The sequence below is a fragment of the Elgaria multicarinata genome, chromosome 2 (genome assembly GCF_023053635.1).
Source record: "Elgaria multicarinata webbii isolate HBS135686 ecotype San Diego chromosome 2, rElgMul1.1.pri, whole genome shotgun sequence".
Lineage (NCBI taxonomy): Eukaryota > Metazoa > Chordata > Lepidosauria > Squamata > Anguidae > Elgaria > Elgaria multicarinata.
Window position 1 is genome coordinate 104,644,716 of NC_086172.1, and position 119,084 is coordinate 104,763,799.

The 119,084-nt window shown below is 39.7% G+C and overlaps 1 protein-coding gene across 1 annotated transcript; it reads right to left on the minus strand.

Moving 5' to 3' along the window:
- Positions 1-17,700: 17,700 nt before the first annotated feature.
- METTL15 (methyltransferase 15, mitochondrial 12S rRNA N4-cytidine) lies at positions 17,701-112,628 on the minus strand. Its single transcript, XM_063118788.1, has 5 exons — positions 112,310-112,628; positions 63,524-63,660; positions 37,474-37,665; positions 34,745-34,923; positions 17,701-18,615 (listed from the first exon to the last, which is right to left on the minus strand). The coding sequence occupies exons 1-5, from the start codon at positions 112,562-112,564 to the stop codon at positions 18,170-18,172; spliced, it is 1,209 nt and encodes a 402-aa protein (XP_062974858.1). The 5' UTR covers positions 112,565-112,628; the 3' UTR covers positions 17,701-18,169.
- Between the last annotated feature and the right edge of the window lie 6,456 nt (positions 112,629-119,084).

A 119,084-nucleotide genomic window follows, 5' to 3' on the forward strand; every position in this document is an offset into this window, starting at 1 on the left:
AGCATGCCTGACAGATGGCTGTCCAGCTGCTTCTTGAATGCCTCTGGTGTGGGAAACCACGACCTCCCTAGGTACTTGGTTCCATCGTACTGCTCGAACAGTCAGGAAGTTTTAAGAAACCAGGCACAGGTGAAACAAAAGCTGGCCATGAACAAGCACTTTTGCCCATGAATAAGCACTTTTACGCATATGAAGACAAACTGGGGATCTTTAATTATTAGTTATTTATGTTCAATATATACTGTTCCACATCTAGAAGATTTCAGAGCAGTGAACAAAAGATAAAATAATATTTTTTTTTTTAAAAAAAAGGTGAGATATGCATAGACTTTTAGACTATACCAGGTGAGCAACTTATGGCCCTCCAGATGTTGTTGGACTGCAACTCCCATCAACTCTAGCCAGCATAGCCAATAGTGTGGGTTGATGGGAGTCCAACAACACTTGGAAGACCATTATTTGAAATGACTACAATTTAACCTGTTGCATCCCTAATTCTGTTGCAGAAATAAAATGGGTCATCATCATAGATAGGAAAAGGTAGACACTGCCCAACCTATGGGATGACTCGGTATGGTCATATAATGTTTTGCCGGGGCTAAAGAACAATTTCTAAGTGGCTGCATGTAGGTCAATGGAGCAAGAGACTTCTGCATGCAGCTGAGCGCTGGTTTGGATTGGGAGGGAACCTAAGAGGGGGAAAGTGAATCACATTGACTTCTGATGTGTCCTGGAGTACATGGGTACGTTTTGGGGCTGGATATTCAAACAAGCCATTGACAGAAAATAACCAGACGGGGTAGGCTGGTGATGAAAGGTTTTCTATTGCAGTGTTTTAAAGCCTTGTTTAACATCCTGAAGCTACACATGGTGACTTCAAAATTTGGCTCAGATGTTTACTGCTAATGGTACTGGGGGCTGCTGTGGTTAATTGGGACAAGAGCCGTAGATTTGCATACAGAAGGCTCCAGGTTCAATCCCCAGCATTTACAAGTAGAGCTGGAAAAGGCTGATGTCTAAAAGCCTGGAGAGCTGCTGCCAGTCAGTGTAGAAACCATTCTGAACTAATGAACCAATGGTCTAATCAGTATAAGGCCAATGGCTCCAGTGTCAGAGGGGTGATGAATACACTCTGGCTTTCAGTCAGAGGCAGTCAAAACTCTAAGGTGCTATCCATGGTGCTGAAACACCCCCCCCCCAAAAAAAAACAGGTTCAGCACTGTGGAGAGCACCTTCAGAATTCTGACTGGTTCGGGCTGAAACCTGGAGCATATTCACTGCCCCATGGATATTGGAATTACCAGCTTCCATGGAGTATAAGGCAACTTCCTATGTTGTTATTGAAGCTTATTTTTACCTAACAAAATTGCTCCCCATCCTGCCATGACAAATCCTCCAATTTTTAAACTCATAAACAGGAAAACAACTAACCAATCACCTTTCCCCTCCCCTAGTGCTGCACCTGCAATCAGCTTTGCATACTCCCAACTGCATTTCCATAAAAAGGCAAACAAATGCACCAGGAGAATGGATAACTACACTTCAAAATGATCATATGGATGATAGTCTGAGCTGGCTCAGTTTGTAGGGCTGATCTAAGCCACGTTCACTCTGTTGGGTTATTGTGCTAGAACTTTTTTCTTTTTGGAATTCTGTTTGTGCTCAGAAACAAACACACATCACGCAGGTCTTACACAGCAGAGCTGGTTTATTTCCTTCAGGCTTCTGTGCAGTCCAATTCAGATCAGTTCAGATCAGCACACTGAGGCATACACAGAGAGCAGTGATCATAGAGCAGTGATCAGTAAGCAGTGATCAGTTCCATTTTATATAAGTGAGAAACTATATACAGATCTACACAATTCTTATCTACATTACATACAGCTGTGATGAGGCTAACTTAGAATCTTGGCAAGGTTCCCAGAACAGCCTCTATCTCAAGGTAATTGCCCACAGATAGACTTTCTCTGTTTAACCCTGAGATAGCTATACACACACAATTTTAATGACTAAGCAAGTATTTCTTTCATATACTTAACAGTCCTCTTCTTGCGCATGTTGTTTAAATTGTGTTACAATCTGAGACTCAGCTTTAAAACATCTCTTTGTGTTTTATTATTGAACGTTCTACTTGTCTTTTCTCATTTTGTTTTACTATGAATACCCATTTACAGGTAATGGCTTTACGACTTTCAGGTAAAGGTACTAGCTCTTACGTTTCATTTTTTTTTATTGTTCTGATTTCTTCTGATATTGCTTCATGCCAGCTCTGAGCTTCTGTAGGTTCTATTTTCTGAATTTCTTCAAATGAAGTAGGTTCATAGGCTATCAGTAAAGCTCTATGAGAAACTTGTTTGCTTTGGTATTCATCTGAATAACGAATTGGAGCTTTGCGTTCTTTTTCTGATCGTTTTGGCATAGTTACATGCATAGTTTCCTCTTTTACAGTTTCTTCTCTTTCTCTCTCTTGCTGAGATTGTTCAGGAATTTCTTCTGTTTCTATAGCTTTCTGTTCTACAGGCAAACTTACATATTGTTTTGTTTCTTGCATTTGTTCATGAAAAACTACATCTCTGCTCACAATTACACTTTTGTGATATGGAGACCACAAACGATAGCCTTTTGTTTGTGTATCATATCCCAACAGTTTATATTCTAAACTTCTTTGAGCTAGTTTTCTTGGTCTGTTTTCTTTCTGAATATGAGCAAAACATTTACTTTTAAAAACCTTTATATGTGACACTCTAGGTTTTCTTTTGTAAAACATTTCATATGGAGTTTTTTCATGTACAGAGTGGTAAAGCCTGTTTAACAAATAATTTGAGGTGGACAAAGCTTCTGCCCAGAACAGATTAGACAATCCTGACTCTTTCAATAGAGCTCTTAACATGTTCTGCAAGGTTCTGTTTTTTTTTTTTGCAACTCCATTTTGAAATGGTGAATATGGAGCAGTAAGGTTATGTTGTATACCCTCATCACTGAGGAATTTTTTAAATTGGTTGCTAAGAAATTCACCTCCCCGGTCCGTTCTTAGATTAGCTATAGGTTCTTTAAATCTATTTTTATTCTACTTAACAAAGGCTTTAAACTTTCCAAAAGTTTCACTCTTCTGTTTTAACACATACACAAATCCAAATCTACTGTAATCATCAACAATAGACAAGAAAAATTTGTTTCCTCTTTGACTTGTCTCAAAAGGACCTGCAAGATCTGCATGAATTAATTCAAAAATTCTTTTTGTTGTTCTCTCACTATGTTTTGGAATGTTTGACTTATGACACTTGGTTTCACTGCATACATTACATTCTACATAGTTAGAACATGGTTTGATTTTCACCCCTTCACACAATTCTGGAATCTTAGAAATTGTTTTATAGTTAGCATGACCAAACCTTTTATGAGTTAAATGGATGCACTCTTGGTGTGGTTTGTAATTGGCTATTGTTTTTGTTGTGACTTTGCTGGCTACAACTTCATTTTCTGTACAAGTATTAATCACATACAAAGATTCTTTCATTATTTTCTGCACACACACCTTGTTTCTCTGTTTTATAGTACAATTGTCTTCAGTAAAACAAACCTCATACCCCATTTCTGTTAACTGAAACACACTTAGAAGGTTTGTTTCTAATTCTGGTACATATAAAACACTTTGTAGTTCAACTCTCAGACAATCAAAATATACATTACTTACACCACATATCTGGATTTTTGTTCCATTTGCAAGGGTAACACACTTTTGCTCTGAAGTAGAAGTTTCTAAGGTTACAAATGAAAGTTTGTCTTTTGCCATACTTATTGAAGCCCCAGAGTCTAAAAACCAAGGATTCATTGTCTCTTTGACTCTTGCTAGAAGACACTTCTTTGTTGATTCAGCTTCATTCATGTTGTTTTCTTCTCTCCACTTTGCTGTCAACAGCTTTTTCTTCTTGTTGTTGTTGCAATCCCGCCATAAATGTTCTGTGGAACCACAATTAAAGCATTTCCTTGCCTTTAATGCAGCCACCACGTCAGAAGATTTATGGCTTTGTTGAAATTCAGCCACAGGATGTTTAAGGCTCTGTTGTTTTGAAGCTTGTCTTCTTTCATAGGTTTCCAGTAGTTTTCTAGCTACATACTCGAGGGTTAAATTTTTCTCCTCTTGACTTTCCATCATGGTGACAACCGCGTCGTACGATGAATCAAGACTTGACAAAATCACATAGACTTGGTGTATAGTTGTAAACTCCATCCCTCGTGCCCTGAGTTGATTGAAGATTTCTCTCATGCTTTTCAAATGGTTTGACATAGACTCCCCTGGTTTCAGCTTCATTCCATACAGCTTCTGGGTTAGAATTACTTTACTGCCCGCTGTTTCTCTTTGATATACAGCTTGTAGCGCATTTCAGCACTCTTTTGATGTATTCAAAAACTGAATGAAGGAAATTTGAGAGTCTTCCACAGCTAATGCAATAACTGCCATTGCTTTTGCATCGTCCTTAAACCATTTAGCATTCTGTGGATCTGCTCTATCTGGTGGATCCTCTGTGACTACATACCACAGTTCAGCCTGAATCAGATACATTTGCATTTTGTAAGACCATAATGCATAGTTAGAGTCATTCAGCTTTTCTAACAATTGATGCAAACCAGACATATTAGCTCCTGCCATTCCCTCTGCTTTAGGAATTTGTATCTCACCGTCCTCCTGCTCAGAGTCCTCCTCAGAGTCAGCCGACTGAGATTCTTCTTCACTTTGCAGCACTGGCTTTAGCTTGATGTCTTCCTTCATCAACAGTTTTCTGTTTTAGCAGACTCCTGGTTCTGATACTGCATCGTTCCCATCAAGTTCTGGTTCTTCTGCCTGGGTTAGGCTGGCGTAGGCTGGTCTAGGCTGGACTGGACTGGGCTGGGCCCATAACCTTTGTTGGGTTATTGTGCTAGAACTTTTCTCTTTCTGGAATTCTGTTTGTGCTCAGAAACAAACACACATCACGCAGGTCTTACACAGCAGAGCTGGTTTATTTCCTTCAGGCTTCTGTGCAGTCCAATTCAGATCAGTTCAGATCAGCACACTGAGGCATACACAGAGAGCAGTGATCATAGAGCAGTGATCAGTAAGCAGTGATCAGTTCCATTTTATATAAGTGAGAAACTATATACAGATCTACACAATTCTTATCTACATTACATACAGCTGTGATGAAGCTAACTTAGAATCTTAGCAAAGTTCCCAGAACAGCCTCTATCTCAAGGTAATTGCCCACAGATAGACTTTCTCTGTTTAACCCTGAGATAGCTATACACACACAATTTTAATGACTAAGCAAGTATTTCTTTCATATACTTAACACACTCAGCCACAGGCCCTTAACACAACATAAAAATAATATTGATGGACTCTTTGCATTTGAACTGGTAGAGTAGATTTTAAAATGTTTGCCTAAAAAACACACAATCAAATATCTTTTCATGAAATAGGAGTTGACTTACAAAGAACATGAACTCCTGCCTTTGCTGCTATCTTTTGTTTCTGGGGGGACATGCAACTGCACAATCACTGTTACACTAAAATCTTGGGTTTCTCCATTGTTTTCTATGGGCAGCTATCATTTCTGCCTTAGGAAGCCCTCACCCAAAGAAATTTCAAAATTAAGAAGGAATTCCCTTCTCTGAAACATAGGTGAGTTTACAGTCGTGTGAAAAAGAAAGTACACCCTCTTGGAATTGTATGATTTTACATATCAGGACATAATACCAATCATCTGTTCCTTAGCAGGTCTAAAAATTAGGTAAATACAACCTCAGATGAACAACAACACATGACATATTACACCGTGTCATGATTTATTTAACAGAAATAAAGCCAAAATGGAGAAGCCACGTGTGAAAAAGTAAGTACACCCTTACTGCTTCCATAGGAATTAAAACGCTAAGTAGCAGAAAGGTGCTGCTAATCAAATGCCCGTGATTAATTGATCATCAGAAGGATGACCACCTCTATAAAATCCAAAGTTTTTTCAGTTTTCTGGTCTGGAGCTTCCAGGTGTGTGTTAACACAATGCCAAGGAGGAAAGACATCAGCAATGATCTTAGAGAAGCAATTGCTGCTGCCCATCAATCTGGGAAGGGTTATAAGGCCATTTCCAAACAATTTAAAGTCCATGATTCTACAGTGAGAAAGATGATTCAAAAGTGGAAAATATTCAAGACTGTTGCCGGTCTTCTCAGGAGAGGACGTCCCAGCAAAATCACCCCAAGGTCAGACCGTGCAATGCTCAGAGAAATTGCAAAAAACCCAAGAGTTACATCTCAGACTCTACAGGCCTCAGTGAGCATGTTAAACGCTAAAGTTCATGACAGAATAATTAGAAAGGTTGCCAGGAGAAAGCCTCTTCTCTCTAAAAAGAACGTGGCAGCACGGCTTAGGTTTGCAAAGTTGCATCTGAACAAACCACAAGACTTAATCATAGAATAGCAGAGTTGGAAGGGGCCTACAAGGCCATCGAGTCCAACCCCCTGCTCAATGCAGGAATCCACCCTAAAGCATCCCTGACAGATGGTTGTCCAGCTGCCTCTTGAAGGTCTCTAGTGTAGGAGAGGCCACAACCTCCCTAGGTAACTGATTCCACCGTCGCACTGCTCTAACAGTCAGGAAGTTTTTCCTGATGTCCAGCTGGAATCTGGCTAACTTGAGCCCATTATTCCGTGTCCTGCACTCTGGAAGGATCAAGAAGAGATCCTGGCCCTCCTCTGTGTGACAACCTTTTAAGTATTTGAAGAGTGCTATCACGTCTCCCCTCAAACTTCTCTTCTCCAGGCTAAACATGCCCAGTTCTTTCAGTCTCTCTTCATAGGGCTTTGTTTCCAGACCCCTGATCATCCTGGTTGCCCTCCTCTGAACACGCTCCAGCTTGTCTGCATCCTTCTTGTATTGTGGAGCCCAGAACTGGATGCAATACTCTAGATGAGGCCTAACCAGGGCCGAATAGAGAGGAACCAGTACCTCACATGATTTGGAAGCTATACTTCTATTAATGCAGCCCAAAATAGCATCTGCCTTTCTTGCAGCCATATCGCACTGTTGGCTCATATTCAGCTTGCAATCTACAACAATTCCAAGATCCTTCTCGTTTGTAGTATTGCTGAGCCAAGTATCCCCCATCTTGTAACTGTGCCTTTGGTTTCTATTTCCTAAATGTAGAACTTGGCATTTATCCCTATTACATTTTATCCTGTTGTTTTCAGCCCAGCATTCCAGCCTATCAAGATCACTTTGAAGTTTGTTTCTGTCTTCCAGGGTATTAGCTATACCACACAATTTTGTGTCATCTGCAAATTTGATAAGCGTTCCCTGCACCTCCTTGTCCAAATCATTAATAAAAATGTTGAAGAGCACTGGGCCCAGGACTGAGCCCAGCGGTACCCCACTCGTTGCCTCTCCCCAGTTTGAGAAGGTTCCATTGATAAGTACTCTTTGAGTCCGATTCTGTAGCCAACTGTGAATCCACCTAATAGTTGTTCCATCTAGCCCACTTTTAGCTAGTTTATTAATCAGAATATCATGGAGCACTTTGTCAAAAGCTTTGCTGAAGTCAAGATATATGACGTCCACAGCATTCCCACAGTCCACAAGGGAGGTTATCCTATCAAAAAATGAGATCAAATTAGTCTGACAGGATTTGTTCCTGACAAATCCATGTTGGCTTCTAGTAATCGCTGCATTGATTTCAAGGTGTTTACAGATTGACTTCTTTATAATCTGCTCCAGAATTTTCCCAGGGATGGATGTCAGACTGACTGGTCTGTAGTTCCCAGGTTCCTCCTTTTTGCCCTTTTTGAAGATAGGGACAATGTTAGCCCTCCTCCAGTATTCCGGCACCTCACCCCTCTTCCATGATTTTGCAAAGATAATAGACAAAGGTTCTGAGAGTTCTTCCGCTAACTCCTTTATTACTCTAGGATGCAGTTCATCGGGCCCTGGAGATTTGAACTCATTCAAGGAAATTAGGTGTTCTTTGACCATTTGTTTATCAATCTCAAACTGCAATCCTGTCCCCTCAACTTCTGCTTCACTTTTTCTAGGGGGGTCATAGACCCGCTTTTGGGAGAAGACTGAGGCAAAGTAGGAATTGAGCACTTCAGCCTTTTCTTTGTCATCTGTTATCAATTTGCCATCCTCATTAAGCAGTTGAACCACCATTTCTTTCCTCTGCCTTTTACTACTCACGTATCTGAAGAAAGCCTTTTTATTGCTTTTAATATCCCTCGCTAATCTCAGCTCATTCACAGCTTTAGCCTTCCTGACGCCATTTCGGCACTTCTGTGCCACCTGTCTGTACTCTTCTTTTGTAGCCTGGCCTTCCTTCCACTTCCTATATGTATCCTTTTTTGTTTTCAGGTCATCTCTAAGCTTTTTGTGGAGCCACGTTGGTTTCCTTTGTTGTCTTCTATCTTTTCTCCTTGTTGGAATTGTTTGTAACTGTGCCTTTAAAATTTCATTTTTTAAATACTCCCACCCATCCTGCACTCCTTTTCTCATTAGGCTCACTTGCCACGGGACCTTACTTATCATAGTTCTGAGTTTATTAAAATCAGCTTTCCTAAAATCCAGAGTACGTGTATGGCTACACTCAACTTTTGTCTCCTTCATAATCAAGAATTCAAGTATGACGTGGTCACTTTCCCCAGAGTTCCTGCAACTGCCACTTTATCCACTAAGTCATCCCTATAGGTCAATATCAAATCAAGGATTACCGATCCTCTAGTTCCTTCCTCCACTTTCTGTAGGAGAAAGTTATCACCCACACATGTCAGGAATTTCTTGGAAGGGCCACTTTTGGCAGTATTGGTCTCCCAACAGATATCAGGGTAATTGAAGTCCCCCATCACTACTACATCACACTTCCTTGAAATACTGGTAATTTGTTTCTCAAAAGTTTCATCCTCATCTTCTCCTTGATGAGTCAGTAGTAGACTCCGATTATCATGTTCTTTTTATTCCTTGCCCCATTTATTTTAATCCAGATGTTCTCGATGGGGCTCCCAGTCTGATCCGCCTGTATTTCTGCACAGGGATAGGTATTTTTAACATATAGTGCAACTCCACCTCCCTTTCTATTTCTTCTGTTCTTTTTGAACAAGTTATATCCTTCAATTGCTATATTCCAGTCATGGGAGTCATCCCACCAAGTTTCAGTTATACCTATCAAGTCGTATTTGCTTTCATGTAATAAGAGTTCAAGTTCATTCTGTTTGTTTCCCATGCTCTGGGCATTAGTATATAGACATCGAAGACCATGCATTTTATAGTCTGGCTTTGTTCCTACATTGTTGCGGACACTATTTTGGGGCACTATTGGAGCTGTTCTCTGTACTGTGGTGCATTGGCCTTCATCCATTGTTGCCTCAAAATTTACGTCTCCCACCCCCGTAAGATTCAGTTTAAAGCCCTCCTGATCAAGTTCTTCATGTTGTGGCCGAACACATTCTTTCCAGCCCTTGTGAGGTGCAACCCATCCCTTGCCAGCAGTCCATGTTCCATAGCCCGTGGTCCCAGAATCCAAAACTCTTACGTTGGCACCACCTTTGTAGCCAGTCGTTCATCCGGAGTATTTTTCTTTCCCTTTCTAATCCTCTTCCAAGAACTGGGAGGATGGATGAGAAAACTACCGGGGCCCCAAAGTTCTTCAGTTTCCTTCTCAGAGCTTCAAAGTCTGAAATGATTTCTTCGTAGCTCTGCTTGGCGACATCATTTGTTCCCACATGGATGAGAAGAAAGGGGTATGTGTCCGTGGGCTTTATGAGTTTTGGTAACCCTTCAGTCACATCTCTAATCTGTGCTCCAGGGAGTCAGCACACCTGGCGAGACCATGGGTCTTCACGACACACTTGGGTTTCAATCCCACACAGCAGGGAGTCTCCCACAACGACTACTCTTCTTTTCTTCTTGGTTGACCTACCTTCTGCCTCTTGTTCACTGTTGCACAGTGTCTCCTGTACTTCTTCCACTGCAAACTGTCCTTCAGTCTCATCCTCCAGAAGCTGAAAGTGGTTGCTTAACTCTAATGGTTCCATCGGTGCAGAATGCCTTCTAGTTCTTCTGCTCCTAACTGTCACTCTTTTCCAGGGAGTTTCCTCTTCATTGGCTTTCCTCCCCTCAGCATACTCCAGTTCTGCTTCAGCTGGCTGATGCTCATCAATCTCATGTGCTTCTTGTTGCTGTTGCAGTTCCACCGTTCGGTCTAAGAACTCCTCGACTTCTCTTATTCCTTGGAGGGTGGACACTCGCTGCTCAAGTCCTCTCACTTTTTCTTCCAAAAGTGCCACCAGCTTGCACTTGTTGCAGGTATACGCCATGTTGAGCTCAGGCAGAAACATGAACATTGCACACCCTTTGCAGGTCACCACCTCTAGGGACTCCTTTCCATCCATATTGTCTATTTCTGTTTTTTTTCCTTTCTAATTATAGTGGAATTGCCTTTGCTTTGTCCTGTCCTCTCTGAAGGTGCACATCTATATGAGTATGTCTTAAGAGAAAATAAGATTTTTTTGGTTGGGGTTTGTGTGTGTGTGTGTATGTATGTTTTTTGGGGGGGTTCTCTTTATGTTTTTCTTTGTTTTTCCCCCTCTTTTTTGTCTTAGAGGCCTCCCCCTTGACTTCCCCTGCTGAACTCCCCCTGTCAAACTCCTGTTTGCTCTTCCTGTTAGCTCTCTCTCTGTTCGCTCTCTCTCTGGGAACTGGCTTACTTTTCTAGCTTCTACTTCAGCTGGGCCAGCTGCTCTTCCCTGCTTCTGCTCAGCTCCAAGTCAGGAACAATGTTCTAACTTCTGGAACAATGTCCTTTGGACAGACGAGACCAAAGTGGAGATGTTTGGCCATCATGCACAGCGCCACGTTTGGCGAAAACCAAACACAGCATATCAGCACAAACACCTCATACCAACTGTCAAGCACGGTGGTGGAGGGATGATGATTTGGGCTTGTTTTGCAGCCACAGGACCTGGGAACCTTGCAGTCATTGAGTCGACCATGAACTCCTCTGTATACCAAAGTATTCTAGAGTCAAATGTGAGGCCATCTGTCCAACAGCTAAAGCTTGGACGAAATTGGGTCATGCAACAGGACAATGATCCCAAGCACACCAGCAAATAACAGAATGGCTGAAAAAGAAAAGAATCAAGGTGTTGCAATGGCCCAGTCAAAGTCCAGACCTCAACCCGATTGAAATGCTGTGGCGGGACCTTAAGAGAGCTGTGCATAAACAAATGCCCTCAAACCTCAATGAACTGAAGCAATGTTGTAAAGAAGAGTGGGCCAAAATTCCTTCATAACGATGTGAGAGACTGATATAGTCATATAGAAAACTGTTACTTCAAGTTATTGCTGCTAAAGGTGGTTCTACAAGCTATTGAATCATAAGGTGTACTTACTTTTTCACACACGGTTTCTCCATTTTGGCTTTATTTCTGTTAAATAAATCATGACACGGTGTAATATGTCATGTGTTGTTGTTCATCTGAGGTTGTATTTACCTAATTTTTAGACCTGCTAAGGAACAGATGATTGTTATTATGTCCTGATATGTAAAATCATACAATTCCAAGAGGGTGTACTTTCTTTTTCACACGACTGTATCTCCTTTCCAGCTTTCAGCTCCTTTCTCAATGAATCACTGTTTCTTGAAATGCCAATCAAAGCATTTCCAACATGGGTAGGTTTTTAATCACATGCACCAATTTAGCCCTGGAATTGCCCTAATTAGTAGAGTTGTTGTTAGCAATTCCACTTAAAGGGTAATTAATTAGCATGCATCCTCTTGTAAGTAACACAGCATGAGTAAATAGGTTAAATGCAAAACACCGTTTTTAAAAGCTCCGGTGTGCTTGTTGATAGGTAGGGGATGCAATCAAATGTGATTCTAAACTATCCCATTAGAACAGATTGCATATGGTGTATTCAATGGAATGGAATACATTTGACAATAGCGACCTGCAGTTTTGGCTGCTGCATCAGGATTATTTCAATGAACATTTCAGTAACATCAGTCCAGAAAAAGAATATGGAAGCCTGAGAAGTCTGTTCCTGGGCCAAGTTCCAAGCAGTGTGTAGAGAAAACAGATGCCTATATACATATAGATAGCAAAACAGATATGTGTACATGTGGGGCTACACGATTTTCCGACATGGAACTGTTTGTTTGGAAATTCACCTTCTTTGCAGTGGCCTTTCAGTTTTCTTTCTTAGCTCCTCACCCTTGGTTGCCCCCCCAGCCCCAATGAAATCTAGATGAGAAATGTGGTTTTCTTTTGCGTACATTAGGGTGCTATTCTATGCATTTTTAGTCAGAAAAGGTCCTACAACTCTCAGCATTCCCCAGCCGAAGCCACCCATGGGGAGTGTTATTTGAGGATTAAACAACCTTCGCATAATCCTACCACGAACTGAGGGTTAACTTTCGCACAACTCCCAACTGCTAGGTTGGGATGACACCTCACAACCCCATTAAAGGTTGCATATTCATAATGGTGGCCACACATGCCTGCATGTACCATGGCTCATTGTGGTTTAAATAACCCACGGTGAATGCAGCAAGTCATGTGAACTAGGTCAATGTGTGAAAAAGAAATAAAAGTGTACTTTACAAATAGCTTATACTAGGCAATCTTAAAGAGAGACTCCACACTTACTTGTGTATAGCACGAATTATCCATTGTGTTCCTAGAAGACAAATAAATGACAAAAGGTTGACAAATCTATTAAGAAATAATCCTGAAGTTTATCCCTGTTGATGATGGTGGTGGTGGAATCCTCCAGCCAGGTATGGCTAGGCAAGTTTTTTGTTTACCCTTGGGATATGGCATACCCAACACGCACACAATGGGGGATGGACCATTAACATTGTACAACGATGCAGGTAGACAGAAGGAAGAGCTATGAACTGGTAGCAATTTCTTATTTACTCCTGATTGATAGGGCCCATAAAGGGCATGGGTTGGGAATTCCAGCTAGTTTACCTGGAAGACACTTGAGAAATGACAGCTAAGGTACTATGTAATGGAGAAACTAGGCTATTATGTCTTATATAGTGGAGTTTTAAAGAGACAGACATTTTAGTCTTAAATATTTCTCCATGAATACAGAGAGGATTTATAAGTGAATGAGTAAATACAAGTGCCCACAACAGGCAATTTTATGACCTTTAAATATTATGAAATATGGGGGAGGGTTATCTCATGCTTCATTCTCACCTTTCTCCATCCTTTCTGAATCGGAGCTTTCATATCTCACCCATACATGTACATGGTGCTGTACATACTCTGTACAGCACCATGTACATTAATGGTGCTATATAAATAAATAAATAATAATAATAATACGTGAGATGCACAATCAAGCTTTTGCGCCTCTCACTGTGGGTAGACATTCAGGCCATTTGGAGAAGTGTAGGAAAGAAGGGAATGATTGGACATACTCAGATTTAATGTGCAAAAAAAGGACATAGTAGTGGATTGCCACATGGGAGGAGATATGGTGTTAATTGGGACTGAACCACTTTGGACTGAATCACCTTGGAGTGCAGATGGGAGCATCATACGTTAATGAAGTTCTGCGTTAAAATAAAAATAACCCTACACATAGAAAGTTAGAATGTCATGGAAAGGCTTTGAATGTAGCCCTTTTCAAGGAATGCTAGCTTTCCATGTATGGTAAAGTCCTTTTCTTTGGAAAACATTCTGAAACTTGAAGTGGTATAGTCCAGGAAAGACTCCACTGTATATTTTTTCCTACAAGTTTGAGTCAGCTCTGAATCACAGCACAGTTCTGGAATTGAGACATGAAGCGCCTGGAATAATTTAAAAATTACTGTCAAGGGCAGAATTAATTGACATTCATTGAATAGGTTCAAGCAAAGATGCTATGAGTCATATTAGTTCTTGCACTTTGAAGAAACGAATTGACGACAGTCAAATTAATAAATTTTAAAGGGTTGTGATATTTAATAACCTATTTGACAGAAATTTTATTAGGTATTAGTGCAAATGTTAACTTGCTTAAGTGAGAGAATGATAGCCATAACCAAAAGGTCCATCAAGATTAAACAGATTATTACCAATTTTCTTCAATACTGAATGATTTAGCATGCTATGACAGTCAATTACTTCTATCTCTGATAATTCAATGAAGCAAATATTGTTTGCTGTCTCCCAATTTCCCCCAAGGCATTTAAATAACAACAACAACACAAATGTAATTGTAGCCTTATATTAATACTAACCTTTTAAGATAACAGAATTCAAGCAGATGGGGACAACAGGGATTACATGGAGAGCACATGTTTGAGTTTCGTCCCTCAGCCTGTTCCCTTTTCTATCACATTTTTGTGTACAAATCATGTTGTTTTCCAGGGGGAAGGCACCCAATATCATTGAAGGGGAGCAAGGAATGGGTGTTTTGCTAGTGGTAGCAGAGCCAGCCATATCTCGAGGCTGAATCCAGGCTTGAGGGAACTCTGGCCAATATGCCCTCATGTCTCCCCACCTCTGGTCCATGGGCCCATCTACCCGCAAGCTTCCAGGACACTAGTGGGTGATGGAAAAGAGCTGTACCTGTATTAATGCAGACAGGCAGCAATGGAGGAGCATTGCCTGTGCTACTCTGGAGCACCACAGCACATTTATTTTTTTCTTCTTTCTTTCTTTCTCAAAAGAAAGGGGGGAAAGCTTATTATAAAGGAAGCTGGGTAATGTGGGAAGCGGTGCTTCTTAATTGCTGACCACTGCCACTTCTGCTGTCCCCACCCACCCAGAGTAGCACTGGTGGTGTTTCCTCCAAGCTGCTACCTGTGCTTCTCTGGGCTGAAGCACCAACAGAAGTATCAATACTAGACAGCAAAAGATGTCCCTCCAGGGACCCCAGCTCCCTTCCTCAGAATAGAGACAAGTGTAGTATCTGTAGAAGCCAGGGCTCAGAAGGCAGTCCTTGTGTATTATAACAGGGTCCAGGATATGCCAGAAGACCGCCTCCCCAAGCTTTGCTTGAGAAAACAAATGAAGAAGGTTGACTGGGCTAACTTCCAAAAACCTTGTACCGGATATTTTACTACATCGGGAGCCCAAAACTACATTGAGAGGCTGCATATATGGAATATGGAATAGTCAGGACTTAAATCTAATCAAAGCTTCAAACCTTTCTCAATGGTACTACTTCTTTAAAATAGATCATGAAAGAGTTCAATACCTACAAACTGTTACTTTTGCTTTTTTGAGAACCTCATTTATGGAATTACACTTCCAAACCATGCCCACAGCATTTTTGGAGGGAAGATATAGACATGTTCCAAGAAAACTTATGGTTCTGTATCTGTGGCATGGAAGAGGTAGAGGATATCTCACATTATTTACTGTACTGTCTCGTATATAAAAATTCTAGGGAGAGATTCCTGGAGCAGTTTTGGCATCCTTACATGGGGAAAGTACCCATGTGAAAATTTGCTGTTTTTTTTAAAAAAAATAAGATTGCAACCCTTATGTTACACACAAAACAGCTTTGTTTGATAAAGCTGCAAAACATATTTATGCGATCATTATGAATGCTATTGCAGTGGAGTGTGCAGGTAATTCATTAATTTGATTTGTGATTACATTCTGTTATTGCATGGTGTATTAAGTTATTTTCTTTGTAATGGCTATTAGTCAAATACAATAATATTTTCTGAGGACAACCAAAGAAGAAGAAAATTGCTGTTCCCTGTGCTACTCTGGGCAGGTGGCAACAGCAGAAACAAGCCCAGGAGCCCAGAGCAGTGCAAGTGGCAGTGCTTCAAAGTGGTTGCTCCCTAGTTCCGCTCTAGTGGGACGCCACCATGCCTGCAGTTTGGGGAAGCCACTGCCTGTGGTGTTCTGAGTTCTTCAGCCCCTTTAAAATATCGTTCCTTCTTTCCTGGCACTCAGTGGAACAGCTGGAAAGAAAGAAATGTTAAAGGTGCCCCAGAGCAGTGCAGCTGATGCCTGCAGTGGGACACAACATTTTTGTGCCACCTTTTTAATTCCACAATGCCCTTGGCATAGTGTTGTTTCATCAGGGGCACTGAAGGAATTAAAATGCTGATACCTACTAAATGCTGGGAAAGGGGGGGAAATAAAGGGGGCGAGGGACCCAAAAATAATATTGATTTGGACATTCATGGGCCCTGCCAGTAGTCCCTATACCCCTTGTACAGCTTTCTTGCCCATCTACCCAGTTCCTACAGCCTTCCCCTTGCCATATTTTCCCCTGTGGCTCTACATACATACATACATACATAACTGATTAGAGGCATTTTGAAATATGTTCAGCAGTATGTAAATCTATTAAATACATAACTAAATATTTACCTTCTGCTACTTTTATGTCCTAACTGGGCCTACAACAGTCACAGAATTGACAACTCCATTCCTCCCTCTTGGGAATTCTAGAAGGATCACTATTCCTTTTTTCAGAAAAGCTTTAGAAAATTCGACCTGTTAGTGGACCTACTGCTATTATATGCAAAATAAAAATAAAAATCCATCTCTCTAGTGATCCCATAGCCTTTCCCCTCAAAAAAGGCCTACATTCCCAGTCAAGAAATACAAGAAAGTATCAAATTAGCTCTGATACTTTCATCATAATGATAACATATAAAACATGAGTGTGGAGTGCAGTTCCCACCAAAGATCATTTATTGTAACCTAAATACCACCAGTCCCAAACAGAACCTTGTGGAATTCCACTGATTATGCCCCTTCATTCTAAATACTGTTGGTTTATTATTGGAGCCACAGTTGTGACTCCAATAGCTAAGGGGATCAGTAAAATAAGGGTTCCGTAAGGTTAAATGGAAATCGGCCGGTGGGGGGGGGAGGTAGGTTGTTCTAACCTTAATAAAATTAAAAGGGTTTCACAAATCTTCCTGAAAATTGCATGTGCCAGAAAAAAAATATTTCAGGAAGACTGGTTACAGATTAAGGGAGAAAGAGCAATTAACAGGAAAAAAACAACAAAAAACTTGGAAACATGGAAACATATGTGGGAAACCTTTTGTGCCCATCATTTGTAGAAAGACTTTAACTCCATATTTTAAAGATTGAGGTTTTCTTATTCTCTTTCTATTGTGGTTGGTGGAATGGAATTTCCTTTTTTAAGAAAATTCAATTTCCTTATATTTTTAAATAATTTTTATTCTATAATGAATCTTAACGTGATGCTCGGAATGTTGAGGGTTGGGGAGGAGGGAAATAACTGAATATACCCATCATACCTAAAATGAAAGTACAAAACAAAAGGAAAGGAAAGGAAAGGAACCTCTCGTGCAAGCACTGAGTCATTACTGACTCTTGGAGGGACGCCAGCTTTCGCTGATGTTTTCTTGGCAGGCCTTATAGTGGGGTGGTTTGCCGTTGCCTTCCCCGGCCGTTATTCCCTTTCCCCCAGCTAACTGGTTACTCATTTTACCGACCTCGGGAGGATGGAAGGCTGAGTCGACCTGAGGCGGCTGCCTGAAACCAGCTTCCGCTGGGATCGAACTCAGGCCGTGGGGAGAGTTTCAGCTGCAGAAACTGCTGCTTTACCGCTCTGCGCCACACGAGGCTTACAAAACAAAACAATAAAGTAATAAAATCATGTATATTTTTATGTAACCCAAAAGCCTGGGGTGAGGTGCAAAATCTCCTAATTGGTCACTTATACGCAGGGTGGGTTTTGTTTGTTTTTAAATACATGATAGATACAATGAATCTGTCTTGTCTTGCATGGGAAGGAGGCTATTACTTTAACTCAAAAATCTGAATTTTTACTACCACTCTGCATTTGCATGCATGGCAGAGGAAAAATGTGTAGTGTTTTTTATGAATCACATATTTTAAGTATTTGTGAACACTGCTGGAATAAAGTCAATAATGTACAACTGAGAAAACTAACAAAATTGACTCTTGTCCTTTAATCAGCATATGCGAAGAACATTGTCCTGTAGCAATGCAAAGTATATTTGTTGCATCCTTTTTGAAGGCTTTTGTTACCATGTGGTATTCTTCAGAATTCTAGCTTAATTCAAAATAAAATGTAGCAGTGCATAGCCAAGGTATGTTTTTTAATGTAACCATGTCTGTGTCTTCATCATCTTTTATGGTGAATATATAACGGTATTGTAAGATAGACCAAAGCAATCATTCACAACTTGATAGCTCCTCTTAGCTTTGCTGAGCGCCCTCTTGGATTGCTTTCAATATCCTTTGCCTGGGGAGTAAGCACTTTCTTTTGTATAGCCGTCCATCTTGAGTTAGCATTCCCACTAGACAATTCGTCCTCTTCCTCATCTTCTGGAGAATTTTTTCCTACTTGCCTGATCCTCTGCCTTATACTGAGATTGAACTTTTCTGACATATCTCTTCCAAGAAGAAATCGTTTGATGATACGATCCTCTAATGAATGGAAAGAAAGAGCAACAAATCGCCCCCCAGGTTTTAGAAACTTTTCAGCTGCCTTTAATCCTGCATAGAGTTCATGCAGCTCATTGTTGACAAAGATACGCAAGGCTTGGAAAGTTTTGGTTGCAACATGCGTTGGTCTGTGAAGCAAGTCTTTTCGAGCATACAAAGCTGTTTCAGGGAAAGCTCCTGTTATTGAGAGAGAGAGAGAGAGAGAGAGAGAGAGAGAGAGAGAGAGAGAGAGAGAGAGAATATTACTCCCTTGGCAGTCATACACTCAGAAATTGCCCTTTGTTACTATCTTTGTATTTACTACTAATTCCAGTAAATGTCAGGAACTTTGTGACTGCTGATGTGTAATGATAGTTGTCAACATTTTAGAAGGCCAGTGATCAGAAAGTAGTGACAAGTATTTCTGAATCTCCTGGTTAATCAAACCAAATGCAAAATTTCATCCTCATTTCTGATCAACAAAAATTGCATTTTGCTGGGTCAATGTGAAGAATCATTTTCAAACTCTTCTTTGCATATATCATCATCAGACATAGTGAGCATATTTATTCCAACAAATCAGTATCATTATATAATCATAGCTACCCAAATGTTATTTTTAAGCACACTTGGGTTAGAAGGACCTGATTAATTCTCCACCCACCCACCCCCCTATTGATTGAAGGCTGCAATTATCAGGTCATTCACCTGCCTTACCTGCTTTATCTGCCATCCTAGGAAGGCACCATGAAATAGGAATTACAGTCACTAACTGCTGCAGGAGGGAAGGCAGAATTTACTTAGGTGCCCCCAGCCATGAAAACCTAAGTCATTTTCATTTCATTTTATTGCTTTTTATCCCACCTTTTATCCTCCAAGGAACCCAAGGTGGCTAACGTGATCCTCTTCCTCTCCATTTTATCCTCACAACAACCCTGTGATGTAGGTTGGGCTGAGATTCTGTGACTGGCCCAAAATCACCCACTAATTTTCATGATCAACTGGGGACTAGAACCCAGATCTCCCAAGTCCAGCTCCAACACTCTAGTCACTACACCACATTGATCCACCCACATTGCTCTCCATGACATTTCTTTTGGTTTTATTTTTGTCCCATCAACATGCTGCTTAAAATGGCAGGCTGACACAATTAGTCACAAGTCTATCTGGTGGACAGACATTACACCCTGCTGCTTGAAATGTCATCCTTTACTAGCAAATAATGAGAATGGAGGATGAAACTTGGGCATTCATCAAAGGTCTGCAAGTTGGCATATGTTTACCTTCCACCCCAAAATGTGAAGTATTACTAGTAAAAGTCTACATTCAAATGCAGAAAATGTGTAATTCTTGCCTTTTGTAACTCCTAAGTGGACAAGGCAAACTCAGACACTCCCTATGTTGCTAGTTGCAGGGTTTTAAAAAGCCAGCTATATTAGTATGGTCTACTAGACTCTAGAACACAGGTCCTCAACCTTTTTGGACCAGTGGGAGCTCTCACAAAATAGCTGCTGTGAGTCACCAAAAGAATACATTTCCCTGATGAAGTTAAAAGAAAAGTAGCTTGCCCAAGAACTTAAATATAAGCAGAGTTGGAATTGGAGCTCCAAAACACAAAACTATTCTTTACTTGTACAAAGCGCAACAATATCCATTCCACAGAAAGTAAAGTAGTGATATACAGAGACACACACAAGGCAAAACACCCGCTCATATCACACATTCACCAACCCCCCCACAAAACCCGACAAAAACCACACACACCACCCAAGCAGCACACCGCCCCCCAAGCAGCACACCCCCCCCCCCAGCTCTAAGCAGTCAGTGGATCAAATTTAGTATTTTTTCAGTATACAAAACCCCAATACATGGTTAAGATTATATCTTCAAACATTTTAACTCACCATATACAAAGTTGCTACATAAGACATTAGCCCACATCAAAAATGTCATGAGCAGCAGCATGTAAGGCTCTGGGCCCATACCCAGAAGATAGCCAACATTTTCAGCTTTGAAAGTGGCAAACATCTTTTGGAGGTGAATATTGGCACTTTCAAGGTATTTTTCAGTGGTTTTTGTTTCCGCACATGCAATCATAGTCCAGCAAGTAAATATGAATGCACAACGCCGAGACACTGGATCTTTTTAAGTGCATTGTTTTCAGTCTAGAAGGAAATCTGAGAATGCAAGTGATGGCTCACAGTGAATCAGACCATGTGATTAAAATGGTGATCTCTCCAGTGGACTTCTTTACAAAGAGTTATTTTATTTCTAAATAACTATCAACTGACATTGCATAAACTTGGATGAGAACCACTGCCTGCTGATGTATATTTATTCATTCATAAATCATGTTTAGATACTAAAGTTGTGTTTCTATATGAATATGGATATTAATTGCTATATAGAAGAAACAACAGTCTATTCATAAGAAAAATAATATAAATAGATGTTTTGTTAGCATAGAAAATGATTTCTTCAGGTACTACCACACTTCTTTAAATTATCATTTCCGTCCCATCATAATTCCATTACAAAAATCAGGCATTGGCATTATTTATATTTCAACTGGTAAGTGTGATAACATTTTCAAAATCTGCTTGCCATCTTTCTGCAATATTTAAGACTCACATATCATATTTATTAAAAACTCAAGCACATGGAGCATGCTCAAATCTAAGTTGTTCTATTGGAATAGTGTACTAGTGGCTCAATATAGAGATGCCATTTTTAGATATAAGAGAAGACATTTACAAGTACTTCTACTTTTCAGTGATCTCTGTAACATTCCAAGGTTATTTCAAAATACTACCACAATAGTCTGGGGTCTGTTGCTAAAATCATTTCCACATGGTTGCTGCTCTATGTAGTTGCTGTAACATTTGAATCTGCTTCAGCTGCATCACATGTTAAGCAATCCACACCAGTGCTGAATATCTTTGGATCCAGCATGGCAATAACATGGATGCTTAACATACGACCTAGCTGACCCATAAGGGGAGTAGACACAAACATTAATGCAGTTGCAAGAAGCCCCAACCATGCAGAAGTAATTTTCCATGATAATCATGACAATGAAGTAGTTTTTGAATTAGTTAAATGAACTATAAAATGATGTCCCCTGATCCATGCATTAGATTATATGTATTCACCCAAGATGGTAGCTGTTATTCAGCAGAGTATATAAACCTCATCTGTACAAATAGATGGATTGGTTTCTTCTTTCTTGGCATAACAGCCACATCCCTTTGAAATCAAGGGACTGATGGATCTTCAATTATGCTTCCTTTCCAGGCCCTCCTCCCTGTCCCCTTGACTCTACAGAACATAGAGCCTACGCATTTACATGAAAGCACATATTGTCATTTCCCACTTGCCTACAAATGAAAGAAGCACCAAATGAAAGAATCAGCTAGGAACTTTTTGTTAACACATTGTTTATTATCACTGAATGTATTTGTGGCATTTAGTCTTTCATTTCCTATACCTGGAAGGAATAAAGAAACAGACAAAGGGAAAATTCAGCAAACTGAGCATAGAAGGCTATAGCCTAAATGAATCAAAGAGATCTAAAATAAAAATCACATAGCAAGGTGTATTTCTCTTTCTGCTTAATAAATCTAAAAATATACTTTCATTTGAAAGTCAAGTCCCTTAGTTTAATGCTGACTGAAGCTTATACCAAAGGGGGAAAAGTGATTCTTCCATGTATAATTTAAAGATCACTGTGGTAAGCAAAGTGAACAGTTTTCAGAAATGCGCAAGTAACTATAAACAGTATCAATGCAGTCAATACTATTGGGGTGTTCTCAAATGAACCACATGCTTAAAACCTGGCTATTCAGGATTATCTGATACATTATACACACTTCTGTGTGTGCATGAAGTGTGCCGCACCATTCCTCATCCTCTCCTTGACTTTTATTAAAAAAGAAAAGGCTCCAAATCCTTTGGCTTTTCCTCATAGGGAAAGTACTGAAATCTCTGGTTAATTATGGTGTTCTTTTCAGTTTCTTTTCCAGCTTTATTATATTATTTTTCAGATGAGAACACTAGAACAGTATAGGTTGTCTTCTAAATGTGGCTACGCATATTTGATGAATAAAAATGGACACATCCAGGAATACCTCTGAATTTAGCAATAGGACTGGGCATTCCCTCTTCAGGAAAACTAGCCAAGGAACTATCCACCCCCCTGCATTTGCAATACATTTGTCAGAGTTGGCTGTCCTCCCCTTTTGCAATCAACAACACGGAGACTCAAAGCTTCCAGCAATTATGGTTTTATTAAGCTAAAGGCAAGCCTTTCTACAATGCAGATTCAAGGAAGTTCTCAGGCTGCCCTAGGCTCTGGACGACTAATCTAAGATCTCTGTTAGGGAAAACAATCTATGTAGTGTAGTGAACACCCAAGGTCAAACTTGCCTCACAGAAATGCCCCTCGCTTAAGCCAGCTCCCTTCTACCCTGGCTTCTAAGAGTGGCTATCCTGGCAGAGTGTCTTGTCCCCGTCCCTAACTCTGCCCGCTTCGCCTTGCAACGTCCTCTAGCATCTCTCAAGCTGTGCTCCTCTTTCGTCTCCTCCTCAGAAACTTTTGAGTTCTCATGGTGGATGCGTAAAGTGGCCATCTGTTTGTCAAGAATTTGGGAATTATCTCTCCCAGCAACTTGGGGCTCTGGGGGAAGTACCTCTCCTGTGTTCTGACCTAGCTGTTCCAACTCTGATTCAGAATTGGAGTTGTCAGAAATCTGAAGGGACTTGAGCATTTAAGAAATCTTATGGCAAGATATTTCCTGTTTCCCAAAGGCCTAGGCTAGACCTCATCCAAGCCCTTATCTGAGAGTGAATTCGGCAGACAGGTGTGCTCCTGTGAGGATACCATTGAGAAACAGATGGAGTATGTGAGCCAGACAGGAATGACTGTGAGCACACATACAGGAAGTATAGGGGCATGTCTACACCAGCCCTATATCCCAGGATCGTTCCTGTGCATCCAAATGCCACACAGGGGATCCTGGGAGCAGGCAGGGATGATCCCTCCATTTTCCTGGGATAACCCTTATGTGTAGAAAGGGCCTAAGAAGCCATGCTTTTATGAGGCACTAAAACAAGGTGTGGTGGAAGGGGTACCACATCTAGAGTGTTTTAAGTCTGATACAGGAAGGAGAGTTTTGAACCATTAGGAAGGATGTGTTAAGAAGCTTAGTATCCATCTCTTCTTTCCAAAGTGTCACATCACAAAGAATCTAACTGGCCTTTGACACTGCCCAACCAGTGCTCAAACAGTGTCAAAGTTTCCTTCAGCGTGAAGGACACTAAAATGTCTGCTACATTCAACCAGAAGGCCCTCAGGGAACGACGCCCATGGTTAATTTACGGAATTAAATTATATACAGTTCGCTGCCACAAGATGTGGTGGTCACCACCAGGCCTTGTGGCTAGACAGATTTATGGATATTATCTACAACAGCAAAAGAGAACCTCCATTTTCAGAGGCAATGAGCCTCTAAATACCAGTTGCCAAGGGACAGAGGACGGATGTTGCCTTTATGCACTGCTTTTGTAGGCTTTGTGTTCTCTGCTCTGATTTCAGAGTGGCTCCCCTTGCTCCACTTCGTTGGATTATCCAATGGAGCTCCGTTCCGTTCTTGGATAACCACTCCAATTGGGGTGGGGGTGCTTTCATAGGGAGAGCACACACACACACACACACACACACACACACACACACACACACTTCACTCCATTAGAGCAAATGGTCAGGGAATGCAGCAGATCTCTATTTTTATAAACTGGAGATTCACAACTGTGCATCAGCAAAGTAAAGGATAAAAGCTCCCTCCATAAATACACAGGAGTGAATTAACGCAGAATCAGGTTTTGTGTGTGTGTGTGTGTGTTTGTGTATTGGGGGAAGTATGGTTTGAGGGGAATTATATAAAAAAAATCCCTATAAATCAAGGGATGAAGGGAACTATTTCAAACTTGGCATGTCTAAAGCCCTCCTTAAGATCTATCATCTTACCAAGTTTTATGGCATTATCTTTAAAAATGACGGAGATGTAAGCATTTTTGTTAATTGCAATAGAATACAATAGAGCAGTTATCCACAAATGGAACGGAGCTCTGAATGACCTTTGCTCTGCACCGTGGGTATCCGACAGTTTTAAAAACATCCCGTAACTGCACTGAAAGTTCGGAACTCCGTCAAAGCACCATTGGACCCTCAGATTTTTGGTACACAGCAACACCTCTACTGGCTACTCTTTTAAACAGGACGATGGCCTAGATGTTCCCTTGGGTCAAATCTATCAAGGCTCTTATGTCTTCTGACTAGCTTGGCAAGTCCCTTAGGACTGGAGTTGCTGAACATCATCCCCTTTGGGGCAGCCTGGATTACTATCAGCCCCCAGCAGGGATACAACTATGGAAACTTATCTTCCTGAAACAAACTTAAATTAAAATTATGGAACCGACAAGTTAAATGACAGATAAACTACCTAAAGAGAAAGGACATAATCTATAGCTTGAATCCAGAATAGCCCTTCTGCAAATGGTGGTTCCTGAATAACTTCTCCCTGCTAGTCAAGGCAAGCTTGTCCCGTAGTGGCGATGATTCAAGCAGGGATGACAGCTACAATGGCCGTCTTAAGCACTTCTTTGATAAGTGGGAAAGTGAAACCTACATTATTCTAATAAGTAAGTAAGTGATGGTGGCAGAAAATTTGTTTTAGATCTGATCAAGGGTGGATTCCTGCATTGAGCAGGGGGTTGGACTCGATGGCCTTGTAGGACCCTTCCAACTCATTCTATGATTCTATGATTCTAAGAACACCTACAGCTTGTTTTAGAGTCCTTTCAGTGGCAGTGATAATACCAAAGAAATCTTACTCTTCCATTATCATTGTGTCTGCTCAGTTGTCCCACAGAACTTCTCTGGGTGGTGAGAGGGCTGCTGCATCTGAGGCCACAAGAAGAAATTGATAATGCAGTGGATCACTATGACCAAGTTGCTAGGCACCTTTGTATATATAGTTGCTTGCATTCATTCTAACAGTTAAGGCCAGGCCAGTACCTTTGGCACCTGTTTGTCTACTTTTGTTGGATACAACTTCAAGCTACACAACTTTTGTTGTGTAGCCTGAAGACTTGTCAGAATTGTTAGAGGGGTGAGCTCGATCCTTGTCCTTTCTGGCTTTTATGAACAGCCAGAGGTAGATTGGCAGACTGAGAGATAGGAGGCTTAAACTTTTCTTGCGAGATAATGTGGTCCCCACAACCTTAAAACAGGCGGTCAGGCAACTTCTGAGGAAGTCCAATAACAACAACAACAACAATAATTTGTTACCTGCCGCTCCCTCTGGATCGAGGCGGGGTGGCGGGTAACAAATTATTATTATTATTATTATTATTATTATTATTATTATTATTATTATTATGAGAGGACTTTCTCAGAAGTTGACTGACCGCCTGTTTTAAGGTTGTGGGGAATCCCATGGAATTGAAAATTACCAGCACTTCTCAAAAGTTCTACTCCTGGGTGAGGTGCTCAACCATGTGGCAGCTTCGAATTTAGGTTTTTATGGGTGATATGGATTATTTAGATCCATTTTGAACTACTTTTAGGCCTAGTATTAGAACAGAAACAGCACTAGTCTGATTGACAACCTAAGCTGAGAACTGGACAGGGTACCTTTTAGCAGTTTTTGATATCATCAAGCCATAGTATCCTTCTGGAATGTCTGACAGGGATGGGATTTAGAGGCACAGGGTTACTATTATTCAGTTACTATGATTCCAGAAGGTGATGCTGGGGACTCCTGCTCAATGCCTTTGGCTGTGGCTTTCCTCAAGGTTTCATCTTGTTCTTCATGTTGTTTAATGTATACATGAAACCATTAGGATAGATGCTACAGGGATTTAAAGGACACTTTTTCCTGTACAAATCTGCCTATTAGGACCTCCCTATCTCTGAAGTCTGTCTGTCTGTGACCAGGGAGAGGGCCTGAACCAATGTGCTGGAATTCCCTCCTAAGTGAAATGCATCTTATCCCCTTCCCTTAGGATATTTTGAAGGATAACAAAGACCTTTCTTTTAAGAAGGTCCCCGGCCCTATAAATAGCTGGCAGAGATGTCTTCAAACTACTGCAATGAGGTACCAATTGTAATCCTGCCACTTTTTGGTTTTATAGTTTGTTTTACCTCTGTTTTATGATGTTTAGGTTTTGTAAAAAAATATATTAAAAGTGTTATTGTTTAATAGTGATGTTGTTAAACTCCTTCAACTATTTTTTAGGAAAGGCAGGGTATAATTCTTTTAAATAAATAGCTATGCTTAACTTTGCTGGAGTCAGCCAGGAAAAAACACACAATAGAAATTATTTAGGAAATTATCCTATGCATGTTTGGACAGAAAAAAAGTTGTACAACTCCCAGCATCTGCGAGATGAAGGATTTGTTTTCGTTTAAACATGCATAGGATTGTGCCCTTAGTGGTGGCTTTCCCTCTAATCTCAGTTCTAACTGGGTAAATTCAGTCAGGAATAGGGTGACTACTTATATATCACCAAAAAAGAGGGCACAGATTTGTATAAAATTTGCATATGCTGATTTATATATAAAAATGCTAATTTAGAAAGAACTGTTATAATTTAAATATAAATGTAATTTTATAGTGGGATAGACTGTGACTATTGCTGATGGGCAACTTTAAGGTTCTCACTTTTTGAGGTTCTTTATCTTTAATCTGTACTTGGAGAGAAATGCCCTTCAAACAAAGAACACATTCAAATAGAGGACTCTCCTCTGCAAAAGAGGACACATGGCCAGCCTATATTTCATTCTTAACCACTAATCTAGAAATATTGTTGGATCCCCATAAAAAGTCCATCTTGTTCTGGCCTTTCCACAAACAAAATCACATTGGCAGTGGAAGAAAAATCTTGCTTGGTAACAGGCTTTACTACAGATAATAATAGAACCGAATTTGTATGGGAAGCATGCAGAATGGATTTCATTCATAAAAATGCCACGCTTCTGGCAAGATGAATGATTTAAAATCCCAAGGAGAGAAATTATCTTTTTTAGTTTTGGGATGCCCTGATGTTGCTTACACTTTTTAAAACCTAATAGATTAACATGTTAAAATGCACTGAAACTTTAAGCTTCTGAATGAAATTAGCAACGTGCTGTGCCTGCGAATGGGCAGCATTCAAGTCCCCTGTGTGAGAGAGTGTGGCAGGCTTTAAAAATTAATTCTGAGCGGGCACCTGTTTACAGGAATTTCCTGTTGAATCTGAATCACATTTAATAAGTTTCAGTGACGCAGCTTATGTCCTTTTGTCTAGGATCTCTTAATAAATGTTAATATACCTGGAACTCAAGCAATATTGCAGATTTCAAACTGTTAATTAAAAGTCTATGAACTTAGAGAGAGCTGGATAAAACTAGGTTTATCAATCAAGATTTTAAACTCTCTGTTGGCCCTTAAACTTTAATTCCCACCACATTAAGTTCAGTTGATCTCACTCTGATCTGTCAACAATTCATAAAACTAAATAAAAGCAAGGAAAATAAAGTTACTATATAAAGCTATTGAGTACCAAGGAAAACCAGCCACCTAAATGAAAGATTAGAAATACTTTAGGGAAGACTACAACAGGCACATTGAGATGTCCAGATTCTTTTGGATAATTAGACAAATGTCCTTTGATACACTGATACCTTAGGTTGTGGCAGACATTTTACGGCTCATGAACAAGAAAAAAGGTTGTCTCTGTAGTCCAGTATGTTATGGTACTTTAGTAGAGACTATCAAATGCCTTATATCATCTCACAAATGAATATGAATTATTTTATTGGTGTATGAGTTATGTGAATATTCCCCCCCTCAAAGGTAAAACAAAAACAAAAAACAAAATAGCAACCGCAATAATAATAATTTTAAGGCTTGGAGATCCTGCAGTACTGAGATTCCTGCCTATGTGTTGTGAGCTGTCTGATAATGGAGGAAGGGTTCAGCTTCTTCTTGATAGGGTTGCTGTTTGGGAATGCTGTTACATCTGGCACTTTCTTTGCTGCTTTTTACCAATGGGCTGGTGCGCCAGGTGCTGTGAGCCTCCTAGACAAGGTTTTACAAATGATTATATCCATGCTTCACTACTGCAATGCATTGTTTAAAGGGACTTCCCTGTTGGAAGCTTAACTCGGTTCAAAAATTAAAACGCACCAGCTCATCTGTAGAATGGCATCGGTTATACGAATTGCATCATATCATTTTAAAAACAGTTTCACTGCCTCTCTATGATTTTATTACTTACAAAACCGTTTATTTGGGACTAAGCTTTTTTCAAAGACTGCTTGTGCTTTAAAGTCATCTGGTGGAGCCCTTCTCAGAGCTCATCCACCCGCTGAGGCCAGGCAGGCATCAACGGGGAAATGGGTTTTTTTGAAGTGGCACCCTGGTTTTGGAATCTGCCCCGCCGCCTCGCCACATTTCTATGCCTGTCACCTACAGTCATGGTCTTTCAGGGCCAGATAAAAACTTTATTTTTTATTGCAGATGACTATGGGAGCGGTATATAAGTGTAATAAATAAATAAATTTTATTTTATTTTATTTAAGGATTTTTATGCCGCCATTCAGCCAAAAAAGGCTCTCACGGCGGCTTACAAAAGTATTTCTTGACAGTCCCTGCCCACAGGCTTACAATCTAAAAGACATGACACAAAAGGAAAGGGGATTGGGAGGGAGGAGGAGGAGGTGGAAAAGGAAAGCAAACTCAGGCACTACAATCTTAGTTGCAAAGTTCAGCAGTTACAGTTGACAGCAGGAGGGAGGGGGCTCTCAGCTGGAGCTGGACCCAGGCATGGTGGAGAGGTGCCTGGCTGCTGCTTCCTCCCTCACTGGTGGCCTCTGCAGAGACAGTTGGTAGCAGGAGGGAGGAGGCTCTGAGCTGGAGATGGACCCAGGCACGGTGGAGAGGTGCCTGGCTGCTGCTTCCTCCCTCACTGGTGGCCTCTGCAGAGACAGTTGACAGCAGGAGGGAGGGGGCTCTCAGCTGGAGCTGGACCCAGGCACGGTGGAGAGGTGCCTGGCTGCTGCTTCCTCCCTCACTGGTGGCTTCTGCAGAGACAGTTGGTAGCAGGAGGGAGGGGGCTCTCAGCTGGAGCTGGACCCAGGCACGGTGGGTCCAGTACAAAATAAATTTTGTACTGTTGGAATTGGACTGGGCTGTTGTCATCTGTCACTCTGTGGTTTTTAAATGTTTTTATTAGTATTTTTATGTCTATTTTTTAAAGCCACCTCAGACAATTCTGGAGAGGTGGGATACAAATCTGTCATATCAATTAATAAAAAATAAATATGTACAAAACCGTAGTATCGGCCTTTCCAATACACCTCTGAGTGAGAAGTTGAGGTAAAGGTTTTCAAGAGAATTTGCTTCATATATAAACATGAAACCAAGTGAAGAAGGCATCTACTTCCTCTATTTAAGGGACAAATCACCTCCTATCCTGGGATAAATTATCTGCCAGCAGATGGCAATGTCCATTCTTCAGAAGGTTTTGAATGCCTGAGTTCCTATATATTCTCTGCAACCTGACAGCCAGTAAAACATTCACATTAACCATATAATCCATCACAATGACAATTTGAAGGGGTCTATTTGGTCAGGAACTTTGTGCACTGATAATGTGAAGATGTGGACTGAGAGTGGTGATGGTGGTGGTGATGGAAGGTTTTCTGATGTATTAGTTTAATATTTCTATGTGATACCTCTTAATGTGCTCTCTCAGATAGGAGATATATTTTCTAAGTGTTCTCCAAATGGCCCTTCCTCTGCATGCTACGTCCCAGGTACGGGGGAAAGACTTAGAAAACATTTTCGCTATCTGATTACAAAGTCTGTGTGAGCCTGGAAGAAATTTTGCTGCAAGAGAGATTCCTGCATCTTTGCAGAGAATAATGTGATGTTGAAGGATTGATTGAAATGTTATGGTCACTCATGAGGATGAGTTGAATGCATTTTAAAATTGAAATTCTGTTGACTGCCATGTACACTTTTTTTAAAGTGTCTCTAGCCATTTCTTAATGATGTAAAAGTGATAGTAAGATAGCACTGTATGCAAATGAGGAATTAACAATTATTTTACAGAATTGTGTGGATCATTTTTAACTGCTGCTCCACCACCATTGACACATACAACAAAATCTTATATATGATATTGTCTACTTAGACCCACTGAATTTAATTGGATTATTCCCAGGTAAATATGTATAGCATTACAGCCACAGTCACATAACTGTGGGTTTGGGAAAGGGCCTCAAGATACCTTCTGATGGATCATCTAAACATTCTCAATTTTTAACAATTCTGATTACAGTAAGCAATCAAAATAGGAGGGCATGTTGCCATCTCAGTGTGCCCTTTTTTTTTTAGTCTGCTAACTGTATACACATATTCAGTGATGCGCAGAAATGGAGGCATAGAAATAAAGGGTGTGGTCATTCACACTTGTGCAGTTCCATAGGTGCATGGTCGAAAATAGCCACACACACACATACACACACACAAAATGGAGTAGGAGAGAAAAGGGAGGGAAGAAAGTGGGGAGGTCATGGTAACAATTTTGGTGGGGGGGGGGTTCTTTCCTGCTAATCCCATAAAAATCAGTGAGGGGAAAGAGCAGGGAAAGAAAGGAGGAGGAGAAATGGAGTGTGAGAAGGTAGGGAAAATGTAGTAGAACAGGTCCTACGATTTTAAAGCTTCTCCTACCAATAAGAGATATAGAATCACAGAATCATAGTAGAGCTGGAAGGTGCTTATAAGGCCATCAAGTCCACACACACCCTGCTCAATGCAGGAATCCACCTTAAAGCATCCCTGACAGATGGTTGTCCAGCTGCCTCTTGAATACACCTAGTGTGGGAGAGCCCACAACCTCCCTAGGTAACTGGTTCCATTGTCATACTGCTCTGTCATACTGCTCTATCAAAATCTGGCTTCCTGTAACTTGAGCCCATTATTCCATGTCCTGCACTCTGGGATGATCGAGAAGAGATATACTACTGCTAGTTTGGGACAAACATGTCTTTATAGTGCCTGGAAATTGGAAGCACCAGAAAGTCATCATAAAAGTAGTTTTGGGAATAATGGAATATTGAGGGGCAAATAGCCAGCATAACAGATTGAGGGGCGGATCTTATATGCCCTCATGCTTGAGCCAGACATTTAAGTATGAAGTTAAAATGCTCATGTTACTACTGTAAGTTACTACTGTATAAAAGTTTCATCCCAGGATACAATGAAGGAACAGCTTCCTCCTGCAACTGAGTGGTATATACACTTTGCATGCAAAATATCCCAGATTCTATAGTTGGCATCTCTAGTTAAATGAATTTCAGTTACCAGAGTTGGGAAAGATCACTGCCTGAGACCCCAGGAAGTTGTTGCCTGTCAGAGTAGACAGTAATGGGGTTGATGAACCAATAATATGACTAACAGGCATTTTCATATATAAATTCACAAACCTCCAATGAACATGATTATGGCTGACTTTAGTGAACTACGAAATGGTTATCTCATGTCTCCTTCAACCAAATGGTATAAAAATCAGAGAACATTCCTAGTCAGCTCATTAAAGACCTGAATGCACAGTGAAATAATTGCAACATGGCTGCGTTGCGCACTGGATGTTCCCCATGCACCCAGATAACAGCTGTTATCATGTACTCATGGGTCTGTGAGAACTGGCCTGAAGCTTATTTGTTTATTCTCTGTTTTCTTGAAGTGGTTTCTAGAATAAAAATATAAAATCATCACAAACAACAATCAAAACAATCACAGCAAGATATTAAAAAACCAAATGCCTGGGGAAATAAAAAAAGGGCTTCACTTGGCACTGAAAACAAAAGAAAGATGGCACCAGGCCAAACTGCCTAGGAACGTAATTCCAAAGGCAGGTTGCCATTACTGAAAAGGCCCTGTCTTCAGATGGTGAAATGGACTTGGAGCAGGATCTCTGAAGCCAATCTTAAACTTTGGACATATTCATGTGAGAGCAGGCGGCCCTTCAGCAGTCTCCAAGGTCTCCAGTGAACAGCCGCCAAAATCATGTTTCAGTCAGCTCATGTTGATGACATCCGTGAATGAACTATCCTATGACTCATTTTGCCTTAACAATAGAGAAATCAGCTAGTCGGACTGGGAATTGGGAGATCTGTGTTCTAGTCCCCACTCAGCCATGGAAACCCACTGGATGACTTTGGGCCAGTCACAGACTCTCAGCCCTGTTAATCTGGTGCTAAAAGGGTTAAATTATGCTGCAAGAAGAAGGCTACTTCAAGTGAGATATGGATGATCTGATCTGGAATGGGGTGGCTTGAGTGAGGGTTTTGGAGAGATTTACAAGAAGAACCCCTAAAAAGACCCAAGACTCATATCTGAAATAGCCCCAGAAGTATATTCCATACTCCTGAGCCATGGACATGAAGACCTTGAAGTTTGATTCTATGCTAATCAATGTTATACCAATAGCTAAGACTTTAGCTAAGATGTGCAGGACTGTCTCTGAAGAAAGGGAAAAAACCCACAGTGGACATTTTAAAAAGCGGCTTCTCAGAGTACGGCCAAGGCCACAGTATGCTGTGAGAGTGTGTGAGTGTGCTGGCAGAAAGTGGAGCATGCTCAGATGGTGTCCACTAGGAGGGAAAGTTATTTTGAAATCTTGTGGTAGCACCTGCTGATAAGAAATGTCCTCACTCGAAGTTGGGCATGAGAAGCGACGTTACTGAGCAAACAGGACACCTGGAATATGACCTAACATGACCTAATGAGGAACACGAGCTCAAAGAAGATGTCTTATACGCCAATCAAGATAAGACACCCATATAGCAGCCATGTTGACTGGGACCCCATGAGTATAGCACGTGAAATATTGGGAAGGGGGAGACACCTAACTTCTGATTGGTGAATGGGTGGTCTAATCACTTATTCATGCCAATTATGATTGGAAGATGGTGGTCTCATCACTCATTGACCCCCACCTTTGAGCCAGAACAAGTGTATAAAAGCACAGGTAGCGGAGCTGTAAGTTTAGAATTTTTAATTTTCTCTTCAACTTCACCTCGGACTGGAACTTGACGGAGCTGGGTAATTATGAATCTCTTTACAATTTTAGAAGTTGGGACTCAGAGTATTTTCCTGAAAGTTGGGACTTAGAGTACCATTAGCCTCTAAGACTTGGATTTAGTTTCTGAAGCTGGAACGTGGAGTTATTTCCAATCTTTAAGTTCTCTGACTTTTACTTTTACTCTTTACATGCCTAGAGGAACTTTAGCATAGGTTTTAGATTCAGATAGTAAGCTAAGAGAAAGCATAGAGAAGGTTGACTATTATGTTTTAGTATAGTTGAAAGAGTTTAGTTTAGCTTTAAACTGCAAATAGTAAACAGAAGCGGATAATGAGAAGTCATAATAATGCTAGAAGCTCAAGCTGTTATCTTATTAGCTAAATTTGTAATACCTGCTTTTGCAATTGCAATTCTTGTATTTAATCTGATATTTAGATTTTACTCTCTTTTCTTGTAACCACACAGAGAGAGACTGTATACCTGTATAACCACCATGTTTAATAACCACAATTTGTTTAATTTTGCAATTTTTATAATAAATAGATTCTTATTTACAATCATGTCTGTGGTGATGCTTATCGGCTGGGATTAAATGTTTGTCTATTTGGATTAGTACTGGTTACCCACTGGGGTGTTTCAGACCCATTTGATGTAGGTCCTGAGGTTAAAAAGGACCAAATTTACAAGCCCAACCCACCTCACAGGGTTGTTGTTGTGAGGATAAAGTGGAGAGGAGGATTATTATGTACACCGCATTGGGTTCCTTACAGGAAAAAGAAGCAGGATATAAATGCAATCATAAATAAATAAATAAAAATTGATATTTACTTGCTGGGCAAATGTGGCATCTTGCCACTTAACAAAATTAGGTGATTGCAGTTAATACAGAAACCTTGTCATTTTGGATAGTTGAGGGCTTTTCAATAGCAGTGATACAACATTCCCTCTGCTCTTGTCACCCGAGGTTTCACCTTGGTAGACAAAATTATAAATGTCTTCATGTAAAGTCTATTATTAAACTAATCAGCATCCAACAGTATAAAAAGAGAGAGCATGTGGAAAAATAGCTGACATCAGAGCAGGATAGACAGGATTAGATCTTGCATGATTTCAAGTACAAATAGATCCCTCTGGGACTTTGCGGATTAATATTTTCTCTCTCTCAGATGCGGCTCAGAATTAATGAGGGTACCTGCAACAATGCTAGCAAGCTGCTGAGTTCTGGTGATGGGGTAGATGCTGCGTGCCTGAACGACTGCTGAAGCTATTTTCTTGGCGTGCTTCTCCTCCCCATATGTTCTCAGGATGGACGCAAGTGCCTGTTGATCTAAAGCATTCACAACATCGGCAGCGGTGGGCATGTCAGGATACCTACGCACAAGAACAGCCAATTAGTCCACTGACGTCAGCTTTCATTGACAAGGGGTGAAGCTTCACAGCATTGAGACATAAAGTCAAACACACTCTCAATGAATGCAAGTGCTTCTGAGATTTTACAATAAGAGGCAGAAATCATTTTAAAGCAGAAATAGCTTCTATCGTACAAATCACCCTCTTATTAATTCATATGAAGTCTTTCACCCTCCACCACCAACCTCCTAACATTAATTAACTACAAAAATAGTTGAGATGCCTTATCATCATAAACTTTAACATCATAAGAAGTTGATTAAAAAGAAACACTCTAGCTCAAAACTAATTCAAAAAAGACAAAATACTGCTAAGGCTGCCTTTGCTTGCATAATGCCAGGACATGAACTCATTTTACAAGCAGCTATTTTTCCAAGACATCACTTTGCTTGATCTATTTCCTGATCAAAAAAAAAAAAGAGAGAGCCTTAATCTCTGTGACCTTTTCCCTCACATCTGGTGTTATGAAAAATGATCTTCTGTGAAGAAAATGGGAGGTATTTAATGATCACTTAAAGGTCTCACAATTCAGAAATGGTATACCTTTTCAAAGGATGATAGTAGAAATTATCACTCGATAACATTCCCAGAATATAGGGAATAATGAACATTTCTTTCATTTGACTTTCTCAAAAGATTTGAGGGCTTTCATGCATATACTGCTTCTGATTCAAAATACTGCAGGTTTCTTGCAGACAAGGGTGTGCTGTATAAATGTTGGAGCACCTGAGTCCACAACTGAACAGAGATGTACTGACAAGAGGCAAAGAGACAATTTAGGGCACAATCCTACACATTTAGACAGAATGATGATCTACAACTCCCAGCATTCCCCAACCAGCATGGCTAACTAGGGAATGCTGGGAGTTGTAGGACTTTTTTCTATCTAAACATGCATAGGATAGCTCCCTTAGTCACACCCTGAAAATCATTGCCAGGCAAACCATTTTCTACTGAACTATAAGCTTCTGGCAGTGTTCCAAAGGGCAGTAAGGAACATGTCTTCCAAATTTTAATTTTATCAAAAGTTGCAGAGTAGGAGCCTGCTGTTTCAAAAGGTATCACTTGCATTGCCTCTTCACCCAAGTTATTTTGTTTGTCCTTCTTTTTTCTTTTTTAAAAGTAAATATTTTCATGTGTATGTGTGTACATATATAAACTGCTATCAAATGAGCCAACTTCAATTGGGTTAAAGTGTCTTTCTTTTTGATAATGCTTTGAGTGACAGAAAGTCTATTGAGTCCTTTAGTATTCTGATTTAAAGTTTGATTATCTTCAGTGAGAAATATAAAATCTTGACTTCAAATTGCATTTATACAGTGGCCCTGTTCAGACAACACGCTAAACCATGATGATTAGCATTTTGTACTGAATATTATGGTGTAGCGTGTCATGTGAACCACAACTTCGTGTTTCGTGTGCATAATTCCTAACCATTCCTAACCACAGTTTACACATGCTCACTAACCCACTGGTGCAAAAGGGTTAACAGCCTAACCATGGCTTTGTGTGTTGTCTGAACAGGTCCATTTCTTGACTTAGATTATAGCATTTTTTGGTTATACTAACTACATTTATAGTGCTGCTCTCTGTCCAAAATGATAGTTATACACCAAATCTCTTAGAAGATTCTACAGCTAAACTGTTCTTGTCTGTTTTATTTATTCATTCTATATTTTCTATATGTCTGTGCATTACTACTCTATACATGAGACAAAAGTTCTGTCAGCACTATAATATCTCACCTGGATATATTAGTTCACTGTCATTATCAACAGTGGAAGCTCTAGGGTGTATCTGAAAGTAGTTCACTATTGTCTCTAGAATTCTTTTTAACATTGTGTCTCTCTTTATTTATTGTTGCATATGCTTGCCAGGTTATATTCAGCTGCTATATATATTCAACAAAGTGTATTGTTAATGTAAGCACATAATGTACCATTCAAATGTGCTTCATATAACAGAAGCAATTTAAAGTGTTTGTCACACAGACACTAGTAGGCAAAAGCTATCCATATGGGGCAATTTTAAAATAGATAATGCCTTGAAAGCAGTTTTAACACACGGACTGAAAAGTGGTTTCATTATAATTCCTACAAACAACCTGGAACAAAATGATCATTGGTCTAATTTGAAGGATAAGGGAGATACTTATATAGGAATTGCCTCACAGCTCATACTCCAGTGTATCTTTTAGAAATATTCCAGTACTATGTTGCTTGCTCAAGATTTGCTTTGTTATTATCCATCGTTTCAATTTTAAATGGCAGATTTCGAACCCCTGACCTTGTGAACCTTTGTAACACTCAGTGTAGAGGGGGGAAATGGCACTAAGAAGTAGATGTAGGACATTAAGGAAACTATTTTGCCAAAGGAAATAATAGTGTGTGTATAGGCAGAGGTACATAGAGGTGTGTGATCACAGTTCTGCACCAAGAAAAGGAAATTAAATTCAGCATACTGTTGAGAAATTGATTTCTCGTTGAAGGAAAATGTTTTATCAATATGCACCTGCCACCATCCATCCTCATGTCCAAAGGGCCATCTTTTCGTAGGGAAAAACCTCTTTCTGGAGTATCAAGTTGCATAGAAGAGCAACCAGCATCCAAAAGAACTCCGTCCAGGCTCCCTGGCTGCACTCCAGCAGATGTTAATAAGGCTTCTGCTTGACTAAACTGTCCTAGAAGAGCTTGGATTTGTTGCCTACAAGAAGAAAAAAAGAAAAAAGTATATACACACTCAGTGTCCAGAGAGCAATGTTTAACCATGATTTCTCCCTGATCCCTGGGCATACAATCAACAGCTCCTCTACCAAAAGCCATGGGAGAATACCATCAAGGACTATTCAACTGAGCAGTTTCAATATAGTGTACAGGGTCCCAGAGCTAATAACGTATTTTGAGCATTCGTTCTTTCAGAAGCCTGAAATATTTTTAAACGTCTTCTTCTTTCTTTTTTCTTTTTACTTGTTCCAGAAGCAGCTGCTTAGCACCCTGTCTCCTGCAATAACTTTTCTCAGATCAGATGCTTCTGGAGCACATACCCAAAAGAGGTCTTCTAAAATATAACATTCCCCTGATGAAGAGCTAAATGCACTGGGAATTACCCTCTCTGCATCTCTTCCTGAGTTACTGCTCTTTGCTTGTCTCCGTCCTATGAAGAGGCACACTCAGGATAGTGCCTCACGCAGAAACATGGGGTGGTTAATTTATTCTTTTCACATTCTAAAAGCACAAGTTTGGGAGGATAGGAGTATTTTTTTAAAAAAATAATGTCCCTCGGCTATCAAAAGTTTAGAAAACACAGGGTACATATATAGCTTCCCACATCTACCATGACCTGCTCTTTACTGGGAGTGGGAGCAATGATCCCAACATGGCAATAGCCTTAGAATGCTGCCTATCCCTGAGATGCAAAAGGTTACATTCCAGTTTGTACCTTAGGACAAAATGGAATGATATTTAGCTCTGTGAGAAGATCTTCTGCCTTCTTTTTATCTCCCCCACAACCCAACTTGCCTGGTGAAGAAATCTAGAGCTCTCAAAAAGCTTGTTGGCAATGTTGTGTAGATTTGGTCCTAATAACGAAGCATGAATTTTGGAATTATCCAAAACATACTTCCTATAGCTGCACAGAAAACATAACATCAAGAGAAACAATGCTTGTCCCAAGTGGACCCTTGGTCTGATCCAGCATGGCTCTTCTTATGTTCTTAAGTGATCATACTAGTTTTCGAACTGGTGAAGGCATTTTGTCAAGATCACATGGACGTAACTGACGAAAGCCTACTCATAAATTAACAACTTTCCTGCTTTTGCCAGATCAATACCGGAATAAAACTACAAGCATTGTCGTCGTTGTTTTAACTAGTTAATTAAGATGGTTGAGAGTATAGGTAAGAAATGGCGAGTGAGTGCTGTGTTCAGGCAGTTCCCGGGGACAAGTCAGGGATATAAATATGAATTAGGGATAAATTAAAGGCGTGGGGGGGATTTCCATCTGTCAAAAATACTGAACTTTCATTCCCATGGTGTTTTGTCATCATTTGTCATTCATTCATTTAGTTAATAATAAATTGTACTGGGCAGCATCCACGGGTAACTGTTCACAATTCCGCCAATTCCATTGCACAATCGGAGCCCACTGCTTGCACAACAGAGATTTAGTACTTCCGGGGGCAACCTGAAATGACAGGAAATGCTGATTTCTGCAATGGGGTAGTTCAGCAGAACTCATATAAGGGTGTTCCACCCAACTTCCCACTTCCAGAAACAAGCATTTACGCTCATTTTGGGGCTTGTGCCCAGAAGTGTTAAGTCTTTGTTGCACAAGTGGTAAGACCTACTTGTGCTGTGGTATTGGCAACAGTTGTGAAATAGAAGTGGCAATAATCCTGCTTGAGGAACAAAATGAGCGAGGCTGGCCACTTGCGAAATGGACGTGGTGGTGACCCCACTTGTCACCAATGGATACTGTCCACAGTGGAACACCAAACTGATTTGCATCACGTTAAGCAAGTTCAACTACATCCAAATTTTGGAGAAAGTAAAAGCCATTATACAGGAATTCAAGGTGCTTAACACAAAATTATTTTTCCAAAATTCACCTCTTCCCCATAAAGACTATAAAATCCTGGGTTTTCTACTTTGGAAGTGGAGAAACTGTGACACAGAGAAAGCAATTTTAAGTGAGCTGTACAAGGATGAATAGTAATTAGTGACAAAATTGGATTAGCATTTAGTAAATTCACAGCTGAAGTGCTTATAACTTCAAACATTGATGTTATCATAAACATCATTGCTAGTATATGTTTTATTTCTTTTTTAACCATTGCAAAGCAGCCCATACTTGAATGGCCTTAAAACTAGTATCAGAAACACTTGAGGTGGGGGTGAGAGAGAAACACAAGTAAGAGGAAAAAAGGTCTCAGCAAAAATCACTTTCTCATTTACTATTTGGCAGTTCAAAGCAACGATAGGTAATCTCCAAATCACAACTTTCTATTAATGTCACTTGGGCCATAGCTAGACGGGGCGAAATCCCGGGGTGATCCCTGGGATCGTCCCTGTGTGTCCACATGATGCACAGGGGATCCTGGGATCAGGGAGGATTGATCCCTCCCTTGCTCCGGGATCTCACCCTCCTCTTTAGCCCCGGTTTTTCAGCGGTCTCGGGCTGAGCCCAAGACCACGGAACATGTGGCTGGGCACTGCGGGTTGACCCGGCTCCTCGCAATTCGTCGCAAGGAGCCACGCATGGGGCGCATCACTTAATAATAATAATAATTTATTTCTTACCCGCCTCTACACTTGGAGAGCGGAGTGCCCATCGGGAGTAGGGTGGGGGGGTGGGGAAAATAATTTAAATTAAAAAAATTACTTACCTTTTGCGCACAAATGTTTGTGCACTGCTGGCCCTTTAATTAAAAAATGGCGGGCGCAACGTGTAAACAGAGGAAGGATCTCGCGATAAACACATTGCGAGATCTTCCCTCCTCAGTCGCGTGCTAATAGGTAGGTCTAGCTAAGGCCTTGATGGTCAATATTAGCAACTAACTGCTGACTGCCAACACTAACAACCACATGTTTTGCACTTAATGCAAGGAACATGTTGAAAGTTAAGGCTTTCAAAAAGCATCTTATTATCAAACTTCAAATGGGCAGGTCTGTCTAGAGAGCTTCAAGTGTCGTAATGGAATATTAACATGTATGCCTACAAATGGCGATGCATGTGGACGCTTGCATGGAAAGAGGCTTAAACAGCTTTTCTTTTTCACCAATTACTCTCAATAACTAGTAATTCAGGATGAGTTCAAAACAGTGTTAAAACATATTCAACGATTTAGTTTTTGACAGACCAACTGTAGGTATTATTTTATTGCCTAGGATAACACCCTTGGAAATGGTTTTAACTAGGAGGTGAAATTGGGATAGAAAGAAGTTGTGAGAGAGGGTGTGGTCCAATTAGGGGTTAGGGCTACATTCATCTTATGAGGATAGAGGAGTTATTGAGAAAAAAGTACCTGGGCTAATTGTACAGGGGTGTAGGAAAATAATAACACTTTCTGTAACATCACACTTGCTACATCAAGTAACAGTAATAGTACCAAGATGTTACACACATTACATTGCCACCATGTCTAGGAAAAACCACAGTAGCCACTTCTTCCCTGGTAAGTGGAGAAGGTGATCATCATCAAAGAACTGAAGTGACATTACTTTGCCCAATGCTTTTTTCTGTTTTTAACCTGGTTTTCAGGCCCATGTCTGTGACAGAAACAGGGCTAAAAACCAAGCAGAGGGAAATAATTTGGGGAGGATACATTGAAAGGGAAAAGTGACAGGGGTAGAGTAAGCAAGTACTTTCGCCCAACGCTTCTCAGTGGTAAATGCTTCTCCTCAACACACAAAAAATAAAAATAAAAATGCAACCATGGAGGTTTTATCACATGAGGTGGCCACCTAATAGTTCCAGCCTCAGAGGGACATTCAAGGGGTCTGTTCCTTTCGGACCTAGATGAATTCAGTTCAGTAATTTTCTGATGAGATCTGCTACTGATATTTACAGAAGATAACAATAAATGTTAGAAAAAATGTAATTTAAATTCAAGATTGTTAAGAGAATGTTGGAAGAAGCTTAAAAGGAATTCTCATCCAGGCTGTCAGAACCCAATTCATGATGGGCCCTGTAGGAGAGGTAAACAATACCACTTCTTTAAGGAAACTATGAAGACCACCAGGACAAACCTGTCTTTAGCTTCTGAGAAAGGACTCTGAGATACTATTTAAAGTAACCAAGTAATCCAGTAGTTTCAGATGCTAAAGCTCAGCTTTTATGGAGAGGTGAAATAGATCTGGTAGCAAATGGAGCACTGGACAACAGGATAGGAGATCCTTTCATCTGGGAAGCTTTCAGATAGGGTACACTGACATCTCAATCTTGTCCAACAGATTTAACTGTTGTGATGAAGAAGGAATTTCACCAGGTTCCCCATATATACAAACGACACCTGCTGAATTTCCCCTTTCAGTACAACTGTTAAAGATACAGGAGCCCTGTTCTCCTTTTCATATGGTCACCCTAAGTAATGTAAAAATTATTTGATTAGGAAAAATATTGTGCCTCACATGGTTGAATATACTACATTTATCCACAAATCACATGAAGCACAACTTTATATTTAGATCCCAGGATACAGCACCATCTTAAGGAAGAATTATATGCTTTAAATATGACCAGGTTAAACTTTTTGTGGTTGTTTCAGTTTCTGTCAGCAGCCATCCATCTCCGAACATAAAGGAAATGAAAAATGGCAGGAGGAAAAAAAATCCAATTTCTTTTTAATATACACTGCAAGGAAAGCTCATATTCTCAAATTTAACAACTGCCATTCATGACTTCTTACTGCAAATGAAAAACCACAGATAACTTAATTTCAAGTGCCTATAGACTGTACTGTACAATTTAAACACACCATAACCTCCAAATATCTGGACTCTTCAATATAAGTTATTTGGAATTTATGTTCAAAGCCATTACTGCAATGGGTTAAAGGGCTCAATAACAATACGCCTACATTAAAAATGGGAAACATTGTGCAGGAACACAAATTCATCCAATTGCTTCCTGCCTAACCAATTTTTTTTCCTCCAACAGAAGTATAATGTTTCTGCGATACGGAATCTCAGGGCCTCCTCTTCTAACCTACCTTATAACACTCCTTATTCTAAACCAGGGACAACATCGTGGGGTCTTATTTAATTTATATCTCACACCTTCAACATATAAGTTGAATAGCTCACAGTTGAAAATAAAAGCAATACATTGTTTGTTTCAGATAGCATTAAAAAAAACTGTAGTTGAAAGGAAAAACAAGAATAGCAGCAAGCTAAACCAAAGCTACATAAACCAATATAGAACACCAATGTATACCATACTGGATGTGCTAGAATCTCCAAAATTCAAACGTGTGTAATGTGATATATACCAGTGCTACTGAAAATTCCTGAAAACATATTTCTAAGAAGTATGAATGTTCCTTCCGTCACTTAGTTTTACCTGATACTGAGAACCATGGGCTATGGACGCCCAATTGCAAAATAACTCAATATTGAACAATTTGAAATGTGAAAGTTATAATTAACCTTTTAATTTCTAAGATACATTCGAGCTTATTTTTTCCAACTCAGAGCACAATCCTATGCATATATATTCAGAAGCAAGTCTACAGTGTTCAACTGATCTTACTCTCTTGAAAGTGCATTAGGATTGCATCCTTAAATGCTTTATCTGTGAAAAAGGTGGCTATTACAGAAATGCAATTATTTCATCACCACAAATGTACACATTATTTTGGAAATATTTTGGCCATGGATCACAAGTTCCATTTTTTTAATCATATCCATTCAATTTAATATTGCTAAATGGTATTTTAAGTTTAAATTAAAACTGTATCTATATACAGTTGGGTGTAAATCATGATTCTGATGATAAAAAAATACTATTAGGGATTTATAAAGTAGTTGAAAATAGACTGTCAAAACCAGATTTTCCTTCCTATACCTATATTATTCATTGTTTCAACATATGTCTCACCCTCTAGCTTGATTTACATTTTGTAAGGCTGTTATAAACATTCACACAGTAATACATAGGAACCTCTATTATCTTCTCTTAAAACTGGTTATTATTAAATAATTATTAATAAAATGTTATTATTGAGGATTTTTTCCCCTTTAGCTAACAAAATCCAACTTACACAATTTTCTCCTATTTCACAAATTTTAACTCTCCAAAGAGGTCTATTCTTAGAGAGGGCTATTGCTATTGCTTTGACAGTTCTGTTGTTACCATTACTTACAGTATATTTGCATAATCTTGTCATTGTTAATAAACTATGCGTAATCTTAAGAGCTAATGGTGGTTCTGGCTGAATCAGTGAATGGAAAAGAGGTCTAGACCTCATACAAGTTCTTTACTAATTGTAGAGTTTCTAAAGCTGCCATGGTAAATCCCAGGAGTTTTGAGCTCCCTTAATAGTTGTTTCATGTAATCCTTGCAAGTCAAGATAATTATTTGGGATCCGGGGTTTTCAGGTATCACCTTCTTCTCTCCGCACCAAAGCCTGCTCCATTCAGCAGGGTCTCCCAACCCTCTGTGTAGTATTGAGGGGGTGGGCTGAAGAGGAGGGGGCAAGGAAATCTGCCTCATCAAGTTTTTATATAATAATGTAGGAGTTTTTATATGTTTTAAGCAGTTTTATGTATTTTATAACATTTCATATTCTATGTTGTTGTTGTTGTTGTTGTTGTTGTTATTCTAGGATTGTAAGCTGCCTTGCATGTCCTTTTTTTGGTAGAAAGGCAGGTTAAAAACCAAAGAAATAAATAGATAAGGTTTCTTCCCTCAAGAGGATGCAAACACATGGGCTTTGTTCGACGTCTGAAAGAAAGAAATTCAAGCACAAGAACTTTCTGCTTTTTCTGACCAGCCAATTTGCCACATTGAGCAGGGGGTTGGACTCGATGGCCTTGTAGGCCCCTTCCAACTCTGCTATTCTATGATTCTATGATTCCTTGTAGAGAGGAAGGTGGGGAAGCCTGAACAGAAGTCCAGGAAGACTAGCAATGTGTTTAACGAAAGGTTCACAGGTATGCTGCTGCTCCCAAGGCTGTGTTCCCACGTAAGAGGTATCCTGGACTGTCTATATAAGAAGACGGACGTAGTAATTGGCTCATGCTATACCCAAGAACATAAGTGGGGCATTTTAAGAATCTCTTTTGCTAATAGCACATTAACTAACTTCAAGCACTCTTTTCCAGAACAAGAGACATGTGGGACAAACTCACTTCCTACCTTAATTTTTCTGAGAGTGTGTGATTATTTTGATAAGAGGTAAAGAACTACTACCTAACTCTCTGAAATATCAGGATGATGGATGATTACATTTATTCTAGGTACACTCAACAAGGCATGGTTAAACTAAATGAGAAATCCACTAAGCTGAAGACATTCCGTTTTGTCCTCTACAAGAATGCATTTTGTTATGATGACTCTCCAACAAGATTTTAAATAAATAACAAGTTTTTACTTGCTACTGTAGTCAAATGAGTTCATTAGGAAGTGATGCATGAACCGGAAAAAATTACAGAAAGATCAACTACCTAGAGAATTACAATGAACACTCTCACTTCTGCCACCTATCCTGGAATAAACATGTTATTGTGTTTAGGATGCCATTTTCTGTTGGTCAGTTAGAAATTTGAATACATCAGGATGGTGGGGAAAGTGGCTGTCTTGTCCAATACCAAGGAAACTTTCATCCTTGATATATAATATCACAGAATAAAATAATGCATGGTGTTGTGGCCAGTGAAGATGCAGTACTTGTTCTCTACATGCAGTACTTGTTATCAACACACTGTTGGTAGCCTTCAAGGATGAAAAAGACTGCATTGCCTTTCTCATCCATGAATAAGTAGGTAATTTTCTTTGGCATGAAAGTGTTCCTTATGTTCAGAAAGATGTTCTGATAGGAAACATGGTAAATGTAGTTATTACAGCCCTATCCAAGCTGCTGTCCAGTAAATTTTCTTCTCAATATTTTCTTACATTTACGCATATATTGAAAATGTGGCAATTCTCCTTCTCCTGCAAATTGTAATTGTTACAAAGGAACAAATGTGAACTTCTTAAGTAGTTGTAGCAAGTAAGAAAATGCACTATCCATTGTTCCGCTTATAAATGTGCACAGAGAACTCCTTGTACACAGGTGCTTCCCTATTCTATTATTATTATCATTATCATCATCGTCATCATCATCATCATCATCATCATTTGTATACCACCCCATAACCAAAGCTCTCTGGGTGATTTACATAAGATTAAGATGCTTAGAAACAATATACAAATATTAAAACCACAAAAACATACAATATACACGTACATTTAAAACCTCTATAACAACTTTAAGAAACGATGAGCCTAAAAAACAAAACACAGCAGAAAGCCTATGTTCTAAATTTGTTTCTCCTGGATCCCACAAAAGCAGATATGGAAATTCTGTTTCAGAGGCAAAATGATTTCCAATCTACTTTAGTCTATCTTTACTAGGTCTGGATGTGTCATGGGCACATTTTTATCATGAAACATATCAAAATCCTTATAATTAAGCTAAAAAAAATCAGATAAAAATACCTGAAATAAGAAATAAGATTGCATATAAAATTTCTAACCTCAATTTTCAGACCCAGATTTCAAGATCTCTATTTCAAAGGCAACAGCAAGGGTCAGTCAAAAGGGACCAAGTTTGCACATATTTCTCCAGTGTACTTAACATTTCTGCCCCCCTGAAAACTTCTCTTATGTATTATCAATATTTATATCAGTGGTTCCCCAAAAGAGGAAGTGAACTCCCTACGGAAACATTGAGTGAGAGATGAGAGGGAGGGCAGGTAGGTGAGACTATGGTCTCCTGATTCTGGTCAAAGGAACTGAGAAACCCCCTGCTTCTTTCTGATCATCTCTCCCATCAACAGAGGCCTTAGCTAGACCTAAGGATTATCCCAGGCAAATGGAGGGGTCATCCCTTCCTGCTCCCGGGATCCCCTGTGTGTCATTTGGATGCACAGGGATGATCCCGGGACAATCCCGGGATATAGGCCTGGTCTAGCCATGGCCAGAGAAAACAAACAAAGATTCCCATGCAGGCAACTAATATAGAACAAATTTATATTCTGGGTAATAAAGATTAGCTAGTCACATCTTTATGGTGAATTCCACAATGATGATGTAACATTTTTAACCTTAAAGATGCCCCCAAACATAGAGAAACTGAAGTACCCCCTTTTTGGAAATAAGACCAATCCTTTCAGTTCATATAAACTGTCCCAGCACAGCATTATACAACTCCAGTGCCACATAGGTTAGAGAGACAGGGAATTGCAGTATCATATATGTATGTAGCATACACACACACACACACACACACACACACACACAAACACACACCATTAGAAGAGGTTTGCTGAAAACCAAGCAGCAAGAAAATCTGTCTGTGCAGATGATGTTACATTTGGACACAAGGGCATTATCCTTCATTTCCGAAACACAAACAGACTGGCAGTGGTAAACAAACATTTACAAGCAAACTTTCTTTCCTTTACACCATTGTAAGCAGATGGCATCCCCACCTTGCTCTGAATGGAATCTGTACACAGTCTAAAGCCCCCACATTATCCTTCCCCGGAGTGTGCATACTACAAACTACGTACAAGCACTGTTTTTAACACTACTTTACTTGAGATGAAACAAGGAAGACCTATTTCTCTTCACTGTGATTGAGGATTTGAAAACCTTAGAGAAGACATGGGCAACTTGTGGTCAATCAATCAAGTTTATTACGGCAAACAGTCAGTAAAAACAACAAAAGTGAAATAGAGTTAAAATTGAGAGATTAAAAGTCAAAATAGACAAGCACCAACAGGAGAAAACAGGAGAAACCCATCTGTAGAACATTTGACAATGTTAATTGGTCAGTATGTCCTCCAGAGGCCTTTTCATGCAAGCTATGGGTGCATATAGTCCTCAGTGCTAAACAAGTTACAGCGTAAGGATTCCAATTTTTATTTCACCTTTCTGCAATATTTTAAGATTTGTTCATGACTCCCTACTTTGAAGAATACACATGATCAGTATAAATATAGAAATACAGGTGTGCTGAATGAACCAATGTGAAGCATGGGCAACTGAATTAATTCTATCATGATTTAGAATTTATAGTCATTCTATTGCTGAGATGCCACATCTTTAAAACACCATAGAAAGCCCTTCTCCTTCTTTCTATATTGAGAAAGAACTCTAATTGGCCAAAACCAGTCATAAAAATTTAACTGTGTTTCTGAAAACACAAGTGCCAAGGGGTAATGCATCACTAATGGTTTCCAGTGGAATAAATAGCAGTTCTGACGTCAGAACTTTGTTACACTCCAATAACTGTCTCACTTGGGGTTTCAGGTACAGAAAGTTACATGTCAGTTTTAAATAAAGATATAAAAATAGAATGCATGGCAAACCACACTGTCATTATGCCACCTGACACAATGCAATTTGTGCCCAATAAATGGTTTGGAAAGAAGATAGATAATACAAAAATAGTATTCTCTGGTTCATGATACCACTCCCATGCCCTCCCCTCATAGCATGTTTTGAGCTTTTAGCCCACTCCCCACAAAGCACAGGCTATTCCATTTCACATTTTTAGGATTACAGCAAAAAACAGAAGAAGCAGTTGCTGATGAGTATTGTAAAAATGAAAGTGTATTTGTAAACTAAGATAGCAACAGCTTTGCTCCAACTTCTAAATAGAAAATTAAATCGTGTTTCTAATAATTTCACTCTGTCTCTCTCTCTCTCTCTCTCTCTCTCTCTCTGTGTGTGTGTGTGTGTGTGTGTGTGTGTGTGTGTGTGTGTGTGTGTGTGAGAGAGAGAGAGAGAGAGAGAGAGAGAGAGAGAGAGAGAGAGAGAGAGAGAGAGAATATGAGTGTAAGTGAGGACACACAGTAATATTTAGTGCATGGAATAGCCAGGCCAGAAAAGAGAAAGAGGTTGTCTGTTCTTCTCTTTCTTCTTCTCCAGTAAGGTCCTCTCCCAGCTGCCTTTACAAGACAGGACAGCCACATGGAATTAACCAAAGGCAAAGCCAATAGGTTAATTAACAAGCTCTTTTCTTGTATTCCCAACATCATTGCACAAAATGTATTTACATAGGAATTGCAATACAAATTTCATTAATTTCAAATATTTTGCTATGATTTTTATTTGTATAGTGGAAGGGTATGCTTTCTATGATCTATATATGAACATATTCTGCATAATTTTGTCACTGCTATGCATTTTTCCCCAAGGAAGAACATTTATGCTCTATACATGCTGTGTAATTTGGAAGTTGGTTTATCATTTCACCTTTGATTGATTTTGCCTTTGTTTGATTTTGCTCTGTTGTGTGACGCCCCTCTCCATTTCTGTTTCTAGGCTGGCTTCACAGAATCAGTTAGCAAAAAAGAGAGCCAATAGTAGTCACCACTGCCATGAAGACACTGTGTTCAGTGCGTAGCACCTCTATGGTAGCAGCAATTCCTTCTGCAGCTGTCCCCTGGAGCTATTAGTTAAAGAACTGCACAGTGATGCCCCTGTTACCACATAGCTACCTTTGGAGACAGGGCTGCAATGCCCCAGGAAAAACATCTCCATGTGCCGGGGGAGGAGTATGCAGCAGACAATGCAAATTCATGGTTCAAAATCATGGACAGAATCCACCGCCAGCACAACAGGAAGCTAGCGGATGCTGACACAATGCTCATTCCTGCAATGGGGCAGGTCAGCAGAGCTTGCAGAAGAGAGCACCACTCACCTGTCCCATTCCAGAAACGAGTATTTCCACTTTTTTCTGCGATTGCTTTGGGGAAAGCTTGCCTCCCATTCACTAGCGGCAGGTCCCACCAGTGCAGCAGTGACAGGACTACATATTGCCCCATGGGTATCTGGGGTATTAGTGCCTTAGTCTACTCCCACTCACAGATGCTCCTATTTTAAGTTCCATTTCTATCAAACCTTTTCCATTCTGTTCAAAGATTCTGCTCTTCATTTCGTTTCTGCCTGTTTCTACTCCCCATCCCCCTGGGTCTACAATCCCCTCAGCCCCCAATATCAGCATCTATCGTTGTATCAATCTTTGCCTGGGCTGCGGCTGTAGTTAATGTTGTTTTCAAACTTTAATTCAACTTTCCGCCTTGACTAATGATTTTGACTCACACCGCAGCCTCTCACTGGAAAAGGGCCGACTCTACGGAGAGGCCTTAATTCTACTTGGAGGGGAGTGTACAGCATATGATAGCATCTTAATTTCACAGAATTTTAGTTTAAGCCCACTAAGCACAGTTTCAGATCTACTGTGCATCCAAAGTAAAACCAACTTGTACAGTATAGCCAACCCATTTTGGCATGGAAGCATCATTCTTATTTTAAAAAGAAGCACACTAAATCAGAAGGCACAATAAACCATAGCAGTGCAACAACACTGATTACTTAAAATCAGCTAAAATTTCATTGTAAGTGCAAAAGTGGATTAGAAGTGCAATTTCATTATAAGTGCACCCTCTTGACAGCTAAAAGAAGGATAAACGCTCACCTCCTATAATGCAATGGATTGAGGACCTAATATTGCTATAAACATTTGAACGGGTGATATATAGACGCCACTCATGAATGGATACATACATGGATATTTGATCTGCTATTCTTCTCATAGTGGGGACAGCAGTTTGCAAATTCACCCTTAGGTGATATTCCACAGAGGGCTTACTCTGGTGCAATCCCATAGACAATAATGGAATTTTAATACGTCTATCTGGGGCAAAGGACATGCATCCTAGTTCTTCAAACTGGTAGAAAATTAGAACGGATGTGCCATTTATACTATGAACAGTAACCATGCATACTGTATATTTACTTCTATAATTTTGCTTTAAACTTCCATATATATCTGCCTGTGACAGACACATTGTGGGTTGAATCCAGTGGTGTCATTCCGATGATAGAACAGCTACTGTCAGCAGATCCAGGAGGGGTAGGAGTCCCCTGATCTTTGCACAGTCCACACCCTCCCCTCAACTCCCTCAAAACCTGTTCTGGAGGGCTGAGAATCCCTCCAGAGCAGAATTTTCAGACGGCACAGAGGGCTGCAATGGGGAGGAGGAATTTCCACTTTGCTAGCAGACTTTCAAGTACAGAGCCCTGATGAACCCCTAACAAGAGAGGGAAAGCAGAAGAGCATCCCGACTGGAAACACTTAAATACTGAATAGACAGGTAAGAAGAGATCCAGCTGATGGCAGCATCACAGAGACCTAAGGAATGTAGGAAATCAAGTAGGAGAGAGTGATCAACAATATCAAAGAAGAATAAAGAGAATATAGACACTTTTGGATTTAGTTCATCGGAAGCCCTAAAGACGGTAAGGTGGTAACTTTGAGGCTTGACCTCTGCAATGCGCTCGGCATAGGTTTGTGCCTAGTCCGGAAACTTCAACTAGTTCAAAATATGGCAGCCAGGCTAGACACTGGTACACCTAGGAGTGACGACATTACACCAGTTTTAAAATCTCTTCACTGGCTGCCAATTAGTTTCCGGGCAAAGTATAAAGTGTTGGTTATCACCTTTAAAGCTCTACATGTTTTGGGACCAGGCTACCTGCGGGACCGCCTTCTCCCGTACAATCCGATCCGCACACTCAGGTCCTCTGGGAAGAATTTACTCCAGTCAAGAAAAACAAGGCTGACAACTATTACCCAGAGGACCTTTTCTTCTGCCGCTCCCAGATTATGAAATGCCCTGCCGGGAGAGATTCGTCAACTTAACAATCTTCCGGATTTTAAGAAAGTTATAAAGACTGATCTCTTCCGGCAGGCCTACCCAGTTGAATTTTAGGATGCCCTTTAATAATGTGCTGCTTTTAATGATGTATTAGTTTTGAATGTTTTAATTATATATATTTTGTGGCATTTGCATTTGTGTTGTGCCCTGCCTCGATCCGGAGGGAGAGGCAGGTAACAAATAAATTTATTATTATTATTATTATCATCATCATCATCATCATCATCATCATCATCATCATAATCATCATCCATGATTTTCATGTGGGTAATGTCAGTGGAGTTCAGGGGGTACAGTGAATCCCACATAATTGTAAACCCAACCCTCCCCACTCTAACTTCATGTCTCCATCTTGTCTTTCTCTATCTCTGTTATTAGGAATAGTTTGCTGGTCCAGTACTAGGATGGTAACATAAAACTGATATTTCTTCATATGATTTGCCAGAAATCTAAGCTCCCTACTTCATTTTGGGGTTTGATTACCATTTTGGGGGGATCAAAGTACAGTGCACCATTTGCTATATGTCAGTGGGTCCAGGGGCTTGCAGGGACGTAGCACTTGCACTTCGCTTCTTAGCAGGGACGCTGATGTCATCTGCTACCCCCATTGGAATTCCATGTTCCCTCTGAGCTTAGCTGCAATTGTCACAGTAGCTAGAAGGAAATGAATTTTCCCAGTAACAAGATATTGCTTCCTGTCATAATGCAAAGTGTTTGGAATGGCGGCTTGATCTTGAAGGGGCAATTAAGACCTATTCATTTTACAAAAGATCTGCTGCCAGTGGGGGTGATAATTACTAGAATTAGTTTGTTGAGCAACATACCTGCCTACTTTTTTTTTTACTGTCCTTGAGGGGTGTGTGCCATGGGAACTTTCATGATGAACACCTGCACTTAAAAATTTATCACTACACTACTGCTCTGCGTGCCCCATGCCTCTGCAAGAGACTCCTACATTCTTGGTTTGTCAGGTACACGTGCACACATCTGAATCTGTGTGCACATCTGAACAGAACAATATTTTATAGCAAGAATGTAGAAATATTCCATCAATCAGGTACCAGAATCCATCAGATGAAGGATTTATGCTTTTAATGAATCCTGAGCAGAGAGGGGTGAAACTAAACACATTATTTCTGCTGATATTTTTGGCTCAACATTACACATTGAACTGAAGTGGATATATACTTTTTTTCAATGATCAGATTTTCAGATGGCCATTTGGTATGTGAGCTCACATCCTAGCACAAGAGTGGTTCATTCTCTGTTCAAAGTGCTGAAAGGCTTGCTGTTGTGCCTCGGCTGTTTCTTCACATTGCTTTCCATCAAAAACACTTAGTGGCTTGCTATTGGTCAAAGTGATTAAGAGCTCAGCACTACAGCCAGTGCTGGCCTATTACTCATAAAACCAGGCTACTGTGTATCCTTTTGTATTCTGCATAATCAACATTTAATTACTTAATTAAACCAGCTAGTCTCCAAGATCTGGGAGACGATTCTGTCCTCTCACCCCACTATATCCTCCTAACAACCATGTGAAGTACAATTGAGGAAAAACTAGCCCAATGTCATCTGGTGAGCATCACTGAGTGGAGATCTGAATCTAGGTCTCCCAAGTCCTAGTCCAATACTCTAACCAATGTATCACAATGGCTCTCAGTTGCATGTCACCTCCCCCCTACCCCTGGGGGATCAACAATATTGTTAGGAAATACTGATTTAAATAAACCGTCATTGTCATATCAACTTTATAAATGCATAGGTAAGCACACAAAAACTTTACAATACAAAGAAGTAAAATACAAAAAGATACTAAAAAGGTTTTCATTAAAAGGTGCTCACAAATATGTAAAAGTTAGTTTTAATACAAATAATTAAAATAAGAGACACTAAAAATTTACATTAAAGGGGCCATAAATGTATAAAAGTTAATACTACTGATATATTAGAACTTCAAGTTAAATTTCATCATTATAGTTCACCATATTGACCTCTATGAATCTTCTTCTCAATTTTTGGGCAGGAACTGCGAATCTCACAACTCTGTCTGTCACAAATTTGTCAGCAAATCAAACTAAATTCCATACGTGCATTATAAAAGACAGGCCTCTACAAAAAAATTGTATAAGAATATAATATAAACAAACAATCTCAACCTTCTACCTCATGAAATTCTTATTACATTTTCTCTTCACCCTTTAAGTTAAGATTAGGATGCTGTCTTATTAGTTTGCTATGCAAAATATGAGAGATTGCAAGAATCCAATTAACTTTTTTAAAATATACCAAAATCACTGTTCAGTCATTGATTGTAGGACTATAGTTTTACACTTTCCTAAATATTGACTCAAGAAATTATTTATAGAGATGATTTTGGAAGGCAAAAAATAACAACTTGATTTTCATTGATGATAAGATATGATCATGATTATTTAGATCAAGAGTACTCAACTATGGCTTATAGAGACTTCACAGCAATTTTTAAAAAAGCAAAATGCAAATACTAATACAGATTGCCTAATTTATTTAGTATATTCATTAGCCACCATGCACCTCATTAACTATTTATGGCACTCATCTTTAAACAGCATGCATATTTTTTAATTAAGGGTTGCAAATGCAGAGTGGTTTGAACTCTCATGGCCCAGCAATTCTACCAAAATGTATAACTTCCTACATGGACATTTTACAGGCCATGTTTCCCGTGAAGCTGTATTCTGATGTCAACTCATTTGGATTCCTATCGCTACCTATCATGACCATTCAAATCAGGTTACAATGAAAATATTGGCATTTAAAGATAATCCAGCATGAAACTGAACAATATTTGAGAAAAAGCGTTCTATTTTAGGGGAAGGAGGGAAGTACAGGGGGAAAAAACACATTTGAAACTATTCAACTATGAGGGACTATTCTACAAATTGCCCTACAGTATTGATAACAGGGACATCAATGAACATGAGCAACAGTTGCATTTTAAATGCTAGCAACCATCTTTATACTTTTTTAAAAATCAGCAAATTCTGTAGCTAGGTAAATAATAAAGCCTTCTTATTTGTAGTTCTAGGTTTTTCTGCTTTTCTAATCATCAGTATCAGTGGCATTACAGCATCCAGTGGCATTACAGGATCCCTTTCCTGATTGATTTCAAGCCCTTGGGTGACTTGTTAGCAAATGATTTGGAAATAAAAAGTGACGCAGAAGATGTGCAAATGTCTTATTAATCGTTAACTAACTTCTGCCTCCAAGCCACCTGCTGTAGCTCTTAAGTTGATTATGGGGCAAAAAGACGTCAGAAAGCTTGAGAATGTTTGCTTAAGTACTGGATGCATCATGCATTTCACCCCGAGAAACTATTTGAATTGACATCCAGGCTTCAAATGTTCACAGGATCTGACCTTAGAACTGAAGAAGTGCGTCAGATCTGCAGAAAAGACTGGCAATTATTTGGGGGGGGGGGGGCGGGCTAAAAAATAAATAAATCTTTGTTTATTTTTAAATGCCAGCTGTTCAGTTGTTAAAAAGGGCTGGAATAACCAACTTTGTTTTGCAGGATTTTTTAAAAAAAATCATGGCAAAGAAAACACAAAACGTATGATTATTAAACTATTACTTTTAAAACTTCCAAAAAGATTCAACATACTTCACAAAAGAATGCACAAATATTTGAAGCTGCGGTCTCAGAGGAAAAACTTCAACCTTCCTTAGGATCTGGTTGAGCTCACATAGACTAGTCTCACATATGATAAGATCCAAAGATATAAGCTAAATGTGATGTTTCCAGGTGGATTTGTGGTACAGTAAATTTTGTACTAAAAATCAGGACCTGGAGGATTTTTTTTTCTTAGAGAATCTGCCAGCCTTAAAAGGAATTCAATCAATCTCTCACTCTGACCGTCTACTTGAAAGTAAGTTCCACAATGTCCCACGTTATCTGCAGCCATTTAATAAGCATGACTATAACAGACCAATTGTATGTTGCTTAATGGAGATCCTACATGGCACAGAACATTAGGAAAATATAATGAATAAAGAGTTTTTGAAAGACAGCACCATTTTTTTTACAGTAGGTATTGTTAATTTTCACTACATGTATTTTCCCCAAAATTCTTCTCTACAAACTATTAATTTAGATTTGTAGTGGCCATTAAAAACAGAACTACGTATATAACTTGTATTGAAATTTTTCAAGTCATTCCTTTTGAAGTTTACAATATATACAAATTCAATTACAATTTGGCATAGAATTAGGGTGGGTGTTCCACCATAGGAACAACCTGACTATTATGGATCATAAGAATAAGAACAAAAAGTTAATTTAAATAACTTAATTCAACTTATTTATATCCAACTGTATCGGTCCACTGGTAGAACAAACACCACTGGTAGAAAAGATTCCCCCTCACCTCGGTTTGTGCCCCCAAATATACTCCAGGGGTGGGCCATCTTTGTGACCATCTACAAAGCCTTCTACCCCTCAACACTTTGATTAAGTTAGCTTCCAGTGGTCATACTTCAGTCAGTCTTTTAATAATCAGTACTACACTTGACACTTCTGATTCAGATGGAGTCAAAATCACACTGAAATACAAATAGCATTTATTATGGCTAAGAGAAAACAGAAATACCTATTCATACTTCCAAGGTAATATTTTTTCCCATTCTCTGTCATTTATATATACTATGCAAATAGCATTAGAGTAAGAATAGCAACATTGCTAGCACTGCAATGACTAAAAGCCTTCACTAAACCTTGGGAATGCAAGTTACTGATTTAGACATGACTTTATTTTATTTATTTATGTATTTTGCAAAGAAGGAAAAATAGCTTAAATGAAATGCTCTGTGTGCGTATGTGTACCACAAGTATTCTATTATAAAAATGCAAATAGAAAGATTCATGGATGACCTGAACTAAGTAGCGTAACAGTTACTTAGGAGAACAAATTCACATGCCTTACAGGCCAATCCATTGCATGTTTTCCTCAGAAGAGGGTCTCTCTGTGTCCAATGGAACTATTCAAAGTGTGCATAGGATTGCAAGCCATGTCTGAAAAAACTTCACAATAAAAATGCAGGAGAAGGTTTATTACCTTGGAATAATAAGCTTGCTAGTCTTTAAAGCACCACAAGACTCTTTGTTATTGCTACAACTAACAGGGCTATCCCCTATCTAAGGCAATTGTTATCATGGTATATTTCAGTGTACAGTAATTGGGCTAAATTCAATGTTACACCAGGCTTCTGCTCAAGCAATGAGGTCTCCTTTCTCTTCCTCCCACTCTCTTGCAGCTTCTGTACATATGGCAAATCTGCTCTTGAGAATCCCCCAACCCCCTGGAGCAGAGCTGGAGGGTGTGCACAAGCGACTGCATGTTGGAGGGAGGATTCGATGCACCACCAGAAGAACACCACAGGAAACAACTTATTGATTTGCACAAAGTGATGCTACTGTTAACATCAAGTGAAGAGAGACGGTAGAAGGACAGATTTGTTTCAGTTAGCAAGCAAATAACCAATATGTTCTTTCCTTACATGTCTACTGCCTATAACAAAATAACTTGAGAGATCAGTGGGATAGGATAATCAATTAACTTTCTAATTCCTTGTATAATATCTAACCAATATTTTAAACTTGAGAACATTTCTACCAAATACATGCAAATGTTCCACTCCTCCATCTACATATCTAACATAAATCTGATACCGCCCAGAGAGTTTGGTTATTGGGTGGATGGGTATAAAAGTGTAATTAATAAAATAAATAAATAAATAAATTGGAGTACATTCAACGAAGCTCACACAGCACCACAATTAGGGGCGGGCAGCAGGTGACACTCTGTCAATCCCTACTAGTAACGATGTTTATCGTAGTACTTCTTTATTACGATCCATAAATCCATGAAAAAAACAAAGAACAAGAATCAAACATGAAATCATACAGTTGGAGCTATTATCAACTTATGTCTAATACATAGAGAGCTCTAATCCTGGCCGCCACTGTAAGAAATTTAGCAACAGCCAAAGTTATTCTTGAGGACTTATCTTCCAACAGAAACTTAACATAAAATTTGTCTGAACTTCTGGACAGTTTGCTCAACAATGGGGTGATCATAAGATGGCGGGCCTGATTATAAAAGCTACAGGACAGAAGGATATGCTCCATCGTCTCCACTTCCATGTTCCTACAGGGGCACCGTCGTTCCTGATAGGGGACACCAGCATATCTGCCCTGAAGTAATTCAATAGAATAAACATTGCATCTGGCCTTGGAGAAAGCAATACGATATTTAGCCACCGACAGGTTCTTTAGATAGTCAGCCAGCTGAAGAGGCCCAACGTAATGAACATGCAATGCACTGGGAGAGCAGGAAACATAAGAGCGAGCGCGTAAGTCGCAGAAGGCTATATCCCACAGTCTTTGTTTAACAGATTTCATAGCAAAATTCAAGCCCAGATTAAGGAGGAGGGAAGAGGAGAGACCGATTGAAGCTGCCTTCCTGGCAAGAAGCTTGGACCAACTATTCACATAGTTGTCCTGAGACAGACATGGAAGCAGACCTGAGCCCCTCCCAAAAAGACTAACTTCCATCCAAAATTTTAAGGCAGACCACCAAGCCCTAAGTGAGAGAGAGCTTTCCCCGGTTTCCAACAAAAGTACCGAATTAGGGACACACTTTGGGAGTTGAAGAAGTGTCCTCAAAAACCTTGTCTGTAGCCTATCTATCTCAGATGTTAATCCCCCTATCCAGATATTGGAGGCATATAGAAGCTGGGCTGCAGACTTGGCATTAAACACTTTGATGGCAGACGGTATAAACATTCCTCCTTTAGAAAAGAAAAAGTGTGTTATTGCTGCTGAACTGACTGAAGCTTTGTTAAGGGTGGCCGATCTATGGGCACTCCAGGACAGGGTATGATGGAATAACAGCCCCAGGTAGGAGAATTTTTTCACCTGTTCCAGGATATGCCCATCAAGGGACCACCGACGTTGAGAAATTCTATTTTCAAAGACCATGACTTTAGATTTCTCAAAATTAATTTTCAGATCATTGGTCAAACAGAAGTTGGAAAATTTCATTAAAAGATGTTTCAAACTAGGTCTAGAGTGGGAGAGAATAACAGCATCGTCTGCATAAAGTAAAATAGGAATTTTCCTTGCGCCAAGTTTGGGTAAGTGTCCTTCATGGTCAGACAGGGCCTCCTCAATATCGTTTATGTATAAGTTAAATAGCGTAGGTGCAAGGATACAGCCCTGTCTTACTCCTCTAGACATAAGAATTTCATTTGAAAGCTGTCCCTGTGTGCCACATCTAACTCGCATCCTGCTGTTGCTGTATAAAACCATTATAAGATTAAGAAGTCTTTTGTCCACCAGGATCTTATCTAATTTCTCCCATAGTTTAGTTCTAGGGATGGAGTCGAAAGCAGACTTCAGATCCATGAAGGCAACAAACAGTTTGCTACGTAGAAATTTAAGATGTTTCTCTGCTAAGTGAAAAAGAATCAGACCATGATCAGAGGTGGAGTGATTCTTTCTAAAGGCAGCTTGGGCCTCTGTGACAACATTATTGGCCTCGAGGATGTCAGTTAGTCTATTAGATAGAAATTGAGCATAGATCTTGCCTATTATTGAGAGCAGGCTAATAGGTCTAAAATTCCCAGGGTCCTTTGGGTGTCCCTTTTTGTATATCGGAACCACAATTGCGTGTCTCCAACTGTCAGGGATTTTGCCAGATTGATTTATAATGGTAAAAAGGGCGGCTAACAGAGGGGCCCACCAATCCTGATTGATTTTAATAAATTTTAATGAATTTTAATAAATTCAGCAGGGATAAAATCTATGCCAGGTGCCTTACCCCCTTTAAGTTGTTGGATTAATTCAATTAATTAATTGAATGGGTATAAAAGTGTAATTAATAAAAAAAATTAAAAAAAATTGGAGTACATTCAACGAAGCTCACACAGCACCACAATTAGGGGCGGGCAGCAGGTTAGCAGGTGACACTCTGTCAATCCCTACTAGTAACTATGTTTATTAACTTTGGAACAAACTAGGATATTACACCAAATTCACCCAGGATAATACACCAGGGTGATGTCCAATACTCTGGCTGGTTCCAAAGCTGGTAATCATACTTTCCTGGTGCAGATTCTCAGTGATTTTACAGGGTAACAAGGAGAGTGGCCTGCTAAAGATGTGTGTGCAGGACCCCTTAAAACTGCCGCCACACCACAGTGATTCTGCTAGGAAACAAGGTGTGCAGGATCGGACTCCCCAAAGCCTGCAAAACAGTCATTTTGTGGGGCCTGTGGGGAGCTCCATTCAACAAAGAAACAGGTCGCCTGATTCCCATGCACCCTGTTTTCTGTAGAAACAGCTATTCTGTTGGCAAACAAGGTGCATGGGGAAGCATCCACCCTGTTTCCCCGTGGAAACTGATTCTGCTGGGAAACAAGGTGAGTGTGGTATAGCAGGGACAACTTTCGGCAGCAGGAACTGCCTCCCCACACAAATGGCCTGATGGGAATTATTTGGTATTGCTGCCTCCTGTTAAAAAGGCAGTTAGCAGAGAAAACAAACAAACAAAAAGCAGAACATAATGGGTGTTCACCAGTCCCATATGCACACAAACTACTAAAAAAAAAGAGACCACTCTTTTCTTTGGTGAAGGAAAGAATACATCTTCATTCACAAAATAGTCTCATATATAAAAGCAGGTACAGCATAGGGTTTCAAAAAGAGTTTTCTCAGTCCATTTTTGTTTTCCATTACACAGGCAGGAGTAAGAGAGAGCAAGCCACAAGTAATGGAGGAAAACCGGAGGAAAGGGAGGAGCAGGAAGCCACACTGCAGGCCATAGATACCCTAAGGCTAGCTATGCCCCAATTCCCATGAACTAACTGCAACACTTCCTGAAATTTGCAGACGAGGTTGCAATATTCCCAGCATGGTTTTGGTGGGCCTCACGCAGCCCATAGGCCATGTGTTCTCCACCCCTGCCCTACGTGGTGACTGTCACATTTTGTCACACCAGGAGAAATTATTTCAATATGCAGATATCTCTGTGCCTACTCAAGGCTTTCAAACTGATTATTTCTGAAACAGCTCAAAAGGCCAACTCAGCAATGAAACTTTGAAAGATATGTTTGGTGTTCAGTGCTGGGCAATGCTAGCAGGCAAGTTAGAGAGGCAGTCCCAGTCTGGTGCAGACATCTGGCCTGCTAGTAATCAGCTCTTCCAAACTGAAGCCACAGTTATTGGAAACTACACCAAGAATATTAAAGCAAAAGTGCTAAACATGTACACATTAAAGCCACACATAAAAGAGGCAGAAAGTTTAACTGAACTATTTATTGTATGTGGGTGCCTGGATTTGGATTTTCATTCTAAATTTTACACATTACAAAACAGAATCCATCTTATGTTACAATACATTTAATTTCACCCTGAAACAAAAACATACAACATTTCAGATAGGGCCAGGCTATATTTCTTCTTGCATCTGAGGTATGATTTTCCTTTACAACTGAGTACATTAGAATAGCTTGACTCCACTGTGTAGGTTTTGGGTAGCTTTCTCATTCTTCAAGCTTGCAGTAATACTAGATAGGTGGTAGATTTCAGGTACCTTTCTAACCTTTCACTTTCAGTGGATGTAAAAGATTTTATTTGTAAAATATATTGCTACTGGCAGGGTTTTATTTTGTTCTGGAACCTTTGCAGCAATTCCTGAATTATAGGCTTCCCCAGAATACACGTCAAAGGATTCCTACCCACATGCTGAATAGCTAATAGGGCCTGACCTATTTCTCTTTCTTATTAAAACAGCACTGCATCTTCAGTAAAGACTTCACAGCTAGAAAAAGGAAAGGAGCTGAACTTATTCAAAAAACCACAATGAGCCCTTAAACTATTGAAAGTATTATTATTATTTTACAATTTCATGCTATATTAAATCCACGGATAACATTAATACCCAATTTGGCTGTAAACGGTATACCCTCTGACTCTGTCAATCCCAAACAGTGAGGGAAGTCAGAGGCAGCAGAAATAGGTTTTTGAGCAAGGGGACCTGGACTAGCCAGGGGTTGTCTAGCAGGATCTGAACAGTGAGAGCAGATACTGAGTATGGATGCCTAGACCTGTTGGTCCAAACTTCCAGGTATGGAGTCATCTGAGGTGTGACCTCAGAATATCCCTCAAGGGAGGTTGACTCCCCTCGGTATATCTGTACTGAGAGATGCAGTGAGATCCTGCTCCTTCCCTTTGGACAAGGTCTTATTGGGTTCAGCATCTGGGCACAAGTGGATTCTGACATATACTAGGTCCATTATCATTTTTTACAAGGGTGTCTTCCCAGGTGGCCACCCATCCAGGCACTAGAGCTTGTTAGCTTTAGAGCTGTAATTTCATTGGATTCCATCTGCTAACTAAGTAGAAGCCACCATAACTGTAAACTGATGTAAAGCAGTTTACTGACTAAACCGTCTTCTAAGAAGCACAGGTGACAAATCAAATCTAAAAACCTGTTCGCTTTAAGAAAACGGTTGCAAGCTTTCGTTGACTTCTTTGCTAACTGTGCCAATGATCCCCTGAATGCTTAAAAACCCATGTGAGTCGATGCCAAAACAGAGACATTGCCCTTATTTGGACAGCTCTTTTCTGACTAAGAGGACAGGCATGAACTATCACGTTTTCTCTGTTTAGTAGAGGCAGAACCATCCAGAACACCACTACTTCAGAGGTGAGAAGTCTCTCTTGCAACCATAAAAGTGGAGCAGCATGTAGAATAAGAATAAGATTTAAATAGTACAATGAGTAGACGCTTGGGAGAGGTAGGACACGAAATGGGAAGAGGGAAGTCTGATCCAGCCATTTCTGACTGATCCAGCACCAGAAGAAGGGGCAGGGGCAGGGAAGCTGTCTTATAAGGTTTCCAGTTATCCTTCCTCTAGAGATTCAGATCCTTTTCTACTTGATGATTCCAGCTGTCACTAAATGTTACAGGGAATTTAATCATCCAAGTAAATCCCTTTTCATAACTATTTAAATTAAATTTAATCCTCAGCAGCAAAAAAAAATCTCTTTTATAAAATACTGAACACATTTTTTTCTTGGCTGTACAAAGTCTTGTTGTGGTCGTGGAAGCTATGCAAGTTTGGACTGGTGTCTGAATGTAGTTGTGGGATAGATCAGGGCCAATAAACTGAGTCTTAATGCAAGACGGAGGCTCTGTGGGCAAATGGTTCCTGAATCCAAGAACTGGGTCAGTTTCCTCTTCTGAATGGTCTTGCACTCCCTCTGAAGAAGCAGGTGCATAGTTTAGGGGCACTCCCTGTTCAAGCACTATCACTGAATGCACAAGTGCTTTTGATGGATGAAGGTACTTTTTTAGCAGCTTTAGCTGGACTACTGTGATCCATGGATTACCAACATCAAAATTGGATTACTGAAATGCACGTTATGCAGGTTTGCCCTTAAGGTTGGTCTAGAAGCTGCAGTTGGTGCAAAATGGTGTAATAAGTTGGTAATGGGAGCGGTTTATATCCAGCATATTATACAGATGTTGAGGGAACTGCACTGGCTGACTATATGCTACCAGTTCAGATTTAAGAGTTGAGTACTTGTACAAAGCCTTAAACAACTCAGGACGAGGATACTTAAGAGATCGCCTGCCCGTTGGGATGCTGCACTGATCAGGAAATATCCTCCTGGCAGTGCCTAAGATATTAGAGCCATCAGTCCATGATGACTTGGAACAGGGACTTTAGTATCACAGTACCCACTCTCTGGAATACAAATTAGACAGGTACAAACCCTTCTGAGATTTTCGGCATCTACCGAAAAATTGCTTGCACCAACAAGCTTTCCCAGAAGAGCAGTCTTGTCTTCTTTGTTGTCATGTTACTATCTCTGTTATGTTTTATACAATATTTTATTATAGTTTTGTATTGTAGCATTTGTATATCACTTAGGGATGTCTTTTTAATGTAAGTGATTCATAAACATTGGTAACTAAATAAATAAGTAAATGTCTGTATAATTGCATACATACAACTCTATAAATGCAAGTGTACACACACATGTTGACAAATGTAACAACACTAAAAAGAAGGACTGTACTCACGGGTAAGATTCTGAAAGTTGCTGAGCTAGTTCATGAGCTGTGGGGTCTCTGTCAAGCGCATATATTTTAATATCCGTTGCTTTTTGCATAAGTGCCTTGGTATGGCCTCCTGCTCCAAATGTCATATCAAGAATACACTGATAGAAAAAGAATAATCATGTTACTTTACTTAATAAAGACAAACAAGCAAGCTTTTATATAAACCTGTTAATTTGTAATTTGTCAGTTACGTTTACCCAAACCATATGCAGATATGTTTTCATTTTAAGCCCAAATTACTGTCCTTAGGTCTCTACACAAAAAAACTGTTAGCTCTAGAAGGACCCTTCAATTCATACTTTTGAAGAAGTCTTTATATTAACTTCCAAAAGCAGTAGAAAGGTCCTCTACTTGATAAAATGGTTTATAGCAATTTTGAAAACTGTGGATAACTGGAGGACTTTTCAAAAAACACTTAAATTTCACAAGATTTCAAGAAAAGTTAATTCTTTTAACGTTCCTGTGTCTAGCTCACAGAAATGAATTAGACATTTCCCTAGGACTACCAATAATTACTTGCTCATTTATTACTATTAAAGAACTGGCCTGGTGATATGAACCACTCACAAGACCAGAATGCATAAGCTTATCCAAAAATACTGACTCAATGAAGGCCAATTCAGCTGCAAAAAAAAAAAAGCCAAATAAATTAATCCTTAAATTGCCATTGCTGAATAATATCACATTTTGCATTTCTTCTTTCAAGCTTCACGAAATATACAGCATAACTACACTGCATGTGGAGATGTAGTACTTTGATTTCATACATTCTGCCATTTATTAACAGCTCCATTCTGCTGGCCTGATACTTAGTTTTAATTAATTATTATTATTAGTAGTAATAATAATAATAAGTTAAAAGATAATTCGCTGAAAGTGATGGAACAGCATAATACAGATGTTGAAATTATCTTAAAGAATATTCAGAGATCTTCTCAAGTGGCTCACATATTCGTGGGCACAGCATCCACCCCCTCATTCTACATGCAGCGTGGGACTTGCCTGGAGGGCGGAGCACGTCGCAGCCACCATTTTGAATGTGTTTCTGGGCAAAACGGAGCACAGGAGTGCTCCAGCGCAACAGTGAGTACTTTTTAAAAACAAAAACAAAACCTCCCCCCAGCCTAGCCACACCCCCCCAATGGACACTTTTTTAAAAAAAAAATCTCGCCCTCCCCCCAGCCCAGCCACCCCCCGATGGGCAATTTAATTTAAAACCCTGTGCCCTCCCCCCAGCACACCCCTGATGGGCACAGAGCCCACAGTATAAAGCAGCCCCAGCAATTTCAGCCGCTCTATACTTCGGGCTCTATTATTTTGGCCCATTAACCACAGACACGTGTCAGATGACACTTTTAGCCATGGTTAGTGTCACAAACCACGTTGCAGAATGTGATTAGTGAGCCTAACCACAATGTGCTTAACGAACCAAAATTTTAGCCAAAGCGTGTGTCAGACGATATGCTAAATCATAGCTAAGGATTCCCTTAACCGTTTTGTGGTTAAGCAGCATGGTTTACCTTGTCGTCTGAACCGGGCCACTGTAAAATCCCCCTTCCAGGTTCATGGCAAGTCCTCACTTACTGTATATTATACCCATCCAGAATTTTAGGGATGGAGAAAACTAGAAATGTTAATAAATAAAAATTAAAGAATAGGCCATCAAAAGAAGTCCTGGCTCACAGAAATTGCAGTCTAGATACGAAGTACCTAATAGAGACATGCACAAAAGGGAAGATAAATTTATACACCAATCCTAACTTCATGAAGACATCTCATTGATCTCAATGAAAAACCTCATTGGTCTCAATGAAAAATATGTAGGCAAGTTTTAGGATTGCAGTCTCAATTTCCAGTCCTCACCATATGTTGTAACCCTCTTGAAAAAATCTTAGCATCACGACATTTTGCTCACACATGGGTGCTTCCAGATGGATGGCTCCTAGTGCTACCAATCAAAATACATTGTGCAGCTATTCCATCTTTCCCTCCATAACAGATCTGTGTTTGCGTGGGTGTGGGTGGGTGTATGTGTGTGTGTGCAAAGAACAAAAGATGGAAGAATTGATGGGGAACCTGGGAGGGTTACAAGTAGAAGACAACGAGTGGAAGACAACATCTGCCCTCTTCCATAAAGCTATGTAAATGAGACCGGGCAACTGCATGTCTAGAAAAAAAACCACTTCGAAATTTAATTGGAGATAAAATAGGGCTTTCAAATAAAACGTCCCAATTAAAGAAAAAGTCCCAGGGTTGTAGTAGAAGTTTCAAGAAATGCTCACAAATGCAAGGAGCATGTTTGCTTTGTGCTGTATTGCCGGTTCAGCCCAGGAACCATATCTGAAAGGCTTACATCAACACATCTACAATAAGTATTGTGCTATTTAATTAAAGTCATTTGGAATATTAAGACTGCAGTCCTATAGGGTTTCCTAGGAGTAAGCCTGATTGAATGCAATGGGACTTAGCAGACATGTAAAGGATTCTATCGCAATCATAGTTTAAGCACAGTATGTAGCACTTCACAATATCTTAATTACGGGATGTATTCAACACAAAGAATAGAAGAGACATCACCAGTTTGCTCATACTTTCCATCTTGCTTGGTTTTTCTTTACTTTTCTAGGGTTTTTTTTAAGTTCTGTACAACTAAATGACATTTTATCCCCACAGTCCTGTAAATACCAGAACAGATTATTATACGAACACTTCCTGCAGTGAGTCACACTTCTATAGTTAAGTTATGATACCCTGTTACAGCTCCTCATAGGAATTTTATAATCAGTTTGTGACTGTACATTTTAGAAAGTATTCAAGTCTCTATGATGCCCGTAGAAAAATAAATCTTAGCAATTTTCTTTCCCCCCTCTAATTTAGAGATATATCTATGGAATGCCATCATCTTAATTTTCCATATAAAGAGAGGTAATGAACTTTGCTCACTTTATTTTGTGGTAGGAAGTTTAAATAACTATGTAATGCTTCTCAACAGTACATTTCAATATTCTCTTTTCTATATTGTATGTCTTTTGTAGCTATATTTTCCCACTGTTAAACAAAGCTGATATAGAAAATTGGGGAATATTTTAATTTATTAGATTTTTTGTAAAAGACCATTAAAAGTGATAATGAAATAATTTATTAATTATCTCTTTTAGTTCTTACAATATATTTGGAGTTTGTTTTATGGTGCGTTACCGATGACAACATCTTTACCTAATCTTTGTAAACCACCCAGAGAGCTTCAGCTACGGGGCGGTATATAAATGCAGTAAATAATAATAAATAATAATTACCTGTCAACTGCTCACACATATGGAGATACTGTCTGGGAAGCTTACAGTATGTATCTCAATCACCTGTTTGGAATGTTGTTGTTCCAACTCCAAAAATGTGATATATGTGGCTACAAACATTTACAAACTAACTGATCACCTTAGGTATTTAATGGTATGTTTCAGAACCCAGAACTTTGCAGCTAAAGAACTGGTTCTTCCACCCCACACACAGCCTCTTGGCCCTCCTTGCACCATTTGGGTGACCAGGTCACAATGCTTCAGTGAAAATACAAGCCCTTTCATGGTGTACTCCAGGCCTACAACCATAAGACTGCCCCTGCTAGATCAAACCAAAGGCCTATCTAGTCCATTCTATTTCCACTGTGGGAGAGGTGCCATGCATACTACTTTACAGAGGGCAATCTTCCATTTGATGGGCTATTATTGTAGTGAGATCTATTATATTTCTATTTAAATTATAGTAATCATCTCTAAATTTGCATCTATACATATAAATTAGCATATGCATATTTTATGCAAACCTGTATCCTCTTTTATCCTTTTTGGACTATGAATTTTCTCTTTTTGGTGTGTGAAGCATACATGGCCATCCTACACAGTGACCAACCAGGTGCTTATGGAAAGCCCACAAGGAGAACATGACCACAATAGCATCCTATCACTCATATTCTCCAGCAACTAGTATCGAGAGACACACAGGGTCTGATACTGGAGGCAATGGCTGCATTTGGGCAACACCAATAGTCAATGCTGGGGTAATAATTTATTTATTTATATTTATTTATTTATTACATTTTTATACCGCCCAATAGCCGAAGCTCTCTGGGCGGTTCACAAAAATTAAAACCACAGTAAAACACCCAACAGGTTAAAACACAATTATGAAATACAATATAAAAAGCGCAACCAGGATAAAACCACACAGCAAAGTTGATATAAGATTAAAATACAGAGTTAATCAACTCGACAGTTGTTTATCTAGGGGTACTCCCCGCACATGATAATAGTCAACCCTTGGTGTGGATTAGGATGAGGATGAGCATTAAGTTGTCCATGCTGAGTTGACTCACTCATCCCCCACCCTGTCTCCCCCCTTCATTTCTCCCGCTAGTATCCCATCAGCCATTGCTGCCAAAAATCTATCCTGCTAGCTGGAATAGAGCAACAGCTGCTGCTTTGACTGACTGCTCTTGCCTTATGACTCTGCGACTGACAAAATATCCAACGGGGGCTGTGGAAATAACCGACAGTGGGTCAACAGCCAATTCTGCACAGCTTTGGTTATTTGTGTTGGTTATTTCAGCCAAATAACCAACCGTTGGTTAAAAAACAACCTCAACACAACACAATAACCTACAGAGGGTTAAATAACCAACTGTTGACTGTTTACACTACCATTGGTTATTGTGTTGTCTGAACCCAGACCATACATAGCCATCCTGTCTAGTAGCCATTGATGGTCATGAATTTGTCAAATCTCACTTTAAAGCCATCCAAGCTGGGGCCATTATTACATCTCCTGGTAGCAAATTCCAGTTTAACTATGCACTATGTGAAGAAGTACTTCCTTTTGTCTGTTCAGAATCTCTTGCCATTCCGCTTTATTGGATGCCCTGGGAATTTAGTATTAGGAGGAGGAAACATTCTCCTTATCCACTTTCTCCACACCAAGCATTACACCTCTATTATCTTCTCTCTTACTCACCCCTTTTCTTTGCTAAAATGCCCTAAACATTGTAATGGGGAGTTGCTCCATCCCCTTGATTATTTTGGTTGTAATTTTTTCAGTTGTGCAATACATTTTTGAAGTGTGGAGATCAAAGTTGTACAAAGTATTGCAATTTTGGTCACACAATAATTTGTATAAAGACATTATAGCATTGGTGGTGGTGGTGGTATAGGTTATTCCTTTCCTAATGATCCCCAACATGAAATTTGCTTTTTTCACATTGGCCATATACTAGATCAACTATCTACCATAAGCTCCCTCTCATGATCAGCCATTGCCAGCTCAGATCCCATCAACACATATGTAATGCTAAGACTTTTTGTCCCAGCATGCATATCCCTCCTAATATCCCAGGCACACATGGGTTCCCAGATCTTTCTGTGTCTGCCTACCTACCTTGTTAAGCACCCTTGCAATCAATAGAAACCAACAATAGAAACCATAGCAACAGATTGAAAGAGTTGTGGACATAGCTATTTGACTAAACCACTGCAAAGTGGGGAATACACCATTTGTATTTTTTTATCATTTATTCTTGGCTATATTTCTTATTATATTTGTGAGCAAACTGTTGTGTACATTTTATTATATTGTGAGTAGACTGACTGTTAACCATTTTTAATTTAAAAGACAATTTCTTTAATCTATTCACCAAACTCCAGAGTAATTACCCATCTGCCTTCCTCACCCAGTTTTCCCCTTGCCTTCTTTCTTCAACTCTATGTCCAGGTTTGAATGATGACAGGAGTTAAAGAAGCTATTGTGGCTTCTTTCTCACCCCCAGCACAACTGTCATTTGCATAATTACCTGCAATGCAGCACGGGTTGCTGTGTTGTCTGAACCCGACGCTCAGTGGGAGTGGCTTTGTACCCATCCTACAACCCACAACTTCTTTTTTACCCAACTTCTTTTTTGATCATCCAAATTCTCACTACGTCTCCCACCACCCAGTTTCTTCAGTTTCCTCCTTTTGATGGCCAAGAGGCTTTTTACTGACTCTCTTCCCATTGCCTCAACCCTTATTTTACACCAACTGTTCCTTCAGATTTTTCCTTTTCAATCCATTGATTATTCTGCCCCACTCCAGCCTCATTGTCCCTGAGCACCTTAGTTTCCCTGAATCTTAGGACCTCTTCCTAGTCTTTAATTTGTAGGTGTCTGTGGTTTGACTCCCAGCCAAGTTGGGAGTCAAACCACACAATTTCCTTTCCTCACAGAAGCTGGATTGCAAATGAACTTTATTTGCCACCATTCCATCTCAACCAGTCGGTACCAGAGGTTTCACCATCAGAAGCATAATTGGCTGTATCTCTTGGTGCCATTCTGCTAATACAAAGCCTCTACTGTTTGCGGAAACCCTATTTTCATCTTCTAGCAAGAGTCAAATGCAAATTTGGTGCCTCTTGTTCAAGTTCTAAAGCAGGGATGCAGAATCTCAGCCCTGGGATCCCAATCCGGCCCTCTAGCATTTCCCAGCTGGTCCCAAGCCCTTTCCCCCAACCACCAATCATTTCCTCCTTTTCAGGCTTCTGTGTACTTTGCCCCCCATTTTACAAGGCTTTCCTAAGGCTTAGTTACTAGCAATATTAAGCTAATATACTGTGAAAAATATTGTGATTTTAATATCGTGAACCACTGAGAGATTTTATTATATTCAGTGGTATGTAATACAAACAGATAAAATAAATAAATAAAATATGCTGGGATTTTTGGTCCTGCCCCTTTTCCCTTCTGCCCAATCCAACAATGGAATGCAGGCCCAAAGAGCTTCTCCAAAATGGAATTTGGACCGTGGACTTAAAGAGCTTCAACACCCCTGTTCTAAAGCAAGCGATTGCACAAGGGCTTTCACAACTCATTGAGACTTCATCAAGGTAAATGCTGCTTGCACTATTGTCGCTAGCTGCTCCTCTAACATTTGCGCAACCACAAGTGGAAAGCAACCTCTTGTACTTTTCCCACTAGCATTATATTGGATATACTGGGTTGTTGTGAACCGCTCAAGAGAGCTTCAGCTATTGGGCGATACGGAAATGTAATAAATAAATAAATAAATACAACCCACTACTTCTAGATGAAAATTCAGCCAATGTTTCCAAGGATCTGTAGTACTGACAGGAAGTTTGTTTGTCAAATTGCTGGGGAACATGGGTGGGAGGGTGCTGTTGCACCATGTCCTGCTTATTCATCCCTGGCCGATGGCTGGTTGGCCACTGTGTGAACAGAGTGCTGGACTAAATGGACCCTTGGTCTGATCCAGCATCAGGGCACTTCTTATGTTCCTATGACAGAAGGAGTTCCAATTTGTTTGGAATTTTAAAAAATTAGATGGGCCATCACTACGGGACATGAACTGTTGAAAACCTGGTTTTTGTTTTAATTTTCTAGAAGTGGGAGACATCTTAGGTAAGTTGAAACCCACAAAAAAAAAATGCCATGCAATTTTGGCTATTCCTAATGCTAAGCAAACCCACCCACAAAGTATTTAACTCTGTTTCAACTGGAGAAGCTATTCACTTTTTTTGTCCACAATTTAGCTAAATGGTATCTCTGGGTGTTATCAGAAGAAGGTCAGATAATTGCTGCTCACACTGTTGATTGTTCTTTTCTACTTTCAGCTGCTCTCCCTTCATCTTTATAATTGGCAAACCCTTTGCAAGGTCCTGACTGGTTTTAACATTGTTAACAAGAATCAGGAGTCAAAAGACAACATAAAATCGTTAAATAGATGGTGCGCGTGTGTGTGTGTGTGAGGAAGACAGAATCCAAATCGTACAGACTTGCAGATGTCTCATAAAAACATTTGAATTGCAGTATTGATGCCAAACTGCTATCCCCTAAGGTCAAGCAAGTCTCTTTAATGCAATTAATATACCAAGTGTCAAGATTACAATAATTTACCTTGACATATCATTCTGACAAAAACAAAAAGTTCAGCCCAAGATATTATGATGAATTGTAGAAAAAGGACATGTTTGTATAATAGACTAGCTATTATTCCCATAATGTGGTCCAAATCAAACAAGGCAAAATTCAGAATACTCTTAACATTTTAAAGATTTGATTCACTAACACAGGGGAGGGGAACATGTGGACCTCAAGATGTTGTGGGAGTCCAACATTCATCATGCCTGACCACTGACCATGCTGGCTGGGACTGATGGTACGTGGGGGTCCAACACTATCCAGAGGGCCATAGGTTCCCCACTCCTGCAGTAAAGGTCAGTCTGGTAATTAGCCCGCCTTTCTAATTGCAAATAGTAATAATCTTAATAAGCACAATTCTTGATTTGTTTTAAAAATAATTTATTTTTACAGTCCTGCCCAATGCAGCACCCAACAATTAAAATATAATTCTAATCCAACCATAATAGAACTTAAAACACATTTAGTAGAAGCATAGGCTAGCAAACTGCACAAGTGCAACCAGCCCAGAAAATGCTATGAAATGGCACTCTACAGGGAAGATGCTAGAACGGAAAATGCCCTGCCCTCATTGCCACCTACCAAACTACCAACAGACTTAAGAGTTCCGTGTAGAGGGAAATCATATAGAACAAAGTGTTCCCTAAGATACATTGGGCTCAAACTACTTAAGACATTAAAGGTGTGCACCAGCACCATGTATTGTGCAAAGGAGGGAAACACAAGTGTTGCCTTGGCTTAATAGCTGGCCATCACATCTGGCTGCCATCAGTCCCGTCCCCTCTCTTGAGTCCTCTGGCATGGACAAAGGGTTTGGGAGAAAGGAAAAGTCATCTCTAATTTGTGCAGGTTAAGAAATAGTTGGAGGTTCCTCCTTGCTACTTGGAAGGGCTTCCTAGTCTTTCTTGTGCGCTCAAAAACTGCAATGGAAATGAGACCTCTAGGGTAAGAATCTGTGTGTTGCTGCTCACCAGAGGGCTGGGTTCAATTGCCCCTGGCCAGCTGACGAGTGGATCTGTGGATGCTCAGAAGTTACCACAAAATGGATGCCAGTACACAGATCATTTTCTCAGGAGAGAGCTCCCCTTTAAATAGCCACCCACTACCCCTGGGTCTAAGGAAAGGGGGAGTTACCATAGCATGACATCACACATACTGATGACACCATATTATTTATTATTTATTTATTTAAAACATTATTTATTTAAAACATTTGTATCTCGCCCTATATCATTAAGATCTCAGGGTAAAGCATACAGATAAAAGCATACAGTATAAAACAATACGTTTTTATTGTTCCAAATCCCCAAACCCACCAGTTTCATGTAGATGTTCAGTAACACATAAGGTAAGATTGGTCCTTGCACTGCACAAAGGAATTCTCATGTGGAAGGTCAGCAGCAGTCTGCCAACACTACCCAGTCAGGTAGGAGTGAAAACACTGCAAAACTGAGCATCCATGTGGTCCAGAAGTATACCATGGTCAGTAGTACTAAAAGCCAATGAGAGATCCAGGAGAATCTACAGGATCCATCTCCTGGCAGAGGCCATCAACCTGGTCCCCAAACCAGTTCAGATGATAAAGTGAATATTTATCATCCCATTGGCAAGCATTGCAGGGTGGCTGTCTATACAAGAACTCATTCTTAGGTGTACCTACACTTCAGGCTTGTGTAACATGAAAATCCACAGGAAGGGAAAGTCTATAAATACAAAATAAATCAAATCAATGCATTGCTATATATTTCATTTCCCCTCCATTTTACAAAGATCATTGGTGTTACTAGGATGACTCATCCTATCTCAACTCTGCACACACTTAGTCTTACTATTTAGTCTTACTGTGCAAAAAAGCTCACTCCTCCACAGCAGAAATTGCCTCTTGCTGCAATTAACTTGTTTTCAGTCATCTTTAAATCATAAACTCTTAGTACACAAAAATTAAAAATTAAAGTAGTTCACGTTTTTCATAATTTACAGAGAGCTATGATTTGCTGTGGCTTTCTATAACATGCTGTCACAATATATTTATCATTGTATATGACAAATACATATACATTTACTTAGTTATTTGATTTGATTCAGGTGCAGCAACACATTTCATATAAACAGTTTAGAGATTACATTGTTTGATGGTTCCAACAACTCTTTCTGCCATGGGAATCTCCACATACACACATTGAGTAGGCTTCATATTTACGGCTTTTGGTTAAATCCAGCTTGAGCTTCTTCTTCTTAATGTAAGCTCTTTCTTCTCCCACACAACATCTGTTACATTAGAAACAGAAGATATTTCTAAAGAATCTGTAAAGCCCCCACTCCCACTGTGAGAAAACATACCTTTCCTACAATCACTCTCTCTTAAAAGGGGGGTATCATGGCACCTTGAATGACTAACAAATGTATCAAGGCATAAGCATTTGTGGACTAGAATCCATGCTATCATTTCCTCTGTATAAAGATTTCATCAAAGTGGGAATCAATGTATTCCGGAGCAGTCACAATGAATATAGTCCAGACTTGTGACCCGAACCATGTACACAGCCATAACAACTGAAGGAGCAGCATGTCAAATTTCAGTCCAGTTTTTTTCATATAGAAGAACAGTATATGGTTGTTGAATCTGGCTTTGGTGAACCAACTGCCATTGCTAGACGGATACAATTGGCACATGCGCCAAGCACAAGGAAGTCACTCCTTTGGCTTAACTTGGTAAAAGCAGCTACTTTTGGACTATTCATAATTATGGAAAGATAATTCAAACCACATTTTTTCTTAGATTAATTCAATTTCTTGATATCAGAGTAATGACAGAAAAAGATAATGAGCGGGGGGACATGATAATACTCATCAAATACTTGAAGATCTGTCACATAGATGATTGGTGATGTCAATTTTGCCAATGCAGATCACCTACTTGCAGGCTGGGGGACTGAATCCAAACATAGCACAAAGTGGACAGTGCCAGCCATTTGCTGAGAAGCTGCTGCACGGTGGATATCATTGGATTGGGGCCAGTAAATAAATGGGCATTCCTCTTTTAGATTACCCTTTTCACATTAAAAAAGAGTTCTGTTTATGAGATTCAGAAGAAAAATGTTGATGCTTTGGCATAGCCATTTAAGCGACATAATCTGTGATCACATCCTCAGGCCAATTTGCAGAAAATAAATTAGAGTGAATAAAAGAAAATCAATTTTTCTGATAATAATTTTTCCTAATTTCAACTTAGTTCCTTCTTTGATTTTAGGTCACCAAAAGCACAGAACATTTTTTTTTTTGAAAAGTGAAAGCTTCCAGCAAAACAATACTAGTTGTAGCACAGAAGAAGAAAACAACAGTAATTTCCAACAACATTTCTCTATTGGCCAGCTATTAAAGTCTCCTTTCCCCATGCTTCTTCACCTCCAGTTGCAGTTAATTCAGAACTACACAGCAGTGAGCCCTCAAGATTCTCTTCGAACTGGCTCAGAAAAAGGGGAAACTCAACATTTCCTGAGCCCAATGCAAGGGCTTGGTAAAACATTTTCCCACCCTAACAGCCCACTGGGACACCACCTTTCTCTGCTCTCTGCTAGCCCTGAAATATACTTCCTTCTCTTATTTTGGTGGTGGTGGCATTTGTGGAGGAACACAGAGCGTTACTTTCCAGGACCCTCTCCTGTTCATTTATCTGCCATGTTTGTAACAGCCTGCAGGTGCAGGGGACTATGTGAATCGTGGTTCTTATAACAAGTCTTGCAGGTAGGAGTTCTGCTCCCATATAGTCTACCGAGGCTGCAAATATTGCAAGTGTTACAAGTGAAAAAGCCTAAGCCTTAAGAACTTATAGGCCTGAAGCTCTTTAACAATCAAGAAAGCATGTGAGTTGCTTATACTCCTCCTTGCACACTGATGCTTAGTCAATCCCAGAAAATTTTACTGTAGTAGACCATTCCTGGTCCATATATCACTATATAAAACCAATATACAAACAGTGAAAAAACAATAGATATAAACATCACCACAAAACAATCACAATATGGAGCAATGCCATAATCCATTACAAGTCAGGATAAACACATATATCTTCAAGTGGTGTTTAAAGCTTGAAACAATTTCTACCTCTTGAACAACACATGGGAGTGCCTTCCAGAAGGTGGGTGCCACTGCTGAGAAAGCTCACTTACATGCTATTACTTGGTGACACCTTATCAGTCATGGAACAATCAATAAGTTCAGAGCTCCACTAAGCATCCTAGCTGCTGCATTCTGCACTAGCTGCAACTTCCATACCAGGTACAAGAGCAACCCCACATAGAACACATTACAACAGTCTAATAATGAGGTTACCAGCACATGGATCACAGTGGTTATGCTACCCTTATCCAGGAACAGGCACAGTTGGCACATCAACCCAAACTGGTAATAGGTGCTTCAGGCCACTGAGGTCACCTAAAGGCACTTCCGCTCACCCAAGATCCCTGCCCCAATTTCTGCCAATTCTCCATTCTTCTGCAGCCTTCCATGCCACATCCCATGCTATTCAACGGTCCCTGGACCCTCAGGAGTGGCTTTTTAGGAAAGGTGCAAGAGAACATAGCAGGGTGGGGGGTGGGAAGCAAGTCTGGAAAACGCCACTGTGTCAGTTAAACTCTTTGCTACTCTGAATCCAACACCATTACGATTGCCAACATCCTGAACAGAATACTGAACAACTGCATCTAGGGCTAGTCAAAATGATCTAATAATGACAAGAAAGAATATATATTTTGACAATGGAAGATACTGTCAGAAACAAAATAAACAATGTTTAAACAAAGTGAAATGTATATGCAAATATAATCCATATAGGGCAGAGCATGTGGGAAAGTGAAAGGAAGAAAGCCCTCCATTCACTCTTTGCTTTCCCCTTCCACTCTCTGTTCAATCCACTCCTTTCTATGGATAGGGGAATTTAGGGGATGACCTCACACCATCATTTATGACTAGCTATTGGCTTCCAAGCTACATTAACTCCAATGCAGTCACTTATCCTTGCCCAGTCTGAGAACTCTCCAAACCCATTTAGGAAGCAAGGCTTCAAAGGAGCAAACAGCAGGCCATCCACCACTTTCAGCCAATATTCAGTAAGTGCACCCTAGGGAATAAGAACATGAGCAGAGCCATGCTGGATCAGACCAAAGGTCCATCTACTCCAGCATTCTGTTCACACAGTGGCCAATCAGCTACTGCTCATGGGAAAGCCACAAGGAGAACACAAATGCTACAACACCCTCCTACCCATGTTCCTCAGGAATTGCTGTACATAGGCATACTTCCTCTGATACAGCAGATAGCATACAACCATCAGGACTAGTATCCATCCATAGCCTTATCATCCATGCATTTGTCCAATCCAATTTGTTGAGTACCTTGGCAAAGGTTTATATTATGCTTGGGGGCCCTTGTTGGCTGAGAATTAGTCGAACCCTACACCAAAATAGCTCTTAGGCTCTTGGATGGAGTGAAATGAAGTAGATGGTTTATTTCTTTATTATTATTTAAGAGATTGTTAACCCACTTTTCAGGATGCACTGAGCTCACAAAGCAGCTTATTTCAAAAACATGAACATAAAATTGCAGTTAAAAAAGCATGCAGAAACAGCAGCTGATTTTTTATGATGGTTGATAGTAGACTGGTAACCATAAATTGTCACGCCCACCTTTCTTCCAAGTAGTTTCAATTATCCACATGGACAACTAAACGAACAATTTTATGCATGGCTGGCTGGAGGGATGCTAGGAATTGTATGCCTTTTTATGTCTAAGCCATGCATATGGTTGTGTCCTAAGTTCATTAGTATGTATGACCTAGTTATAGACAGTCCAGTGCTTTGGGGAAATCCTTGGAAAATGCTTACATCTATACCTCACTGTAGTATCTTTAATTGCTTAACTGTGAAAACTCTGACTTTTATTACACTGGGAGCCTTGACTGGAATTAAAAACATACATATATCTGGGAAAATACATTCAATTCCATTTTTTTCTGCTGTTCTACAAAACCGTAAAATGTTCCTCAGCGAAAGAAAAGACATGTCCTTAATTATATAATTTAAGGTAATCCCAAAGCCCAGTAACTAGCACAACTAAAAATAATAACGTGTAAGTGACTCTTGATTACACCTTTTACCATATTTCTCTATTTCTTTCTGACATCAGTAACTGCAGGAAGAGATGGGAATGAACCACCTTACTAGGTTAACCAGGAGCAATGCAAGGGAAGAACTGCAGTGGGCAGACAATAAACACCCTGACCCTTAGCTGACAACAGACATCAAGACCAGCAAAGGCTGTCAGAAGACTTCTATTGATGACAGCAGGAGGAAGATTAATATTGGCTTTCTGCCAGAGGGCCAATATGCCAACTACAGAGAGTGAAATGAGACTGAATGGGTTTTGGAAGATTAGGAGTACAAAAGGGAAGCCGATACAAGAGGGTTATGAAACATTTGACTACACACTAAAAGTGGTGAATATGAAGAAACAAAAGAGGGACAAGTGAGGCACTTCTCCCTGAAAGAAGCCCAAACAGAACCAGATGAATTCCTATTGGCAACTCAAGGAAGATTCAGGGCATACCTGGGAACACAAACATTTTCAGGATAATTTAAAAGAAGCCCATCATACTTCTGTTACTTGAGATAGAGGCCGAAAAAGAAACCCCAACAACTTAACACCTCCTCTATGTAAGTATTTACTTGGCTATAAGAGAAGCTCATGATTTCAATACCTCATGGAAAACGTGTGAGAGGGCATTAAAATCTGACCCAACATTCTGAAAAGGTAGAAGAAGAGAAGTCAGATGAGAAGACTTCCTTACACTAATAGTTGTTCTAAGCAACAACGTAGCCCAGAAGAAGGTAACAAAACCTGTAAGATAAAATTTAGGTCTAAATAATTGAAAAGGTGCTACAGAAGAATACAACCTAATAGTCAAAAAGTCATCTCAAAATTCCCACCACTCTATCCATCTTTTGCTGCTTTTCCCATTGACCACTTAATTTTTCAAAATGCTGTAGACAAAATGAAGCAAGAAGTTTCTACAGACTAGTATTCATTAATAGGGCAGAATGTACAGATTTATCTATACAGAATGAATCTATAATTAGTTAATTTTGACAAAACCCTTAATTTTATGTGTATTTCTTCTTGCTGTTCTACGCAGGTTATTTTGCTATTCTGTACCCAAATATTAACACAACTTGAATTCACCAGCTTAATTTTAGGAATAATTCGAAATGTTAGTGTCCAGTGTAGAATGCCTTATTGCGGCAACAATCTATTTAAAGGAGACTAATGGAAGCAGTATCACTTTTCGTCTGGAACACATATGGAGTCTTTTTCCTGTCAACTCAAGTTCAAGCTTGGACTCGACTTACAATTCAGCTGAGTACAACATATATAAAGCTATCATGGCATAAATCTCATCAGCAGATGATAACGACTTGCTTCGGAACATTCAAATCCTGATTGCGAGTAACAGTCACTCTACTGAATGACAAATACAGTTTAAAGAATGCAAACATGTTCCCCGTTAATCTGCTTTTCAAAGAAATATTGTCATCGTCAGCTAAATGCACTGTAATTAAGAAGATAATTTAATACAGATTGTTCAAAACATCATTATCTTTTCCAAATATTTACAAAATTTCTTTGCCTGAAATAGAAAAATGAGACCACTAGTTCAGATTGATTTCATAATATAGTTATTGATTTAACTATATTATGAAACAAATTAAAGTAGCAGGGAAGCAAGGAAGCAGATTAACTTATTATGTTAGCTGTTGTAATATCTAAAGCAAAATGTAATCACTTGAAAATATATGGAACATTTTTGAGGGGCCCATTTTAATTAATACTTTTAAAAAGCATTTGACTACCATAAACGCAAATGTCTTTCTACCATGGAGTGGCACGTGTCAGGTAAACAGATTGTCCTTCTGCCCATGGGAGGAGAGGAGGAAACAGTTCTTTCATGTGAGCAAAAGGATGCTCAAGCACACCCTAAAAATATATTTTCTTGGACATAACCTACCCTATGTTACATGCTCTTAAAAAAAAAAAAATCAATATTCAAATATGGCGTCTGCGCAGACATTGTTGAAATTATCTATGGGAAATCAAAACAGTAGCTTGGGATATTCTAGTACTACCATAATTTCTGGAATCTATATAAATAAAAACGTAAATGTTCGTTTGTTCCTAATCTGAAATCTCCGAAAGTTCTTCACCGATTGCTTTGAAATTTTGACACAGCGTTGCATTCGAATACGCGCGTGTTTTTACATACCTATATTATATAGATGTCACACCTGTGACAGGTAAAAACATGTTTTTTGAAAAACATCGCCATCTGTTGGACGTAAAAGGAACACATGCTGGTCAGGCTGGAAGATACGTAAGCAGCAATGAAGCTGTATGGCGAATTCTTTCATTTCCCATTCATGAACGAAGTCCAGCTGTTGTTCACTTAGCAGTACATCTAGAAAATGGACAACGCGTTTATTTCACAGCTGCAAATGTGCAACAAATAGCCCTGAATCCACTGGCTACAACGTTAACTGCTTTCTTCACGTTATGTCAAAATGACGCGTGCTTCGTTCGATGTAGAATTGCATCGTGAACAAAATTACAACACGGGTGATCTTTTGTCGTATGTGCAATCAAATATTCCTAAGCTAACGCTTGAGCAAAATGGCATTTACGATCAAATAATGCAAACTGTCAATAATGGGGTTGGAGAAATCTTCTTCTTAGATGCGCCAGGAGGAACTGGTAAAACGTTCCTAATTACATTGATTCTGGCAGCAATTCGATCCCAAAATGACATAGCCTTAGCTCTTGCGTCGTCCGGAATAGCTGCGACATTGCTACCAGGTGGAAGAACTGCTCATTCCGCTTTGAAATTGCCATTGAACATGCAATTCATTGAAACTCCCACGTGCAACATTTCCAAAGTATCTGGCATGAGGAAAGTATTGCAAAAATGCAAAGTTATTGTTTGGGATGAATGCACAATGGCGCAAAAAAAATCGCTCGAGGCTCTTGATCGATCATTGCAAGATTTGCGTGGAAACATCAGACCATTTCGGAACGCATTAATATTGCTTGCAGGAGATTTCAGGCAAACATTACCTGTAATTCCTCGATCTACACCAGCAGACGAAATAAATGCTTCCCTGAAATACTCTACTTTGTGGCGACACGTAAAGACATTAAAATTAACTACAAATATGCGTGTCCAGCTGCAAAACGATCGATCAGCTGAGATATTCTCACGTCAATTGCTGGAAATTGGGAACGGAAAGGTGCCGGTTGATCTGACCTCAGGATGAATTTTATTGCCTCATAACTTCTGCAATTTAGTGACGTCAAAAGAATTGGTTCAAAAAGTATTTCCCAATATTCACACCAATTATAAGAATCACGATTGGCTGAGTGAACGAGCTATTCTTGTGGCCAAGAAAAAAGACGTCTACGAACTTAACAATATTATTCAGTCTAACATTCAAAGCGAGGCAGTCACATACAAGGCCGTCAGCACTGTTGTGCAAGCAGATGAAGCGGTTAATTATCCAACAGAATTTTTGAATTCACTCGATCTGCCAGGGATGCCACCGCATGTACTGCAATTGAAAATTGGCGTGCCAATTATCATGTTGCGAAATATCAACCAGCCAAAGCTTTGCAACGGCACGCGGCTTGCAGTAAAAAAATTACTGAGCAACGTCGTAGAAGCAACAATCTTGACAGGACCTTTCAAAAGTGAAGATGTCCTCATTCCTCGCATTCCTATGATTCCAACGGATATGCCATTTCAATTTAAGAGATTGCAATTCCCAATTCGATTGGCGTTTGCAATCACCATCAACAAAGCTCAGGGCCAATCTTTAGAATTGTGCGGTTTAGATCTAGACACAGATTGGTTCTCACATGGACAATTACATGTTGGGTGTTCTAGAGTCGGCAAACCAGACAATTTCTATATCTACACAGACAATGGAACAACAAAAATTTTTGTATACCCACAAGCATTGTGAAATTAAACATATTAGAAACGTGGGCTTTCTCTTTTCTTTCTTTTCCATTTAACCAGACTGAGCCACAGCAACGCGTGGCCGGGTACAGCTAGTAAGCAAATAAGAATGTTCTGCTTAGCCTCAGAGATGATAAAATGTGCAAGCTTTTTTTCTTTCAAAGAATAATAAATCTAGGAATAAAAATTGGACAGGAATTCATATGGAAATTGTTATTATGTGATAAACCAAGGCTCAGAGTATAAACCTAAGGGATTGCTACTTGACAGACAGAGGACTTAAACAGCCCTCTGTTTATCTTATACCCTGCCGGCAGAAACCAGGCAGGGAGGGCAGAGAACAGAGGCCAAAAAAGCCTCTTGTTCCTTGATTTCTTTAGATTTTCATTTAGATAAGCCTCTCAGATCATCTAGCTGACTTATCTCTCAATAGGTGGAGAGGCTTTAGGATCCTGCAGAACCTGGCCTCTCTTACTCACTCACTCCCTGCCCAGCAGCACACACCCTTTTCTCCCTATCCAACTTTTCTTAGGAGGATGCGTTTGCCATACTCAAGTTTCATCCTCTGCAGTTGTTGCTCTGTCTACAGCCATGGAGGACATTGGAGGAGATCTGCATCAATGCACCATCCTATGGGGTACCATAGGATTGCTCAGCCCAGGACTGCACCATAATATCTTTCTTACAAAGGTGATAAGCATACCAATTAGTCTAAATCATCAACATGCCAGTACATGGAATTTCTATTGCAGTTTTAAAGCTAAAATCGTTGGGGAGAGGGTAACAAGCATTATAAGTTGAATTGATACAGGCTCATGAGTGGATCAAGACTACATCAAATGGGCCCAGGGTCAATATACAAGTACACTAACTAAGTACACTAAATAAAGGTTTAGACAGCAAGAAAAGTCCTACAATTCCCAGTATGCCCCAGCTAGCCATGCTGGTTAGGGCACGCTGCATAGGATTGTGTCCTAATGCTCTCAGACAAATAATGGTGATCTCAGAGTTAGAAACATTAAGAAACTTATATTGCACATAAAAAACTTATGTGCATAAAGCTTCGCTGATTAAACGATATTTTAATTTAATGCCAGACCTTGGGTTCATTAATCAAATAAATCTACATAATTATGCAACCCCTGAGCTTTTATTGTCATTCTGTTGTAATGTTTCTAATTATTTATTATTTTATCTTGGCTTTATATTGTACATTACATTTTTTGATGTGAACTGCTTAGGGATTTTAGTATATTAAGTGGTATAAAATTATTATAAATAAATAGATAAATTTACATAATATACTTTTTAATAGAAAAAGTAATCTTTTATTTTTAGCTCCATTTCCAGGAATGGAAAAGAAGTAGGCTGTGTGTTTTTTCAAAGAATTTACTGAATCATACAAAACAGAATCAGAATTATAATAATACCAGCAAAAATCAGAATGCACAGAAAAAGCCTGGTTAGCTCCCAACTGTGGTAAGCTAGAGACAATTCCGAATAACCAAGTCATTCATAAACAGTTTTGTTCATTTAAAATATTTGCACTGGATTTCAGCCTGGTCCAAGCAGTCATTTCATTTCCCCCACTCTATGAGATAAAAGCAGCTCCCATGTGTTGTATTTTATATATTTTAATTAAATAAAAATAGGCAAATAAGGTGCACGGATGCTGACACTGCACTCCTTTCCAAGACCAAAGATCACAGCATTTAATATCAGAGAGATCAACAATCTCTTGAAGACAAGAACCTCCTCTTTTATCTGATGAAAGGAGAGAATCCTCTGTCTTTCCACTTCTGGTTGTGAAAGCCAAACCGTGGTAAAGCTGAACACATTGGTAGGCTCAGGAGCCCAGGATGATTACTTACTGGAGTATTCTAGCTGCCACAGTCATGGCACCTATAGTTAAGGTTGGTGAGTAAAAGAAAGAAAAGAAAAAAGAGTTCCACCATTTCAAGAAGTGACTGGGGGAAGTGTTCATTCTAAACTTTATAGAATCTGAAAGGTTTCACCAATCTTTTTGAGATTTACAGATGCCAGAAAAAAGTGCTGGTTTTATATACCCTGAAAATTTCAGAACCATCAGTGAAAGTCTGAGGCAGAAAGAAACGTTTAAAGCAATTAAGCAAAAGAAAATCTCACTCAGTAAAAAGTGACTTTGAGGAACTAACTGCCAACCTTTATTGTACATTATTTCTGAAAAAACTACAGGCTTCGCCATTAAAACATTGTTTGTTTCCTATTCTTCGTATCTTGTAATTGGTGGGGTGCTACTTTTTTAAAAATTCAATTTCAATTTTTAAATACGTTTATTAACATGTACTGAGACTCTATGGATTCTCATAATGATGTGCAGCCGCAGTCTCCTTTACGCTGCCTCATAGCTAATTAGAACATTGCAAGAGTGGGCTGGGAAGAACTACTGTGTTTATTATGCCAAGAGCAGGAAGAATGTTGCCCAAACCCGCCTCATCCTGTCAGGCCTGCATCCCTCATCAGGTAGACCAAGGCAGGAGGGCCCCCGCTGCCATTTTCTTTGCTCTGGAAGCGCCCCTTCACTTTAATGGCCATAGAAAAACACCCTCAAGGCAGTCCTGTTGCCATTTCGGCACCATTCATGGTGCTGTTGAAGCAGCAATCCACCTGGTATTTTACGCTTGTTGTTGTTCCCTGCCTCAATCCAATCGGAGGGCGGGTAATAAATATATAATTCCTTCCTTCCCCAGTCACAGCACGGGTCAGCACTGAAGGGACAATCCACTCAGGCTGGCTGGGGAAGGGAGACGGCTTTGAGCAAAGCCTCCTCCCTTCCCTGGCCAACCACCTCTCTTCACGAGTCATCTGCTCCCCATAAACAATCCAGATTGCCCCCCATCCAAGACATCTAGCATCCCTCTCCCATGACAACCCAGATCCCCATACCTCTGTGAAAATTCAGTTCACTAAAGAAGTGATACTGACTGGCACAGGCTCTTTGCCTTCTCCAGCAACCCACTGCTCATCCCCAACACAGCTTGAATGCATATGTGTGCCCAGAACCAGTGTGCGTGTGTACCCCCCCAGTGTATATTTCCCACCCATTCCTCTGTGTGTGTATTTATGTGTCTCCCCATGCCCTATGTGTTTGTCTCACCACACCCGTGTGTGTGTGTGTGTGTGTATGTGTGTATGTGTGTATATGTGTGTGTGTGTGTGCTTCTCCCTAACTCCCAGTGTGTTTGTATGTTTATGTCTCCATATTACCCCAGTGTGTGTGTCTGTGTCTCCCCACCCACAGTATGTGTGTGTACCTACTCCCCTATCCAGTGTGTGTGTGGTTTAATTATTACTTCTATAATAATAAAAGAGAACGTGTGGCTGTTTGTCAGTGCCATAGCTCCAAGACCATAAAACCATGTGGATAATTAATACACCACTTCAGGAGTACTGTATAGATACTTTGAACTCCTACAGTTAGTGAAGTACAGTGGGTTCATAGAGTGCCCAGAGTAACAAATCTAAAAGCAAATATTTTGTGGAGGTATTTTCTTTTCAAATACCAAGCAAATTCAGTGATCAAAAAATCTGCTGGTTTAAAGACAATCCTCCTCATCTAGATTTGGCTTGAAAGACTACTAGCATTTTTTTTTTATCATTGAATTTTATAGCATGAATGAAGACCAAGTGTAAATCCACTTGCACATCCATGGCAGTTGATGTCTTCATTTGCACTTGTATAACTATCTTGCTTTTACAGCAGCATAAGACATTTAGGCTATGCAATACCAGGCTTAAGGGTGTGTGTACAAAGGTCACATTACTCAGCACCTGATCCTCTAACCCAGGATCTAGACCATTGCACTGGTACAACTTGCATAGAAAATTTGTTAACACAGAATAAACCACTATAGAGGCTACAGCATAGCTAAAAATGGTCAAGTAACAGCCCACATCTAGATTCAGCACCAAAGTAATTGTATTTGGCCCTTCATGGCCTTCCTGAATTTAATCAATATGGGATAGAGAATGTAACTATAAGTGCACTTGTAAATAAAAAATCCAATGAAATACTCCGGTTTTTGTTGTTGCATTGGTTTTCAGGGGCCCTTTCTACACTGTGGATTTTTCCCAGGGTTGTCCCTGGGTCATCCCTGTGTGTCCAAATGACACACAGGGGATCCCGGGACCAGGTAGGGATGACCCCTCCATTTTCCCGTGATAACTGCTTCTGCAGTTATCACAATTTTTCCCACAGTCCGGGGACCATCCCGAAGACCGCAGGTGGTGTGGGCGCCCATCCCAGCTCCTTCCCTCCTCCCTGCAAGTAGCAGAGATCAGCAAAGAGGGAAGGAGCCAGTCTGGGGGTAGTCCAGGGACAACGGGGTGGGGAGGAGCGGGGTCAGGTTTTCTTTTTTAAAAAAACTTACTTTTTCAGTGGAGCACAATTGCACTCCTGGCTCCTGTTTTGTTTTTAAATGGCATCTGCGACATCCCCGTTTGTTTCTGGAATGTCATGCTGGCATTTGTACACTAGGGGACGATCCCAGACGCAGCTAAGTCTGGGATCATCCCCCCTCCCTCCCCAAAGGCCCTTAGGTGTAGAAAGGGCCAGGGCCTTTTTATGTAAAATCCCAAATAGGCTTGGCTACAATTGACTTATAATTTTAAGGCTTTTATTGATGGATGGTTCCAACTTTATTATAGCATCCAGCCACCAGTGAGGGGGTCAGTTGGTGAGGCAAAATGAACTTCTAGGTGCTCAACTACAGAGGCTGCACAGAGCAGCACCTGAGAACACAGAGGATGACCATCCTTGGTCAAGAATGCACAGCTCCAAACAACACTGTCCATCTTGCCTTCATGACAGATGTTATGTATAACAGGATCACAACTAAACTGCATTATGAAAATACAATTTACACATCAAGATGTGTCACAAATTATTATTATTTAACATTTATAAACCGCCCGATAGCCAAAGCTCTCAGGGCAGTTTATAAAGATTAAAACGTTGAACGTTAAAAATCGATATACAAAATTTTAAACCATAAAAGCATAAAAACAGACAACAGATAACGACAATAATATCTCTGACCCCCCACAATATATACAACTGCACTGTTCTACTGTGAGCACATAAGAAGGAAAGTCCACGTTCACATGTCACATCAACCAAGGTTTTATTAAAAACCCTGAGTTGTTGTTTATGAGGTGTCCCTGGGTTGTTTAGCATTGCATCTGAACCAACTCAAATCCAAAATAACTCGAAAACAAACCATGAGGTATTTCTCTGGTTTGTCAGGGGTTCAGACACAATGCTAAAGAACCAAGGAAGGAGCATCCCTGGGTTGTTGTTATTATTGTTTTGCTGCTGCTGCTGCTGCTGCTGCTGCTATTATTATTATTATTATTATTATTATTATTATTATTATTATTATTATTTCAGTTTAAAACCTGCCTATATACAAAGTACTCTAGGCAACATACAGAGCTAAAAACAGTTTAAAACAAAACAAAAACAAAATTAAGAAACAAAAAATAAGGTAGTTGGTCACTACCTTATGCAGTGGCGTATGTCGCCTCATGCAGAACAACCCAGAGTTTTAAAAAATCCCTGAGTTGCTGTGATGTGCGAATCAGGCCAAAGAAGGAGATGATGAGGAACAGTAGTAAAATGACATACCTCCACATGCACAAACCACTAGCATCTAATGTCCAACAACCATAGAAAATCAATGCAGCAGAACCATCTGATCAGACTATCCCCAAAGTCTTCAAGTAGCTACAAGCTTTGTTTGTTTGTTTCTAACTGTGCCAACATTTCTTTTTTTATTCTACAGTTTGGGGTCATTGCCTTCCTAAAATTCTAGAATGTGTGCAGATTTAAAGGTAATCATGGCACTGCAACTAAATAAAGTTACTATGGACACTACATATATAGTACATTTTTCAGTAATTAGAAATGCAATGCTTCTAAGCATCACTGAGAAGGGAGGATTTAATGACCTCTGAAACACTGTAATTTGAGATGCTCATATTCTCATCTGGGATGCAGGTACAATACAGTAATACATAATTAAAGACCATGCAGTTATTGTGATTTATACTTATGTGAGGTCAGTTTTACAAAAAGGAATTATTTCAAACTCACAGAGAAATTAAAATAAGATTAACTTCTTAAATTAATCTCTTACCACAGAAATGCAAATTCCTCACCAATATATGATCAATTTACAATTACTAGAAATTCCCCTGTTGAAAATATTAAAATCCTACTAATGGACAGCGAAGTGAAAAATGAGTCTGTGTCAAATGCTACAATATAGTATACACAATATATATATTAAAATAGTGGTGACATACTATAAGGTGGCCCAAACCACTCAACTTTTTAAAAATGTTCTCAAATGAGCAGAAGTTCCAACAGAAGAAATGCATGCAAAAGAAAAGTAAAACATTGCCCACACTTTTGATGACAGTGATTAAATAGTGCCTAACAAAAGGACATTAAACTATGAAGTATCAGCCTTGGTTTGAAAAATCATTTTGACTGCCCTTGCATTTATCATACACTACGCAAATAACCGCATACCAAATCAGTTTGAATAAATCAGATGTATTTCAAACTACATTAGTTTATATTTTTAATAATACCCACAATTGCATTCTCAACTCTGTTTCTAAAGGTTTTCTAAAGTATGCATTCTAAACTATCATTTTAACTCAATGTAATAAAGATACTATCATATCATTTGCCTTCTCAAAAATCAGAGAACAGAAGGCAGCTTACCTAGGCTTTCACTTTTTGACAGCAGTAGGTTTATAAGGTAAGTTCTATCTGTGATATCATATTGCACACTGATGAGATCACTTTGCTTGCCTTTGTTAGCACTTGCTGGTTGAGATGAAAAAGTGTACAATATCTGTGCCTAACTGAACTAAACAAATTAAATACTCAATCGGTGTAAGTTAACTATTATTCAACATCTATATTTAGCACACAAACAACTATATCCTAAGATTGCACATGTTAATATAGAAATGTTTATGATTTTTATTTATTTATTTACAATATTTATATACTGCTCCCAATTCAAAATTTCAGAGTACAAGATAAAATAAAATAAAACTAGAATAAAAACACATTAAAAATAGATTTTTAAAAGAAGCAAAATGCAAAGTGAACTGTGGCTGGTCATCAAGGCAAGGATTCCTGGAATAACGACTAAAGGAATACAAGGTGGGTGCCTGCCTGACCTCCAGAGGCAAGGAATTTCATAGGAGGGGGCTACCACGCTGAAGGCTCTTCCCCTGGTGGACTCCATTTGGAGGATAGGTCCATGTGGAACCACCATGATGAGTAGTATAGCTGCATCAGTGCTATACAATATAACACATGACAGCAGAGAAGAAAAAATCCTTGAGAAAGTACATAGGTTACTTTCTTCATTAAATATTTGTATAGCATTTTCTGCACAGACAAAATTCAGAGCATTTAAAACAAACCACACAACATTCTGGAGTGCCAGTTTAGAAATGAGGAACTTCAGCAAGTGAGAGAATTTAACAAAGTGACACGATAGAGTTAAGTTTACTGGGGTGGGTGGGTGGGTGTTACCCATATCTCTAACGTATTTATTATCTTAAAATATAATAAATAAAATAACTAAATTAAAACCTTTCAGTCTCCTGTCATTCTGTTGGATCCAGGCTTAAGTTCCTAACACAACTCCAAGTGATTTCAATGGGTCTGTTCTAAAGTATGACGAAGTCTGGATCTAACCAGTAACTGTAACATAGGGATGTCACCACAGGAAAAAAAAACTATTAGTCATTTGCATAGGCTTGTTTGAAAATAATATATTGGAATCTTAGACTTGCAAGCAAACTCTAAAAAGCCTCCCTGCAGAATAGAGCTTAAAACAATTAGCTCAAAAGGAACTATGGAATGCATTCTTACTTTATTTGCAAAGCAACCTAAGAATGCTAGCCCTGATGCCTCTATGCGATCTCCAGTATCAGGGGTAGTATGCCTATGTACACCACTTTCTGGGGAACATGGGCAAAAGAGTGCTATTGCACTCATGCCTTGCTTGTGGGTTTTCCATGGGCAAGCTGGCTGGTCACTGTGTGAACAGAATGCTGGAAACATGGGCCCTTGGTCTGATCCTGCGTTGATCTTCTTAAGTTCTTAGTTATTTTCTGGTAGAATTTGGTTTTAAACAAATAAATTGAGCTATTTTAAAAAAATGCAAATAGGATGAGCCCCATTTCACTGTATGTAACAAAATGGATCTTTCCACTTGTTACTAAGGCCTGATGTTTCAGACAATGTTATGGGTTATTTATGTCAACCTAGCACCCATACCATGAATGTGTTTTCCAGTCTAAAACAAGTGGTTGCAATGCTCCATTGTCCAATTTCTTAGGCATCATGCAGGAGAACAAAGTCCATTTTTGGCTGTTTTTCCCCCCAACAACAGAATTCCCCATCACTCATACTCAAGAAGAAATCCTGAGATATTTCTTAAAGCCATTTACTTGATGGAAAACATCCAGTATAGATAAGGTCCATGGTCGTACCATATTACATAGGTAAGTAATCAAGTTGATCATTTTCTTACATGATCAATGAAACCAAATTCTAGATTTTGAAATTAAAATCTAGGATTTATATCAGAGAGTCAGCTTCTTGTCCAGCCTGACACATGGCATCCAATGCCCAGTATATCTTGTTTTCATCAGTGGTTTCCTTGAAGGCACTTTCCATGGTACACCACTTCTTTAATTGGCATTGAACTGTGGCACAAAGGGACACCCATATCTTTTCTCCTAGCAGTGAAAAACAGCTTGAAGGCTATTTTGAGATGAAAAATATCCAATAAGTAGCCCTTCTTCTGCTCATGGGTTTGAAAGAATCACAAAGCTCCATGTAAGTGTCATTTCAGCCTAAGCCAGCCCGCAAGTTGTAAACAATAAAAAAGACACCATCTCCCAACACACTTGCTATTTTCAAACATGCACTCTTCCTTTCTCTGCAAAAGCTAAATGCTTGGGATTAAATCTGTATACACTTGTTCTATAACAGTTATTTGAAAAGAAACCCCACAGAGTTATGACAAAGTGTATTTACCTCTAAAAAGGGAAAGCATTCAAACAATTTCAGTGAAACTATTATATATGAAAGCAGAGGGATGTTTTCCATTACACTTCAGTGTTCAAAGCAGTCTTGCAGCACAAACTTAATTCATTTTGATAAGGAGTACTATGGAGTAGCTCTGCAAATATCAGTGGCAAGCTCTCCTTTCAGGCATGAGTGGCATTCGGTGCATCCAAGTAAGAATCAAACCCAAGAGTCCAGGTCTGGAGCATCTGCATTATTTTAAAAACATGAACAGCAAAGCTGGCTACAGGGAGCAAAAATTAATTTGCCCCAAGGAAACATTAACTTTTTTTTCCAAAAGAATATTCTCCTCATGCAGCTGTTCGATCAACCTGAAGTTGGGAGGAAGAACTGAGATAAAAAGTACAACTATAGTATGGCTCAGAAAATTCAGGGATAGCTTAGAGCTTCATTAAAATGGGTGGAGAACTGTTCCAGGGCTGGATTGCCTTTTAGTTCACCTCCCCCACTTCCCCTCAGACACTGGGTGATATCAATCCCTGACTTCATAGAGGTCCCTTTCTCCATGTAGAGAGAAGCACGAAAAAATGGCCTCTCTCTGAATACAGAAAGGACAGAGTCACTCAACACTAGAGAAAGCCAGCCTCTCTCTAGCACTGGAAGAAGAAAGCCCCATTGTTATCTGTGACCATTATTATCCATGGAGTTCCCGACCCGGGACTGGAAGGAGATACCTCCTTTTATCTCCCACCATGATTGGAGATAAGAGCAGATATTGCCTCAACGTGCTGGACAGGGAATCTCCACAGACCAGAAGTTCCCCATCATATCTCTCTCTCCACAAACTTCACATACCTACCAGATGCAAGTTATCACAATTTACTCCCTGAGATCTACTTAAGACTTGAATTCCAGTCAATATTTGCAACTCGTCACGTCAGGGGTCATGTTTGGCTTGAAATGGAATTCTCAATGACTCATTAGCTTTAAGAAAGATAATTTTTTAAAAAAATCTATTACAGGAACATTAGAAAAAACTAACGCTATTTCCCCAGCAGCAAGACTTAACTATAGTATGAACAACAGAATCAAACTTCACTATGTTTGGAAAATAACCAGATCACTGAGGATTAGAAGGAGAGAGAGAGAGAGAGAGAGAGAATGTTTTGTCTCATGACATCACAGAAGAGTGTTTATCGCCTGCTGATACCCACACCCACTCTAGAGCTTTATGGCCTAAGTATTCATTTGGCCCAAGAATAATTATTTATTCCAAAACACTTTTGTCAGCTTATAGCTATGGCTTCTAAATGAGCCAATATAAACTTGAATTCAAAAGCACTAGAACTACATTTTATAAAAACCCTCTACAGAACCTTTCTATAAAAGGAAAATTAAATTATAGATGTATATAATTATGTTTACTTATGCAAACAGCACTCTCTTTATCCATTTAAAGTCCCCCAATGTATTCACATAGAGAGAAATGTAATCCAGAAGTTTAACTAAATGACTATGGTAATATATTTTACTGGACCCATCCTGGTGAGGCTCTGCAAGTTTTTGAAGTTCAAGGAGATCCTGATCAGTTTCAACCATTTCTAAGACTACATATGGCAGCAACACAGCCATAAAACACAAAAAATACACAAAAGCTAAATAACAAAGAATTACTGGAATGTAGCAATCTAGAATAAGCATTTTTAAAATGTTTTATGGTTTTAATTACCTCTTGTAAGCTACCTTGATATGTCTTTGCCTTGAAAGGTAGCATATAAATATTTTACATAAATAAGATCAAAGTGATGATTCTAAATTATTGGGTTTGAGAATTGTTACATTAACTAACCTTGAATGAAAGAAAATCCTTTTTGGCTCCAAAGACAAGCATGATTTCTGACCAGGTGTGTTGCATTATCTTTCCCACCTGGTTGATGCTGTCAACTTTCATGTCATAACAATAATGCCTGGATTTCTGTATTGTGTGAGTCATTTGGACCATTCAGGCGTTTTCATACCTGTGCCATGTCTCTTTTGAAGCTGTTGAGGCTGCTAACCATGTGTCACAAGCAAACTATCTGTTACAATGTGAGGGCAGGGAAGCAGTAACTGAACTTCAAAAGTAACATGCAAAAACTGCACTGGTGCTTTTATGTCCTAACTGTATTTAAAGGCATGAGAGCCATTCTAGGTCATGAAAATAAACAGATTACTCTACATTATGGCTGGTTCCTGTTATAAAAATGTGCTTCCAAGGCATACTTACTGAAATATCAAATCTAAACGAATTATTACATTTCCCTGTGGAGTCTTAATATAACTGGAATTTCTTGCATATAGAGCATCTAGAAAGCAGGCCCACTTCCTTAAATATACCCAGTAAAAGTACAGAGCTTATTAGATTTTTTACTTTTTTACTACAGGTCAAAAAATTTAAATAAGACACCAAGAAAGCTATTCTGTCCTACTGTCTTCGTGTGTTTTGCTACTTTTAATATTGTAAATAATCAGCTTCTCACCTAGCATAATTCAAAAGATACCTTTTCAATGGGTGTGTTATACCAGTTGTACAAATTAAAGTTAGTTTGTTTACTTTTAACTGACACAGGAATTATAGTCCATTTGCACGAGAGTTTGCAACCTTGCAACTCCTAGCACAAAAATGAAAGGCAAATTGCATTCTTCTATTAATCTTTCAAATGCATTTTCTTAAACTTCAAATTAGCAGGTAAAAGTCTGCAAACCGAGCTTGGCATTATAAACTAATGAGCAAAAGCACCTTGAGGGGCACGTTAGTCATCATTAGACTTAGTCATCTTGATGACAAAAAGAAATACTGTATGTCTTTATATAATCCACAAATCTATTTATCAAAAGCATGTTTAGATTATGTAACATGGCTTGCTCCTGCACTTTTTAATATCAAGTGTACATTTAGGTTTGTATTGGCTTGTTACAAACCATCTTTTAAGACTACTATCACATTATTTAGAATTATTTACTCCAGCTACCAAGAGTTAGCTAGTTAGTCAACGTTTCAATTCAGTTATTAAACCCAATTTAACTTTGATAATATTTGATTATCACAAAAAATGACCAAACCAGTACAAATGAAAGCCTACTGGTTGAAAGATATATTTTTTAAAAGTTTAAGTATTGTGATGAAGAGCATGGTGCATGCATACAAATGACACCTGCTGAAATTCCCTTTTCAATACAACTGTTAAAGATACAGGAGCCCTGTCCTCCTTTTCATATGGCCACCCTACACTTAGCAAACGCATTTCCTTCAACCACATGTTCAAAAATTATGCCTTAGCAATCCAAATGTTTGTTTCCTCCTGTCAGTGAAATCAGACTATGCGAGTCAAATGGCTTGCAGAACTGTGCACACCTTCAATGGATAAGAACTTCTGCAAATAGATTTTGTATTCGTTTTAATTAGGATTAAAGGAACTCTTTTCAAAAGTACCTTAGCAGAAGATTTTGTGGCCTTTCTGTACAAGAAAACATATTTCATTCTTAATTCTGTTCATCTTCGGTGATAAAGCAAACAAACACATTAAACTTTTTACCTTTTGAGTTTAAATTGACAGCTCTGCTAGTGCATAGAATGCACAGGGTAGTGTTTGGTAATCCATTTAGACTAAAAGATTTTTCTGAGGCTTATAATTCATAGGGGACATTTAGCCAAATTCGTACAGTCTACTTTGAAATAAGAAAAACATGCCCAAGAAAAACTGCTGCACAATTCTCCTCCTGAGGAAAAAAATCATCCATACTTTCTATGTTGCAATGGAAAACACCTTAGGTGTGGTTCTAAACTTTTGCTCCCCATGCTGCAATTGTGTAGTGATGCCCCTTGGCTGTACTGTTTCCTGATCAAGCTTGGAACTGGGAAAGAGAACAGGAGATTGTCTTTGATCTCGCACAGCAGCATAGCACAGTCAATTATATGGTTTGCATGTAATGGCAATTTGTGGGTTGTTTAATTACCGCTGATTCAAAACAGAAGTGATGAGAACAAACCATGGGTTCCTCCTCCAACAACCCACAATTCCAGGTTCAGACGTCGCGGACAATTGCGGGACTGTCAAGTGCCCAGCCTTGGATTTCTTGTGATCAATATTACTTTGATTATGCAAACTACAGTTAGATCAGCAGTGCCTTAGGTTACAATCAGAATCCACAAACAGCCCTGAAGTACTAAGTCTCTAGACAGTTTTACATATTATAGGACCACTTAGGTTACAAGCAACTCTCTTTGGTTAATGCACCATGATAAGATAGTTGCAACAAAAACTGGCACCGGATGTCTCCTCAACCAGTGGCTGGTTAAACCCCTCCCTAAAGGTGGGCCTCTCTTTTCTGCACAGCCAGCCTTTTAGAAAGACTCACGAGTTGACGTTACTCCTCCCACCTAGCCCAACGTCTCTTCCTGGGATCTAACTCCTTCTCCTCCTTCTGTTCCAACTCTGGCATTCCCATGGGTGAAGAGGGCTCTGGTTGGCTGATTAGCTTGTACCTGAACAACCTCCACAGCAGACTCTTCCACCCGCCCCTGACTCCAAATTCACTCCAGCACATTTACTCCTTCTAGTTCAGTTACCTAAGGGTTTTCAAAACAAAAAATTCTCAGAAGCGGTGACATGTGAACTGGGTCAATGTTTAACCATGTTTAGTACTAACCATTGTTTATTGCCCTAACCCTAGTTAAGATTCCAAACTTACAGGTGAACCCTGCCCTGCCCTGCCCAAGGGTGTATATAGGAAGACACTAGTGATATCTTCTCAGCAGCTTGCAAAAAGAGGGGATGGAGAGTTAGGAAAACATCCTTAACTAATGTTTGTATAATGCAGTTAAGTGGTCAATCATGGTTAACATAAGCTATTGTTAGCAAACCCACTTCAGACCATCACATAATGATTTATTGTCAGCTTCTCATCATGCTTTAGGTAGACAGACGTAAGACTTAAACAAGTTGAAGGATAACAAACTGTGGAAAATCAACTCCTGACATAAAATGTTAAAATATATTGTTAATTTAAAAACTGTTAATATAAAAATAACAATTTTATCTTATATAAGAATACAGAAGTGTAAGGGTTGTTACTAGAGTGATTTTGCTTATTTTTGTTTAAAGCTTCAGCAGTATAGATGTGCAGAAAATTTTGAAACTTCAAAGAAGTTCAAAGCAATGGAAGGAAGAGGGATGAGACAAAGGGGACATTTATGCATATGCCTCATACCTTGCATGTAATGCAACATGTGAACACAGTATGTGTACACATGCTTACTCCTGTGATCTCTTGTTGTGCTGGGCCAATGAAAGGACAGACACAAAATGTTGGGAAAGGGGCTGAAAAAAGTCAATTAGTGATAATTAGGAGAGAAGAAAGAGAAGCTAAGGAGAAAGAGCTGAAAGGACACCACGGGGAGAAGAGACAGGAAAAACGAGATGAAAACAGATAGATAAAACACCAGAAACAAGTAAAAAGTTGACATGAAGTAATGAAATCAATACTGAAAGAAACTTGTTTTCTTATATTTTTATTGGTTTTTTTTTAAAAAAAAATCTAATTTTGAAACTTTCAAACAGTTCAAAGTTTCTTGGTTCCATGCCAAACAATCTCCTATTCCTCAACGGTTCAGTGCCAGTTCATTTGTTCTGCCCCAAACAGTGACTGATCTGACATCATGTGTTTTGACCTCAAACTTCAAGAAATGGTAAATGATCTTTTTAAAAAGAACATCTTTTTTCTGTTTTCACCTTTTCCAGTTTATTTGTAGTGCACTTATTTTAAAAGTGTAAAGTTGTTCAAGTCGCGAGGGAAACCTACTTTATCCCATAATTATAAGGCTGTTAGACCCTATGGTGACACAGGATTTACACGAGTAAATATATGTTTTGCAAGACAATACCCTTTTGTAAACTACAGTAACAGTGAGCGTTGAAAAGGTTAGTTTTAGCAGTAGCTTCACTCTTACTTTATTCTAAGTTTATTGTGGGCAGCCTATATCTACTAGTTCCTCTAAAGAAGCTTAGTGGTTCACATTACAACGTCCTATTAAGCAGAAGGATTCAAAAGGTCTAGGGTAATATCCAATTATATTTTCCTGCTGATGGATTGCTTCCACCAGCAGAATGGAGAGGGGGCAATTACCCCTCCCCTTGCAGCATTCTGCGCACCCTCAAAATCAGTCCTGCAATAGATTTTTGAAAAGGGCTGCAGGAGGGGGGAAAGTAAAAGCGAGTCCTGCCCCACTGGACTTCCCTCCATGTTTGACAATTTACAGACATTCTCTTGGCTCACAATCAGACCTACTATCAGGACAATGGCAAATTGATAACAGACGACAAAGAAAAGGCTGAAGTGCTCAATTCCTACTTTGCCTCGGTCTTCTCCCAAAAGAGGGTCTATGACCCCCCTGGAAAAAGTGAAGCAGAAGTAGAGGGGGCAGGATTGCAGTTTGAGATTGATAAACAAATGGTCAAAGAACACCTAATTTCCTTGAATGAGTTTAAATCTCCAGGGCCCGATGAACTGCATCCTAGAGTAATGAAGGAGCTAGCAGAAGAACTCTCAGAACCTTTGTCTATTATCTTTGCAAAATCATCGAAGATGGGTGAGGTGCCGGACGACTGGAGGAGGGCTAACGTTGTCCCTATCTTCAAAAAGGGCAAAAAGGAGGAACCTGGGAACTACAGACCAGTCAGTCTGACATCCATCCCTGGGAAAATTCTGGAGCAGATTATAAAGAAGTCAATCTGTAAACACCTTGAAATCAATGCAGTGATTACTAGAAGCCAACATGGATTTGTCAGGAACAAATCCTGTCAGACTAATTTGATCTCATTTTTTGATAGGATAACCTCCCTTGTGGACTGTGGGAATGCTGTGGAGGTCATATATCTTGACTTCAGCAAAGCTTTTGACAAAGTACCACATGACATTCTGATTAACAAACTAGCTAAAAGTGGGCTAGATGGAACAACTATTAGGTGGAGCCACAGTTGGCTACAGAATCGGACTCAAAGAGTACTTATCAATGGAACCTTCTCAAACTGGGGAGAGGCAACGAGTGGGGTGCCGCAGGGCTCAGTCCTGGGCCCAGTGCTCTTCAACATTTTTATTAATGATTTGGACAAGGAGGTGCAGGGAACGCTGATCAAATTTGCAGATGACACCAAATTGGGTGGGATAGCTAATACCCTGGAAGACAGAAACAAACTTCAAAGTGATCTTGATAGGCTGGAGTGCTGGGCTGAAAACAACAGAATGAAATTTAATAGGGATAAATGCCAAGTTCTACATTTAGGGAATAGAAACCAAATGCACAGTTACAAGATGGGGGACACTTGGCTCAGCAATACTACAAACGAGAAAGATCTTGGAATTGTTGTAGATCGCAAGCTGAATATGAGCCAACAGTGCGATATGGCTACAAGAAAGGCAAATGCTATTTTGGGCTGCATTAATAGAAGTATAGCTTCCAAATCACGTGAGGTACTGGTTCCTCTCTATTCGGCCCTAGTTAGGCCTCATCTAGAGTATTGTGTCCAGTTCTGGGCTCCACAATTCAAGAAGGACGCAGACAAGCTGGAGCGTGTTCAGAAGAGGGCAACCAGGATGATCAGAGGTCTAGAAACAAAGCCCTATGAAGAGAGACTGAAAGAACTGGGCATGTTTACCCTGGAGAAGAGAAGATTGAGGGGAGACATGATAGCACTCTTCAAATACTTAAAAGGTTGTCACACAGAGGAGGGCCAGGATCTCTTATCGATCCTCCCAGAGTGCAGGACACGGAATAACGGGCTCAAGTTAAAGGAAGCCAGATTCCAGCTGGACATCAGGAAAAACTTCCTGACTGTTAGAGCAGTGCGACGGTGGAATCAGTTACCTAGGGAGGTTGTGGGCTCTCCCACACTAGAGGCATTCAAGAGGCAGCTGGACAACCATCTGTCAGGGATGCTTTAGGGTGGATTCCTGCATTGAGCAGGGGGTTGGACTCGATGGCCTTGTAGGCCCCTTCCAACTCTGCTATTCTATGATTCTATGATTCTATGACTTGGCAAGGCTGGGCAACTGCTGTGGACAAATGAGTTCAGAACGGCCTGTCCTGGCCAACCCCGAAGTTCCTCCACTCATCACCACTGCCACCTGTCCTTTGAAAAGCAACATCAATAGGAAAAAGTGACCAGCGCAGCACTTCAGAAATCTAGTCAAACCCAAATGCCTGGCTGAAAGGGTTCTTCCTTAGAGCCAGGCATTGTGGAGACAAGAGAGGAGTCCCAGGAGATTGCCTGTGCTGTAAGCTGCCTCACAGGACAAGTTTTCTCAGGAGTAGCTGCTCATCCCATGTTTAGCCAGAGCCACCAGAGGATACTTGGCTAGTCCAGAGAAGAAGTGTCCCAGGGAGGGACCATAGCTCAGTGTGACAGAGCACACGCTCTGCATGCAGAAGGTCACAGATTCGATCCCCGGCTTCTCCAAGGAGGACAAGGAAAGAATCCTGCTTGAATCCCTCGAGAGCCACTGCCAGTTAGTGTTGACAACGCTGGGCTAGATGGAACAAGGGTCTGACTCAGCATAAGGCAGCTCTCTATGTTCCCAGTAGACTGCCCATGGCACAGGCGATTTCCTGGGACACCTCTCCAGTCTCTACAATGCTGACTCTGAAAAAGGAGTGTTTGGTGGTGGATGGCAGTGAACAGAGGGGGAGGGGGCAAATGGGGCAGGGAGGGGGCAAGGGCAGCAGAGGGGCAGGTGGACAAGGCAAGCAGGGGAGGCGAGTGAAGGATCCAAATGGCAATAGGAGGGGGTGGATGGCAGTAGGAGGGAGGAAAGAGAGGAAGGGGTCCTTCAACTCTGGCCGGTTCACTAATTTTTGTGAACCGCTCAGAGAGCTCCGGTTATTGGGCAGTATAGAAATGTAATAAATAAATAAATAAACAGCACCATGCACCAGGGCATCCAGAAGTCTGGCACCAGCCCTGCTCACTGTTATATTATGCCCAGCCTGATTTCCCTAGACGGTGACATTTTGTATTATTTCTTATTTTGTTTTGAGTCAGATGTATGTGCATAAGCCTGATTGGCTACTGAGCAATAGTTATAATGAATGAGCTGGCAGATATTGCTCTAGGAAGGGGCAGAAGACAAGACAAGATCAGTGAAGACAGAAACTGCAAGAGTTAGCCAGGAGAAGATGCCACAGGCAGTTCTCCAGGATAGTTTGTGGCCAGTGATAGCAAACTGCAGTTGTCCTCAGGAAGCCAGGACCTTCAGAGGAAGCAAATGTCGCATCTTCTTGTCTATGTTCTGGTTCCCAAGCCCTGGACCAAGGGAAACCAAAGTGAGCCTACCAGGGAAACAACGCCTGTCTCAGGAAGCTGAGGGTTCACTGGGCATAACAACCAGGATATTCTGGTTATATTTGCATCCTTTCAGTAACTCCAGAAGCAGGGGCAGAACTTCCAAGTCTTCTCCTGTGTGTCATTCTGAAAGAGCTAATTGGGATGGAGTTAAGGAAAGGGTAATAGGCAAAAGAATTTTGCTTTGGGAAAGCAACTTTGTTAAGGATACAACCACTTCTTAAATAGGGCACGTTTAAAGCAAAGTAACTGTTGAAACATATTGATAAAATCCAATCATTTATACTATTAATATAAATTGTAAGTAAATAGGTTGGTGTCCTAGTGGTGGGATTATATTATCAGTGGGATTATAAATGACCCATTCCTCCACTCAAACTATAGCTGTCTCTGTTTAGGGCCAGAATAGTAGTAATTCCGTGCAACCTGTACAAACAAGCACAGAGCAAAGATAACCAATACAATCTTTCTGGTTTTTTTGGGAAAATGTGCCTTCACTTGAATTGAAATTGTAATGTGTGAAAACAGAGTTATAGTCTAATGAGACAAAGGTTCATCTTAAGAATTGTATTCTTTGCTCTGAACGTTTTGTCTCATCTTTTTCATATTTTGTGTTGGAAAGTAGTTGAGTCATCAAGCACGTAAGCAGAGGAGGCAGTGAAAAGGTTTCAATGTGATTTAAAGAGAAATGTACTAATGAATTTAGTAATATCTTGCACCTTTCTCTAGCTTAAGAGAATGTAAAAGTTATAGTCAGGTAATTGAAAATATTAGCAAGCTATATATGGCACATTTATGAGCCGCTGGGCTTCATTTTGTACAAAACCAAATATTAACAGTAATAGGAATTCTTGGGGAAATATATATCCAAAATGAATTGTTTACTCTTTAGTAATAAAGAAGTCATGCTTCTGCCATTGGTTTGACCACTAAACTATATTGGGGCGGGGGAGATAATTGTACATTTCTGATAATTGAAGTTTAATAGAAAGGTTTTTGAAAGAAGGTCAGTGAACCTGCTTTGCTTTTGATCTTCCATCCTTCTGGGTGCTTGGATATTTCTGTAGTAAGAAAAGTTTTGCTGGATGAGTCAGTGCACTGAGTCATAGGCAGCTTGAAGCCTGTAGTGCTATAGACTAATTGGTAACAGTCTCAAATTTAATTAAAGCACAGTTGTCAGCTCAGATTACTGATTGACAATCCCACGGAAGTATTTTGTTTTTCAGGCAACTTGTTTTAATTGTTCTCTTATATTAGGGATGTTTTGTTTTCAAATCTAAATCCCATTTAACAGGAAAAGGAGCTGTTGTCATGCTTTCCTATCTCTTTTCAAGCACTACCTCCTATTTATTTCCTAACATTACCCAATGGTGCAAAAACAACAAACCCATTGCCCCGTTGAGTAACGTCCCCTCCTATATTTTACCTTGCCCCATCTTAAACAATTTCATGTAAATATTCTTATACTATTTTTATAGCTTCAAACATGAGAGAAAATAGTACCATGTCTTGCCTAAACTACTGAGGAAATGTTATGGTGATACTTTATTACCACAATAACAAGTCCTGCTGAAACAGATCAGAAGTCCATCTAGTTAAGCATCCTATTTCTCAAAACAGCCAATCAGATGCCAACGGGAAGCCTATGAGCAGAAGATAATAACCCTTCCCTGCTTTTCCTACTAGCAACTAGTACGTAGTAATTCCGAACCTGGAAGTTATATGTAGTCATAATGACTAGTAGTTTTTGACAGATAAATGTCTCTTATCCCCATTGAAGTCATGCAAACTAGAGACAATTATCACACGTGATAGCAAATTCCACAAGTAATTTTAAAGTATTTGAACATATTGTTTGAAGAAGTACTTCGTTTTGTCTGCCATGGATCTCCTGCCAGTTTTATTGGAATACCCCCAAGTTCTAGCATTATGAGAAAGGAGAAAACACTTATTTCCATCCACTTTCTCCACACAATGCATATTTTTTATAACTCTCTAACACACTCCCTTGTCTATTTTTCTAAATTAATTTAACCCCTAAACATTGTGCTGGTATCTGTTTATTTTCATGAGAGACATTCAGTCACTATATTGCATATTTTCAGGCTCATTTAGGAGACATTTAAAAATAAATTTGGCATGATGAGAACAAGAGGTAAGATTATTCTCTGCAAGCACTAGCGGAACAACTAGCACAAGCAACACCTAGACTAATTAAGTCATTATCAGATGTACAATAACTTGTTCTTGTATATAAATATGAATGGTAAGCTTCCGAAAGTTTTGTGAACTTTTGTGAACCGCCCAGAGAACTTCGGCTATTGGGCGGTATAAAAATGTAATAAATAAATAAATAAATAAATAAATAAAATAATAAATAAGGGAGAAAAGTATAATAGTACTGATTTATAAGAAGGGGGGAAGTGATCAGAGTAACTACAGATCCAACAGTTTGCTAGATGTGACATCTAAATGGTTTGCATGATACATTGTCTAAATTGGAAGACTGGGTTGAATCTAATAATATTATTGCAGAAGAGCAAGCAGGCTTCAAGTAGGGAAGCAGTAGATCGATCAACATTGCATCCTAGATTATCTTAGTAAGTATGTAAAAGCATCTAAGAAATACCCATATGCAACATATGTAGATCTTATGGCAGCTTATTAGCGCCCTTCTTGTTTAACATATGTAAATTATGTAATACTGGAGCTTAAAAAACAGATTATTATCCAGTTATGGCTCTGTCCCATAAGTTATATTGAGATAATATGGTTTTGCTATCATACACTCAGATTGGTATGAGGCGTTTATTTTGGGACAATTTGTCATAATGAGCATCTTAGTGTAAATTATACCAAGACAAAAATTGTGATGTTTGGGAAACGTCTCTTTAAGTATAAATGGTATTGGACAATTAATCCAGCATATGAAACATTTTAATTACCTTGGCAATTGGTCCACTGACAGTGGTAACTGGTCCTATCATATGATGGCCTCAGCTTTGAAGGTGTCAAGATCCTCACAATTTCATCCTTCACAAGAACTAATGATGGTAATATGACAATTTCTGCCTTGAGAGTATACACAGGTAAAGTGCTCCCACAGTTGACCTATGAGGGGGAAATTTGGGGCGTGAAATAAACTATTTGGAAATTTCCCAAAACAAATTTTAGAACAATACTTGGTCTACCCCCTTCTACTCCAACAGGAAGTATTAGGGCAGAGACTGGCACTATGCCAGGACAGTTTTATATTTTGGTAGCTTTGATTATTATTTTACACTTCATAATATGGATGTTTTTAAGATACCTAAAATGTTTTTTGGAACACTTGAAATCTTTCCGACAGACTATTGGATAGCAAATTATAAACAGCCAATGATCAGATTCGGAGACATATAAAGAATAAAGTGGTGGAGGAAGGGTTATTCCCAACAAGATCTAGAGCTAATTCAGAAATCGTGTTTTTCCACCACACTTGAGTTTACTAAAATTAATTAATGGATTAGAGAATTATCTACATGAATTATCATTTAATTCATTTAGAAAGGCGTTTTAAGCATTGAATTTTCATACCATGCTTTCCCAATATTTAGAGGGATGATATTGTAAAATTCCGATAGAATAGAGGCTTTATCTGGTGCTCAAATTGTAGAAGATCTTTATCGTTATTATGAACTAAGAGTAAAGTTTATTCTCAATCTGATAGGGGATATATCTGATGTTGATGATCAAACTAAAGTTACATATTTGCTTTCTGCTGTTGACAAATTTGTGAGGAACAGAGTTGTAAGATTTGCAGTGGCAGCCCAAAAGTTGAGATTTGTTGAGATTAACATGGTGACCTGTAATGATATAATTTAACTTGATAGCTTTAATGTATCACTAGTTTTTAACCTTGATATATCTATGAGTATCCTTTAAAGTAAAGTTTTGTTAGCGTCTCTTTGTTGTTTTAATCCTTTTTTACCATTGAGTTTGAGTATGCATATTTGTATCTATGTGTTTTTCATGTATGTATTTGTGGTTATGTTTATGACAGTTGAAACAATAAATAAACTAAACTCTAAACATTGTGCTGGTATCTGCCTATTTTCATGAGTGACATTGCATATTTTCAGACTTATTTATGAGACAACATTCAAAAATAAATTTGGCACAATGAGAATTGTGGATTGTATCCAACGTTAGGCTAGCAGAGAAAGTAGAGGAGGTAAGCAACATCTAGACTAATTAAGTCTCCATCGGATGTACATGAACTTGTGCAACTACAGTAGGGGGTTACTTAGCCAGGGCTATAAAATCAGGCAGACTTCCGAGGGATTGGAAGCTGCAACTTGGTTTCAAGCTCTGGTTTGATGGCTAATTATGAACCCAGGACATGGTCCGAGGCACACAATGCAGCAGCTTGCTGAAACTAAGAAATTTGGGTCTGGTCAGCATCTAGTTAGGAAATCTCATGGGAATTCTGCCCCAGAGTTCTATGACAAAAGGACAGTGGGATACAAATGTAATTATACACACACACACACACACACACGCTATGGCTTTGGATAGCCATAGCTTTCATGCTTCAAACTATAGTTATCACAAATCAAGAACTGAATTAGAGCCTGCAAGGGGTAAAAGTCATATGCAAGCCTGAGGTCTGGCCCCAACATCGAAATCATAGTTTGATCATATTTGAAATGGCTGATGAATTGATTCTACACAAAAGAACATGCCAATTTCAAACGATTAGGCTATCACATGAAAAACAAAGTTGACTGAATTTACCCGTATAGTCTAACTCTAAAATTTACTGAATCAGCATGTTAGTGTCTATGTTAGCACAATATCATGCCCCCAGCTTCAAGCAGTGATTACGGCATGGATTCTAAAGAAGAGGCACCTGAAAAACATGAAGAGCCAAGATCCAGTGCACAGGCCATAGAGCTACTACACACTCTAAGGCCTCATCACCATGAGCCCCCTGGGTCAAAATCTGTGGGTATCCCCTCCCACTCCGGAAGGGACATTACTGTCACCATGAAGGACCTGCACATTTCCACATTCCATCTAATTGCCCAACAACACTTTGGGGCAGATAAAAGTATACTTTCCATTGAAATAGAGGTGCCCTGCATGAACCTTATGCTAAAGGTAGTATTTATCTGAAGGAGTAACTAAGTTAATAACCAAAATATTAAAATGATTTATTAATTTTGGTACTCACATATTTAATTCTTAGTAGTATTACAGTATTAAATAAGTTATTCAAAAACAAGTAGCATTATACAAACAGCTATGAAATATTACCAATGTGTTTAGTTTATCCTAAGATACTAAAAATATGTCAGTTGCTAAAGCTGCTATGAGATAAAAGATTTAGAGAGCAATCCTATATGTATCTACTCAGATAAGTGTGTACAGGATTACAGACTAATCATTTGAAATGTTATGTTTTTCTTCTAACCAATTGTTTGTTGAATGCATGTTTTAATGACACGGTGTGCTAGAATATTTTATCATATTGTTGTATAAAGTTTCTATTTGTACACCACCTTTAGAGAAATTTCTCGGAAGCACAAGAGAAAACTCAAATAAGAAAAATAAAATAAAAAATGAGGAAAAAATAGCATCCAGCTTTAAGTAATCAAATTATAAGCCAAATAAAAAGATACTTGAATTAATCAGGTTGGATGGATGCACTACTAACAGAAGGGCAGAGCAAACCAGGATGCATCAGAAGTGGGCAGGGTAGTGATTTTTGCCAATTCCTCCTTTACCCTGCAGCCCCCAGCACCACCTCACACATTGTTCAAAACAGTCCCCCAAACCCTCCAGAGAAGAGCAAAGGGGGATCAGCAGAAATCACCACAAATACCTAAAAGGACCAATAAGTTCATAGAGTTCCACTCTCTGCAACTCTGGATCCAACTGATCAGGTTTTCATGGCCATTCCATGATTTGAAAGAATGACTCATTAATTTTCTTAAGTTGACTTAACCATTGCAGAGAAAGAATATAATAGGTTAGATGTTACAATCAGTGCTTTTCTTATGCCATGATCAAGCAAATGGCAGAAAAAAATGTCCGGCTATATAAGCGTATAGCTATATAAGCATAAATACCACAAGTTCAGAAGTACTTTCCAACTGCTTTAATTCTATCATTGATTACAATAAGAATGACTTAAAAGGCATTTGTGTCATTTACCCTTTATGACGTCGTAAGGTGAATGTCCCAGTACTATTTGGTGCAGTAGGAAACTGAAAATTTGAATCACTGTGGGCAAACTAGTATTAAAATATTTATAAAGTTAGCCAATACTTGGAAGAGTATATAACTACTTATTTCTATCACTACTTCTGGGACCAGTGTCTCATTCAAAGGTCTTAGATTACTTTCTTGTGACTAGTTTTGCTAAAGAAGTGCAAAGAGTAATGCTGGAACACAGAGGGGAAATGTACACAGCGTCATTTACAAGCTGAGTCACCCAAAAGCACTGAATCTTTTTTATTATAATGTAGTGCCTTAAATAGTCTCCAAGAATACTATCATTTGTTATGTGATACATAGTGATAGCAGCAAGCTAACTTAGTATTACAAGAAAATAAGATGTGATGTGTACACAGCACGGCTCTCAGCAGGCAGACCAAGTGGCTTACTGTTCTTTTCAGGTAGAAGCTGCAAGTTCCCCTTCAGTAGAAACAAAGATAGGAAGAGAGCAGGTGGGAACCACCATGAAGATCATAACAAAAAGCAAGCTTTGCCTGCTGAAAATGAAGCTACAAGTACAAACAACAGAAAGCTTACAGGAAATTACAAAATGCTATAAAAAGTGAGTCTAATTCAGGCTGCTCAAAACTCCTATAACCAAGCTGAATCTTTAGATTCTTTACACCCGCTGCTATGCAATGGAATACGTGCATGGACCCATCAGAGAAAAAATAACAGTAAAGTTCTGTCAGTAGATTATTCATTCTGGAAGTATTAAAAGCTTTCGCCATTTACAGTATTCACAAACACACTCTAACTCAATTAAAACTGCATCTGCAATAAAGCCTATAGACTGTAACAGCAGTAACCTAATCTTGGAATTTGTGTAGAAGTTCAGCCCAATTAGGAACCACTGAAAACAGCAGAAAGCGATGTGCTTGCTATTGCATTTGTGGAGCCTTCCAGTCTCCTGTTTTGCCTTACAGATTCTTTTCCTTGATGGGTGCTTTCAGAAAGGCAGCACCGACCACCTTGCTGGGCAAAAGGAGGGAGTAGCGCATACCAAAGCAAATGGCTAGACGCAATGCTCTTCTGCCTGCTGTTTTTTGGAGACTACAGTGTCAAATGGAAGACCAGCAGAAGGAAGCTGCCAAAAATCCTTCACCCTCAAGCACCGTTCACCCTGTTCAACAGGGAGGGTGAATGGTGGGCACCTGTATTTTTACTACTTTAAGGTGAAAAGTGACTTTGAGAGAGGGAGCAATTTTTAGCAGAAAAAATGACATTCGGGGAAGGGTTAAGAAGCCTCCCTACCCCTTTGGTCTTCTGTGGAAGACCGTAGCTACTGCAGCTACATTTTGTTAAAGAAAACAAAATGTCGAGGAAAAAACCACATGTGACTTAGCACAACGTGTAGTCTGCCCCGCCCCAGAGAAACTCATCATTCTGTTAACATCAACAGTAGGGCAGAAATAATGGTTAAGAGTCTTCAATGTAAGTATTTCATTGTACAGCCTGTACAATTTAAGACCAATGTTGCCAGTCCTTTTTCAGCTCTAGCACGCCTACACTTCAATTATTTTGCAGCCCTCCTACGCTTATTTACTTCTCCCATTACTGACTATTATCACAGCAAAAAATAAAAATAAATGTCCTGCAGTCATTTAGCAATAGGACCCTCCAAATAAGTGAAGGTGAGGGGCACCAATCTAGATATGATGTATAAAAGGTCATGTTGCTGTGACCTTTCATATAATTTGCAACATTTATGGACATATCAATACAGAACCTTTCGTGGACTAGAATACCCCAAAATACTTTAAAAAATAGTTAGCTTAATACAGCAAGTTTTACAGGAAGTAAGTTTCTGTGGACTTATTGCAACAGGCACTTCATTGAAAAGAAAATGAACTAAAAAGGGAGTGACTCATTCGTACAATGTACTTTGGAGAATACTGAACAAAAGGGATTCGGGGAAAAGGGGTTCTAAAGCAATAGAAATATACTTAAGAGTCTGCCTGGAAACCCATCCCTTTCACTAAGTGACAGAGAGTTTTCCCACAGGGTAAACCCGGAAGAATGAGCATAGGGTTATGTATTCCACAGATATATTTTCTCCGATCATCTGAACAAACCAATAAGCTTTCTTTTCATTTTCTTAAACAGTGTATCTTTTGTCAAAGGCAATAGCTCTTACCCAAATGCCATTTTGAGATTATTCAGGGCCTATGTGGTAGTTACAATTCCTGCCATAAAGCCCTGTCCCTGCTTAAGGAACACTGTGCTGAGCTAGACTAGAAGAGGTCAACAAATGGATGAAATTTGGAAGTTCTACCTCTCTGTGTCACAGAAGAAGAAACATTCTACATTTAGAAGAGCCTCTAGTGAGTCAGGGGACAAGAATTGCAGGAAGTAGCTGTGGAAAGGCAAGCATGAAGTTCAGGATTTGACTGGCCTAAGATCTCAACTCTGATAAAAGAGCTGGCCAAAAAATATTAGCCCTGTGTGCTACATTGCCCAACATTCATGGCCAAGGATCAACTTAATCCACACTCCCGTACATTCAGAATTCACTATCTCTTAAAATAATATGCTATAAACAGTAGAGGAAAGTAGTATCTGCTTTCCAATTGGATTATACCAGCAGAACTGTACTCTAAGCAGGAGTAAGAAAAATCTCAAAGTAGGTAATAAAGATACTATCATTTAGCTAGAGAGGAAAAGTGGCGGCCATTTGTGGTTAAGAAATAACATTCAAAGTTCCAAAGTAGCAGTGCTCTAGCCAACAATCAAAATGAAACCATAGCACAAAGTGACCATAACGTTCTTCATACTGAACAGTTCAAAGCTGACCATGATTGTTGACTTTTGAACTCAGATCGAGCAGACTATGTCCAGACTTTAAGTATTCCTTTTAGTGTGTGTGTGTGTGTGTACATATACGTTTCAAAGAAGGAAAGCAACACCACCTGAAAGCTGTAAATATCATACAACCAAGGAATCAAAATAATAAAATACTAGCTATTTCATTTTTTAACAATATAATTGATGTTTAAAGGACACTAGATGATATTAAAATGTTGGTGGTCTTTGGCCAATTGTAGTCTCAAAGGTTTGTGACTTAGGCTGCAATTCTATGTATACTTCACTGGGAATAAGTCCTATTGAACTTAATTGAACCTACTCCTGAAGAATTCTGGTGTTATAGTATTATAGGTAATGCTGAAATAGGAAGCAAAAATGAAAATTCATTTAACCGCACCTCCCAAAAATTGATGCCCAAATCCCATATTACTCAAGCACAAAAATATATGTTGCAAGTAAGTATCTAGCTGTTTTTTACTTCATCACCAAAAACAGCTCTGTTGGACTGCACTGTGAAGATGCACTGGAGGTGGAAAAGAACTCCTTCCTTGCCATCCTCAGCTTCAGAGTAGCCTTGATAAAGAGTTCAACAATTATGTTCAATCGGAATCAATACGAGTCTTTCTCCATGCATGGTCCAGCTGACATCCAACTTGCTCAATTGTCCTCAGTTCTAAAGTGTACCAAGGAGTTAATTTGGCTCTGCCAAGGGAAAGAACACACCTGGGCATGATTGTGTCAACTGCCCTGGTAAACTTCATATACCACAGAATGAGCAGAGTTTTGACAACAGCAGCAGTCATATCAACTGGAAAATCTCCCTGAGACCTCTGAAAGCCGCTAGGATCCATTCGTCTCCAGAGGTGGATCTGTCACAACTCCCCTTGAGGAGCCTGCTTCTGAGGAGGAACTTGGCTTACCTGAGCTCGAGGACTCTCCTTCTCCGGAGGATGTCTGACAGCCAGCATTGTAGAAGGATGCCGGATGTGCAGCTGAGGAGGAGGCTGGGTCCTCTGAAGTGCTGATAGAAGCCTCCCTCCCCAATTCCCTGCTCAGGATGCATCAGACACTGAGCCAGACATGACCAGACCACCCAGCCCCAGGAGAGACGATCGACGAAGCCTCTACAGAAAAGCACTAGGCTACAAGCAAGGAATGTAGCTCTGTGAGACTCCCTTTTATAGCCAGTTACACTGAAAAGCTCTCCAATTCTAGTGCCTGAATATAAGCCCACAAGGGTGGGGAAAAACTTCTCGGGAGTACTTCTGTGTTAATGTGTCTTCGGTGATCTTGACCTTTTGCTTGGAAACCAGACCTTCTTTGACCTTTGGACTGATTCAGACTTCACCTTTGCTTAACCCTTGTTTGGATACTATACTTAGAATTTTGCCTGGTGTGACTTTTAGACTGCTTCCTGGACAACTTCTTATCAGCTGGCTGTGAGTAGAAGCAGCCTTGATGAACCATTAACAATAATTATTACTCCTGCTGGCAGGGCTCCTAGCCTAAATAAGTGAACTGTGTTTAGAAAGGTTTGCTGAGACAGGACAGGACCATTCTAATAGGTCCCCCATCCTTGGCAACAGGGAAACCTGCTGAAAGTCTAAGCATCCTGCCAGTGTCCTTAGCTTCCTAGTTTACTAGGGAGCTTGGAGACATGAAGTAGATTGGGAGCCTACATTGGCAAGATATATTAAATATATTAGTTGCTTTATAAAATTCAATTCCCTCAGTTAAGTATAAGATGAAACAAAATTAAAATAAAAAATACGCAATTAACTGTAATATCCAAATCCAACGTAAAAAGATATAACAAAATACCAGCACTAATGTCAATGAATCACATAAGAGCTAAAACCTAATTCACTAAGGAGTTTAAAGAAAACATCAACAAAGAATAAAAGTGTTAACATGATGTTAAAAGGGTATGGGAGAATAAAAATGTCTTAGCCTGGTGCAAAAAGGTTATTAATGTAGGTATCAGGTGAGCCCCCCTTGGGAGGACATTCCGTAAGTAGGAGGCCACTGCCGAAAAGGCCCTCTTCCCTTGTAGCTATCCTCCAGACTTCAGACTGAGGAGGGACATGGAATGGACCTTCCACTGATGATCTTAGAGCATTGAATTTAACCGAGCACACCATAGCACACCTATGACATGGCAGTAGTGGCAGGAAAAAAATCTTTCTTCATCAATATTGCACGAGTAAAATTGCATCCAACTAAGCTCTTCCTTATGGTGTGGGGTTTATAATGTCCCACTATTCACCTACTAGAAGGTCAACTATTTGTTGTTCACTGTGACAATTTTCCAAAAAAAATTGATGACAGTCCAACTCCAATGCCACTGTTTCTGCCAACTCAGACTGGGGCTTTCAGAATCAACTGTTGTTTGCAATTGTTTCAAACAATTTGACCTGGTCTTCTTCAAGGATGCGGACAGGGTGCTGTGAAATCCACTATCTGTAATTTTGATTCTTCACCTTTGTGGTTGGTGAAGGGCAGCAAGGAAGAGCTTGTTGGGCAGCTAACCAAGGTAATTAGTGCCTCTCTAGAAGAGGGTAGGATTTCCCCTTTACTAAGAGGCAAATATTTGCCCACTTACTTAAAAAGATCATTAGACATGGAGGGACTGGCCAGTGTAGGACCATGCCCATCTTTCCCTTTTGGGAGAAGACTGTGGAACGTGTAGTGGCTGAACACTCCATGCATTTCTGGATGAAACATCTTTCCTTGATCTTTTTCAAGCTGGTTTCCAACTTGGATATAGCAGGAGATGTCTTTAAAAATGTTGGTGGATGATCTCCATTTTGAGATCTACATAAGAAATGTTTCCCTGTTGATCCTGCTGGACTTTTAGGAAAGATTTGATATGTGACCATGTTGAACTTTCTGGACATATTTTGACTTATGTATCACATCAGATCCTAGGTATCATTCAAAATTAAGTTCAGGGTTGTCTTCCTTTAGTCAGTCCCATATAAAAATGGGCAAACATGTAAGTCTGTATGTAATTATATTATTGCAAACTTAAGACTTTAATATCACAAATCAGTGCAGTACAATATGAATCTCAAGAGCATAAATTACAGAATACTATTTTTCTGTAATGTATTCTCTCAGGATTCTAAAGAATGACATATTTTTTAAAAAAGAATATCTACTTTTAAAAGACATTCCAGCTTACCTGTCCTTTCTGGGGTGCTAAAAAATTAGTAACTTCCTTGAGCATAACTGGCACATGCAGCTGTTGGTAGTCTTCATTATTATGTATGTTTTCATCATCATACAAATGCAATGATTTTTCTTCAGCTCCACCTTTATTTGCTAATGAAAAGTGTATTTTTTTTACCAATGTATCTAAGCAATTTGGGCTATATCTAGCTAAACTGTGAAAAAGGAATTGTTTGCAGATCTTGCATGAATACAAAAGTTGATGCATGTTGTAGATAAGCTTGACTGAAGGACAAGGAAGATTTATCGAACTCTTAATAACAAATAAATAAGCCAACCTGCAAAAAAACACACATCAGAAGTCAAATTTAGCATTTTCAAAATATCTTGTATAAAGGAGAACCATAATGAAATCAACAGCAATTGTTGCTTTACAAATTCACATAGAAAGACTTTAGTATCACCAAGGCTGCAATACTAATTTACCTGGGAGTAAGTACCACTAAATTCAGTTTGACTTATTTATCGGTAACCATGCATAGGACTGCACTGTAAATATTGCAGGATACTATTTAACATATGTCATGAAAAATGATGTTGCATTCTGCTAATTCTAATGTGTCCAAGTACTCCAATAGCTTTACATCCATAAACAGGGAAATCACCAAATGATTGTGATCAGCGGAAAGCAGCTATGACTATCTGGGGAACCTCAGAGAGATAGATTGGGATGCTTGGAGGGCTGGATTTGGCCCACGGTCCAGAGGTTCTGCACCCCTGATTTAAACTTGGATGCCTAGTAAAGTCAATGCCATTTAATTGTTTACATCCTTGTTACTTATGTACATCATGCCTATTATACATGGGTATTCTTCTAAGGAACAGATGCAACATATCAATGATAAATCACAGTGCGTGTTTTTGTTTCATTTTAAACTCCAGGGTTGCAGCCAACACAGCATGAGCCCAAGAACTTGTGCATGAGGAATTCCTTGCTCCCCAATGCATGCCCCCAAAAGCTACTGCTAATGGTAAGGAGACCCTGAAGAAAAGCCTGAGATGTGGGGTGAGAAGCTGCAAAGGGACAGGAGGAATCAAGGAAAATCAGGCAGAGGCAATTTGCATGAGCAGAGCTCCTTTTTTGAGAGAGACGGTTAATTCAAATACTTTCCCCTAAACAGAAAAGAACAAGTGGAAAGGAATAATCAAAATCAAAATGTACTGTTCACAATTCAACCAATAGCACGTAAGACTAATGATTTCAATCAGGATGGATTCTTGGTGTCAATGGGGGATTTTGCCACTGATATTGTAGGTGCTTCTGCCAAGCCTCTGGTCTCTTTCTTGAGTTGGCCATCAATAATCCAGGCCATCAATATAGTCACCCCTAGCTACTTTTGCTGAAAATGTAGACCCCATTCTGAATACTGAGAAGCTATGGGAAATGAAGCAAATGGGAAATGGATTAACAGCTAGAAGGCACATAAGTGATAGATGAGATGAATCCAACCAAACACAGGCATAGACAGTGTCCCTCCCCAGGTAACTATGTTGTGTGCATCTTCTTCTATGGCTTTAGGTGTCTTTTAGTGGCTGTCACAATATGCTCATGTCTTGTATCCTCTTCATTCCCATTAGTTTTTCTGTGGTGGTAGAACATAGGAAGCTGCCTCATATAAAGCTAAATCAGACTATTGGTCTATCAAAGCCAGTACTGTCAACACTGACTGGCAGCAGCTTTCCAGGGTTTCAGGCAGGAATTTTTCTAGCCTTACGTGGGAGATGCCAGGCATTGAAACTGGGGCCTTCTGTATGAAAAGCATGAGCTTTACCACTGAGCTATGGTTGACTGAACATACTTCACCACTATCACCACATGTGCATGGTGCTAGCAAGCAGAATTTTTCCAAGCAGTAAAGGGTTTATTGCATTCAAACCCAGATCATCTGATTGCCTTCATAGCCCACACTGCAGTACCTTTTGCAGGTATATTTCAGATGCATCCCACTGTAGACTTCATGGATTGAATCAAATGGTATCATTTGCCGACAGAACTACTTCCATCAGCTGATCTGAGAGGGAGGAGATTCCCCCTCCCCACTCAAAAACTGTCCTAGAAGGCTGGAAAACCTTCTGGAGGAGATGTTTAGGCAGTACAGAAGGCTTCCGGGGAGAAAGTCCCATTGTGCTAGCAGATCTACATTAGCACATTGAATTTAACCTTATAACTGTACATCATCACAGTTCCATCATTGGGAGGTGATGGAAAGCCTGAAACAGTATCTGCAGACAATTCTGGTGTTGGTAAGGGCAAACAAACAGAAACTTAATTCAAACAAGATTGACGTGCTGTAAACTAGGAGTTTTCTGGATCTGAATGGAGATATGCAACCTGTTTTTGATGGAGTTAATTTTTCAGAGGAAATGCAAATATGCAATTTGAGGGAATGCCTTTTACCAATTCCACCCAGTTCACCAGCTGCAACCCTGACTGGAGCACGCAAATATTTTTTAAAGCATTAATATTCAGTCCTTCTGAAATTAATGCAGTAAATTTAAACAAGGCTAGAGTATAGATTGATTTTAATGTGTAGCTTGCCTCACCCCAAAGACTCAGTAAAAATTGCAGTAATTTCCTACAAGGCAGCCACAAGGATTTAAATTGTTAAAAAGAGGGGGAGAGAGAGAGAATAAGGAGCAGGCATAGCCACAAGGAAGCTGTGAATAGCAAGGACTCTAATAGATGAATTGCTCTAGAGCTGATATGAATCCCAGAAATAGTTGAGATGATCTTTAGAGATGTAAAGGCCTGGGGGATGGGGGGGGGGGATAAAAAAAAACCCTTAACTTTACTTTTTTAAAACAACAACAACACTTTCCCCCCTTCTCCCCTCCCAATTTTCTTTTCAAAACTTTCACCACCACCCTTTTTTTTTATCCTGGCCATGACAGCTTAATGTGAGCTGTTAACCCAGTGAAGACTATGGTATTATATACTTCTTGATCCTAATTCACATATTGCAGCTGGGTCTGCTTCTTCACTGGCTACAGCTGGATCTTCTTCTTCCCAAGTAGACTCTTCGCTCTGAGTAATTTTGGGGTGAAAGGGTCTTTTGGCAGATAGGCAGGCATTTCAATAACCACTCTAAGCATTCCACCTGGTCTGTCACCACTAGTGCTCTGAAGAGCATGGGACAAGGGAAGACAGCCAGGAACCAAAGCAGGGATGTGGTCAAAGGAACCTCACACAAAGTACCCCTGCAACAAGACTCCTCAAGTTTTGCCCCATTTCTTCTGTGGGAGTGAGGTATACTGGGGAATCAGAATCCTCCTATTCCGAAGAGTTCTCCCCTGGGCTTGGGAGCCTGTTGTTTTTTCCAGGTCCCCTCCCCACTTCACATCTCTAGCTTGGAGAAAACAGAAATATTGCCCTGTGTTATTGCTTTATGGCCACTAAGTGCAAAGAAATAATCTCCTCCCATATCTCCCATACACACCATCCCAATAGCATCAGACCTCACAGCATTCCTTGTGCCTGTTGTTTTGGTAGCTTTTATGGATTCTTCCATGTGCTCTTCCAGTAGATCACTTGTTTTCCAGGAATGCAATTTTAATGCAATTCCAGCTCTTATGAGGTCATAGAATACAGGCCAAGTGAAGAGAGGCTCAAAGAATATTTGGAAAAAGTGGGAAAAGTGCAGGGTGGGGCTTAGTCAGTTGTCAGGAAGAAAGGTACTAAAGGGTCACCTAAGAGCAGAACAGAAAGGAAGTGGAGAGTCAAGAGATGGGGGTGGAGAGAAGGAGAGAAGGAAAGTGGACAGGAAGCAACAGGAAGAGAAACTGAAAGAACTGTGATAAAAGCTGCTATTCAGCTACCCATGTAATGAACAGTAGCTTACGAGTCGTGTTATTTGGGGTGTGTGGAATACATTTGGGATCGTTTATTCATTGTTACATTTACTGAGTGTGTTAACTGCTTTTAATCTTTAAGATAAACATGGTTCATATTCATTAGACTCGAGAGCAATTGTCAATCTGCCTCACTTCACCCACAACTGCGCGCAGTGTTGTTTTTAAAGAAATCCACCACACAATTAATAACAGGTAACACAAAACGGGGGGGGGGGTGTTTGAGCGAGGAGGGGCGAATGCTATGTTCTCGGCTTAAAGGCCCTTTGGGCACAATCGTTTGTTCTTCTACGCCTCCTGTGATTTTGTAAAGTGATTATTAATGATGCGTTTGCGCTTAGCACGCTCCCGAAAAGCCCTTTAGCTTACGTGTGGAGAATCAATGTCCAACCTTATTCACTGAAGGAGGAGGAGGAAAGGGGCGGGTGGGGAATACCTGACCAGCACCTCCATTTCCTTAGCAACCAGGATGCCTCGTGGGCGGGGGAGAGAGAAGCCAATTCATTGCGTTTACAAGTTTGTGCATCCGGAGAACGCCACGAGCCCTTCCCTCCCACCACCTCCTAGCGTGTCCACCCCCGTCCCGGCGCCTGGGGAGACTCGGTCTGAGGCGGTACTCACCGCGCTCGATGAAGCCGCTGCCCCGCAGGCCGCTCGTTGTAGCCTGGCGCGCCAGGAGCGCTGCCAATAAGCTTCCTCCCCGCAACAAGGCGCCGCTGCTTTCAGTTCCGCTCAGGTCCTCCTTCCCTAAAGGCAACAGGAACACACCCAGAGGGTTTGGGCGAAGGGGACCCACGCATAAGGCTTCGAGCCATTGCTCACTACCACCAATCCTCCTATTGACTACCACCAATGTCTCCCTGACAACTGCTCGATCCATGCAGAAATACAAGACGACTGTCCCGATTTCAGTGGACTCGGGTTGTAAGCTGCAGTTATGCACTTACTTTGAACTAAATAAATAGGCAAGAGTATCGGGCGACACAGACTCTCCAATAACAGCGACATATTGTTGGTCTCCCCTCTCGATTATCTACGCAGATTCCCACACCTTTTATCCCTCGACTTTCAGTAACCATCCCCTTTTCACCCTACCATTGTTTCCAGCACGACGATTGGCGGATCCGAAACGAAATAAATTAAAGGACAGCCCCAGCAGAGCAATTGTAGCTGTTTTATGACACTGAAACATTACAAGGAGTAAAATATACGTTTGTACTTGGAATATTTGTGGGGGGGGCGGAGTGCAGAAGAAAAATCTTCCATAGCCATCGGTGTGGGGAGGATGGAAAAGCAGGAACGGAAAGCACTGGAACGGCCCCTTCACTGAAGACAACCATGCCAAAAATAATGGCATGTGTTAGAGACACTTGAGAACAGTGGTGTAGCGTGGGTTGCCAGCGCCAGGGGCAAGGCAAGTATTGCACCCCTAAACCATGGACCTTTAGCACTTCCCGAGTCCCTTCCACCAGGCCAGTATTGAACCCCTTACCCACCCACCCCGCCAAGCACATGTATTATATTTTAAGAAAATACTCATCTATTTAAAGTAAAATTAATTTAATACTAGTATACCCGTACTTACATTTATTTAAAATCGCCTGGTTTTAATATGTGCAAATTTTTCAATAACAGTATTAAAATCTACATTGAAATCTCTCTCAATTGACAGTATTCCTCCTCTTCCTGCATTGTGCACCTGATTCTTTTTTATTTAGCATCATGGCTGATATGATGACCTTGATATGATAACTGATCACTTTGCAGGCTGCATTTCCTCCCAAACGGGCCTCTCTAGCACACACGTCGCTGCTCTGTCCTCCTGGATGACTTAGAACAGAGCTTTCCAAACTGTGTGTCGCGACACGTTACTGTGTTGGCTGCAGTGTGTAGGTGTCTCGCACGAACGTATTACAATTTATGTATGTGTCCGTATCTCCTATAAGGGGTTAGTTTAACCTCTGGTTTGCTAGTAAAACTAAATTACTGTGTTACAAAATTATGCATGTCTAAAAAGTGTGTCACCAACATGAAAAGTTTGGAAAGCTCTGACTTAGAAGGTAGCCAGAGCAGCAACGCGCGTGCTAGAGAGGCCCGTTTGGGAGGAAATGCAGCCTGCAAGGCCTTCCTGACCTGTGCGCAACAAGAAAAATGCTTTAAAATGTTACGTGGCAACATTTATTTCCCCCATCTATACAGTTGGATCTACACAGATTTTTTTTATTTATTATTACTACTTTCTTTCTTTTTTGAAATTTTGCACCCCTAAGAATTTTGCGCCCAGGGTAACTGCCCCTGAGGGGGGGGGGGGCATGCTACACCACTGCTTGAGAATAATCTTTTAGGTCTGAAACCCTTGCAAGGTTATATTATTATTAACCAAATAATGGCCAGGACCCATCTAAAACAGAATGGAATGGCTCAGACCGACAACTTCCAAGTGAGCTAAACCAACCAAATTCACCAGTCACACATGATTAGATGGGAATGAAGAAGTAAGTCATGAAACTTACACTGAAACCATGCTCCAGTAACTGTCTCAGGCAATGGTTTGTATTCCTAAAAATGGTCCAGAATGCCAACTTCCAAGTAAATAAAAAATAACAGAATTCACCAGTTATACATAACCAGATGGGAGGGATATAATAAGGCACAAAATTTCCACACAAACTAAATTCCAATAACCATTCTGGGCAATAAACAGTATCTAGGCAGATATGGCTTAGAATGAGCACTTCTGAGTGAGCCAAACCAACCAAATTCACCAGTCCCACGTAACTAGATTGGAATGATGTAATAAGCTCTGAAACTTCCATGGAACCACATTCTAGTACCCATATCATGCAATAGTCCTTTTTCTGGAAAATGGCCCCAAACAC

Excerpts from the sequence above, each read along its gene's own strand:
- METTL15 (XM_063118788.1), bottom strand. The coding sequence starts at position 112,564 with ATGCATCAACTTTTGTATTCATGCAAGATCTGCAAACAATTCCTTTTT. Across the intron at positions 63,661-112,309 it reads TAGCACCCCAGAAAGGACAG|TGTATTCTTGATATGACATT; the intron begins GTAAGCTGGAAT and ends TTTTTCTATCAG. Across the intron at positions 37,666-63,523 it reads CAACTTTCAGAATCTTACCC|GCAACAAATCCAAGCTCTTC; the intron begins GTGAGTACAGTC and ends TTCTTCTTGTAG.